General features: G+C 49.6%; 1 protein-coding gene across 2 annotated transcripts; it reads right to left on the minus strand.

Moving 5' to 3' along the window:
- Positions 1-240: 240 nt before the first annotated feature.
- On the minus strand, positions 241-84525 carry UNC5B (unc-5 netrin receptor B). 2 transcript variants are annotated; one of them, XM_053584148.1, is made up of 17 exons: positions 83983-84525; positions 20490-20708; positions 16584-16727; positions 16060-16163; positions 14709-14889; positions 13842-14009; positions 12959-13123; positions 12699-12731; positions 10544-10738; positions 9851-10240; positions 9214-9301; positions 8117-8285; positions 7772-8005; positions 5967-6116; positions 5198-5362; positions 4159-4340; positions 241-3540 (listed from the first exon to the last, which is right to left on the minus strand). In XM_053584148.1, the coding sequence occupies exons 1-17, from the start codon at positions 84059-84061 to the stop codon at positions 3375-3377; spliced, it is 2832 nt and encodes a 943-aa protein (XP_053440123.1). In that variant the 5' UTR covers positions 84062-84525; the 3' UTR covers positions 241-3374. The 2 variants fall into 2 exon arrangements, with proteins under 2 accessions (XP_053440123.1, XP_053440124.1); XM_053584149.1 differs by lacking the exon at positions 12699-12731 and having other exon boundaries at positions 83983-84490.
- Positions 84526-142774: the final 58249 nt, after the last annotated feature.

A 142774-nucleotide genomic window follows, 5' to 3' on the forward strand; every position in this document is an offset into this window, starting at 1 on the left:
CAGCAGGTCTAAGTCAAACATTTCACAAATGGGGAAACTGAGGCTCAGGGAGGGACAGTGACTACAGGGGCGTCCTCACCCCTCTCTATAAAACGAGACAGCTGAGCTTGATCATCTTCAGGGGCTCAGAAAGCTCTGAACCAACAGCAAAAGCCCCATCCTCTGTGGAACTTTGAGAAGAACAACAGTCACACCCCGTTGCTGACACACAGCCAAGAAGACAGCAAAATACAACCTGGAATTTTTTATTAGACTAGGAAATATAATTTATTCATAAAAATTAATTTTGTTACAATAGGAATGCTAAAGGTTATTTACAGGTTGTAGTTTACAGAATAAACAGAGGTGGGATTGGGGACCATCCCTGGGGTCCTGTAGCCCCCTGGGCAAATAACCATGTCCATGGCCCAGGCAGGGGGTCCAGCCCTTTGCCCCCAGGACAGCTACTCTCTACCCCCAAGCTCCTGGTCACCTTCCCTCAGAAGGCCTGCTAAGGGACCCGGCTCAGCTGCCTAGGAGCTAGGGAAGGGGACTAGAGGGCCCTGGACGGTCCAGATGAGGAGGGACCCCCGCACCTTGGAAGGACCCCTGTGCCGAGCTCTGGAGCCAGGGGAACTGTGAGAGAAGGTGGAGGGAGAGGCACGTAGAAGATACACAACTGACCCTGTGGACTCGGGGGTGAGAAACGGGCATGCCAACCTCCAGATGTCCAGAACTGGGATGAAGAGGCAGGCACACCCCCCACACAAGGGGGGGACGTGTGCACATGCACCTGGAGGGGCACCCTGATGTGCCCGTGGAGAAGAGCACAGGCACGCACATCACACACACACACGCACACCCCAGAGACGAGAGAGCCATGAACACCCAACAGCACCTCTGTGTCTGCTCTTGGGTCTGGAGGAGAGGCAGGCAGTGTAGGGATAGTCACAGCAGCCTCGGCAGATTGATGGAGTCAGCAAACCCTTTCTGGGCTTTTCTTATACAACTGGACAGTGTGAACCTTCCCAGGGGACTCTAGTCAATTGGCTCCGTGCTCCAGGGCATGGTACACAATTTCTGGAAGTCAGATCGGAAATACCACCTGGGTGGCTGGCTGGGCCTCCTCTGCCGAGCTCCCATTCCCGGGGCTGAACAAGCAGGCTTCTGAGGCCGGGTGGGACAGAGCAGGGCAGTCCACGCTCAACTGCTCCCCACTGGGGCTCCCTTCAGAAGCCTAGAAGGTCTGGCAGTAACCTGAAGGGCTTTGGAGAGCAGCCTTGTAGGTATAAAAAGGACACCGAAGATATGCCTGAGGTCACGCAGCAGTTTAATGGCTAAGCTGGAATTTGATTCCTGGTCTCTGGACTCCCAGGTCGCACGTGGGCATCTAAGAGCCTCTGATAGGAATGGCACCAGGCAAGCCTGGCACAGCACAAGTGTGGTCCAGCCTCGTCAGACTGCCCTCAAAGCTATGTGACAAAGGCCACACATGTGCTGACCAGCGAGGCTGAACCCCTGGGGATGGGCAGCTATGGCAAGGAGCGGTTGCTGAGTCTGAAGCAGTCCACACCGGCATGAGGGTTGACAGACTCAGGGGCCCAGGCAGGGTCCAGAGACTGGTTCCAGTGGCTGCTCTAGGGCCCACTGGAGTCAGTTCTCAGAGGCGCTGGGGTGGCAAGTAGCCTTGCCTTGAGTATCGAGGATTGGCTTTTGATGAGGCTCTGTGCCAGCTGCCAGGTCCTGGTCTCAGCCACTGCCAGCCAGCTGCTCAGGGCCAGGGACTCATCTCTCCCCACTCGGTGTTCCCAGAATAGGCTGGAACAGGCTGGGTGGGGTGGTGTGGGCCAGTCCCTCCACTCTGGGGATCCCATCTATTCAGAAAGGTCACTTTCAGATCTCCCAGACAGAGAGTGGGTGGGAAGAGGGTTAGAGCAGGTGCCTGTGGAGCTGAGAGATGGGCAGGTCACTTTCCACCTCCCACTTCTGCATGTGCAAAGCACAGCCAGGCCACCTGCCTCGCACCGTCCCAGCTGTACAGTGCCGACACCCTCCTGAAGCCACCTGGAGGCTGGGGAGCTCAGGCTTCTGCAGCAACAGAGGTCCTCGTACCCAAAGGGGAAACTGAGTTTGGGCAAGAGAAGATTCTGGATTCCTGGGAGTCAAGAGAGTGCCAACCTGCTCCAGCCCACCTGTTCTAGAGACTGCCAGGCTGCTGGCTAGCCCCACTCTGAGTGTGAACCTCTCCAGCCCCTCAGGAGAGAGGTGCCCGTGGAGGACTCCCCTCTCCAACTCTATCTCTCTGCTTAAGCTCCATTTCTGGGCCACATGTCCTTTACAGGACCCACCAGACCAAGACCAGACTAAAGCATTCTCCCTGGCTTGCAGCAGGACTGGCTTCCCCTCATTTCCCATACGGACGCCTCTTAATCTGGATCCCAGAGGCTCAAAGCAGCCTGGGCTGTGGGGGGCAGGACCCCACATACCCCAGTGCTCAGGATTCCTTGGCTTCCAAGATTCAGCATCTGCTTAAGATTTTAGAGGGAATTTGGTACCACAACTAAAACCCTATCTGACATACCCCTGCACAACTGGGGAAACTGAGGCCTTGCAGAATTTATTCCCAGATTCATTAGCAGCAAAGTTTTCCCTGTCCAGTCTCTCTCTTTTTCACCACCACCACACACACACACACACACACACACACACACGCCCACTTGCATCCACACTTAAGAAAAGAGTTTTCTAATTTTTTTTGTGTTGTTTTCATTTTCTTTTTCTTTTTTTCTTAAAAAGGACTTATCCAAATATCTGGATAATAAATCACTGGCGTTTCCTAAGAAACTGGGTTTTTCTTTTCCCTTGTGGTTTTGGTGTTTTTCTTCTTCTTTGAGCCTGACTAGCGGTCTGAAGCTTTCTTTCCTTTTCCTTTTTGCTTTTGGATGGGAGAAAGCAGTTTGTCTGAGTTATACTTGACTCTTCAAAGAGGAAAAGGGTGTGACAGCAGAAGGGGCTGAGGAGGAGGGCACGTCAACAACGGAGGAAGAAAATGAAGAACGTGGCTAAAACCAACGGAACCCAGAAGTTGTGGGGCTGCGGTGGGGGTCGGCCACCTCCTTGTTCCCCTAGCTGCCTCCAAGGCCCCAGCCCCAACCCAGTCTGAGGCCAGGAGAGATAGCAGGGGGTGAAGAAGAAACACTGGGCCCTCTAACAACAGAGTACGTGGATTTTCTAAGGCCGGTTGTGGTCTGGGGTTTGGGGAAGGCGAGGAGATGGGGCAATTCCAGCTATGAGCTGAGGGTCAGCAGAGGCTGAATGTCCTCATCAGGAGGCTGCCCCAGCTGTCCGTGCACCCTTCTCCTGCCAGTCCCTGCCAGCCTGCGGTGCCAGGCAGCTCAGCAGTCCCCGTCGGTGGCCACTGCCACCAGCATTTCACTCTTGCCCATCTCCTCCAAGGCACTGGCCAGGCTGTTGAGGTCCCCGTCATCCTGCTGCAGCGCTTCCCAGAGGTCCAGGATCACGCCCGTGGGGCTCACTTTGGTGGCAAAGTAATTCAGGTACCTGGCAGAGGGTGGGATAAAGGCCTTGAGCTCCCTCAGTAGCTCCTAGGAGCTTGGGGGTGAAGGACACAGGGAAATGGGAAGACTGTGGCTCTGGTGCCCCACAGCCCTGGTTCTGAACCCCCATTCCTCTGCTTGCAGGCTGCATGGTCCCGGGCAAGTCTCTACTCTCTACTTATTTCAGTAAGTACAGTCTCCATGACTGTCATTATATTTATCCAGCACTTGAAATTCTCCAAAAGAATTTTGACACCAAGGTGTCCCTCACTCAGCAAGCATTTCTGGAGTGTCTGCTCTATCCTGGGCTCTGGGTGCTGATGGTGATCACATCTGGCTGGTGAGGTCACCCCTGCGAGATGGGCAGGTGGAGCATTTTCCCCTGGAGAGTGTGGTGGTCACTCACAGTCTGCCTAGCCCTTGGACCAGGGCTCTGGGTGTGACCCTCCTTAAAGGAGCAGTATCCTCAGACTTGGCACATCCAAACCTGAGCCCCCGACCTGCCGCAAATGGTGGCAACAGGCACCTGAGCTGGGAGCTGATCCTAAGCTGTCAGGCTGCTTGCCCCTGCTGGGCTTGAGGACTCAAGCAGAGGGAGAGAGCTGTGGTTTAGGACACTAACCTGTCCACGGAGAGCTTCTGTGCCAGCATCCGCCAGTCGTTACCCCGTGAGTTGGGGGCATCAAGGCTGTTGCATATCTTCTGGCGGATGGAGAGTGGGATCTTAAAGGCATAGGGTCCCAGCTGAGTGGTGACCGTGCTGCCAGGGGCAGAGCAGAGGGTGTCCAGGGAGCCAGCAGGTGTCTAGAAGGGTGGGGCATAAGAATGAGGGAGTGTAGTGCTGGGCACCTGCCCTGGGATTGCAAGCGCATCCGGCCCTGAGTCACCTTCATCTCCTCTGGGCAGGTGCCAGCTGCCCAGGCAAGGGCCCTCGCCCAAGGGTCAGCTCTCTGGGCTAGGTCTGCATGGCCACCCCCAGCCCTCCTGGGCTGTCCCAGTGAGGACGGCTAATGCACTGCCCTGGGGAAATGCTGATGCAGCCTCATCCTCGGGAAGCCCAAGGGAGCTTCAGTCGAGTTCACGTGGACTCATTTTTACACACATGGTAAATGAAGTCTAGGAAGGGGAAGTGACTTGATCCTGGTCACTTGCAAAATTAGTGGCACAGCAGGGTCCTGACTAGATACAGAGCTCTACAGTGCCCCTAGAGGAGCATATAGCATTGTCACCCTGGGTGTCTTGGGTTTTTAACCCTCAACTGGATTTACCGTAGTGGAGAGCTACGGGCCTGTCCTTGGGTCTACTGGGTTCGAATCCAGCTTTGCTACTGTGTACTGTGCGCAAATACCTGCTCTCCCTAAAGCCCATGTTCGCACCTCCCACAGTGGCGGTGTGTGTGGGGGGGTGTGTTCCTATGTCATGTCTGTCTCGAGGAGGTAGTGAAGATTTATTGAGATAATGTAAGTGCCAGGTACATGCTGAGCCCATGAACGGTACTTACTAAATGATAGTTGTTAGCAAAAATGGCTGAGTCCTCACCATGACTGGGGAGGTGTGAGAGCAATGCTTCATGGGAGGTGGCATCTCTACCCAGTGGGGAAGCACAGGGTCTCTGTACTGCACCTCCCAGCCCCTACCACAGAGTGCCCTCTGGCCCTCACCTCTGCCAGCATGGTGTGTAGCTGGAATATCTGGCCTTCCCCTTCCACCTGCCGCACGCAGATCTTGCAGGTAAACTCTGTGGAGGCCAGGCTGTGCCTCTCCAGGGTGAAAGTGCAGTGCAGGGCCTTCTGGCTGCCACTCCATATGTGATAGAAGGGGATTTCCTGCAGGAAGAGGAGGTCAGGACCCAGCTAATGAGGCCAGCCTGCCCTGCCCTGGTGGGAACAGGGGTGGAAGTAGGCAATGGGCCAGACTCAGCTAGGGCTGGGAGATGCAGGGAGGTCTGGGACCTTCAGGGGCAGTTCAGGCCTTTCCACTCAGATGGGCAAAGGACAGAGGCCTGGTCAAGAGCCCTTATGCTGGCCGGTTGGGGCCATGTCAGGCCCTTGGTTCCAGATGGAAGCTAAGAAGGGGGCAGGTGGGGAGAGGCAATGGTGTTTGCAGGAGTGTGCATGTATCTGGGGTTAGGAAGCCTTGTAGACTCAGTGGTGTCCCACACTTGGACTGGTGAGCCTCTGTGAGGGTTACAGGCACAGGAACCTATGCATGGGAGTGAGTGATGGGGCAGAAGTGTGAGTGTGGCTGTCAGTGACACTGAATTTGGAGATGTGCCTGAGGGTGGCTGGGAGCATGGAGCCAGCAATGAAGGAGACACCAGGGAGGAGCAAGGCTGCAGGTCAGAGGAAGGAGGCAGGGCCTGGAGTGAGGAATTGGTCTTCCCTGGGCAGCCCCCTAAGGGTCCCCTCTCCCCTTTAACCCAGACCCCACCTGGTACTTGGCCAGCAGCTTGCTCCTCCAGTGGGCATGCGGGATGTCATGGAGGGAGAGGCGAAGGTTGTGGTAACTGTCCTTAAAGAGCAGGGGTTTGGGCTCCTCCACCAGGTAGCCACCCAGAGTCCGCTCCAGCTCCAGCACCTCCTATGGGCCAGGGAAAAGGGGATGGGGGAGCTTGTCATACTTGGTCAAGGGGCCCTTTTTCGCTGCTAGCTGGAGAGTGGGGACTCATCTGAGCACAAGGCTGTGCTTAGTGGCTTGTGGTGTGATGAATAGGTGAAAGGACGGTAGAGGAATGGATGGACGATGGACAGAAAGTGAAACAGAAGAACGGGTGAAAGGACTTATAGATGACTGGATGACTAGATGGATGAAGAAATGGATAAACAGTTGGACAGACAGATGGACATAAGATGGGTATAAAGAACAAATATAAAAGGAAAGATAAATGAGTGGACAGATGGGCTGATGTATGTGTATGGATGGATAAATAGACGGATGGATGGATGGATGGGGATTGAATAAACAAAGAATGCTATCAGGCCAAAATCTGGCCTCTTCCTTCTTGATCTTCCTGTACCATTCTCTGGCCAAAGCTGGACATTAGTTAGTGGCCCAGTGGCCTAGTGCCAAGAGAGTCAGGCTGCAGAAGCATTTCCCCAGGAGCCTCCCACCTAGCACAGAATTTCAGACCAGTGTCACTCCACCAGGAGACACTCTCCCATAGGGCCTTTCATCTACAGTGTCCACAGTTTGGAGTCTGGGACAAGCCTCATGCAACTGGGAAGCAAAGGAGCTGGAAGGGACCACAGAGCAGGGATAGGACAGGCATGGAGCCACAGGAAGGGACCATGAGGCTCTGAGGAAGGTGAGTAGAAGGAGGGAGAAGTGTTTGCACACTTCCAGTGCTATGGCAAGATGAGACTAAGGTCCTGGGGACCAGAGGAGGGTCAGGGAGGGAAGAAGTGCAAAGGGGCTCTGGGGCTGGCGGGGGTGGGCAGTGCTCACACAGGGTTCCATCATCAGGCTGCATGTGCTGAAAGTCCCATCCCTCCCCTTCCTTCCCTCCCTGCTCCAATCACTGCCCACAGCCCCAGCCTTCCCTCACTTAGGACACCACTATATGTATTCCTTTGCATATGGCGGGCCCAGCTGTCAGCCCTGACCCCCCTGCCGCCCCTGGCTCATCCCTTCAGTCCTGGTTCTGTCCATTCTATTGACTAAACATGGGATCCAGCCCTGTCTTTCCTGAGTGCTGCCACTGCCTGTGGCCCAGGGTCCAGCCTCTCTACCTATCATCCTCCCACCACTGTGGTGTGGCCACAGAGCTTTCCGAAGAGCATCTGTGAACAGATGTCTTCCAGGTCTACCCTTCCCAGCAGACAGATGCCAGATTCCTTGGCACGGTCCCTGAGGCTTGGGGTCCATCTCTCCTGCCCTCACATTCACATACTCCCATGCGCCTTGGTCTCGGGGAGCTACGTGGCAGCAGTTCTTGCCTAAGCTCTCTGGCCTGTCTGCACTGCTTTTCACCCCTCTCTGTCTGAACTTTTCCCCCCCTCTGAGGGCCCCTCCTCACTCATGCAAGCCCCTCCAAGCCTCAGGCTCTCTCGTTCCTCTGGCAGACCCCTGGGAGCCTTCAGCCCAGCTCATCTTAAATCTCGAGGGTCTGATGCCTTTCAGTGTGTGAGGGAGGCATGAGTGACTGAATGAGGCTGGTGCGTGGGGGGGGGTTGCTTGGGAGGCCCCAGGAACCCGGGGAGGGGTGCTGGTAGGGGCCCAGAAGCTGGCTGGCCTACCTTCAGTGCCACGAGGGTGTCCTCCAGACAGTAGACCCGGAGGCTGTACTCCAGGGAGGTGCAGAGGGCAGGGGCAAAGACGGCCAGCTGCAGCCGCTTGACTGCCGAACGGGAATAGGACTCGCCCGTGAGTGCATAGGTGCCCAGCTGGTCCAGCAGGATGTGGCAGGACCTCGCCTCCAGCTGGCAGTAGCAGGGCGTGTTCAGGGTCTCCTCATCCAGGGTCACCACCTCCTGCAGGGGAAGAGCAAAGTGGGGAGATGGGGCATAGCTGGGCCTTCTCTCACCGCCCCAGGCCTTCAGCACAGGTTTGGAGAACAGGGTCGGTCCCGCCTTGGCCCTCACCTCCCAGTGACCCTCATGGGCCTGGGTCTTGAGCTGGAAGATCCAGTCGCCTGCGCTGACTTCGGCACAGTGAGGCACAGTGAGGATGACGGGGCGGCAGAGCAGGAGGCCTGTGGGCCCGCAGGTCACCGAGGGGCTCAATACTGTCTGGGTTCCTTCCGAAAGTGGGCTGAGGGCAGGATGGAGGGCAGGAGGGAGGCAGTGAGGGGAGGCCCAAGAAGCTCAGCAAGGATGTGGCCTGCTGGCTCTGAGTCTGCCTCAGCCTGTGTGGCCGAGGGCAGGCTTCTGGTGCTTAGGGCTCTGCATTCCACAGGTCAGGGGGCCCCGGGAACAGAGGCGATGGTGTGAACCTCAAGGATGTCTCAGATTTTTGCTGTTCCTTTGCAACATTCTCATAGCTCAAAATTCTTTGCTTGAATTTTCAAGGTTCTGTATTCTTGGAATGTCTTTGATAGGTGTTGCTAAGGTGTGTTTTGGAAAGTTGGTCCCAGCCTACACTCCTGCCAGCATGCCACGGGAGAGCTGTGTTCCCACCCCCTTGCCAGCATGAGGGTGCTACGTTTGAAAAAAGTTCTTGCAAGTTCCTTAAGCAAATACATTGCCAATATACCTCATGGTTGTTTCTATTAGTTTTCTTTGACAAAAAATAAGATTGAACATTTTCTCATAACATACTGGCCATTGTGTGTGTGTACGCATATGTGTCAGAGTATGTATGTGAGTGTATGTGAAAGAGTATGTGTGTGTGTGAGAGAGAAGGTGTCAATCATTTGTTAGTATCCTTTATTATTTCCATACTGGGATATCCACTTTTTCTTATTGGTCTATAAAATCTCCTTATATAGCAAGGATATTTAGCCCTTTGTTATACCTGCAGCCAGTTTATCAACTGCCTTTCAGTTTTATGATTTATGGTATTGGTTGTGCAAGTTTTAAATGTGGACACAGTAGGATCAATGTTCTCCTTGGAGGACTATCACTGGCCTTAGGCCTAGAGTAGGAGGTAGCCATCCTAGAGCCCAGTGTGGACAGGTAGCAGGAGGAGAGAGAGAGGAAGGAGGGAGGACAGCCCGGGCCACAGCTGGGTCTCTACTCACAGAGTGTTCTCTGCCTTGTTGATGAGCAGGTACATCTCATAGAACTTGCCCTGGGGAATGGCTCCATTGGGCACCAGAAGGCTGACCCCTACGGGGAGAGAAAAACATCTCCTGAGCTCCAGTTAGACACCAGCAGGGGTAAGGAGAGAGTCTAAGGACTGGATATGAGGATAGTTCAGGCCAATGACCAGAGCCTACATATCCAGTAAAACAGGGGCCTCTGACATTGCTATGGGTTTTGGAGGTCCCAGTGACAGCTTCATCCCAAGCTCAGTGTATGCTGCTGGGGTGCTGTCAATTGCTGGCTGTGCAACTGAAGATGGGCATACCTGCCCCCCTGCTGCTAGTCTGTTGAGCTACATAAGGCTCTTCTTGCTCACATAACCAATAGAGAAACTGAGGATTAAAGGGTGACTGGCCCAAGGTTACCCTGTTCTAGTGAGGGCACAGGCAGCCTGAGCCTCATTAGAACTTCTCATCAGACCACTTCATTTTATAGTCACTCCATGACTCTGGATCTTCTATTTCACCTATGCAATGGGTTCAGGGGAGCCCCATCTTCTGCTGGGTGGGTGCTGGGGCATCCAGGGAGGATGTGCTGAGGCCAGGCCTGTGAGCAAGCAGGGCAGGGGCCCACCTGTGCCGGGGATGCTGAGCCTCCCGCCCAGACAGCCAAAGGTGCTGCTGACACTGCTCCCCGGGTCTCGGGGCAGGCCCAGGAGCTGCTGGGAGCCCACACTGGCATTGCGCAGGTGCAGGAAGTGGGCATCCGGGGTAAAATCGCCAGGGTATGGGCCAGATGACAGGACCCCTAGCAGGTCGGCCCCATCTGGCAGGCCTGGTCCAGAGCCCGTGGTGCTAGAGCTGTAGGCCTTGACCTTGAGGCTGGGCAAGGGGTCCAGCAGGGGTGAGTTGGTCATAGGGATCTTGTCGGCAGAGTCCTGCAGGGCGTACTTGGGTCCACGGTAGATGCCAGCACTGGCGGTCAGGTCGGGAGGCATAGACGGGTGCAGGAGCTGTGAGTTGCCTGCAGGGGTGGGGGCTGTAGTCAGGCCCAGCCGTGACTCACAGGCCCAGCCCCACCCATGCTCCTGCTGGAGTGTCCTGTTGTAAAAGGCCACTCAAAGGCTCTATGGCCGCCCCTGTGAGAAGCTCTGGGGTTACCGCCCCTGTGTTTCTCTCATCCATATCCACCCACACAGTCATATCTAGGGCACCCCTGGGAAAGCCTGGGGAGGGGGTTAGGAGCCCCAGGTCTGGTCTGGCTGCCACCATGGTCCTCTGGGTATCCCCCCTCCACTAAACACCCCAGATTTCCTCAGATCCTCACCGGGCCTCACAGTCTTGAAGTTGACCGGGTGGAAACCACTTGTCAGGGCAGCAGATGAGTCAGTGATGTCAGTGTCGAAATCACGGCAGTTGCGACGGTACACCACCACCCCCACCACCATGAGGACCGCCAAAACCACGAAGACGGCCACCACAAGGCCCGCATACAGCGCCACATCCCCTGAGGCTTCCAGCACTGTGGGAACAGGAGGCCGCGTGAGGGGCAGAGCAGAGACTACTTCCCTGGGGATGGGCAGAGTCGGGCCTGTCTGCCTGGTCTGAACCCTACCACACCTTGAACTTCTCTGGGTGTCAGTCTCTACAGATAAAATGGTCCCAAGGCCCCTGTCCTACCACCCTCCCAGGGTGGCAGCAAGAGGCAAGAGGGCAGCACAGTCCACTCCCGCCAGCTAACTCACGGAGGAGGGGACAGGGCTCTGTGGCTCACTCACTGGGGCGATTTACACCTACAGAACCTTACTCCAAACTCCCGGCTCCCGGACATCTCTGCGAATAGCCACTCTGAGCTCTTGCTCTATTCCCTGCTCTGAGAGTGGCAGGTGGTGGCGGGGAGTGGAATGACATGCATAGGGATGGGATGGAGAGGGATGAGCAGGTGGGGGGATGGGCCCAGGGAGGCAGCCCATGGCTACACTCTCCTTCCCCAGGCAGGAAGTGTGGAGGTCAGAGAAGCAGGGCCTGAAAGAGGGCCGTTCTGTACAACTTTTCTACGGTGACAGAATATCCTATGTCTGCACTATCCTGTATGCAGCTGCTAGCCACCTGTGGTTACAGAACAACAGAATTACGGCTGGTATAACTACAGAACTTAATTTTTATTTTTTAGAGACACAGACTTGCTCTGTCACCCTGGCTAGAGTGCAGGGGCATCATTGTAGCTCACTACAACCTCCAACTTCTCGGCTCAACTGATCCTCCTGTCTCAGCCTCCTGAGTAGATGGGACTACAGGTATGTGCTACCACACCCCCAGCTAAATTTTCCATTTTTTGTGGTCTTACTATGTTGCCCAGGCTGGTGAATTTTTAAAGCATGATTTTAATTAATTTAAATACAAGCGTCAATAGCCAATACGGCTAGTGGTTGCCATACTGAACAGTCCAGGCAGAGCTACTCCTCCCCCAGCTTCTTTTGGGAGCTGCAGAAAGCACCTGTCACTCTCCCTCCTGGGGTCCTTAGAGGAGCAGGCCTGCGTTTCCCGCCTGGCACTCTCCAAGCCCCTGCACTGGGGTCAGCACGAGTTCAGCAAGGCAGAGCATGGCTCCTAGCCCTTACAACTGCCCACTTCTGCCCTCTACCTGCCCCCTCTGTCTCTCCTCAGCAGCCCTCACTCTTGGGCTCCCCAGAGGACCCTGGCATACACCAGAGCTGTCAGAGAAGCCCCTCTGGGCTAGGCTCTCACATCTCTGGAGGCGTCCTGACTTGGCTCTGCCTTACTAACACTGGGCCATTTGGTGACTTATGTTCTCTAATCAGTCACCAGCCTGGCCCCCAGTGAGCTGAGCTGAGGTCCTCACTGCTGATCTTATGTGTCCATAATTATTTGGAAATTGTGGTTTAATTACCACAGGGCAATTTGCCGAAGAAGCTTTATTGCTCTGATGTTACTGCAGTGGCTGAGCGGCCCCTTGGGGCTGGAGGGCGAGCCCCTGGGGAGCTGGTGCAGTAGTGGGCGTCACAGACAACTAGGGAGGCCTGGCCCAGCTGCTAGGAGTTCCAGTGAGGGGCACTGGGACAGACTCATGTGATGCTCCCTTGGCCCTATCCCAGAGAGGGAGACTAAGGGCATGGGGTTAAGAGCACTAGCTTTGTCCTCAAAAATACTAGATTTAAATCCTGGTTCTGCTATATCCTGGTTGGGTCTTCAGCATATCCATTCTCTCTGAGACTCAGATTCCTCTCCTAAAATAGGAAAGTCAGCAGGCTGTCCTAAGGCCTTTCTGTCAGCCAGGGCTCTGCTGTCTGTCCATGACAAAGGACACAGACACATCAGCATTAGATGCAAGGGATCCCAAGGGTCACTGGTATACAGGGGCACCTTTTACTGTCCCTGCCATGTACCCCACACCCAGGAAAGCTAGCTAAGGAGAACCAGGGATCCCTGAGGAAAGAAGACAGCTATGAAATGGGACTTACAGTGGCTTTTGGGGTCGCTTAGAGTTTTCTTATCTGTCGAGGAAAATAAAGGGAAAGACAATGACACAGATGACAAGGAAAGGGTGGCAGATAAGGTGATAGGGAAAGGGTGTGACAAGATGATGATGTGGTGGGTGGGCAGGGGCCCTGCGGGCTGCTGTACTGCAGACCGGGCACTGGGACCCAGGGCTTGGTGTGGGTGGGGCCCTTACCTGGCTCAGAGTCCCACCCCCCAGGGCTCTGCCTCCCTGAGGACTCACTCTGCATGCACAGCCCATCGGTGCAGTTCTTGGAGTCCAACAGCATCCCGCTGCAGTCACGGCCTCCGTTCTGGGGCGGCGGCGCCATGCATTCACGGCTGCGCCAGTGGGCACACTCAGTGCTGCAGGCCGACCACTTGCTCCACTCCGTCCACGCGCCATCAACTGTAGGGGCATGGCACACGGAACCCATGCATGCATACAGACGTGTGCACATCCCGTTATGTGTACAGAACACAGAACACAGTGACACACGAACACGCACATACGTGCACATGTGTACACACCGTGGCAGGGAAAGAAGAACCCAGGACACATGGGTGCCACACAGGGAAATCCCCACCGTAGCCACATGGCCCCATGTCAGGGAATAGCCAGAGGCACCAGCAGAGAGAACACGAACAGGAACATGAAGTCAGTGACACAGAGGCAGCCCCATACGCATGGTCACGGGAAGACACAAACCCCGGCAAAACACCCCAGCATCCACACGGACATACGACACAGAGATGAGCAAGGGTAGCCGGACAGACGGACACACACACAGAGAAGGGAGAGGACGGTCAGAGGATGAGGGCCGTGTCCGAGCTGTGGGAGGCTCTCTAGCTCCGAAAGCCTGGCCGGGGGCTGACACTGAGAACCGTGTGCTAGAGTCAGGGAGAAGAGGCCACCCCTCAGACTGCAGTGCAAAGCTTCTGCCTGCCATCTCACCAGTGGCCCAGGGCAAAGTGAGAGGTCGGAGCATCTAACCCAGAATTGGAAGGTCAGCTATGGGCCTGGGACAAGCACCTTCTGCTCCCTGTACTGGGGACAGACAGGCAATCCTGGCTCTGGCACACACCACAGGAGGTAAGGTGGGGCTGGGATGGCCAGTGGCCCTTACCTGGGCACACGGTGGTGCAGGCAGTCTTCTGGAAGGCCTGGCCCTCACAGAAGGCACCTCCATTGAGCGGGGTAGGGTTGGTGCAGGTCCGGGTGCGCTTCTGCCAGCCTCGGCCACAGCGGTTGGAGCAGGGTGACCACTCTGCCCAGCTGGACCAGCCACCATTCACTGCAGGGCGGCAGCTGTCACCTGGGTGGCCTGGCTCTGGTACCCACTGGCCTCCCAAACTCATCCCCCACCCTTGATGAGGACCCTCTGCTGAGGCTTGGCCCTTGGGGCTGGACCCTCCTGACTGCAGGGCTCAGCACTCAGATACAAGCAGGCAGATTTGAGCTGCAACTGTGAGCAACAGAGGGGACCTGGGAGGCCATTGTCTATTTCCTACCCCGTTGTATGATGGCAAACGAAGGTCCAGAGGGGCCTGACTTGCCCAAGGTCACCCTGTGAGTGATAAGGCCTGGGCCTGGAGCTGGAACCCAGCACAGGGCTCTTTCTATAACTGTCAAGTCACCTACCCATGGGCCCACGGGGGGGCACAGAGAATAGCTTACAGGCCTGGATACTGGTCCCTACCTTTGCAGGGACAAAAGGCTTGGATATGGGGTGCTGACTGGGTCCTGTCTCAGCCCCTGACTTGGAGAGAATTGAGCCTTTTCCTTCAGAGACAGGGTGGTGGGGGGGTTGTCTGAAGATGCCTAACTTGGCCACTAATCTTGCAGTGTTGGGACCTTGGTTAATTCCCTTTCCCCCTGGCTGCAGCCTCCCCCTGTCCAGGGGTCTTACTGGCCTACTAGTAGGTAGTATCAGGTGGGGCCTCCCTTCCTCCCTCCCTCAGCTGCGCCTGCCCCCACTGCATGAGGCCCGCACCATAGACGATGACCGTGGCAGTGGTGCTCCGGCGTTTGGCCACAATGTTCTTAGCCACGCAGGTATAGTTAGCTGTGTCCAATAGGCGGGCCTGGCGGATGATGAGGTTGTGGTCGATGGTGATCAGGAAGTTGGTGTCTTGGGTGGGATCAATGACATCCTCGTTCTTGAGCCATTCCACCTGCAGGAGTAAGGTTGGGAGCAGTGAGGGCCTGGGGCCTGCCCACCCGTATCCTGGGGAGAAGGCTGCTGTGAAGGGGATGGGGCACATAAACAGAAGACTGGCAGTTGTATCTGGGTCCCTACCCCTGAGGGGACAGTGAGGAAGAATCCCACAGGACTGGGCGCCGTGCCAGATACTATGTAGCACCTTTGCCAACTGGCCTCAGTTGGGGCCTCAAGCTCATCACTGCTGTGAATGGTACATGTGACGTCCTGAGAACAGGGCCTGGCTCAGGGCGAGTTGAGTTTAGCTAACCAAACAAGCAGTAGCTCATTGTCAGCTAGTAGGCCCTCTCTTCTTCATTAACCCCTCCAATCAGCTCCACTAGCCAGGGTGACAGGGTTGGCGGGTGACCAGCAGCATGCTCACTGGGTCTGGCCAGCTCTGCACATAGACGCTTCCCCCTCCCAAGCTGTTGCCCAGCTGCAGGACAGGGTTACAATGTCTACCCTGCAGGCCTGCTATGGATACCAGTGTTCTTAGTGCCCAGCACACATGGGAGCCCGTGAGTGGCAGCCACCACAGGGGTGTTGTCTGAGCTCCTTGTGCAGATGAGGGCTTGGCTGGGGGTGGCTAAGTGAAGAGTGCAAGTTTTGGGGGTGAGACAGGGCTGATCCCAATCTGGAAGCCTAGGGTTCTCCAGGCTCTTCCACAAGCCTCTGTCCCACTGCGGCCTCCAGGGCAAAGCTGAGATGTCCCCCATGCCAAGGTCTGAATCCTGGCTCCCTGGTGCAGGGAGCATGTCTAGAGAAGAAAGGGTGATAAGAGGGGACAGGACACTCCAGTGGCTGTGTGGTGAGGGAAGAACATCAGTCTGTGGGGTGAGAGCACACTCAGGCACACGTGTTATGAAAACCCTTTGGCATCCATAAAGCTGGGACCCTGGGTTCTGGGCAGGGCAGGGGGAGGCAGAGGCTCTGCCTCATCCCTTGGGGTTATGTCTGGGGAGGGTCCAGCTGTGAGCTGACAAGTGCCAAGTTCTACAGAGGTGGCCGTTCCTTTCTCTGTTTTTAGTCTCACGTTTCCAGTCTGTGAAAGGGGTGGGGGAGCTCCAGGAGACTAACAGTAAATAACATGTTACCCGGTCTCCACTCCACTATGCCCAGTACTGCCTATGTCCCTGCTCACCTCGGCCATAGGCACCCCTTCCGGTGGGCGGCACTGCAGGAGAACCTCATGGTCCAGGGGCACCTCCTTGCCCAGAGGCTCCTGATCGAAATTCTTGCGCAGGTCTGGAGAAGTGAGAGTCCCAAGACAGTCAAGAGGTGAGCGGGGAGTGGAACTTGAAATTCCTGAATATGGCCACTAGGTGGTGGTACAAACCAAGGGAGCTGCTGATGGGGGCACCTGGCCTTTACCAGGCGCACCTCCTCCTCGCCAAAGGAGGCCTCACTAGGAGGACTTGGGGCATCCTAACACACAGTGACCCAGGATGGGTGGGGAAGCTGCCAGCTTCCTTTATATAGAAGTAAGTAGGAAAAGGCCATTAGGAATGGTGGGGCCGGCCTGAGAGCCCTCTTCTGAGTTGGTATCCCCGTGCCTGGATATTCTCAATTGGGGATGCTGGGAGAGGGGCCCTCCCATGCCAAATTCCCTCTCTGGCACCCACAGGGAAGCGGAAGGGCCCCGGGGAGGGTGTCAGGGTGGCGTACAGGCGATGCGGACGTAGGCCCGGTGACTCTTGGTGGTGCCTGCAGAGCTCCAGGCCACACACTGGCACCAGTAGTCCTCCAGCCCAAAGAGCTCCTCCACCTGCTGCCGGGAAACCTCGATCTGCACCTCACGCACTCGCAGGCCTGGGGGAGAGAGAGCCGTCAGGGGCAGCTGGGGGTGCCACGCTCTCTCCCTTCCACCCCGAGGCCTGTTGGCTCTTCTGTCAAAGTGCATCTCGTTTCTGTCAGTTGGTCTTATCTCCAGTCTTCTGCCTCTGCTCTACCAGGGCCACTCTCTTGGACACTGCAATGGCTAACACCAGCCTTCTGTCCCCTCCAGCTCACCTTCCACTAGGCAGCTAGAGTGTCCTCTTCCAAATGCATAAATGGCATATCGTTCCTCCCTGCAGAAGACCCTTTATGCTGGATGTCAGCATAAGGACCCAGAGCCGGTGTGTGATCACCCCACTGAGGACCCTGCAGCTGCACTGTGCACCCACTTTCCCCACCCGCTTTCCCCACAACTCACTGGGCATCTTCCAGTCTCTCACCTTCCCTGGCTCTGCAGCTACAGGGCTGCTGCACACGGGTCCCCTGCATGAAACTCCCTTCTGCCCCCTCTATGGCCCAGTGGACTCCCAGTGACCATCAGCTTTTGGCTTAGCCTTACTTCCCAAGGGAAGCCTCCTCCATTCCGTACCTAGCCCTCTCACAGTGCCACTTGAGAACAATTTGTCTATACAGTTATCATCCCTGTAACCAGCTTCATTTCCTCCCTGCACCAACCACTCTCAGGACCCAGATCATTTATTGACATGTTCAATGTATTTATCTACTGCAGGGGAACAAAGTGGGGCTTTGTCCGGCTTGCCACTGTGGCCCAGGCCCCTGCACAGAAAAAGGGCTCAGCCTGCAGTGGAAGTATGACACTAACCTCTCCCTGGACACCTCAGGAGCCTGTGGCACTGGAGCTGCGGGTATTCCTTCTTCTTGGGAGCCCCCTAATCCCTCAGTGACCTGAGCACTCCCTGCACAACTGAATCCACCAGCTTATGGGGGAGGAATCCTCTGCCACACTCCCTCAACGAAGCCTTCTACACTCAGGAAAAGAGTGAGTGTGCCTGGATTAGGGCGCCCATCTCAATCTCCTCCCCACGGCTTAGGAGAGGATGGTGAGGCCTTTTCCTCTAAGAGGCCTCCCTGACATGATGTGTTCTCTCTCATCCTTTCTTTGCACAGGCATTGTTAAGCCCCTCGAGGGCAGGGGTGCACAGAGTGTGGCACTGTGGCACAGTGGTTAAGGGTAGGGTTGGATGGCCGGACAGGGTTGACTCCTTCGCTCCCCAGCTGTGTGGCCTTTGCTAAGTTACTTAGCCTTTCTAAACCTTAGTTCCCTCATCATAGTAAACACTCAGGGTAACTCTGAGTCATGGCAATTGCTCTGCCACATCACCCAGCCCAGGCTGGATGCAAATTTACTCTGGCAAGTCACTGGACCTCATCCAGGTTCTTCCTTTTACATTTGGAGAAACTGAGGCCCAGAAAGGGTAGGCGGCGGCCTAAAGGCCCCCAGCAAGTGGCCACAGAGCAGAGGTCAGCTGTCTGGTGTCTTGCCCAGGTTAGAGTTCTGTCCCCTAAACATGATGCCTCTTGACCTCTCCCAGTGTAGTGACTGCAGCATCAGGGAGGGTGGGGCCCTGGCTCTGGGGGCCCAGACGGTGAGAACAGCCCCATCCTAATGGCCACAGAACTAAACAAGGCAGCTGGTGGGTTGCCATAGAGGGAAGAGGCCGCTTCAGGGGTGAGTGTCTGCGCCTGCCCTCTGTGCTGCCTGGAGGGCCAGTTCCATCTTCAATTCTGGGGGCCCAGATAGCAGGGACTTCTACCCCTTATTTACTGGGTTGTGGATCTGGAAGAGTGGTCCCTATCTAAGGTTGCAGCAGTACCCAACAGCTGGACAGAGGGAAACTATCACTCAGGGAGGCTAGACACCTTGTCCATGGTCACCAAGAAGCAGAGATTCAGAGAGGACAAAGACCAGGTCTTTGTTCTCCCAGATTTGGGACCCAGCACTGGGTTGTGATCCCAAGTACAGCCGTGCTGGGCACAAGCTGGTGGGTGGGCCTGTCCCAGCTGTGTTGGCCCCCAGCTGTGCTCCTCTGTGTTTTCAGGGCCTCAGAGAGGGTCAGGGTAGGTTGGGGCTGGAAACAGGAGGCTGAAGTGGAACCAGGCCCAAGGCTGCCAAGGGTGCCCTGTCCATTATTTGCAGCTAATGGAGATAACAGTGCCCCAATTTCTAGGGCTGGCAGAGCCTGTGTGCCTGGTAGCAGGGGAGTAAGAGCCATGCTATTACTAATAATCATAGGGTTATTATTACTATTACTAATAATCTGTGTGTGACCCAGCAGGCGTACAGTTTCCTTGCTTTGCCTGGACCCCCATGGCTGGCTTCTGATACAGGCCAGAGGGACTCAGGGGACAGAGAAGTTAGGACTGTTGTGAAAGACAGAGAGAAAGAGGCCAAGAAAACCCAGAAGGAGGACAGAGGAAACAGGCATTTATCGAGGGCACGCTGAGTCCTGGCACTACTCAGCACTGTACATGCTCCACCTCGGTCCATCCTCACCAGGACATTCTGTTAACACCCAGAGGGGCTGGGGCTCAGAGAGGTTAAGTGACTTCGTTAGGGTCACACAGCCAGAGCTGGCAAATACAGTGTTGGGGGTTTCTATTTGTGTCTTTAAAAAATTTCTTGTTTCATGTTTATATTTCAGGTGAGAACAAGACTCCAAATCTATTTTAAAATTGTGGTAAAGCACACATAACATAAAACTCGCCACTTTAACCATTTTTAAATATATGGTCCGTGGCCTTAAGTACATTCTGGGGTGCGGTTTTAAGCCTGAGTGGTTCTGAAATCTGTAAGCTTTTCGTGGCAAAACAGAAATTGTAGGAAGAAAGGAGAGAGAGGGAGACAGAGAGCGAAAAGGAAGAAAAGTGGGAAAGAAAGGAAAATATAAAGAAAAAGGACAGAGAGAAAAACATGTAGAGATAAAAAGGGAAAAGGGGGCGGGGCTCAGGAGCCACCAAGCCTGGGGTCATCTGGGGCTCCCCTCAGCCGGCTGTCTGCCAGGGAACTCGGAATGGAAGGTCCTACAGTCCTGCCCTGACCCCTGGCAAGTGGTTTCCACCCCTGAGGATTTCTGCATTGTAAACAGGGCCTGGTGACAAGTGAGCCCCTCACTTAGACTTGGGGGGGTAGGCCCAGCCTCTGGGAGATGTGAGGAGACCCGGGACTCCCCACCCACCTGAGAAGGAAGGGACCTGCGCTTTCTCTCTGTTTCTCAAGTTTCAACCACTCTTCTTCTTTCTAGATTTGGGCTACAACCCAGCGCTACTTGTATGATTATTTTTAACATTATTAACCTTTATATTTTAACCCCAAACAATTTATTTCTATAGAGGAAATGCCATATCATTATTGTAAGTGGAAAACAGCCTCACGTTCCACAAACAGAAAGGATCTGTAAAAATAACGATGACACGAATTCTGGGTTGGCGCCACGGGGTGCCAGGGCTGTGGGACAGAGGCCTGGCCCTCTATGTTAAACAGGGATATCAGCAGGTGTCTGGGAGGGCTAAAGAATCGTAGTTCCTTAAGCTAACATGCTTCCTGAGGGGAAAATGGAAAAGGAGTGAGCGCTCTGCAGGGGTTTGGTGCGATTTAATGCATGGTAAAGTGTCACCTAAAGCCAGGTTGGGACAAGTAGCCAAATGTAGGAAACTGAGGCCTGGGGGCACCACAGCTTCGTGAAGTCTCACGTGGAGCCCAATCCCAGGACCGATGTTCTTCTGCACCTTTGGACCTGGGTGTTGTGGGAGTGCCCGGGTAAGCAGTGGGCTCACCAGTGGCCTCATCCAGGCCCTCCTGTGTGACATGGTCGTTCTGGCTGACCCAGTCGCCATTGCACTTAAAGTAGATCTGTGTGGCGGGGGAGGCGCGACAGCGCAGCTCCACGGGCTTGTTCTTCACGATGTAGGCGTCCTGCGGCTCCTGCAGGAAGTGCGGCAGGGGCTCTGCGGGTGCCGAAGGGAAGGAGTCAGGGAGCACCTCGGAGTCAGTGCCTGCAGGGGAAGGGGACACTGAGGCTGCAGGCTGGGATGCCCCCCTCACTCCCTTACCACCCCGAGGGCCCAGCACAGAGGAAGACCTGCTGGGATGTGCTCTGCAAGCTGGGCCAGGTCTGGCATTCCTGGGCCCCTGCATGTAAGAGCCAGTCCCAACTCCGTGATGTGGTGTGATTCTAGTTTACAGCTGGCGACATCAGGGAGGCCCAGAGAGGTGAGGTGACCTGTCATGGGGATATCCCTCTGCCCCCACTGTTCCCTGCACTGGCCCTGCTCCAGTTCCCTGTGGTGATGCCACAAGTTATATGCTGGAGCTCGGACCCTGTAGCACACTGGTTATGGCGCCAGCCACATACCCCAGGCTGTTGGGTTCAAACCGGCCTGGGCCAGCTAAACAACAATGACAACTGCAACAAAACAAAACAAAAATAGCTAGGCGTTGTGGTGGACACCTCTAGTCCCAACTCAGGAGGCTGAGGTAAGAGAATACCTTAAGCCCCAGAGTTTGAGGTTGCTGTGAGCTGTGATGCTACGGCACTCTACCAAGGGCAACACAGTGGAACTCTGTCTCAAAAAAAAAAAAAAGGAATGTGCTGGAAGAGGGGCTGAGGCTGGCGCTCAAACGTGGCTGCCCTCTGCAGCCCAGGACGGCCAGGAAGATGAAGCTGGGCCTGGAGATGAGCTGACTACATAGGGCTTGGGCTCTCTAGTGCACCATCCCCTACAGGCCTCCTCAGTGGGGAGGCCTCCTTTCCACCAGCCAGAGCCTCCTCCGGTCTGTGGCTCTGATCCATCCTTAACCTTAACCTCCTCTGCCTTGGCCAAATCCACGCCCTCAGCAGCACCATGGGTGAGGAGACTTCAGAGAACATAGAGGGGCTGTGATAATGGCAGTCTCTTCCCAAAGGGGCCACATGGAAACCCTGGGCTGCCTGTGTCCCTGGAAAGAACAGCACCTCAGGAGGGGAGACAAACAGGAAGGGAGGGGACGGCTTCCACCAGGGCTGGGAGGGAGGGGAACCAGGCCAGGCCAAGCCTTTGGTTTGAATCCACTTAGGAAAATTGACTTTCCAATGCTAAATGCCAACCGATCAGGTGGCTGGGGACAAACTGTGGGGGGCCTGTCCTCCTCTGTTCACTGCTCCAGAAAAAACTGAATTAAGCTGTGGGGGTGCACATGTCTGCCCAGCCCCTCAAGCCAGAGAGCCTGACTGGAGCAGAGGGTGAGGGAGGTGTCGCAACAAGCTTGATGGCCACTAGCATCGTGCACTTGTTCCCAATCTAGGAAGCCACTCTTGGCCCTAGGAAGTCCTCGTACAGGCTGAAGGGCCAAGGGGACCTCCTGTCTTCCAAGAGCAGAATGAGCATGCCTGACCGTGTTTTCTCTTTGTGAACTAGGAGACCCTGCTAAGATGGGGCAGCTCAGAGAGAAAATGCATAAATTATCACCGGCTCTGGGCTTCCGGCTTACGGAGTGTGTGTGGGAGAGCTAGACAGACCTGGGAGGGAAGGGGAAGCCAGCAAGGTGGGGTGACTCCAACCCCCTCTAGCATGTTCTGTGTGCCCTTAATGCTTACTTTATTTCATCTCTGAAGAGGGGAGGGAAGTGAGCACCTTTCCCTCTCTGTGGGCTGCTCCATGGAGGGGGCCTGGCACAGAGTAAGTATGTCTTGTGGCACCAAAATAACTAATGCTTACCTAGCATCAGGTGCTATGTTTTCAGTACTTTAAATGATATTTAATTCTCGCAACAATCCTGTAAGGTATGTCCTATGGGTCATGGATGAGCTCAGAGGGATGAAGCAACTTTATCCAAGGTCACACAGCAAGAGGCAGAGCCAAGGTTCAAACGTGAGAAACAGACTTCAGTTTTTGGGATGTTGCCCCAGACGCCACAGTGCTCTCACAATGTAGCTCTAACATTGTGGGTGTATTCACACCAGAGAGTCTTAACAGCAGCAACACGCTGGCCAGGGCGCGCCCATCAAAGGGCTGGCAAGGCTGGGACTGTCCTTCTCATTTCAAAGGGAGGAAGCTGGAGACCATCCAAATGGGGCCAGTGAGTTGCCCGGGGCCCCCTGTTAGTGGGCAGCTAACCTGGGATGGCAGTGAGGATTCCTGAGGCCAGGCCAGGGCCCACCCAACACCCACCTCCCTCTGCCAGGTAGGGAGACAATGTTCTTCGCGGGCAAACTGACAATCTCCTAAGGTCTGGGGCTTGGGGAGCTACGGAAGATGGCCTGGGGGGAAGATTATAGGCCTGGGGGCTGGACACTGGTTTCTAGTGGCCTGAGAGCTGGTCACTATATCTACCATGAGTTAACCTCTGTGACCTCCCCACGAGGACAGGCAGCTCTGGGAGCACAGGAGGGAGCTGCGAGGGCATCTGGGCAGCAGAGAACTGCCAGGCTCCAGGTCTACCTCCCCCCCACCCCCAGCCTCTTGCCTGTCTCAGCCTCAAGGTGATGAAGCCATTTCAGGCCTCAGACTCAGACCAGGTCTTCACTAGCCCTTTGCTGGCCTCGGGCAGCTTGTCTATGAAGTGGGGGGAACAGGCCTTCCATGAGGGAGGGCAATAGCCACAAGAGAAGGGACATGGGAGCCGGTAGGAGCACATAGTGCGCCCTCTCCTTCTAACCACGCCTCCCGCTCCTTCTAACCACGCCTTCTAACCACGCCTCCGCTAGGCCCCAGGTGGTGGCTGCCCCTGTGCTCTGAGGCGCTGCAGGCTGCATTTATGACTTGTTTTATAACCCTAATGCAGCTAATTTATAAAGCAGGCGCAGACATGACTGAGGAGAGCAAACATTAGACATCCATTAGTGCTGCGGACCTGTGTCCGCAGTCCTGCCGCCCCTCCCTCCCCGCCTTGCCGCTTGTCTCAGGCCTGGCACAGAGATCCGTCTCTGGCCTGGGCGGGGACTTCAGCTGAGCACCCCCTCGGTGCACCCTGCGTGTTCCCACACCCCAGGCACCCTGGAGGCAGACACGGCCAGGAGACAAGGACAAAGAATCAGAGGCTGACCTGAGATTCCTGCCTAGAGGGGCCACGGGTGGGCCGTGTACAAGCCGGCACTGAATAGGTGCACAGAGAACGGAATTAACTGAAGGACTGCGTGCGGGCACTGGGGCCTGTGGACAGCTGAGCCCCTGGCCCCTGCCCTCTCTTCTTGCTCTGGCTGGGGCCCAGTGGGTGAGGGAGTCTTGGCCAGGAGGCCCTGTGGGTGCCAGCTTGGAGGGAGAATACCCAGCTCTTGGGGTTCCTGGATGTGTAATCTGCCAAGCTCTGCTCAGAGGGTATTTCATATGAACTCAGTGAGCCCCATGATAACCCTAGAGAGAGATGCCCAAACCATTCTGTTCTTTAGTGTCCCACTAATTTTGTCATGGTGTCCCAAGGCCAAAAATAAATTCCTAATAGGAACTTACTAAGTAATTAGATCCAAATAGCTTCATAAGTCTTTACATCCTAAAAGCTTAGAGTCAATGGAAAGAAGAAAGAATATTTTTATCCCATTCCTAAACAGCCACCATGACTTACTAATGGGGATGTGTGCACCCACTGGGCGCTGTGCAACTTCTCAAACTTTGGAATCAGAGTGGACACCATCACCCTTACTGTTTGTTGTGTGGCATTCCTGAATGCTATAATCCCAGCTTCACAAAGATATGGTGCCAGATAAAGGAAAGTAGAGTGATATGGTGTTGAAACAGTGAGTACCGTGAGTTAGTAGTTGGTGTGATGTCTGACAGCTGTCCAGTATTGCTGTGTTCCTTTTGAAGATTTAAAATATCCCACAGTGGCCCCTGTGAGTCTGTTGTGGCATCCTGGGGTAACGCTGCACACAGTTTGGAAACCACAGCCCTTGCATTTAGATACTATTTTTATCCCCATACTGCAGACAAGGAAACAGAGACCAAAAGTGTTTACATAACTGGCACAGGGCTATGACACTAGTAAGTAGCAGAGCGAGGGGAGGTTATCTGATGCTAGAATCTGTCTTCTGAACTCTCTGAACTGGAAATTAGCATTTATGTACACCCTGTACCAGGTAGCTTCCAGCATTTCGTATTATTTATTCCTATCTTCCCATTTTATAGATGAAACACGGGGCATCAAGGTACATGAAGGGTCACCTAGCCAAGGGGGAGCAAGCCAGCCTTGAAGCCATATTTCTTGGCCCCCTGCCACCCTGGCTGCCCTAGAGCTGTCCTTTTTTGGCTCCATCTTTATAGATGAGGAACACCTGAGAAGGGCTCCCCAGATGGCCACATCCAGATGGATCTCCTGCTGCAGGAAAATTTCTCACATGTAGTGTTTTTTTTTTGAATAGTAGAACTCATTTGGGCCCAAGTTATACAAAATGTAACCTACCGTTAAAGCCATACAAGAATGATATGAAGGATACAAGATAGCCATACAAGCTTTCTCAGGATGAAGGTAAGAAAGAGGAGTCACCCCTACACAGACATAACTACAACACAAACTGAAGTCAGGAGGCCTGGGTTTGCATTCCAGCGGGGGGCTAAGGCACCCCATGACCTTTCCTCCCTGAGGCCTTGGAGTTCCCACTGCAAAATGAGAGGGTTGGCATGAAGAAGTCAGTTTAACACTTTCAGATTTTAAACCCCCTGATCATGTGTGAAAGTGTCCTTCTGAGTCAAGTTTTTCTTCATAAAGTACGTGTGCTTATAGTAGGGTTACCTTTTTAGCCATTTGGTATTCCTGGCTCAAAAAGTCAGGACATGCTAGGAGCAGTGAAGGCCAAGGTGGGCGGATCATCTCAGGGTAGGAGTTTGAGGTTGCAGTGAACTATGATGATTCCACTGCACTCTAGCCTGGGTGACAGAGCAAAATTCTGTCTCAACCCTCCCTCCACCCTCGCCCCTCTCCTGGCACACAGTAGTCTGAGGCAGAGCATGAGTGGAGCCCAGGGAAGGAGGAGAGGGACCAACACAGTGCTGGGCTCTCCCAACCATGCCCCAGCTCACCCCATCCCAGGGCTTTGACCAAAATGACCACCAGCATCTCTGGATGGAACCTCCCATGGGTGCCATTCAAACTCTTACTTCTAATTTGTCTTTACCTGCCTATATGAGGACTCCATGGACGTTACTTGGAGAGCCATTTCATCTCCTTGGACATTGCCCATCTAACCTCAACTCACATACCTGCAGGGATGGCGAACTCACCACTGCTTTTCTTAACCAGGCTCTCATTTGGACAGACCTAACAGTTAGTAAAGGCTTCCTCACATTCAGCTGCAATTTGCTACTGAGGTTCCAGCCACTGCTAAAACTTTTAACATCTGAGGTCACACCCAACAGTGTGCTTCTTCTTTCCTGTGATGGCTTCCCAGTCTCCAGAGGCTGCAGCTTGCCCTTCTTGGCCTTCTTATCTTTCTTTCAAATATTCTCTAAGACACAATTTTGCATCCCTCACCTCTATCCTGGCTTCCTTATGGACAGGTTCTATCTTGCCACAACCCACTTAAAATGTGGGGAGGTGAGGTGCCCAGAGTGGGGTCTAGCAGGTGCCTTCCTGCTTCTGGTGAGTATATTTTGAGCCAGGCAGCTTAAAGGCTGCTTTGCAGTTTTGGCAGCTACTTCTAGAGGGCAGGGAACATACCACACCCTTCTTGGTGTCCCCCACTGGCATCCAGGACAGGGTACCTGTTTGGGAGGGAAGTGGAGCTTACAGGACAGCAGGCCCTGTGCCCATCTGTAGGCCTTCCAGAAGGGAAGAGGAAGCAGCTTAGACACTACTGAGTGGGATTTTTGCCACCATTCCTGGGGGAGCCAAGAGGGGTTCTGCAACCCTTACTGTGACTCTGAGGCTGGGGCCCATGTCGGACGGGTGTGCGGCAGAGCCGGCTGCCCCAGAGCCAGCAAACATGGCTCAAATCCTCACTCTGCACCAGGAGACCTTGGGAAGCTTGTTCTACCTTATAAAGCCTCAGTTTCCCAACCTATAAAAAAGGAGATAGCAGTTCCTGCTCTGTCAACTTCAAGATATTATTTTGAGGATCCACTGAGCAAACAGGTGTAAATACGCATATACTTGATTAACTGGGCAGCACATGTGCCAGGAAGTGGCGGTAGGCAGGAATGTTCTCCAGCCGAACTGTGTGTGGGAGCTCTGAGTCCCCACACTGGCTGATCCCCTGGCCTAGTGTGGCCTGAGCCCCAGGAGACCAGAAGCATGGCAAGTCGATGCTCAGATGGCCTGGGGCCCCTGGAGCACGCATTTCTACAGCTCAGAGAGGGGAAGTGACTAACACAACACCACACAGCAAACTAACAGCCAAGGCAGATCAGAGGCCAGAGAAACAGCATAGCCATGGCAGGGCTGCAGGCAAAGGCCTGGGCTCACAGGCACTCATTACCATCTTGTCTCAGCTGGGTCCGCCTCTAATCAGCCTTGCTGCCCAGGCCAGAGACCTCATCAGGAGGCTGCAGTGGTCTGGTAGGGGGGCCTTGACACCCCCACCACTGGCTTTTGTCCCTAGACCTGGGACTCCCAGGCTCAACCCTGCTGTGGGCACCTGAAGCTGAACGGGGCTGTCTCCAGGGCTGACTGGAGCAGGACTGGGAGGGGGTAGGGGTGCAGCAGGAGGTGAGGACAGAGAACCACCCCACACTGGGCACATTTATCATCAGCAATCACAATCTTTCTCTAGCCCCTGGACACTGGCTAATTCTCACCAGACTTGATCTCCCACTGCATGGAAAATCTCTTCCATTCACCGCCTGGCTGATGTGCTCAGTGGGGAGTGGGGGGAGCTAGGGGAGAGGAGCCCATTTATTATTATGTTTTAAAAACACACAGCTCCACATGGATGGACCCCTCCCTGGACACAAAGCTCTTCCTCCATCTGGCCCTGGCTCCTCACGGCTGTGGGGTTCAGGCTGGGCCCCCCTCAGAGGTGGTCACAATGGCCGTTACTGATGACAAATGGGGCTGGTGAGCTTGGGGGACGCCGAGTCATTCCTAACAAAGGCGGCCCCTCACATAGCCCTTTTCCCACACCCTCTGCACCCATCTGTGCTTGTGACATCATTTCCTGCACTGGCCATAGGAAGTGGCTTTGCCAAGCTGGCCAGCGGGACAGGAGCTTGCAGCCCAAAGCGGGTGTCTGGCTGCTCCTGTGAAGTGTCTCCTCTTGAAGACTGAGGGGCTCGTGAAGGAGTTGAGGTGGCTGGAGACAAGGCCCAGGGAAGGCACTGAGCTCTGGAACAGAGCCCAGCCCCATCTTATTGCTTACAAAGTGAGGAAGGACACTACAGTCACTGGGTTACAGGTCTCCCTTGACTCACAGTGGCACTTGGAAGGCTGCATGCCACACCCACAGGCCTGGGCCTCTCCTCCAGACCCTTCCTCTGGCCACTGGGCTCCTTTGGACTGGACCTGGGTCCTTCCTGGGCTAATTGTTTGGCTCCCATACCAATTCCCAGGTCTGATGGTGTCATTGTGCCTGGAGGCTGGGGCCCTGAGAAGGGAGCATTCTACTCCCCCTTCGTCTCCCAGACAAGGAGCACAAATCCCTCTCATCCATCTTACTCCACGTAATAACCACACACCCAGCACGCGCTTAAAAACCTGTGTGCTTTAATTTGATAACACACATCATCAACAATGCAACAGCCCTGCAAAGTTGTCCTCCCATTTTATGGATAAAGAAACTGAGGCTCGGAGAAGTGAAAGGACGTGTTCAAGGTCACAGCTACCAAGAATCACAGAGTCACGATGGCTCTGAGGGACTGGCAGGGGCAAGTACTTTCTTGTCTTCTTAGGAATTTACTAGTTCACTGGACGGGAGAGGTCTCAGCTTTCTAATCCTAGCATTTGGCCTCCCTTTTTCTGTGGCCTGGAAGCCCAGTCAGTGACAGATGACTGATCCCTATTCACACTCACACCAGCAAGCCCACACATGCTCCACTGAGCCCGCACATGTACAACTGACTCCCCTGGATACCCTGAGAGCTGGAACAGTAGCTCCTTTCTTAGGACTTTCTCTGTCAATGCTATTGTCCCCTCTAAGGCACTGGCAGTCTCCCACCTGTGACACAGGCCTTTGGGGGATATACTATTTTATTTGGTCACCTCTCCCCCATCCAGACTTGGGATGGGGTGAGTTTCAGTTATAATCTCAGACTCCACCAAACGGCATTTGTTCATGTCCCCTTGGGGGTGGTCACCTGATGCCTCCCCACTCAGCACTCAGCTCCCGAGGCTGGATGGACCCAAATGTGGGTAAACCTTCAAGACATGCCCACCACCCCCACGCGCCAACCCAGGCCTTCAGCTGGGCCCTTCCTCAGTGTGTTCCCTACCTTTCACTTTGCAGCAGGTGACTTTGTAAAATACAAACCACTCCCTCTAGTGCCTGCACCCTCCAGGAGCTTTTCTTTGCATTTAGAAGAAAGAACTCCCACAGAACCCTCAAACTTCAGATGCTCACCCATCTTTCACTGGGCTTCAAGCTGCCCAGGTGTGTTTCCTGTCCTTGAGATGTGCCCTGCTTATTCCCATCCCAGGGCCGGGGTTGGTCTCTCTTTCTGGAATGTTACACACTGCCCCATCACCCCCTCCACCCACCACATTCTCTGGGCTGACTCTGCCATTGAGACCTTAGCTCAAATGCTACCTTCCCACTGAGCCCTCCTCCCCAGCGAGCTCTTCCTTGACCACCCAAAGTAAACCATCATCCTCTCCCCTCCCCATGCTGTTTCCACACTGTCCTGCTTTTCTTCCTGCAGCGCTCATCTCCGTCTGGAATTACCCTCTTCATGTATGTGTTTGATTATTTGCTGTCTTGTCTCTGGATAGGTCTGCTGTCTAGAAGGCAAGGTCCTTGAGGGCCTGGAAAGCTTGTTCGTTTTTGTAGCCAGGCTACAGAAACAGGACTTTCTTCAGCATACAGCCTCTCTATAAACACTTGGGCTGGCAGGTGGGGGTGGGGGGGCAGCCAGAAGGAGTGGACATGGTTTGGGCTGACCTGGACCATTGGAGCATACCCCTTGGGAAATCCCATCCTGCAAGACGCCACCAACTGACGGAACTTCAGAAACCATCTAATCACTACCCTCTAGGGTAGAGATCAGAGAGGGTGTGGCCTAGCTTTGGATCACACAGCAGCTGAGCCACAGAGCCAGAAAGAGAAACTGGGCACTAGACTCCCATGGTGGGGGGAACTTCATTCTACAAAATCCTTCTTTTCCTTCTAATGAAAGCTTTTCTTTTTTTGGCCATTTCTGATTGCAAAGGTAATACCATCACCGTGTAAACAATCTAGAACAAAAAAGATAAAAATAAAAATCACCCCATTCCTATTCCAAGGTGAATTAACACTGGAAGATGATCCTCTCTGACTTGCTTAGATGTGTGAATATTTAGTTACTTCAGTGGGGTCTTAACATATGCAGTTGTATTTCCTATGTTCTCTTTTCAAGGCTATTAAAAGAGGACTTCTAAGCCACCGGCAGACTGCACTGGACTTCTCTCTCCATCCCCCAGTCACATAAGTCAGATAGGCTTGCTCCCGGGGCTGCTGCTCCCTTTGTGTGTTTGAAGTTGCTGGAGAGGCTTCTGGGTGCAGAGTTAGCATGGGGGCCAATCCAGTAATGCCATCGGGCTGGCTCTGCATGTCTGGGTGCTGAGCAGAAAAATGACCAGTGTCCTGCCACTTTCCCTTGGAAATGGCATAATACCCAGAAGTATGCCCTGTGGCCTAGGGGCTGCTGAGACGAGGCCAGAGACCAGGGCCAAGCCTGTTCTTAAAGCACCCGGGCCACACGGATTTCCTCTACCTTCCTCAGCACCATGCTCTAGGCCCGAACACCCTTCCTTGCAAAGGGGAAGCAACTGCCAAACACATTGCCAATTGGAAAATTTGTCGTGATCCTTGCTTGCTGCTATCAGCTCTGTCACTAGGAAGCAGCTCAGTCTTGCGGCTACAGAGGCCTCAGAATCGAGTTCGCTTCCATTCCAGATGGGGACCCCTGGGTCAGGCAATGACGGTCCAAGGGCATACAACCAGTCTGCGGCTGCAGCACCCCTCCTATTTTGGCATTGCACTGGTATAAAGACAGTCACGGAAGGGAGAGGGACAAAGGGGTGCCCAGACTTTGTCCTTTGCCAGTCTGTGAAATGAGACATGGCAAGAAGGGGAGGCAGATGGGAGGGAGGAGCAAGGAGGGGAGGGGAGGACAAGGCGGCCCCTGAGAGCACCCAGCAGTGGGCTGAGGGAACAGACCCTGGACTCTTCTGTACCTGGAAGCCACTTGGGTTCTTGCTCAGTCCCCAGGGTTGAAGGAGGAAGGCAGCTCCATGGGCCTGCTTCCCCAAGGCCAGAACTGGGGCAAAGGCTCTGTGGGCCCTAGAGCAGGCCTCTTAGGCACAGGCTCTCAGGGACACCCAGGGGACCTGAGGCAGGGAGCAACTTGCCTGAGGTCACAGAACAGCTAGGAGGCAAAGCTAGGGCTGGAATGTGGACCTCCTGGCATGCAGCCCAGTGCTTCTGTCTGCCTCTTTGGTCCAGTAGTGGGAAGACCCTGGTCCTAGGTTTGGGTGAGCAGCTGAGCTGTTGGCTGGTGGTGATGTGGGAAGGTGAGTGGCTATTGCAAGGGAGGCGGATAATGGGCAGGGCCTTGTGTCCATTCACCCACTCATCAAACACCTCCTGAGGACCTGCTCTTCACCATGCCTGTGGTGGGGCCCCGAGAGCAGTGACCAAGCTTTAGTCCCACCAATGGGAAGCTCACAGCCAAGGTTTAAGGTTAGAACCCAGACCTCTTGACTCTCAGATGAGTGCTCAGCCGTGTCCTGCAGTAATGTAACGTCCATCTGCCTGCCGACCCACCATCAGTGCAGAAATAAATCTACAGCCTCGTCTGCAGCTCCATCTGCCTCAGGCAGGGAGCCAGCCTACTCCCTCTAGGAAGAAAGCTTTGACTACTTCTACCTGAACCATTCTCCAGGATCCTGTAATCCCATGCACTTCTTGGACTGAAATGTGCTGGTGCTGTCACTAACTCACAGGTGACCTTGGAGAAGCCACTTCCCTCAAGTCCTCAATTTTCCCTTCTGAGAAATGGGTCCATTTTACTTGCTTTGTCCGCCAGGGCTGCTGTTAACACCAAAGTCAGAAGTACAAAAATATTTTGCCAGCTGGCAGCCCTGCATATCAGCTAATTTCTATTACAGTAATCCCCTTTATCTGCTAGAGGTACTTCTCAAGAACCCCAGTGGGTACCTGAAAATTCAAATAGTACCGAACCCCTATGTATTTTTTTGAACTGATAACCAAGACAGCTCCTAAGCGGCTACCAGGAGGTCACTTCATACAGTGTGGACATGCTGAACAAAGGGATGATTCATGTCCTGGGCAGGATGGAGCCAGACTGTGTGAGATTTCATCATGCTATTCAGAATGGTGCACAATTTAAAACTTATGAATTGTTGACTTCGGGAATTTTCCACTCTTATTTTTGGACCCAGGTTGACCACGGGTAACTGAAATGATAGAAAGCAAAACCGCGGATGAGGGGGACTACAGAACCACTTCTCTGTGAGAAGCTGTGGGCAGGTATTCCAGAGCTGGCAGGGACACTGGCTAACACCTTGGCCAACAGCTCTGGGGTTTTCCTCCAGCTTTGAGGTGCAGGCCCCCTCTCCTGACCCCTTCCCTGCCTCGGCCTTCTAACTACTGCTCTGGCCCACTCTGTGATGACATAGCACTACAAAAGGCTGATGCAAGCTGGAAGGAGGGAATGAAACAGACTCGCGTGGGGCGGATGGAGCCCGTCTCCAGCCCCGGGGGACGCCCGGCCCTGCCCCTGCCTGCCTGTTTGCGTCTGCTGATGTAATCACCAGGCCTCCTTGGCTCAGGGAGCGGCCTGCCCCCCTCATCCTCTCAGTGAGGAGCCAGAGGAAGTGTGCAAGGGCCGGAGGGCAGGCGAGCATCCACCAGGGACACCACCAGAGGGCTTTCGTCCAGAGAGGCTCCTGGACCCAGGAAGGGCAGAGGGCAGCAGAGCCTGGAAACCTGCACAGGGTTACCTGCGGAGCAGGCACTCGGAAGTAAGAAGGCCTGCTTCAAACCCAGTTCTGCCACCATTTACTCAGGCAGCTGTCCTGAGCTGGCTCCCCTCGGAGAAGAAGGGATCTCATAAAATGAACCTAGTCCAAAACAGGCGTGCAGTTTGCCAGCTCCCTTCCATGGATTTCTTGAGGGTGGGGGATACAGAAGTCTGAGAGGGGGGAAAAAGATGGAAGTGTGGCTCAATGGAAGGAAATGCGAGAACAATCTTGGGCTGGCCACCAGTTCAGTGGGTGACTCTGGGCCATCTGCCTTACCCCTAGGGGCATCAGTCTATTTATCTGTGTAGTGGGCACAACATCACTATACCCACTCCACAGAGCTGTGAAAGTGTGACGTGACTCTAAAGTGTGCGGAGGGCTGGGGTGACTGGGGGACAGCCAGGAGACAGGTGGCATGGTGCCTCACCAGGAGCCTGGCCAAGCTGCGCAGGCTCTTCCTAAGCAGTGGCTGTGAGGAGAAGGTAGGGCCTGGCAGCTGTGCTCTCTGCCCAGCCCGGCCCCAGGGCCTCTCTGTAGGGAGGAAGGCAGAGGAGAGTAGCAATGGCTCTCCTGAGGCTTCTAAGGAGCCATCAAAAACATGTGGGTGGAGGGGAGAACAGTGAAGACATGCTCCTGGAAGGTGCTAGTCCACCTGCATGCCACAAAGGATGCCACGAGTCCAGGGTCTGAAATCAGCACATCACCAGGCTATAATTCCCAAAGCTAGTTTCCCCAAAGATGCCTTTTTTTTTTTTTTTCTGTGAGAGAGGGGAAGAGAAAAGTCTCTTCTTTCACTGACATCAAGAGCTCCTGGAAGACAGGGAGCTCCTGCTGGAGGGGACAGGCCAGGTGGGGGGGAGATGTCTGTCTCGGCTGTCCCTATCCCCATTGCCTAGGTGGCTGGACTTTGTTAACTGGTCCCCCTGTCCTGCCAGGTTGCCCTGGAGAAGCTTCACTCCAGCTAGGATGAACAGGCTTCCCTGGCCACAAAGATCCACGTTTCTTCCCTTTACCTCTTCAGTGCTAGCAGGTAACACAGATGATCAGTAACAGCTGCCATTTATAGCTCTAACTGGCTCCCAGGCTCCACACCAAGTATTTTGCATACATTGTCTTAGCTGAATCCTCCCAACTACCCTTTCAGGCAAGTACTTGTACCATCATCCCCATTTTGCAGGTGAGGAAAACTCAGGTACAGAAAGGTTGAGTTATTTGCCCAAGGTCACAGAGCAGGGTTGTTAGCATTTGAATCTGGGTTCTCTGACTCTAAGCCCACCCTCCTTAACCTCTGTGCCAGTGGGACTCAAACCGTGGCATGCACCAGGATCACCCGAAGTGCTGGCAGCAACCTGCCCCCAGGATCTGAATCAGCAGGTGTCGGGTGGGCTTTGAGAATGTACCTTTCCAACAAGACTCTCAGTGCCCTGCCAGTCCGTGGCCCTACACTCTCTGGCCTCCTGATGAAAATATCAAACACAGCATGGACGATGGTGCTTAACATAGGTCAGCTCCCTTTTCCTTGGCATGTCTATGATTCCGCTGGAGACTGTTCAAAAGGACCTGAAGGAATGACACGGCAGCCCGGTGCTGGGCTTTAGCTGCCTGAGTCTGAATTGGACCTGGCGTGTGGTAATAACGATACTGACGGCCATCCCCATGTTCCCCATTACTTATCCTCTCTGGGCCTCCATTTCCTTATCTGCAAAATGGGAGAACACTGTTTCTAGTAAGGATTAAACATGCTAATACACAACGTGAGCTTAGAGCAGTGCCTGGCACATCAAAGGGGCTTAATGAATATAAAGCACATTTTAAAATGATTACCATCATTAATATCTATATCACCTACATTATTTCATTTAATCACTGCAACATGTTGATACTAACATGAGGTTGGTAACAATGGCCACCTCTATTGTAACCCAAGTTGCCCAAAGTCAGAGATTACTAAGTGGCAGAGGAAAGATTCTAAGCAGGAATCAGGGGTAGCAAAGCGAAGGCCACCCTGGCCGACTGCTGTGGAAAGGATGAAGAGTTACTTCTTACTTGTATTTCCTGCAGTTCCTTCCAGTTCAACACCCTCTCTATCCCCTTTAGCTCAGAGTACAACCAATGTCACTGGTGAAGGGAGAATGTCTCAATGAAAGGAATCAGACTGTGTCAACCATGAACACTTGGTGACCTTGGGCAGCTAGACTACCTCCCTATCCATCTGTCCTCTGGCACCTCATGGGGCACCCTTGAGGTTCAAGGGCTGCTTAGCCTTGGCTGGCCCTGTGCCTAGGCGAGGAGATGGTCACTTGCTTCTTCTGAGGGCTCCTGCCCCCAAATCCCTTAGGATCCCAAGTTCAAAACAATGGAGGCTTCAGGTTGCCCTTGATGTAAAGGTTTAGTAGGTGGCTAATTTTAGCTGAGAAACACTCAGCATTTTCCCAGCCACCGTCACTACCGCACTCCGTGCTGGACAAATGGCCTTGGTTTTCCTCTCGGATTGTTCTTGGCTGGGGCCTGGGGGCTGACTCTAGCTCCGGACAATTCTCTTTGTGTCTGTTTCCGGGTGGCTCTTAATAACTCAGAGAAGGAGAGAGAATGGTCTGGAGCTCCCTGGTCCCCACCCCCTGCCCTAGCTGCAGGCCCCCCAAGCTTTATACAGCCAGGGGCATCCTGAAAATCTGCATCTGAACAGGACTTGCAGGTCTCCCCCTGTCCTCAGGGTTGAGGCAGAGAGGGAGGGCTTGTGGCCAGAAGGGGCCTCCCTTTGGGAAGATGGAGAAGCTGAGGCCCAGAAAGCGTCTGGTATGACTGGCCTGAGATCACACAGCACTCCAGCAGACTCACAGTCCAATGATTTTGGGTGCCATGGAGGAGAAATCCCTCTGCTTTCCCCACTTCCTGGGCGTGGGACACAGGAACTTGTTGAAGGCTCAGGCTGCAAGCCTTCCGTGGAGACATCTGGAATGCTGTCCCCTCACCCCCTACTTGCTAAACTCTGTCCCTTCTTCAGGTCTCACCTTAAAGGTCACTTGCTCAGAATGCCCAGTCCTGAGCGCACCCCTCCTCAGCCCTGGTTCCTCCTCCGGCATTTCTTTTCCTTATTACACTCATCACCTTCTCACATTATATGCTCATTGTGTATTTCCTTGTTTAATGCCTGGGCCTCCACTAAAACCTGGGGTCCCCGGAGCAGACAGTAATAGTAATACATTTAACCACCTGTGTGGGTACCAAACAGTCTAACAGGGCTCTAGGGAAGGGTCTGGGACCCCTGCTGTGCCAGGTGAGTGACTGGAGCAACCAGTGTGCCCAAGGCTTGGGACAGTGGCCATTGACAACAATGTGGACATCTTCAGATGTTGTCACCAGTGGGATGGCCTTACTGTGTTTTCTGCCTAAACACCATCCTTGGCCGATGGCACTTGTTTGCCTACTGCCCCATCCCCAATGCCACCTGGCGTGCAGTAGATGCTTAGCAAATGCTTCTTCTGTGATGAATGAACCTCCCGGGTGGGCTTCTCTGGGTCCCCTTCTCCCTGAGGAAGTGGCCTCCGTTCAATTCATGCCCCACCCTTCTCATAGATGGCTCTGAAGCAAGAGAACTGAGGAGCCATAGGGAAGGACACCTAAGGCCCAGGGCAGCCATCCCCCCAGAGAACAGTTTGTTGTCCTCAGCACCCCCAGCTCTGCCTCCATTTCCCTGCCAGCTCAGGGTCCCTCCCTGCCTCCACAGGCCTCCTCTGTGGTCTGCCCCCTCCCAGTCACCCCAGCCGGGACCCAGCACGCTATAATTAGAGTCCTCCTTCCAGGCTCCGGTAATGAGGGGGTATTGGGTGCCAGCTATAATTACAGCCTGGTTAAAACGAACAGGAGCCACCTCCAAGCCAAATTACAAAGTCTGCAGCCGGACTCCCTCCTGCCCCACTCCCTTTTTATGGGTTGGTTAAAGGGAGGGACCCGCAGTTTATGGAGAAGCCAGCTCAGGCTGGGGCTGCGGTCTCAAGAGAACTGAGAGCTAACAGTCTGGGCCTGTGCTGCTTTGAAACTATCCTCCCACCTCCCTCTACCCTGCCCCCCTGCCGAAATTCCCATCCAAAGCCAAGGTCAGAACAGACAAAGAAGTCAACAGAGGCTTCTCTTCTAGACCTTCCATCAGAGCCCCCACCTGAGGGCTGCGCCATCTATACCAGGCCTGGGGTCACATGGGCACAGCAACCCCATAGACAGGCACCATCATCCCTATTTTACTAACAACGTTCAGTGCTTAAAATAACTTGCCCTCAGTCACACAGCCAGCAAAAGGCAGGCCAACACAGGGGAAGATTCTAGAGCACAGGTACCCTCCATGTGGTGCACTTGCTGCACTGGGCAGAGGGAGCGGCACAAGGGAGGGCTCAGTTAATCCCGAGGATGACATGGTTTGCAAGTTGAGGCATGAGAGGTGTAGCTGAGTCCTTCTCCCCCTTTAAGAGATGAAGAAATTGAGGTTCAGATTTCCACTGACATCTCAGGATCCACCAAGGCAGAGCCAGCATATGGGAGGCCTTTTCCTTCCCAGCCTGGGCTCTGCCAGCCTCAGAAATCTCAGGAAGTTGCAGTGTTCAGGGCTGTGGAGAAAATCTACTCCATACACAGAGCCTGGCTCATCTTGAAACTGTGGCAGGCACACTTGTCAATCGTGGCGCATCTGGACAGGGCCTCAGATTCCTCAGCACAGGACTGTACTCATCCACAACCAACCAAGTGACAAAGAAGAGACCCACCCTTCTGGATCTGATTAGTTCCTGCCCATCTGCTTTGAACCCAGGGGGAAAACAGGGTCCAGAGAGCTGGGACAACTTGCCCAAATGAGTGGCTCTTACTCCTTAACTACCGGGCTATAAGTACTGCCAACCTACCACCCCACAGTCCAGCCCTGGGCTTGCTGAGTAGGACAGACTCAGGCTTACCCATCGCTATTCAGGCTGCAGTGCTAAACAGCTGGCTGCCCTGACCAGAAGATGGCTTTCACTCGTAAGAGACTGTGAAAACACAGGCTCACTCACCAGCAGGGGTGTCTAGGTGCAAAAGTGGTAACCTCTCTGTACAGCTGCCTGCCCTCCCCTTCCTGGGCCTCTTAGCTGGGCTCTCCTCCCAGCCCAGAAACCTGGCCCCAGCCACCCACTGCCCACTTGCCACGATTGGCTGGTGATGACTCAGTCTCCTTGGTGCCTCCTCCTGTCTTCTGCCCCCGACATCCCCCTGTTCTCAGAAGGCTCTTCAATAGTACCTTTGATCTCAGCTTGAGGCTCTTTTTTTTCTTTTTGAGACAGAGTCTCAAGCTGTCACCCTGGGTAGAGTGCCGTGGCATCACAGCTCACAGCAACCTCAAACTCTTGGGCTTAGGTGATTCTCTTGCCTCAGCCTCCCAAGTAGCTGGGACTACAGGCACCCATTGCAATGCCTGGCTATTTTTTGGTTGCAGTTGTCATTGTTGCTTAGCAGACCTGGTTCCAACCCGCCACCCTAGGTGTATGTGGCCGGTGCCCTTGACTGAGCTATGGGCGCCACCCTTGTCTTTAAGCTCTTTGAAAAGGACAGCCTGCTGTCTTCAGCAAGGGAGTGAGAAGGAGCTGGTTTTAAGAGGACAGCGACCAGAACAAGGTGAGCAAGACCCTGATGCTCCCTAACCTCACCTGGATGACCCAAGCTCTTGAGCCCAGAGGCTCTCAGAGAACTGCTGAGATTTTGGGAGGTGCCTGCCTCACCCAGCAATGCTGGGCCTGGACTGGAGGGCATTTTCAGAAGGACACATTAATTAGGAAACAGGGCAGCCTGACAGTGGGACATGGGCCACACCTGGTGCTGCCCAAGACCTCTGCACTCCCAGGCCAACCTGCCCCTCTCAACTCCACCCACTGCCAGCTCCTCCCTGGGGCTGCAGGGAGGGGTGGCCCCTGGGTACCCCTGTGTGCCTCCCCTGTCCTGAGGCTCATGGTGAGGAAGGCAGGATTTCTCAGGTGTGGCTTCTCAAGATGAGTTCTGGATCCAGGCATGGAAACGGGTGCTGGAGACGGTTGGCAAAAATGGCTCTCTGGGCAGGAGGTAGGAGCATTGGCTACAGAAGGGAATGGGCGCCAGGATCTCCGTCCCTGACCCTTTGTGCCCCCTACCCCTTTCCACCAGAAGGGACAATGATAAAGGTGCTGCCTGGCAGTCAGGGTGTGTCTGACAACGTCTGGGCAATGTCCCCAATAGACAGTGTTCTTCCACACCCAAGATGAGCTGGCCTTAGCTGTCAGGAGACGGCTGAAGGGCCCCTGAGGCCCTCAGTAAGTTGGGTAGGAACCAAGGCCATTACCCTTGCTAAGCCTGCCTGTGGTTGAGGCACTGTGCTCCACCCTTCTCCCTGTGTGGCCCTGGCCAAGTCACAGATCTCTGTGCCCTAATTTCCTCCTCTATACAATGGGGTGATCCACATACATCTCCCAGGCCTGTTGTTAAGGTAAACAAAGTCACCTATGTGAGCGTAACCGGCACAGGGTCTGACTGGGCCTCAACAAACTCATGCTGAACTTGGTTTAGGGTCAAGTGCTCCCCAAACACTATAAATTGTACAATTCTACACCAGCCTATATCACCTCCCTGAGCCTCAGTTTCTTAATTTTTAATGGGTAAACAGTACATTCTGGCTATGGATGCAAAAACACTTTATAAAGGGCTTTCCAAGTCTGTTTTATTGTTTTGGTTTTTGAGACAGGGTCTCATTCTGTTATCCAGGCTAGAGTGCTGTGGCACCGTCATACCTCTTTGCAACCTCAAACTTCTGGGTTCAAGTAATCCTCCTGCCTCAGCCTCCCATTTAGCTGGGACTATAGCCATGGACCCCCATGCCTGGCTAATTTTTTTATTTTTTTGTAGAGATAGTGGTCTTGATGTTGCTCAGGCTAGTCTTGGACTCCTGGCCTCAAGCAATCCTCCCACCTTAGCCTCGCAGGGTGCTAAGATTACAAGTGTCTAAGCCACCACACCCGGCCTCATTATTACGCTTCTGATTAACTGCTAAACTCCACCTCCCTCTGCTCTGCCTGTGAGGCACTCTGAGAGACCCTAGTGACATCTGGATCACATGGCCCCAGATCGGTTGCCCACCCTGAGGCTCAGGTCTTCCCTTGTTATCTACCTGCTGCTTTCTATATAGGAAGATGACTGGATGGTCCTTGGGCAGGGAGGAGTGACAGGGGTTGGGAGGCTTACTTCTATGGGGAGAGGATCTTTATCTATCAGGGGCTCTTCTGCTGGACTGGGAATCAACAGCAAGGGAAAAGGCAATTTGGGGTGGGCTAGGGACCTTGGTGACCCTGGGGGCATGTGGACATGGGTAGCAGCAAGGAACCTCCTCCTTGGTTCCTCCTGCCCCTGGCTCTGAAGAACCCCTGAAGGCTTGCTTGGGATGCCCCAAGCTGTGCAAACTTGGGCAAGTCTCTTCCGCTCTGTGGACCTCCTTCCTCTAAAAGGAGACTATCCAAGTACATGGCTTATCCTGCTGCTCTCAGATGCTCTGGAGTGGAGGTTCCAGGACAGGTACAAGGGAGCCGGGCCCTCCACACAGTTTAGAAAGAGGTCAGGCTTCCTGGAGGAGCAACAGGGCTGGGTTTGGATGGGCACAGGGTGGTCCCTGGACTCTCAAGAAACAAGAATAGTTGGGACCACTGGGTCTTTACCCCAAGATCCCTGACCAGCAGGCCCTCTCCTCCTGTCTTAGGCTTGGTTGCAATGCAGAGATTCCTCCAGCCTAGGATGAAAAGTGGGGGCCCTGCCTCTACCTTGCCCTGGCCTGGGCTCAGGGCACCCCAGCAGACTCTAGGGAGTGAAAAAACCTAGCTTTCAGGGGAAAGGGCCCAACACACACAGGACAGAATCTCAGCATCAACAACTGTAGGGCTTCAGGCAGGTGATTTTGCCTCCCTGGCCTTGGTTTCTTTACTTGTAGAATGGGCTAACAGTCCCTCCCCTAGAGGATAAGGGGGAGAAATAAGTGTGATTGCCTAAGCTGGGCACTTGACATGACTTAAACTCTCAATAATGGTTCCCAGTTAAAGTATTTTTCTTAGGCAAGGTGCTACAAGTCTCTGGCCTCTGTTTTCTCACCTGTCAAGTGGGTTTCAGAACATTGCCTGCCTCCAAGAGCTGACATATATGAAAGGGCTTCAGCATAGGCCTGGCACCTATGCGTAGCAGACCTTTGAGGTGTTTGTGGAAGCTGCTGAGGTCAGGTGACCTGGCAGAGCTCTCGGCACACCTGGCCACAGCCTGCCCTGGTTCTAGGGAGGGGACAAAGCCTCTTTGCTGTGCAACAGGTGTGGGTTGTTTCCTCACTCCTTCTTGTTGTCAGGCCCCAGATGGCTGCTGGGCCCCCAGCCAGGGGCAACACCTTCCAAACCCACATGGCACCTCCGAAGGCACCTGGTGTGAGGAGGAGGGAGCTCACCACCCAGCCAGGGATGCCTTCCTGCCCGGGCCTAGGAGGGGAGCCAGGAGCCTGGGAAGGCACCCATTTCACAGCTGGGATATATGCCTGAGGCACTAGTGACCTATGTCACTGGTCTCACTTGGAAGAGTAAGGAGCCAAGAGAGGTGCCAGAGGTCCTTGGACCTCTGAACTGAAGGCAATGTCTCTTTTCAGCCTCTCAAGCCCAAACTTCCCAAATCACTCTCTCTTTGGTACCTTCCAACTAGCCTTTTAAGAGGGCATCACATCCCATCTAATAGGTGAGGATGCTGCGGCCCAGAGAGATGAGTGGTGGGTGGTGCTGGCTGAGGTGTCAATGTTACAGAGCAAAGTGAGGTCAGGGTGCAGCTGATTCCTCTTTGGATCGCCCCTCAGTGCCTAGCAGCCTTACGAAGCACCTGCTGCTTAACAGAGGGAACCCACTGGGGTTGGGGGTTCTCCTTAACCTGTCCTGCTGGATGGTCTCTGGGTTCCACTGCTGTGGCTGTCTCAATCTCCTCCTTTGCAAGCTTCTTTAACCCCTGGACCCTGACTGCCCTTCCAAACCCACATTCCCTGCTTTGCCTCTCATTCCTTCTCTGCCCTTTGCGAGGTCTTGCTCTGCACTCTACACCACACTGGCTGGGGTGTTCTTGGGACATCCCAGGAAGCCAGGGAGCTTGTGATCTTGTCTCAGCTCAGTCACCGACATGCTATGTGACCTTGGACGAGTCCCTGACCATCTCTGGGCCCCTGCTTTCCCATCTGTCATGGGGTGGGAAGTGGTTAGGTAAGAAGCTTGGATGTTCTATGAATATCGAACCCCCACCCCAAATTCACAGGCTGGTGTGCTGCTTGGCATCTGGGGCCTTGGGCTCCTGGCACCCCTCTCTGCTCCCTGCTGGTACCCTGGAGAAGCTGTTCTGAGGACTGGGCTGCCAGGCGGTGCCACTCTCTGTATCCCCGAGTCCCCACCTGGGCTCCATCTGCTCTCTCAGTGCCGTCTGTGCCTCTGTCTCTGGCCTCTGCCCAAGTTCCCTCTGTTCCCTATCCTATCCTTGCCTTGAGGCGATGGTGGCTGCCCCTGCCACTGGAGCCGGTGTCTGGCAGAATTATTCCCCTCCATGCAAGCGTCCATTAGTCAGTAAGTACTCTAGGCCCAGGCAGGGCAGCATAAATCACCGTGGCTCTCTCCCAGCCTGGCCACCACGTGCTGAGAGCTCTGCTGGCTAAGCTGAGGCTCCCTTCCTGGAGGAACTGGGGCCATGGCTGGAGTGGTTGTGTGAATGGCAGCGGTGTGGGGGGTACAGCAGGCACACAGCCACTCATTTGGTCACATCTAGGGTATGACATTGTGACAGCAGCACCCCAGCTCCCTGCACAGTGTCACGTGGAGATTCCTCAACGAAGAGGTCCTGATAGGAACCTTACCTGAGACTTACCTGAGTCTCCTTAACTGTAAAACAGGAGATCATACCAAGCTCATAGAGTTCACGGGAGGATCTTTCAACAAAAAATGCCAGCACAGAGACTGCCAGAGGGTATACAATCACACACGGCCCCACTGTGGGGCTCAGAGCAGGGAGTGTGGCCTGCTTGCCCATGTTGAAAGCCACATCTTTTACACCATATTCTTCCCTTTTGCAGTTGGATAGGGATGGCTCTTTTGCTTTGGATGCAAGCTGCCACAGGCAAAATAAATCCCAGCTGAGCTTCCAGAAGGGTGAGAATTCAGCCCGGGCTGGCGGAGTGCAGGAGCTTTTGGCTTCCTCAGTGAACAAAGTTTGGTTGAGAAAATTAAATGAGATCACAGGGGTGATATTAAAAGAGCAAATTGCTTTAAAGGGCTTCCACTCATTCCAGATCTGACTGCAGATGGATGGTGCTAATTACAAATGAGGAGTGGCCTCTGCCGTGAAGCCAGTCCCTAAGGGTCCCCAGGGTTTCTAAGTTAGGGACTCTGGAAGTGAGAACCCTGAGCTCCTGCTGTGTCCAGTCCCCCCAGAATTAGTGGGATCTGGTGACATCTGAAAGTCTGGGCTGTCGGGGAAATACTTTCTACCACCCCATGGGCCCATGAACATCTGCCGGGACTTCTGAGAATAACTTTTGCTTCAAATCCACAAAGCAATCTGTCATCTTGAATAAATGAGGGTTTGTCTTTTTACCTAGAATTCCACTTTTGGGAATTCCACTGTGGGAAGCTCTCCCACAGAACTCAACCAAGCCACAAGCATGGAGATGTTCACTGTAGTGTTATCTACCAGAGTAAAAGATCCCACAAAGGGCAAAATGGTTGAGTAATTTAAAGTATATCCCCAATGTGGATTGTTCTCAGGTATTAATGGTGCTAATTATGAAGCCTATGTAATTATGCAAGAAAGGTCCATGGAACACTGCTAAGTAAGGAGGCCACAGCATGGAATGAAACATCTTAAGTATACAATTATACCATAAAACCAACCTGGGCATGAGCCTGAAAGAGAACATACTAATACATGCATGTAAGTACTAGTTAGGTCTGGGTGGGATTATGGGTGACTATTTTTTAGACTGGACTATTTTCTGGACTGTATAAATCAGGGGTGTCCAACCTGCTTGTGGGCTACATGCTAATTTTGTGAGGACATTTTTGCATATCTGTTGGTGTTGGATATCACAAAAAAGTACACATGGACCGTTTTTTTGCCAACTAGCTTTCGTTAGTGTTTATGTATTTAATGTGTGGCTCAGGACAACTCTTAGTTTTCCAATGTGCTGTGAAGAAAAATAAGGTTGGACACCTCTAGTCCCTGGAGCCAGATTTATTGGGAAGAAGAATGTTGTTTCTAAGGGCCCCAGGCTGCTGTTCTGGAAGCAGAGCAAATTGTCTAGGCTCATGGTGTGCATAAAAACCTCAGGTCTGGAGCTTGTGGGGGCCAGGGTGGCCATCCACCCTGCTCTGGTGCACCTGTTACCACAGGAAGGCCTCTCTGGGGATGCCCCATTGTTCTCTGGCCAGGAGGAAGGTGGGGGGCAGGGAAAAAGGCTGGTTCCAAAGCCAGGAAATAAATCTCCACCCCCCATAACCCAGCCTCTCCATTCAGGCCAGCTTATTGATGCGGACCCAGGGGGCCTGGAGACAGGGAGCCGCCTTCCCAGGACTCGTGAGAAAATCTCCCCACGCCAGGCCCACACTGTCCTGTAGGCTCTGGGGGCCCATCCAGAGGCTTCCTCTGGCTGTTTCCTGGCATTGTCAGCCCCATGCCCCCCACGGCGGCAGGACGCCAGGCGCCCATGGTCCCAGAGCCATCTTGCCGTCCTCCTGATCACCAGGGAACATCCGGGTCCAGACTTTGGGATGGGTGGTGGGTAAAAGATCCATGGGCCTTTTTGGATCTGACATTCTGTGAAGGGAGGAGACCCCTGTCAGCACTAGGATATCACTGCCCCCCATGCTAGGTGTAGGAAGCGTGGGCATTTTCATATAACTTACATTAATGTGCAAAACCGCCTGCTATGGAAGAAAGAGTACCGAAGCCACAGCCAGACCGTAGAATCCAGCACCAGCAATACTAACTCGATGTGACCTTGAACAGATTTCTGTCCTCTCTAGGCATCAGTTTCTCCATCTGCTGAATGGGGAACTGGACTGCTGGTCTGTAAGTCTGGACCTGGCTAGGGGATTGATGCAGCCGACATGATATGGTGGGCAGGACACATCTGGAGCCGGGAGGGGGCCCCTGGGACCAGTCCCCCAAGTGATCCTCACCTTGGGTAGATATTCCCTGGACGCCTCCTAACACGCATCCTTTTCCAGCTATTCTAGCCTCCCGGGCATGTGACCTCCACTGATCACGGGTGCAGTGCCCAGCTCTCAACCCTAGACTGTGGAGCTCCCTGCAGAAGCCAGCATCTTCTGATACCCTAGAAATGCTTTCAGCCAGGTGCTAAAGAGCTTGGCAGGCCCCCAGGGAGCCCTGGGCTGTCCTGGGACTGAGTGGAGTCAGCACACGTATCCACATGCACACCCACTGCCACTGCAGCCCGCACGACAATGGTGGGGAGCAGTGACATGAGACTGCCACGCTGCACGCCTTCCCTGCACGCCTGCCCACCTGCTATGGGTATTTCCGGGGCAAAAGAAGAGGAGCAGGAGGCAGAAAGAAATCCTCATTTCTGGGGAGCTCTGCCGTTGCTGTTCCTTGCATCAGGATCTCTTGGGCATGGTGTCGGGGGAAGGGGAGGATACAAAACTCCGGATCCATCCACTCTAGTGTCTGAGCCTTGCTGGGTGTCCAGCATGGCAAAGATCAGGATGTAGGGGAAGGAGGGAGCCTCCTTTAACGGCAGGGGCGTGACACTTCAAATTCTCAGTGCTGGGGAGGGCTGGGCCTTTGGGGGTCCCTGAGGCTGGAGTCTGCAGTGAGAAGGGTGAAGAGCAGAGGGTACAGGCCCAGGGTCGGGTCCAGCTGCTGGGGGAGGGGGTTGGGGGAGGGGTTACAGGTCTGAGCTGCGAAGAAGCAAAGAGCTAAAAGGGACAGGGTGGGAAATGCCCTTACAGCCTGGGGTCCTGGGACTCGTGCTCTGCCTTCTTTTTCCCCTCCTGTGCCTTGAGTTCTCCAAATAAAACCCTTTCCCCTCCGCCCTAACCCCCAATCTCCTCCCTTCCCCTAGCCACCTACTCCCCTGGGAAGAACAGATGGCCAGGATGGGTCGGGTCCTGGGTGTCTCCAGAGCACCCTCAGTCATTTCCTCTCCGCTCTCTGGAATGTACTTTACTGCACCCAAAGCCTTCCCACTACCCACGGGGTTGGGGGGTTGCTGTTTAATGAGGCAAGTCCCCAGGAAGGGCTTTGGTCTGGGCAAGTCACTGTCCCTCTCTGAGCCTGTTTCCTTCACTCCAAGATCAGATGAAGCAATGGACATGACAGTGTGGCACAGTACCTGGCACATAATAAAAGCTGAAAAACTGCTTGGCAGCAACCTCCTGAGCCTAGGTTTCCTCTTTCGCCCAGTGCAATGCCAGCCCTGCCTTCACAGGCGACTGTGAGATGAGAGAGATCCGAGGGCTGAAAGCACTCTGTAACTGGCGAGGGCAGTGAAGCTGAGGGCACGGCTCTGCGGCACTCAGGCTGGGACACTTGGCAGGTTGGGCACTTGGCTCTGTCCTAAGCCACAAAAGGGAGCCACCTTCTCCAGCCCAGTGTTCTATCACAGTTTCTGCTGCCCCAGGCCTAAAGTCAGCCCATTTAACAGATGAAAAAACTGAGGCCCAGAGGCCAACAGATCAGCCAAGAGTCACACAGTGAATGTGCAACTCTAAAGAGATTAGACCTAGAATGATAAAACTCTGAAGAGATTTCTAACACTTCCCTCTTCCTCCTTTTTAAAACACAAACATTTGGAAAAATACTGTAAATATATACACATATGATGCTAATTTTAACCCAGACCTTAAGTCAGTTTTGTGCGGAGGGGATAGCGAAGCAGTGCATAGTAGTACTTCACTTACTCACAAAACTGTCCCACCTAGTACACTTAAAGACACAGAGAAAAGAAAGGTCAATATGAGAGGAAATAAAATGAATGGCTTGAAATACACATCCCTAGCCTGCAGACTTTTTCCCATGGGGGGGAAAACAACTTAAAGAAAAACAACTGTCATCTTCAATTCTTTCTTGCCTCTGCTTCAGCATGTGGCTACAAGACTCTCCCAGGACAGGTGTTACCTCTCGGTTCATTCATTCCTTTACTTGCCCAGGCTGACTGTGCAGTAGGGGTTTCAGATAGGGATGGAGCCCATAAGGCACACTCTGCAACTGTAACCAGTCTGTCTGCAGGCGAGAGACAACCAGCACTCAAAAGCAAATTTATTAAGGTAGAGGCCACCTTCTGACACAACAGCACATGAGGTATTCTCACTTCCCATCGTGGGGCAAATGGGAAGTCCTTTTCTTTTTTTTTTTTTTTTGGCCCGGGCTGGGTTTGAACCTGCTACCTCCAGCATATGGGGCCAGTGCCCTACCCCTTTGAGCCACAGGCACTGCCAGGAAAGTTGCTTTCTTAGATGGGGAGGCCCCTGTGCTCTAGGGCCTGAGAGTCTGAAGTTCAGGGCAGCTGCCAGAAGAAAATCCAATTTGCTTTTAAATGCTGTTTCTTTTGCCCCTACCACCCACACCATTAAAAGGGAAAAAGGGAAAAGTTTAAAAGTTTAAACACTGCATGAAGGCAGACAAAGACTACAGCTGAAGACCCATCTCAGACAGACACATCATTAGTTTGTCTTTTCAGGCTTCCTTGAGCTGTCCCTGAGTCCCATAGACCAGCTGAGAAAGGATGAGGCTTGTCAGGGGAGAAGGCAAAGTCATGTGTGTGTCAGAGTGTGAGCATATAAACACAGGTGAGAATTTATGAGAATGTGCTGGAAAAGCTCCTGCCTTCCTGACCCCTCACAGGGGAACTCCTTTGGTAGCAGCTAGGATTCTTTAATCAACTGAGCAAGTAGTGGGGTGACCTCTGATAGATTACCCACTCTGGGTCCTAGTTTCCCTATCAATATATATGGAAGATAGAAATAAAACACAGATAGCAATACCAAGATACAATTGCTGCCATGGCTGAGCCTATGACAGACATCACTAATTGACTGCAGCACTCTTTCCAATCTAATTGAGCCTGAGCTGAGTCTTCAGAACCATCAGCACAGCTCCCTGAAATCAGGACAGTTCAGAACTGGTAGACAAGAGGAAACCTATTTGCTGGCCCTAAGCTTCTTCCACCTCTAGCATGCTGTTAAGTGTTCCCTTCTCAAGTTCTTACTGTGTACCTAGAGCTATATTAGATTCTGTGGGAAACAGAGAAACGTATTCCTGTTCTTAAGAAATGTTATACTCTATCTTGGGATGCTGGAAGTTAGGAAGGGGATAACCCTTTGGGACACTGGAGAGCAATCACTGGACTTTGTCATTTAGCTCTGGATCTATAATAACACATGCCTGGCATGGAAACCATTACCTGTGCATCCCACACCACAGTAGACATCACTGATTGATGTTGACCTTTGCAAATGAGTCCAGATGTGGCCCTGGAATTCTCAACATGACACACCAGTCACTCTCTGGCTTTCAAAATAGCCACCTGAGATAAACCGTTTGTTGTTGCTGCCCTAGATTTTGAGGTACAGGTCTAGAGAGGCTAGGGTTATCAGGGAAGACTTCCTGGGTAAGTCAGGAATTGAGCAGGAAGTTGAGGAAGCACCTAAACACCTAAGCCAGATCAGACAGATAAGGAAGAGGAGAGGCCAAGGCTGGCAGAAGGGCAACGGTAGAGATCCCCAGGAGGGGCCCTAGTGCACACAGCCAAGCAGGGAGCATCCAGTTTGGACTCAGAGGAACCCCTGGGGGCCTGAGGAAGGGACTCGGATGTCCACCCCTCTGGCAGTGCCCCTCATTAATGACATCCTGGGAGCAGAAACTGGGCCCCGCATGGCAAGAGGCCTTCAGCAGGTATGGTTACCATGGGCTCCCAGCTCCCATGCCCTGCTTGGGAGTGTTGAGATGCCTGTGCCATGGCAGTCCCCTGAAGGGGCACCTGAAGCCGCATACCTTCTACTGCTCCCCTGGATACATGTTTGAGAGGCACCATGTCCCAGCCAGTAGTAAACAGTCTGAGCACCAGAGTGAGAAGAAGGCGATCTGGGCTTCAAAAGGACAGGCACAGGGATGCACGGCCAGCAGCCTACAAGGGACCTTTTAGAAGATTCTCTAAGTATTCTGTCCTGTGGCCTGGCAGCCCTGATTTTTCCCTCCATATATGCATTACCCCACCAACCAAATGTCTGCACTGTTCACTGGGCCACCTGCCTCCTAGCTTCCCTGTGTTTTGTGGGCTGTGAAGGAGAGATGAGGGGTGAAGGAGATCACTCTTCCAGAGTAAGAAATGACAGCTGGAAAGCCGCATTCTCAGGGATGGCTCTGGATCTAAAGGGCCTTGCCTGGATAGCATGGTCTCAGCACCAAGTCACAGAGTGTGTTCCCACGGGGTTGGGGCCCATCCCAGCTGAATGAGCTTGGATACACACACTCACTATAGGGACATCGCTTTGCTACTTATTGTCCCCACTCCTCAGAAAGCTCCCAGGCCTTGCAAGCTGGTGTTGGGGCTGCAGGGCCAAGATTTGAGATTTGGGAAGAGCTGGCAATCCCAAATGGGTTCCCCTTGGCAGCCTGGCTATGTCAGGGCAAAAGCGTGAGTGTGCCAGGCTGTTGGTGGCCAGGCTGCAGGCTCTGGTGGGCAGCATGCCTGAGAAGCCCAAGAGGAGTCTATAGCTGGTACTAGCCTATGGCATGTGAACATGCTGGAGTGTGGCCACCGTCGCGTTCTCATATGTGTGTTCAACCCTGGGGTCAGGGACCCATGTGGGGCTACACAGAAAGGGACCACGAACTCAGATCATTTGAATCTTGCTGGGGCCCACTGGCCTCTGCCAGAGAGTTATGTTTGGGATCACCTGGCCAAATGATACAAATACAAGCATATGTGAATGCTACTGCCCATAGGAAGAAAGGTGGGGCCACAAAGGGGGGTAGAGACAGAAGGTCTGATGGGGTGTGTGTTTTATGCCTTGTGTGTGTGTGTGCACATGTGTCAGGGAGGCGCCTGTGCCCACTTGAGCAGCTGTGTGTCAATGTCCACTAGTACAGACATCTCCTGCGTGCACCCTCAAGCATACGCACAGGTCTGTGTAAACGTGCATGAGCAGGAACCACTTTTAAAACGAAGACCTTGGGCTGCAAAGAAAAATGATGAGATTCTTAAGAACATCAAGTGCAGCAGATATCAGCTGGTCCACTGGGGGTTGTTACACTAACCGCGTGTCCATTCTGCCTAATACATAAATTACTAATGTAAATTAAAGGATAATTGAAGCCCTTTAGGCCCAAATATTTAAATTATTTAACAGGCAGTCAGGAATAGAAGAAAAAGGAAGAGCTGAGTTTAACACCCAGAGAAAAAAGTGCTAGCTAAGGGGAAGAAGGGAAAGGTAGCCTCCTCTTTTCCCCTGCTTCCTGCCAGCTCATTCCCTCCTGGATGGGAAGGGACCCCCTTCTCCCACCTCCTCTGGGACTTTTCTCTATGGGCCCCATATACATTGCCTCCCCGTCAGCTGTAGAGCCTCCCAGGGCAGTCCTGCTTGGGTGAGCACTGCTCACCAGAGGCAGGGGTGGGCTTCTCTTCTGCCCCCCAGAGACAGGACCCAGGGAGGCCCCACGATTCTACTCCCAGAGATGAAAGCTGGTGCTGATTACCCTGGAGCTTCCGTGAGTCCCAGGGTGAAAATCAGCAGCTCCTTCTCTGAGATATCACATACATGGCAAGATGGTGGTAGGGAAGAGGGGCTGGAGATGGTCTTAAGCCCACCCACATTACACAGCATGGGAAATTAAAGGCTACTTGGGAGGAGGTGATCTGCAGTTAGTCAAAGGCAGGTGGGTGCTCCCCAGCCTTTCTCCCTCCCCTGAGGCCTCAGGATGGGTCTCCCAGGTGTTAGAGGGCACCAGAACACAAGTAAAACCTCCAAATCACTAGAGAGCTTCCTTCAAACATCAAAGGGAAGCATGTCTTTCCTGAGGCCCTCTGATTTCTAACCTGCTGCTTGGTTTCTCATTGTTCCATGGCATAGAATTCCCAGCCATGCAAAGGTTCCAGTGTAGAAGGTGTGCCTTGCTCATGTTCACACTGGGGCCTGGGGTATAGAGGTGAGAAGGGCTGAGACTCGGGGCCCTGAAATAGCCAGCTCAGCTGGGGAGTGGGTGCCAGGTTAGGAAGGGTGCAGAGGGTCAGGCCTGGGAGCTTAAAGGCGAGGCCTCCAGCTGACTGTTTGCAACACCTTGGAGCTTGTGCAACAGCAAGTCCTCAGTGGGCGAGAAGGAAATGAACCAGGCCTGTTGATTCACCTCTCCTCTCCAGCGAGGTAGCCGGGTGGGCGTAGCAGAGCTACTGGAAGGGCTGGTCACATGGGACAGTGTCTTCCCTAGGGCTGACCCTCTCTGCACACCCACCACCAATGGCACCTGCTCCAGGAAGTCTTCTCTAATGTTCTGGGGATATTCACTCTGTAGCCCAAGTGGCTGCCACCTCTGTGCAACATTTATTCTCAGACTCCATAGGCACCTTCAGGGTAGAATGGACCTTTACTCTCGTTACTATCTCAAAGAACCTCTGCCAAACAGCTGGTGCTCAATTACTGTTCTGTGGTGAGCTTCCTGGACAAGGCTACTGGGCCCCTGGTGGACAATCAGAGACATCGACTTTCTCATTTGGGTTATGCTGGAACTGGGCAGAGGCTGGAGGCTGGGCTGCCGCTGGCGCCAATCCTCTCTGAGCTGCTGGGACGTGATCAGACGGGCTCTGGACACCTGCAGGGTGGGGCCCTGGTAACTCGGGGAATGGGCAAGGGACTGTGAGTGACTCAATACCAGGCCCTCCCTGCTGCCCTCCATGAACCTGGAGTGTTGGCCAAGCACTTACCCCAGAGGGAGGCCACTGGCTGGTCAGCTTGTGAACAGATGTTGAATGTAGACCTACTTGGACATATGACTTGGGCACCTCTGTCAAGGGCACTGAGAGTGTCGTCAAGGCACCCTCTTGCCTCAGCTCCCCTTCCTCCAAGACAGCTCCCCTGCTATCCTGAACCCCGTCCCAACTGTGGTTTCACCTGCTCCAGGCTTTGAGAGTCACGAAGACATCACTGTGGAAGGAACCTCTCAGATCCTCTCCCCCAGAGGTCCTCTGCCTTGCTGGGACCTCTCCATGTGCCCTCAGGATCACATCTCTCCTAGCCCTGCCCTCTCTCCCCGACCCTGTGCCAGTCTTGTCGGGGAATAAACTTCTGCCAAGTCCACCTTGCTGAGAGGCAGCCTTCACCAACTGGTGTTCTCCTGAACTGAGGTCTGGTTTTTACTTAGCCTTCTGCAGCTGTTTCCCTGCTACGCCACCAGCTGCCTGAGGTCAAGCCCGGGTCTCGTTTCTCTCTGGGCATCTATGCCTCTACCTGGAGGCAGGCGTGCCAGGCCTTCCGCATACCCTTGCTAAGTGGCAGAGAGAAGGGAGACATAAACCCCAGGCACACGCAGGGCATTTGGCAGTTTATGGAGCGGTCCCCCATGAGGTGAGCAGAGCTGACACTTTGCTCTATTTTAATAGCAGGCAGGACCACAGCCAGGGTCACACAGGGACAGGAGGATACCAACTGAGCACTCAGAATGCCTGCAGCCAGACAGGGCTAAGCCAGTCTCCCAAGGGCAGTGGGGACTCACAGGAGCCCCTTACCGTGTGGCATGACCAAGCTGGCATGGCCCCAGACTGCAGCCCTACTAGTGGCTAGGGATGAGATGGCATATTTTCTGGATGAATCTACCTCTTTACCTCCCCCATCAGGGGCCAGCTAGGATTCCCATAAGCCCACCCAGTTGGATTGTTCAAACTCTGACCTCTGAGGGCTCAGGGCCTTTCAGTCTGTACCTCCAGGCCCTATATAGGTTCTGCTAAGGAAGACCTAAAGACAGGGTCCTTCTCCCTACCCCTAGACTCAGCCCCATTACCCATCAATGAGGCAGAGCTGGGCTCGGACCAGCACATCCTAAACTTGAATGTAGGTACCAGTCACCCAGGATCTTGTCAAAACGCAGACGCTCATTCCAGTCTGGGGCAATGCTGAGACTTCACATTGCCTACAAGCTTCCCAGGTGATGCCAGTAGCAACGCTCTAAGGCAGATGTCCTCAAACTTTTTAAACAGGGGGCCAGTTCACTGTCCCTCAGACCGTTGGAGGGCCGGACTATAGTTTAAAAAAAAAAAACTATGAACAAATTCCTATGCACCCTGCACATATCTTATTTTGAAGTAAAAAACAAAACGGGAACAAATTCAATTCACATCGCTTCATGTGGCCCACGGGCCGCAGTTTGAGGACGCCTGCTCTAAGGGACTTCAGCTCTGAGCCCCAGCTTCCCAGACAGCCAGGCTTAGGGAGAGAGCACACATCATGTAGGATGAAAAGAAATCTTTGCAAAAGTGGTCCCGAGGGTGGGGGGGTGGGGTGGAGGTCAGAGAGAAGGGAGCCCAGGGACAATAGTGAATAGAGTTGGGATTATTTCCTGAACTCTGACTCCTCGTGGGAACAAGGTTATGAAAAGCTTTTCTTAAAATGGTTATTATTTAGTGGGCTGTCCAAAATAAACACTCACATGCACTGCACGGAGCCAGGCAGGAAGTGAGAAACATCTGGGAGACATCTGGCTGCTGGGAGAACTGAGAAGTGGGTTGGGGAGGGCCAGCGGGAGCTGCTGGCGGTCTGCGTGCCGCGGTCACCCAGTCACACATGCACGCCAGCACACCCACACCACCAGCTAGCTCAGAGCACGCATGCACACACACAGACGGAGCAGTCTCCGGGACCGTAGGACCCAGGCGCATAGCAGCTGAGACACAGGTTCTCGGAAACGGACATCCTTACTCTCAGCATCCGCCTTCCCTCCCCCTCCTCTTAGATGCTATTATATTTATGACTTGGCTCTCTGAGTGCGCAAGCTGAGCGTTTTCCTTCCACCTGCTCCCTGGTCATCCTAGAAAAGCACCAGAGGGAAGTGGAGAAAGCCCTGAATATCAGGAAAGCTGGGGCTGTCTTGCTCTGCCCTGAGTAGGGACAGATCTAGGGCAAGTCTCCAGGCTCCTGAAGGTCTCAGTTCCCTGCTCTGTAAAATGGGATGTGATCTCTTGCCTGACTCACTAGAACACCACAGCACTCATTAGGACACTGGGGAATATTCACCCAACTTATATTAACGCAAGCCTTCTGCAGTGCCAATGTGCTAGGTGTTAGCTGGCATTTTAGGAAATTATGATCAAACCTTAGTACCCAGGTTTAGGGTTCCACCTGGCCCAGGCTGCAGGGACAGACTTGCTCCTGCCTGTGAAGGCCAGGGCTCAGAGACTCATGCTGATTGTGTACAGGGGCACCCTTCACGGTTTGTGTTTGGGAGAGTAGTGTGCAGGGAGCTCCTCTAAGAGGAATTGGAAGGCAGGGACCTTTTGTTGGACAGCTGTATGTCCCCAAAGATGCCTGGCCCAGTACTTGATACAATAGAATAGGTGGTAGCTAAATAAATGAAGAAACATGGGCTTGTAGAAAGGGCACAGACTCTGGAGACACACAGACTCAGGTGTGAGTCCCGAGACTGCTGCTTTGTGACCTTGGGGAAGTTGCTTCACTTCTCTGGGCTTCGGTGTACTCAATTATAAAATAAAGAGAACAATACTGAGCTCCGAGGATTAAGTAGCCTCATAGGTAAGGCTAGCACTCAACAAATGTTATTTTTTATGAGGCACAGAAGAGATTTTTTAAAAAGTAGAGCCCACCCATGACCTTAGGTGATCACTGTTGCTATAGCTGTGATCTTCCTCCATGGTGCAGAAAGCCTTCTTGAGATAAGCAGAGAGGCCCCCCAGCCCACCTTGGACTATCTGGTGTCTCCAACCTTGGCCATTCAGGTAGTGTGGTCTGTGAGGAGGGGGCGGTGGCTAACGGCTTCCCAAGCTCCCTGGTGAACAGGGAAGGGAACTAACTCTGGCTGAGAACCTATTTTGTGCTGGGCGCCTGATGGATGGATGGCATCTTCCTAGAAGCTTTCAGAACTGTGCCATCCAATGTAGTGGCCATGAGCCATAGGTGGCTGTTTAAACTTTAGTTAAAATTAAATAGTCATTTTCATCATTGCACCTGCCATATCTGCAGTGCTCTTTAGCCACATGTGGTTAGTGGCTACCACACTAAGCCATGCAGACAGAGGACACTCCTGTTGTTGCAGAAAATTCCAGTGGACAGTGCTACTCATGGGGAAGGTGTGATGGCCACCACTGCACAGATGGGGAAACTGAACCTGAAGCCCAGGAGCTTTCTGTTCAACCCCAAAGTAGCCTTCAGACTCCTTTGCAGGTGGACTAGAGTCCTCATCAGGTGTTCCACGGTCCCACGGAGAGAAGGCAAGGCACGCCTGGTTCTCTACTGCTCGTGGGGCCAAGCACAGGACAGAGAGGAGGCACCTGTGGCTTGCCCTCCCCTCACTGAGATTCAGGGGCCACTGACCAAGACCCCAGACCTAAGGGTCTATGGGGACAGACATGGCCCCAACCCTCTGCTGGCAGCTGGGACCAATGCTGCACAAGGGCTTGGGTACCTCCTAGTACCTCTCATGGTGAATCCCACCACTTTCTGGCCATGTTGTTCTGGAACTCTGAGCCTTCGCTTCCTCACCCACATGGAGGGGACCATTTCACTTACAGATGAGAGGGGGTGAGCCCATGTGTGTGAAGTTAGGAGCATAAGCCCTGGCCCATGGCCAGAGGATGCCACGTAGAGTCAGACAAACTGCCAAGTGAGCCCTCCCCACTTCACCTAAGGTGCTGAGTTGGCCCAGGGAGAAAGGCCTCAGGCCTCAGCAAAGCAGATGAGCAAGTTGAACCTCTCTGTAGCCTCTGTGGGCACCAGGTCCGTGTGAGCATTTCACTAACGGTGAAGACTCCCTGGCAATTCGCACTTTCTTGCTCAGTGATTCTGGGCCAGCCCCACATTCCGTCCAGGCTGCAATTGCATCAGTGATGATGTTCAAGGCAATAGGGCGGTAGCCTGGACTCTTATTATCCCTGTTGTCAGAAGTTTATCATTAATATTAGCCTGCCTGGCCTCAACCCACTCTAATGGCCCAGGAGCGCCATTATGATTTTGTGACCTTGGGCAGTACTTAGAGGCTCTGGGCCTCCACTTGGGCAGTGGTAATGCGAGGCTCTTTCCAGCTCCGACAGGCTGTGATTTACACATAGAGATCTTCTGGGGAGGTGCCAGGCCAAGAAGACCAGCCTTCTGTCTTGGTGCCAGTTACTATTGTTATTGTTCAAGTCAGCCCATCCTCCCAGGGACAAAGCTAGATGTGCCCAATAAGCACATTTCCCCTCCTTCTGCACTCTGCTCCTACTCAGATAATACATGTGTTCACTATGGCCTCTGGCTTATTCCCTTAGCAGACCAGGCTGGAGGCAGCACTAATAAGGGACACGGCCAGCCACCAGCTTCCAAGATGCAAGCTGGACCACTGACTGGGGAGGACTGAGCTACGGTGGGGATAAGGGGCATTTGAGGAGGAGTTCGTGTGCCTTTGCAATAAGCCAGACTTGCAGAGGACATCCCTGGGGATCCTGCTCCAGCCACCAGTTATAATCTCTCTCAGGGGACCATTTGGCATCAGTGACCCCACTAAGCTTCTCAGAACTGCTTAGGTAAGCTCTCCTGTTGCTGAAATGAATCTAAGCTAACCCAATTTCCAGATACAGGAGGTTTAGAGGCAGCATGCAAAGCCCAGTTGGCTACCTAACTTTGCTAAGCCTTGTTTTTCTCATCTGTAAAATGGGGATGTGGTTCCTGCCAAAGGAGGCTTTGTAGATTAATGGAGTCATTACAAATAGAAAGCTTAGGAAGTTCTGGGCACACATGCAGGCTACCACGATGATGGACTTGCAGACACACTAAATCTAAAAACAAAACAAAACAAAACAATAAAATCCCAGACTCTTGGTCTCCTACACTGTTAAATTAAAAGAAGCTTAGCAGGCTGTCCCAAACCTACCCTTCAGGCAGATATTCCCACCAAAGTCTTCTTGGCCCTTGGGGACTGGTACCAAGGAGCCTGTCTCATCTTCTAAGGGCCATCAAAAGATCTTCTTCTGGCTTCCCAGCCACAGGCATTCTCAGACTAGACAGATGGATGGCCAGAAATATCAAACATGCTTCTGCTCTTCCCCTGTCCCCATCCTCCCCTCGGTCTCTTGGAAATGAGACCAAGCAGTGGAGAGACAGTAGGAGGTGGGGGTGGGTGGAAGGCAGGCGTCTGCCGGGCAGGGAGGAAATCATCGCTGCTGGCCTGTGCTTAGCTGTGACCCTAACAGGAAGTGATTGTGTGGGTCCCTTGGGAAGCCAGAGTCTGAGGGAGCAGAAGGCAGGACAAGGGACGAAGTTTGGACCTTCTAGGCCTTACCACTTGTGCCCACCCTACTGGCCCCGTGCCCACAGCCTGAGCCCACCAGAGGCCATGAACATCACTGGGACCACTGGTTCTCTGGACATGGCCCACCCCTGAGTACCTTCCTTCCTGGGATATGGGGGTCCCTTCTACTGGGGGAGGGAAAAATTAGGCTCAGGAGGTTACATCAGAAGAAGAATCGATGTGTCCTTGGTGGTTAGTGGCTGGCCTGGGGCCAGCGGGTAGAAGCCAGAGGATGCAGCATTGGGCTGGACACCATCAGCTACTCAGTCATCAGAAATGGAGAAGGTCTCATGGCAGGAGAGTGAGAATGCCCCATAGGGTGGGGAACAAAGGTCAGCATGTGAGAAGAGCAGCTCACAATCTCCAGGGCTGCTCCTTGGGGCAGAGCCTCTGGGGGAAAAGGAGAGAGACCACGGGGAGGCGTGGGTAGGAAGAGAGGAGAAGGCAGGCTGAGGAGGGCAGCCTTTGACAAACCAGCCTCTTATCCCTGCCTGAGCCATGAGCTCAGCCCTCCCTGCCTTCAGGGAGCTGCCCATTTCATGGAAGTCTAGCCTTGGGCGCCTGGTTATTTCTTCATGGGCCCAAGGCTAGAATTCCACGGAATGGGCAGCTCCCTGAAGGCAGGTCCAGTGCTAAGTACAGGGCCCCACTGTGTTCACATGGAGATGACAGACTGGAACTTTATGAGGCTGACCTAAAGCATCTGAGCTTTAGGATTGCCCAGGAACTCTGTGGCACTGGCCCATCCTCTTAGCAGGGCCTTGTATGCCTCCAGGGGACACCTTACTTTTACACTGCTGAGCCCTGGCTTGCTAAGCATTAAATGCTGACGTCAGCACTCGGAGGAGCACGGTGTCCATTCTCTGAGCACTTCTCAGGGACCCTCCAACTGACTCTGTGGCCTCCTGTGAAGTAGGAACTACTAGTGCTGGGAAACAAGGCACACTAGGTAGGTGACCTGCCAGTGACGTACCTGAGGATCCCCTAACTGCTCAGCCTGCCACCCTGGGTCCCTCATTGCAGCCACCCCAAAAACTCGGTGGCCCATCAGCTTCACTCACTCCCTATGCCCTGGGCCTCTTGCTGCTTCAGGAACTTGGCCTTATAACTAGGTTCTGGGGGGTATCTCCTCTGTTGTTGTTCCTTTATGAAAGATGTTTCCTCTTTCCAGGGTTGCTGCTATAAACCTGCCCCACTACCCACAAAGCCATCCTGCTGCTGGTAAGCCCCAGACCATGGGTGAGGTGTCTTCTAGGTGACAACTTCCTGGCACACACTTTGAGGGAAGCAGTAAGCCAGCCTTTCCTAGGTTGCAGGCACCCCGGGGCTGCAAGTGGGATCTGGGTGTCTGGAGGACAGGCCAAATTTGAAGCCACTCTCTCCTCCACCATCCCAAGGTCGCTCACAGCAGGACATGAGGAAGACAGTACTCCCAAGTCTGAGTGGGAGGCCAAATCGCCCTCTGAAGCCTCTGAGGATGTAAGCAAGACTGAAAATGAAAGGCCAGGGGAACAAACAGCACAGAGTAGGAGCCTCACGCCTCCAGCAGAGATTACAGCACATTCTGAGTTAGAGGGCTGAGGACAGGAGTGAGTGGGGGCAGCATAGCCTGGGGTCATCGGAAGCTCCAGCAAGAAAACAGCAACTCGGGGGAAGTGATCCATGTGCCCAGGCTTGCCCTGGGTGGGTGTCCTGATGGACTCTGCCCTACTTCCATGGCCCTTTGATATCAACCAACACTCCCCTGAACGGTCTTCCCCCGAGTGTTTGAGCAGCCCTTCCTTTCCTGCAATTTGGGGTTCCAAATTGCAGGGAAACTTTGGTTTACAATAGGAAGCTGCTTTCCACCTGGGGTGGGGGCCCACTAGCACCTTGCTTTTAATGATTACACTGCTATTTATTTAGTTTCCAAAAGGCTCCAGATTTCTGCCAGAGAGGGTATAACCAGGCAGTTGGGCTATTTGTGGGGAAGTTAATGAGGCGACTCAGTGCAACGTGACTTTTCTCCCACCCCTCTGTGGGAAGGTGGAAGAGGCCCCTGGTCCCAATTACCTACCGACAGGGCCTCTTCCCTCCTTCCTCTACATCCTAGCTCCGGTTACCCCAGACTCCCCCAGCTGGCCACAAACCAGCGAAATGGACTGGCCAGGCCTTTTATTGCTTTTACTTGCCTTAAGGTAAGCATTACATGTTTCTTGAGACAGGAAAAAGGACTTAAGAAATCCTAGTAAAGACATTCCTACTACCAATAAAGCCACCTCCTTCTCAACCCTACAAAGGCGGCAGGATGGGGGGAAGGGGACAGGAGGCTCCAGTGCAAACTTCTCTGTGCACTTTAGGCACTTTACATAATAATAGCTAACATTCACAATAACTGGCCTGGTGGGGGTGGGCTTCTGTGTATTTACTCACAGAAGTCTCACTACTCTTCCCCCATTTTATAGATGAGACAAATGGAGTCTCTAGAGGGAAAATAATCACCCAAGGGCATGTGGTCAATAAGGCAAGTTTCAGAGCCAGGTTATCCAATCTCAAAGACCTCTAAGCACTAAGTGAGATTGCCCTCTCCATAGCATGTCATTCAAACTTCACATGATGTTGTCAGGCAGATGGATATTAATTCCATTTGTAGTTGAAGATGAGGCTCAGATGGGCTAAGCAACTTGTTCAACCAAGGACATGTGGCTCAAAAGTTGGAAGGGTAAGCCAGGTGCTGTGGCTCACACCTGTAATCCTAGCACTCTGGGAGGCCGAGGCGGGTAGATTGCCTGAGCTCACAGGTTCAAGACCAGCCTGAGCCAGGGTGAGACCTCATCACTAAAAAAAAAAAAAATAGCTGGCATTGTGATGGGTGCCTGTAGTCCCAGCTACTGGAGGCTGAGGTAAGAGAATCACTTGAGCCCAAGAGTTTGAGTTTGCTGTGATCTATGAGGCCATAGCACTCTACCAGGGGCGACAAAGTGAGACTCTGTCTCAAAATAAAAAAAAAAAAACAAGAAATAGGGAGGTAGTGTTTGAACCCAGTCTGTTGCCAGAGCCTATCCATATGAGCACGTGTTTTGGTGACCAAGAAAAAGAGGGGTCCTGGTCCCCATAGTAGATCTCTGCTCACAAGGGTCTTTTGGCTTTCTTGGCCAAAGAGATCCAGTCCTGTCTCCTTGGCCTGTACTGTCCCATACCCAGCCTGGGCTCCCAGCCCTGTTCTATGTGGGCAGCCCATCTGTCCCCCGCTGCCTGCCTCCCCTCAAATCCCTGAATCCCCCAAAGCCCTGCCTACATCCCTGCCTCCTCCAGGGTACCTTCTGCATCCCAGTCAAGGAAATCACTCCACTGAGCTGGAGAAAATACCAGTTCTCTCTTCATGAGCACACATCTTCTCTCATTCCTAAGCAGAATTCTGTAAGTTTCTCCGGGATAGGTTTAGGCCCCCTTGCGGTTAGGCACAGAGAAGGGAATTACAAATAATGGGGTTCACTGGCCTCAGGACCAGGACCCCTGTGGCTTCTTCTGGCCTCCAAAGAGCTTCACGGTCCCCCTGAGCCCGGGCTTCCCCATCAGTCCCCCCAGAAGCAGAGCAGACTTCCTTTGCACAGCGGGGAAACCAAGATATACCTAATGGCAGGAGCCAGGGAGGACACATGAGTGATGGGCTGGTGGTTCCTATGGGGACTGGGACAGGAAAGCCCAGCACTCACAAGTGAGGAGGCTGATGGGGGTCAAGGTAGGGTGGAGAGCCCTGGGCCCAGCTCCTGAGGAGCTCCGAGAAAGGCTTTATGACTTTCTAAGTGGGCCTCTGCTGACAGCTTAACAGCCAGCTCCTCCCAGCCCCAGGCTTCATATTTACGAGCTGGCTCCTAGGGGGGGAGGCTTGGGAATCCGGCCCACACCACCCAGCCCAGGCCCACACCACCCGATCCTCAGCCCTCTGGCTCCGGGGCCAGGAAGCCATAAAAAATGATCTTACATTGCTTCCCTTCCCCCAAATGGGTTTTTAGGGGAGGGCGGGGAGTAGGTGGCAGTGGAGGTTGGGGGTGGGGAGACATAGGGTATTTTTCAAAGCACAAGTACATACTAACAGGGGTAAAGTGAAATCTGCCCAGGCTCCTATCAGCAGGCTTTGCCCAGACCTCGCCTGAGCTGCTAACAGCTAGACACGGTTATATTTACAGGGCCCCTACTCCAAACCGGGTTATTACCTTTAAGGTCTCATTTAATTGCCCCAACAATCCTAGAAGTTTGAAAAGCTTTGGAAAGGTGTTGTCAGTGGGATCAGGTCTCCACTCTTCCCTCCAGTCCCTACCAGAAGGCCTCCTCAGTTTAAAATTCACAGTGAGGCCCAGAGATGGAAAGGAACTAGCCAAAGTCACACAGCATGTTAGAGGTAGAGTGTGGACCTGACCTAGGACTCCCAACAACTCCCAGTTCAGGACTCCTGGAAGATGGCAGACTCCTGATAAGCAGAGAGATGGAGATGATCCCTTTGTGCTCTGAACTGTCCCTATCTGTACACTGCCTAAACATGACCAGATGTTCTCTGGGGCTCTGGGCAGCTTGGGTGCTCTAAGGCTAGAACTCCACAATGGTGTCTGGTCCTAGGCCCAGCTGGTAAGGTGCTGCCCCTCCTTTCAGGATGATGCCAAAAGGCCATACCACCTCTGAGACCAGTCCCCAGAGCTGGAGGATGGGCTTTGAGAGCCCCCTAAAAGCCCCCTCCTCATCCCTGTGTCCTCAGTTGCACCCCCCACTCCCGCCCTCCTGGTCTGGCAGGGACCAGTGTCTCCCACAGGATGTGGCCGTCTGGCTGGCTGCAGTGTCCACCACATTCCCTCTGGGTGAACTCCAGGCCCAGAGCTGAGGAACGCTGACCACGGAAGTGACCCCACCCTTTGTCCCCATGTCGGCCGACTCTGGCACAGCCCCCAGTCCACATACCCCCTTCTTCCTGCTAAAGTGGGTCAGTCCCACCCAGGGATACCAGTCCTCAGCTCTCTGCTGAGCTGGGGCTCCAGCTACTGTGGAGGCTGAGCAAATGGCCAGCAAGGCCCCTGGAGGGTGGGGGACTAGAGAAAGGTCTTGGAGGCTGCAGGCCTATGGGTCCTACCCCTCCTGTCTTTCTCTGTGTGCTGGGCCCCCTCCCTGGCAGGACCCCTAGCCAGGGGCTGTCTGCAGATAATCAGGGAACAGATTCGGAAAGGAGGAAGAAAAGCACTCCGGCGCCAGACAGGCTCCTTATCTTCTGGGGTGGAATGTCAGAGGCAGGCAGCAGGGCAGGGAGGCCTGCCCCAGAGCCCGGCATCTGCAGACAGGGAGAGGGAGGAGGGGACTCGCCCTGGGCACTGGGGAGGGGGCAATGGGATGGCCTGTTCTGGGCCAGGAGACCAGTGGGAAGACCTGCTGGGGAGGGGATATGGATGCCAAATCCTTTCTGATTCCTCTCAGCTCTCAGGGTGGGTCTTCCCAAGTGTTCAGACTGGCCCTGGGAACTCCACATGTAGAAAAGGGAGGAGGGTCCCTCAGCTTCCAACAAGACAGCAGAGCACCCAGACCCTGCAGCCCTGAACTTGCTGAGCCACAGTCTTAGCCACAAGACTCTGGCCAAGTTCTCTGACTGGTTGTCCTCGGGCATACTCACCTGTAGAATGGGGGTAAACCCCAAACTGCCTCTTGCCCTGAGCTATTAGGATCCTCCCCAGAGATACTATCTTGACAGTGCCAAGAAAAGGGAGGATATGTTCTGCCTGGGGCTTTGAGGCTCCCACCCCAGGGGCCTCCTTGTTGGTTCTCGCACAGCTGAGGAAAGGCTCTTGTGAAGGGCTCCCTTGGTGCTGGGCTGCCCAACACTTTTAGTGAAACCCCAAAGCATGGCTGAGGTCCCCACTGAAGAGTAGAAAGCAGACTTTCTGATGGGGCACTGTTTCTTTTTTTTCTTTCTTCTTCTTCTTTTTTTTTTTTTGAGATAGAGTCTCACTATGTCACCCTTGGTAGTGTGCCGTGGTGTCGTGTCACAGTTCACAGCAACCTCAAACTCATGGTCTTAAGCAATTCTCTTGCCTCAGTCTCCCAAGTAGCTGGGACTACAGATGCCTGCTACAATGCCTGTCTATTTTTTTGTTGTTGTTGCAGTTGTCATTGTTGGTTAGCTAGCCCGGGCCGGGTTTGAACCTGCCACCTTCGGTGTATGTGGCTGGTGCCGTAACCACTGTGCTACGGGCGCTGAGTTAAGATGGGGCACTGTTTCTCTAGGGTGGTCCATAAATCTTAGGACCTAAAAGCATTGATTCCCTGGCCTGGACTTCTTTGGGCTAGGGCTGAATCCCAAGGATGCCATGTCATCTCTGTGGGCCCAGCAATTGCCCTTGGAGGAAGAAAGTGCTAAACGGGGCCCAGGGCACAGGCCCTAAATCTAGGATCAAGTCCAGCTCTGTGACTACCTGGCTGTGTGAGCAAGTGTCCTCATCCCCCACCACCCTCGTGCCTCAGTTTTCTCATCTGTAAATTGAGAGAGATGTCTTTTCATCACTAACATTTATGTGACTTTACACTTGACAGTTGGGGCCCTGCCCCTGAAAAACTTGAACCAGGAACCACCTGTAACTGTAGTAACACACATCAGTCAGAGAAATAGCAAACTATGTGTACCCTCATGTCCTGGAGCATCTTGGGGCCACCTGTGTGGACCCCGGTTCTAATTTCCTGGTGGCCTTAGAGAGGAGCAGTCAGGCCGGGCTGGCCTTGTCCTGCTAGTTCATCCCCTGGTGGGGGGTGGGAAGGGCTGGAGGAGAAAACGCCAGCAAGGGGCCTGATAGAGAAGGAAAGACTTCTGTCTGGTGCTGGGGATTAAAGGCATGTTCCCCTTTGCCCCACCCCAGCCCCCTGAGGCCCTGGCTGGCCTGTCCCAGCTGTCATCTGCAAGGGTGGTTATCATTAACTGCTGTGGCAGCTGAGGGGATGGGGATGTATGCAGGCTGAGAGCCGGGAACCAAAGCCAGGCTGGGACAGTGGTCACCTTTGGGGCTGGAGTGGAACTAAAGCCAGGCTGGTGTGGGAGGGGAGGTGACAGGCTTGGCCAACGGGAGGGGCATAAGTAAGAGCTGCCCTGAGCCTCCAGCATTTTCTGGGCTGTTATTCTGGGCTTTTTATTTATTCAGAGGTTGGGGATATGGCTCGGCATCTGTTGGTTCCATATTTATTATAAGTGCCCTGGCCTTTTACTGTGAATCCCATGACAGGGCTGACTTGGGACCTTTTCTCCCAACTCCTCAGTGTGCAGGACATACCTGTGCACCTGCTAGAAAGATCTAGAGGGCCCTACCTCCCTGAAAGATTACAAATCCAACTCTTGGTCTACCTCTGAGAAACTGAGACCCAAAGCAGAAACAGCCTTGGTCAAGGTCACAGGGTACACTGGTCCTTGATCCCTGCTCTCTTGGCTTTCAGGCAATTAGCACAGACAAATGCCCTGGGAGTAAAAATAGTCCAGACCACATTCAGAGCTGTGATAGTGACCTGCCTGCCAGGACCCTGACACGTATAGGAAGATGTGACAGAAATCCTGATATAAGGGCACAACTTTGTGTACAGGCACTCAATCTCCCTGAGCCTCAGTTTCTCCCTTTGCACAGCAAAGTCGGGAGAGCTGCACGAAGCACTCCTGGAAACCATAAAGTCCTGGACAGCTGGAACTTGTTTATTCACTTACATGCTGCATGGAAAGCTGGGCTGGGAAGAAGTGAGGTAGGATGGCCTGGGGGACTGATATCCATCCATGGCCACCAAATGGCTTCCTTATCACAGCATTCCAAGGCTAGGCAGGAGCAGCTAATAAATCAGCACAAAACTCCTTCTTAACCAACTGAAGACATGTAAATGACCCAGAGCAATGCCAGGGGTGCCAACTGGCAGAGCTTGTGGTGACATCACTTGCCCACCCGACTCTAAGCCTTCCAGCAGCTGAGGTCAGCTCTCAGAACCGTGGCCCTTCCCCATCCCCCAGCCCCTAGCTGAGCCAAGAGGAGCATGGCACTGCCAGGGCGGGGGCCGGGCTGCCAGCTCGAGTTCCGCAAGTTCCTCCCCTCCCCGTGCACGCCCTCTGCAATCATTTCTCCTCCAGTCCCCCAACTGCATTTCCCCCATGAACACAAGATTGCTGCTTCTCATATAACACATAAGCTGTGGTGTGAACTTCTGGTAAATGAAGATCTTATTTAAAACTGTGTGCTATCAGAAGAGATGAGACAGGTTCCAACATAGCTCAGCTGTCTTGGCAAGAAAAGGAGGTGCTGGGGGCTGTGCACAGAACCACAGGCCGTCCTGGGAAGTCACGGGAGACAGGCCACAGGACCCCCGCAATGCTCTCAACTCAACTATGAGGGTCAAACGGGGTATCGCTTTCTTTCTCTTTTGCAGGAGGGTTAGGCAAGGAGATTAACCCCATTTGAGAATTTGGTTTGCCAAAGAGTAGCTTAATTTTAGGGTTCTCCAAGCATGGCAGGATTTTGGATCAGAGAAGGTCTTGGAGATCATCTGATTCTGGGGTCCTCTACCTCAGCTGCATAATAGGGCCACACGGGGAGCTTTTAAAGATCCCCATGCCTAGGTGAGACTGTGAGGCCAATTAAGTCAGAATCTCTGAGTGGGACCTAGGCACCAGGCGATCCATTATTCAGCCAAGACTGAGAACCACTGAGCTAGTCTCATTTTGGTATGAGATGTGCATTAGAATCACCTGGGGTGTTCTTGTCAAAAATCATATGCCCAAGCCTGGCCCAGACTTCCTAAACCAGACCCTTTCTGAAAATACTCCAGGAGATTTACATCCAATTGTGGTTACTCATTCACTGAGCACCTGTTCATCCAGGGCCCACTCTGGGTTGGGCAATGTTCTGGGCATTGGGGCCACACTACAGAGAGAGGGACACAGACCTACTCTCAGGGTTAGGCGCAAACACGTAAGTAACCAAATAGTAATTCCAGATGACCATAGGTACTAGAAGAAAAGAGAGGCAGGGGTCAGGGAAGAACTCTCAGGGGAGGGAGCATTTCAGACGAGACCCGGAGGCCAAGAAAGAGCAAGAGCTGCCAAGGTCAGTGGGAGAGCACTCCACACAGAGGCAAGCTTGCTTACGTGGGAAATGACAGCTCCCACCAGTGACAGGGCCTTCACACACACTAAGCCCCACTGCTTCCCCTACCCCTGTTTATGAGGTGCCTGGCTAGACATGAAATGCCTGCAAGAGGCCAGTGGATGTCACAATTATACCCTCTGGACATGCTACAGGTGGCTGGGCTAAGGTGACTTTAGAAAAGGTACAGCTGAAAGTTGCAAGGAATCCCAGGGTTTACTAATCCAACCCCCTCATTTAACAAATGGGAAAACTGAGGCTTAGAGAGAGGAAATGATTTGCCTTTGACATGGCATCTCAGCTCTGAAAGGGTTAAATGGGACGATGACCTCACCGTGCAGCTTCCCTGCCGCTGTTGTGGGGCATTATCACACCCATCCCACCAAAATCCCTGGTGCTTATTGCTCCCCTACAAATAATCCACATCCCAGCCAAAGTGCAAGCCTATGACACACCCAAGGAGCAAGGGTGGGAGATCCTTCCTCCCACACCAGGAAGCCCATCAAAGGCCAGACAGACAAGGCCATGGAATTTGGAATCTGGTATGATGTGAATTTTCTCTGATAGAGAAGGCTGTCCCCAGCCGTCCAACATGATGAGCACCCAAAGGGAGGGTATGCCACACTCTGGGGAGGAGGCAGGTGGCCCACCTGCCCAGCCAGAGTCAGAAGCCTGATATGGTGGGGAGGGCAGACTGGACATAAAAGGCTGGCTAACTTTGGAACATCCCTCCCAGGAGAGGCAGGCTGGGTCACTGGGCCGTTTGGTGGACAGACCATTATTGATTTTGAACTTGGCCACTGGTCTGCTCTTGCTCCGTCTTGATTTCCACCTTTGTGGTGCAGCCAGGAGGGCTAGAGGCCAGGGGCTGTCCAGTCTTCAGCCTGCTTGGCCTTGTTGGGGTCAGCAGCTGTCCTCTGCTGAGGTGGTAAATGGTTGCCTCAGGACCAGGTCTACGTCCCTACTCTCTCTGCCCAATCAGTGCTAAAGCCTTCAAGTCTTCCAAGTCCTCCACTGAGTTCCTTGTAGGCAAAAGGTGGAGGTAAGACAGGGTGTCCTTGAAGGACAATCTAGAATGGTCTAAAGTGCTTCTTAACCTTTCTCAGCAGGAGTAGAGAGGAGGTGGCGAGGGTGAAAGGCCATGAAGCAGCAGCATGAACTGGGAGGAAACTTGGGGCAGCTATCCTCCCTCTTTGCCTCGGTTTCCCCATCTGTAAAAGGAGAGTGAAAATACTCACTCTGAAGACTGTTGGGTTTTCAAGAAGCTCAGAGTCACTGTGAAGGTGTTTTTGTATGAGGTGCTCCCTGCCTGTGAGTAAGGGAAGTATGTGGCCTATGATGGGGGGAAAGCCAGAGAGGGCGTTGGGAAGACTCTCACAACCAGCTATTACCCAAATCAAGGGATGCTGGGCCTTTAGGCACCCCTTTATCTGGCCTGCCAGACTGTGATTCCTAAGAAGCTCTGAAGACTGCACCACCCACCCCGTAAGGACTACAAAGGCCTGGAAGGAAGGAACCTTGGGGATGAAGTCCAGGGAAGTGAGAAAGAGACACCCCAAGCACACAGGGAGTTTCTGCATAGGCCACCCTTTCTAGGAGAGATCAAGGCCTCTGAGGAATCAATGGAGCACTCTGGTCCAGAGGGAAGGAGGAGTATGGCTAACTCCAGGCTTCCGGCAGCCCTTTTCCCTCGAGAGGCCAGGTCCTCAGCTGGTTCCACAGGACCCAGGGGCAGAGGAGGACACTGTCACGGGTGTAATAAACAACTTATTGATTGGGAAGCAGAGTTCTCAGATTTGAAGCATGATCTTCAGGCACCCTAGTCCCCCTACCAGCCTGCTCAAGACCCCACTCCTTCTGTGGCAATGCTGAGTTCTGGCACAGCCCCTCCCCTACAGACAAGCTGATCTGCCCCTGGGGCTGCTAACTAGCATTGCCTCCCCCCCCCTTACCCACAAGAATGCTCACTCACTCTGGCTTGTCCTTAAAATGGCAAAGGGACAGACTGAAGCTGGCTGGGATTGGCCTGTGGGAAAGGCTAGTTCTGCCCATCAATCGACAGCTCTTTATAGAGACCACAATCAGATTGGTGGAGGAGTCTGCATTTTACAAAGCAATTCCAAAGTCTTCTATTTACTCACCACTAATTACTCTACAAGTAAGCATCCAACATGCAGGGAGGTGCACAGAGATATGTGGGTATAGAGTGGGCTCACAAAGGAGCACTGAATGTGGAGTCCAAGTCTAGGGCTAAACTAGACTTGGACACCAAAAGCTAGGAGGTTAGGGTACATATTTATTTTTGTATTAAAGAAAGTATAGTTTAAGGAAAGATTTCTAGAAGTGGGATTGTTGAGTTGAAAGGTAAATAGTTTGGTTAGGTATTGCCAAGTTACCTATCCGAAGGGCTATAACGATTTACATTCCCACAGCAATGTCTGAAAGTGCCTGTTTTCCTTTACTAAAGTTGTAAATGTTTTCTAGTCTGATAAGAAATAGTATCTCAAGATAGTTTTAATTTGCCTTTTTCTAATCATGAGTCTATTGAGGGTCATTGTTATATCTTATTTTGTGAATTGTCTACTTGTGTTTTCTTCTATACTTTTCTATCAGCTTTTGATCTTCTGTTCCTCAATATTTGAGAACACTTTTTTTTTTTTTAAAGAGACATAGGCTTGCTCTGTTGGCCAGGCAGGAGGGCAGCAGTGTCATCACAGCTCACTACCACCTCAAACTCCTGGGCTCAAGCAATCCTCCTGTCTCAGCCTCTAGGGTAGCTGGGACTACAGGCACGTGCCACTACACCTGGCAAATTTTTTAATTTTTTTGGCGAGACAAAATCATTATTTGCCCAGGCTTGTCTTCAACTCCTGACCTCCAGCGATCCTGCCACATCGACCTCCCAAAGTACTGGGATTACAGTCATGAGTCACTGCGGGCACTTTACATATTTATTCGTCCTTTGTTTGTGGTATATGTTACAAATATTCTCTCTCAATTTGTCAAATACTTTGTCTTTTGACTTTAAGACATTTTGTGGGTTGTTTGGTGGATATCTGTAAAAATTTCATGCAATAAAAAGGATCAGTCTTTCATTTTATTATTTCTGCATTTTAAGTTAATAGTTAGCCTTTCTCTACCCAAGGTTAAAGAAGAAGTCACCTGTGTTTTCATTTAGAGTTGTGCCACTGTTTGCACTCAGATCCCTAGTCCACTCGGAGTTCCTTTCTCTGCAAGGTGTGAGATATGTATGACTCGATCTCTTGTTTGAATACCTCTAGCACAGTGCTGGTTAGCAGAGATCATGGGCATCTATTACTAGTCTTAATGGATGCTTTTTCCAAATAGCTACCCAGTTAGTTGTCCCAGCCCCACTCATTAAAGAGTCTGTCTTTACCCTGGGATCTGAGATACCATGTTTGTCAGATTCTACATTTCTATATACATGTGTGTCTAATTCTAGACTTTCTATTATCTTTGGTTTATTTACCAGTTCATGTACCAGCACTACACTGTTTTTTTTTGAGAGAGTCTCACTATGTCGTCCTGGGTAGAGTACCATGGTGTCACAGCTCACAGCAACCTCAAACTCTTGGGCTTAAGTAATTCTCTTGCCTCAGCCTCCCAAGTAGCTGGGACTATGGCACCTCCAACGCCCGGCTATTTTTCTTTTTGTTGTTATTGTTATAGTTGTTATTGCTGTTTGGCAGGCCCAGGCCGGGTTCAAACCCACCAGCCCCTGTGTATGTGGCTGGTGCCCTAGCCGCTACAGACACCAAGCCACTACACTGTTTTAATTACAGAGGCTTTATAGTATGTTTTACTACCCGGTAGGGATAGTTTTATTTCTTCTGTAACCCTTTCTTATGTTTCTAATTGATATCTCTTGTTTGATCACCTTGGCAAATACCTCTAGCACAGTGCTGGTTAGCAGAGATCATGGGCATCTATTACTAATCTTAATGGATGCTTTTAGTGTACCTGTGCTAAATGAGATACCAGTTTAAGGACTAGTGTATATATATATTTTAGCATGTTAAAAAGTATCCCTTAATTCCTATTTTCTTGAGGGTTTATATCATAAATTGATAGAGAATTTTATCCAAGTCTTTTTCAGTATTACGGAGATAATGATACAATTTTGTTTCCTTAGATTCATTAACATGGTATATGATATTAATTTGGCATATACAAAATTATTGACATTAATAGACTAATTTTGAACCAACCTTGCATTCCTGGAATAAATCAGACTTGGTCATGTTTAAAAAAAGGAGAATGGAACTGCACATCAATGATCACAGCTACCATTATTGAACCCTTTCTCTGTCCTCTACACGTTACCTGATCAGTTCTCAAAACAGCTACGTGAAGCTGGCTTCATTATTCCCATTTCTCAAAGAAATCTGAAGTAACAGTGAAGTAGCCTGGCCAACATCACACAGCTCACAAAGGAGGGAGTCAGAACCGGATCTTAAGTCTCAGTGATTCCAGAGACCTTAGTGATATGTGGGTGGCACTATCTGGCTATTATTTAGTTATTAAAAATGCTATTTATCTGATAAAGTGTTGGCAGGGGAATATCTCTGTAGGAACGAGGAGGTGGGGAAGAGACTCTGCACCTACTTCTAGAACCTTTAGTAATCCTCCTCTACCCCCCTTCTCAGCTCAGCAGAGGAATGGTGTGGGGGCTGGTGGGGTGCAGTCAGTCAGGTGTGCTGTCAGCAAGCAGTGACTGCAGGGTGTCCTGGCATCTGCACAGCATGGGAGCAAGCAGTCTTCAGAGACCCACCATGTCTCCTTCCAACCTCAGCCTGGTGTTTACATCCAGGCTCTGAACAGTGTAGAGTCCAGGGATGTGGTGGGCTGGGAGGGAACAAAATGCAGAGAAGAAAACTCTAACTCTCGACTCCCTGCTGGTCCTCCCTGCCCTGTTTTCTAAGAATGGGCAGCCGGCCGAGGGATTATGTAACTTCTGGTGGGCACAGCAGATGGTGTGCTGGCTCAGACAGCATCAAGCCTGGCACTGACACTAACCTTCCCTGACGTGGCACCCGGGCCTCCTCTGCTCTAGGATGTGGGGTCAGAGTACTGGGGCACAAAGAGGGGTGAGAAGTGCTCCAAACTCTTGTCATTCAGCTCAACGGCCATGGCCAGCCAGGCCATAGAGAGAAAAAAGAAATGGGAACATGGTCCCCATGCTCTGCCCCACGGCCAGCAGTTCTCAGCCCTGGGGTTCCAGACTGTTCTGCAGGCCTCCTTCTGCCTCAGATCAGTGAACCCTGGGGGCTTGGAGAACAGTTTTCAGTCCCCAACTCTGATGGGCAGGGGAATCTCAGAACTCCCTGGCACAACCTTGCCCCATCTTATATCTAACATTCTCCATGTCTAGAGGGCAGCGTTAGAAAGAAAGAAGGGGGGTAACCAGCGATTTGTAGGTTGATTTCCTTCCAGGTACAAAGAAAAGGAATTTGACATTCACTGATCATGCCCATCTTGTTTATTCTCCTGAACAAGCAATCAGGAGAAACTGCCCCCCTACTTTATTGCAAGGAGATGCAGGCTCAGAGAAGTGCCATTAGTGATGAAACTAGGACTTAAACATAGGTTTTCTGATTCCAGAGTGAGCCCCTTCATGTGGACAGATGAAACCCAGAGAAAGAAAGGGACTAGTCCATACCACACAGTGGATTAGCTATGTGCTAGGATTAGTATCTGATCTTCTGTCTGGCATGGTGGCTGATGCCTGTAATCCCAGCACCCTGCGAGGCTCAGGCAGGTGGATCCCTTGACCTTGTGAGTTTGAAACCAGAGTGAACAAGACTGAGACCCTGTCTCTAAAAACCTAGTCAGGAGTCTAATAGTCCCAGCTACTTGGGAGGCTGAGGCAAGAAGAGCACTTGAGCCCAAGAGTTTGAGGTTGGTGTGAGCGGGTCGCTGTGAGCTATGATGCCAATGGCACTCTACTGGGGACAACAAAGTGAGATTCTGCCTCAAAAAAAAAAAAAAAAAAAATCTGATCTGCCCTCAGATTCTTAACTCAGGGCTTTTTTTTTTTTTTTTTTTTGTAGAGACAGAGTCTCACTTTATGGCCCTTGGTAGAGTGCCATGGCATCACACAGCTCACAGCAACCTCCAACTCCTGGGCTTAGGCGATTCTCCTGCCTCAGCCTCCCGAGTAGCTGGGACTATAGGCGCCCACCATAACGCCCGGCTATTTTTTTGTTGTTGTTGTTGCAGTTTGGCCAGGGCTGGGTTTGAACCCACCACCCTCGGCATATGGGGCCGGCGCCCTGCTCACTGAGCCACAGGCGCCGCCCAACTCAGGGCTTTTTTTGCTACTGTTTCCTTTGCATGTGTACAATGTATATATGTACGTACAGAAGTGGATGGACCAGCAGGAAAATGTGGGGCCAGATCAAATGTGCAGCCGGGGTCACCATGCCCAGGCAGGAATTCCAGATCAGTCTGTGGCAGAGGGTCCTGGAAAGGGCCAGTGGGCCCCCAGCTGTGAGGGTAGTAGCTAGGCCAAGTCTGCTGCTACCTTGACTAAGGGCCCTGGGATGTTTAATCTCCCAGAGATGCTCCCTGAATGTTAGAACTGGACATGGTGCCATGGAGAGCCTGGATTAGCCTGTGGCTAGAACTGCTCTTCTACACCAAGCCTAGCTCCTGCCAAGAAGCTGGCAGCAGCTGCTGTGAAAAGCTGAGGTCTGGAGTCAGACCCTGGCCATGGCCTTCAGATATATCTGCTCAGCCCACACCTGCTCTCAGGCCTCAGAGCCAATGCCCATGCAATTAGGCAAGGTAGAAAGGGGTGATCAGCGGGCTTTAAGCAGGAAACAAATGTTTTAAAGGGACCTGGACCAGCTGTGCCTTTTGAGGGCCACCTTGCATGTACGTACAAAGTTTACCAGCCCAGCAAGTATCTGCTAGGCTGCTTTCTCCACACAAAGGGGCTGAGGGCACCTGACTGCAAAACTCAGTTAATTCTTTGTGACTTCACTGGATTTAGTGAATGAATTCTTTCTAACCCCAGGGGCTCTGACCACTAAAGACATGGCTCTGGATTCCAGTGTGCCTGGTATATAGTATGTGCTCAAAGAAAGCAGAAAAAAATGAAGGGAGGAGAGCAGGCAGGGAGGAGGGGGAAGCTATAAGCAGAGGAACAAGGGTCTTCTAATTCCTTGATTACCTGCCCACAGCAGCAAGACCAAGTTCCAGCTGCCTCCTGGGCAAGCTGACCTCAAGTTCCTCATTTACCCATTCTGCAGAGATTTACTGAGCACCTTCAGTGTGCCAGGCACAGTGCTCAGTACTAGGGACACAGAGGAGCGAGCAAAACTACCCAGACTCCCAAGTCCCCAATGTCATGCTGCTCTCCCCTCATCTAGTTGTTCCTACCCATTTTGCCTGACCCCGCTGACCCCAGGGCCTTGGCTTGGTGACAAGGGGAGGGAAAGGGTGTGAGGCTGCCTCGTATGACAGACCCACCCTACCATACCAGGGCACTGCTCACCTGTCTCTGTCCAGCTGTGTCACAAAATGACCAAAAGTGAGATGGGGGAGGGGGTCAACGACAACATTCCTGGAATTTCTAACTTGACTTCTTGTAAGCTTTGCATCCTGTATAGGTGGTCAGGCCCCGGCTGGGCTGGCGGATGCCTCTGATTGCATTACAGAGCTGCTTTCCTTCAGCTTTGTCTCCTGGTGCCAGCAATGCCTCCAGACGCCACTCCAGGCCTTTGGAGACAGCAGACTCCTGGGTGATCTCAGCAGAAGACAGTTCATCCCAGACCTTGGGGATGCCTCCTGGGTCAGGGCAGGCCCAGGTAGGCACTGAGAACCAGAAAAGGCAGCTTCTCTTCTTTCCTAGCCCCTCTCACAAACCTGGAAGCTGCCAATTAGGGACTCCGTATTCCCCTCCTCTCCTGCCCAGAGATGTACAGGGAGAGAATTAGGGGCCCAGCCCCGGCCAGGGCTCAGCCAGATAGGGACTTGGGGAAGGGGCAAGAAGAGGAGAGAAGATGAGGGACATCTATGGCGCACTCGCTGTGTGTCAAGAACACATTATGTGGGTGGCGCCTGTGGCTCAAGGAGTAGGGCGCCGGTCCAATATGCCAGAGGTGGCGGGTTCAAACCTAGCCCCGGCCAAAAAAAAAGAACGCATTATGTGTTAGTTCATGTCAAACCACTTGTGGTGAAGGTGGTGGTATTGGTGTCCATCCCATGAGTAAGAAAACTAAGGGGAGAGTGGTTGAGTCACCTGACCCAGGTACTGGGGAAGATTCAAATCCTTTTAATGTCATGGCCTGGGGCTCCTCCCACTGGACTAAGAAGAGACCCCTGGCCTGATAAGTTTTGTTTTACTAGATGATCAGATGCAAGTCAGTAGGTGAATTTGGAATTTGTTTCCTGGGTGGATATGCCAGATGTTTCCACCTCACCCTCTCCACTTAGCCAAACTCCACTCATTCTTCAAGAGCCAGTTAAGCACCATCCTTCTTTCAACCAGGAAGTTTTCTCAACACAATGGCCACCTCTCAACATCATAGGCATTTTCCATCATACCACCCAAAACATGGTGCCATAGTGATGATCATGACGGTGAATTTTTTTTTGAGACAGAGTCTCACTATGTTGCCATGGATAGAGACTCATGGCATCAAAAGCTCACAGCAACCTCAAACTCTTGGGCTTAAGCGATTCTCTTGTCTTAGCCTCCCAAGCAGCTGGGACTATAGTGCCTGCCAGGACGCCCAGCTATTTTTTGGTTGTAGTTATCATTGTTGTTTGGCAGGCCCAGGCTGGATTTGAACCCACCAGCTCTGGTGTATGTGGTCATCGCCCTAGCCGCTGAGCTACAGGTGCCGAGCCCTGATAGTGAATGTTACTAAACACTTTAGGATGTGCAAAGTGCTTTTATGTATTATCTCATTTATCCCCCAAACTATCTGATGAGATTGGTGCTATTACTACTCCCATTTTACAAATGAAGAAACTAAAGCTCAGTGAGGATAGGCCAACTTGTTCTAAGATACACAACCATTTGGTGGCACAGCTGTGATTTGAACTTGAGTAGTCTCATTGCACAGCCTGACCTCTAAACACTACATCCCTCCCAGTACACACATGGTGGTGCTTGAATGGGCTCCTCTCTGTGCATCACAAGGCCTGCACATAGCTCATGCTTCAAGAAGCAACACGAGGCCTACCAATTCTTCAAGGGTCAGGCCCATAACCTCTGACCCTAGAGCCCAGCACATGCTCGAATGAATGAATGTGTGCATGCACCAGTTTTAGAGCCAAGCTGGTTTTCCAATACCCAATGTAGGGACAGGATTCCTCATACTCCACCCCAAAGAACAGCCTCCACTTACCCCTGAGAAATGAAGCAGTGAATGGCATGGGGCCAGGTCTGGTAAGTTGGTTCTTATCACACATTCTGCAGGGCCCCCTGGAGCCTTGGAGGGATTGATGCGGGTGGGACCAAGTACTGCTTCTCTCAAGTGCCCAGGAGGCCTCCTGTGGTCCTTTTTTACCTCCCAGGGCTCTGCAGAATGTGTGATAAGAACCAACTTATCTGGGGCTCTCGGTCTCTGAGGCAGAGATGCTTATGGAGCAGAAAAAGGGGACTGAGGTCCCAGAGGGTGATTTATGGCTTCAGATAGATAGACAGAGAGAAAGAGAAGAGAGAGAGGGAGAGAGACACCCAGGGCCGCATAATGCACACAAGGGCTTTCCAGTCAATATATTGACTTTCCGGAAGGACCTCTGTAAACACAAGTGGTTCTGGGCCTCTGTCTCTTGATAGCTGCTGGGGCCTCATTAGATAGAACCATAGGAAAAACCCCATGTCCATTAAGGATCCTCCTTCCACCTCTCTCCTACTCTAAACTCAGAAATAGGGAGCGAGACAAACCAACCAGGACCCAGAGAGAGAAAGGCACTTGTCCAAGGTCACACAGTAGATGAAGTGGAAGAACCAGAGTTTCCTAACTCCTAGACCAGGACCACTGAGACCCCAGGCTCTATGCCTCTGTGCTCTCCCTCTTGAAGGAAGATGACTCTCCATCACAGGCTCTGTCCTGAGCAGGCTGTGCGGCAGCGGTCCTGGAGTACTCACTGTGTGCTGACCACCCTGCTAAGGGCTTTAGCATATATCAGCTCATGTGATCCTCAAAGCAACTCTATCAAGACGATATTGTTATTATCCCCATTTTACAGATGAGGAAATAGGCACAGTGCAGTTTGGTGAGCTGCCTGAGGCCACCAAGTTAGTAAGTGACAATGCTGGGAAGCTATGTTAACCTCAGAATTCCACATGGCCATGCTATGCATTCTTCGCATCACAGCAAAGATCCTGGGGCCAGGGGGAGCTGTGTGAGGAGGGTTATGTGGGGACTGAGCAACTGGGGGTTCCCAGAGGTGGTGATGACAAATGAGCTTTCCCCTCTGTGTGGCTCACAGAAGTGGCTAGGCTAAGGATGCCAGCTTTTCCTTCTCATCTACTTGGTGCTCTCTGGCAGAGGTGTGGCAGAGGCAGAGGAAGATCTCCCTATGCCCCACCCCGCACATGATCCCTACAGGTGCTTAAAAAGCATTTTCTGGGCTCAGTCCATTTTCAGGAGCCACACAGAAAGCAAAGAGATCAAAGAGTAAGAAAGATTTTTGGTCTCCAGCCCCTGCCCCAGGTCCTGGCTCAGAGTCAGAAGGAGCTGAGAGGGATGGTTCCCAAGGCACACAGTTGAACTGTGCTGCTGGGAGGGAAATGGGGCCAGGGCCTTAGTTCCCCAAGGTTCAGAGCCTACCCTGAGGGGGCCCCTGCCAGAGGAGACGCCAATAGCCCAAACTTCCTGAGAGGGGGCAAGGTCAGGATGGCATCTCTGCCGGGTGCCCCACTAGCCTTTACCTCATTCTCTCCCAGAAAGACTTGAAACAGAGAGAGTCAAGGACTGGCCCTTGTCACCCCCTCCCAGGAGTCCCCAAGAACCTCTATTCTTTGAATGCCACTTAACATTTCTGGAGTGAACACCAGCACCACCCACCCTAAGACAGTGACATCTCAAGGATAAGGGCCAGGGCTGCTTAGAGGTTCAGACCGGGTCCCAGTCCTGCCTCTTTGGTTTCCTAAGTAGGCATCCAGTTCCTTGGCAGAGTACTCACAAGGACAAAGTGAGGTTTCATATAAGCAAGGGTTCTGTAAACTGTAAAGTAACATGCACATTGGCAAGGTCATGATTTTTCCCATAGGTCTGCTCCTCCAGAATGGCACTAGAGTTAAAGTGATGGCAGTCCCTGGGATGGGCACACCTGGGAGAGTAGAAGAGCCCTTCTGTGAGCAGGGAAGTGGTAGGGACAATGGGTCCAGCATGCATGTTTGTACGTGCTTCCTCTTTCCTATGCTTCCACTGATAGGCCACGCTCCAGCCACACCTGCCTGAGCTGTGGCTCTCCTTTAGGGATCCCACTCACTCAAGCTTTGCTGTCTTCTCCAGCAAATTCCAGAGGAGACCTCAGTCCTCCCAGAGGGAGACAAGCTCAAGCTTGAGCCGACTTGGGTCAGAGAGCCTATCATCAGCCACAGTCCCTCCCATTGCCCGGGGGAATCTGGGAGTTGAATGCAGGAGTCCCCAGGCCTGGGACTCCAGAGGCTGGCCTGCTCCATCTGCCCTCAGCAGGGGATGCTGCCCCGGGTCTTCCTGACAGCTGAACCTGGCACTCAGGCCAGCCCCTGCTCACAGTCCCAGGTGCAGGGCAAAAAACAAGGGCTCCTTACGCTGAAGGGCAGATGGCCCAGGTCCTATCCTGAAGAGGAATCCCCAACACAATACAATGGAAGGAGCTTCCCATGCCTGCTGGTGACTCACTGTCCCCACATACACATACCTATTTATACACAAACACACCACAACCGCACCCCCCCCCCACACACAGAGCTGTATACATCACACATCCCCACACACAGAAGGCACAAGCTGTCTCACCGCACACATCCACCGCCTGCACACACCCCACACACAACTCACACCCCAAGGCCACACCACACCTACCTTTCCCTCCCACTGCACACTCCCACCTCCACCCACCTCCCTAATACAGACGCCCACCCCTACACACTCTTTAATACATACTCTCAGCGCGGGGAAGTTGCGAGGCGCTGGGTGAGGTGGTGGCGTTAGAGCTCCCCGGGCTCCATCAGACCGATTTAGCTCGGCTTGGGAAGGAGGTGGCAAGGGGGCTGAGGGGGCTGAAGAGATGGGAGACGCTGCTAACGGGCACGGAATCCAGCCCCCCAGCTGCGGAGAGGCTAATCAGGCTGCTTTTTTGGAAAGGGTAAATTGCGCAGCCCAGTGCTTTTGGAGGGAAGGAAGAGGAAACAAAAGCGGGGAGGGGGAGGCGGCTGATTTATGCCTGCACTTCAGCAAATATTTTCACTTCTATTAGCATCTCCGAAGAGCAGGAGCTGGGAGAAAGGGGCGCCATGGGGACCTGTGGCTGAGCGCACTGCGCCTAGGCTTGTCTGTCCGCGGGGGCACCACGGCTGGGCCAGGGTTCCAAGCCAGCGCCACCCAGCTCCCAGCCAGGGCCCCTCCGGCTGCCAGCCGTCTCCCAGAAGGCGCGCGAAGGGCTCACTTGCCCCCGGACCCACCGAAAAGCTTCGGGCTGGGAGGAACTCCCGCGGCACCCTGCAGAGCGCGGGCCGGGCCAGATGGGGGCAGGAGGTGGCGCCCCAGCCCCAACTCTGGGAGCTGTGCCGGCGGGTGAGGGTCGCCTGTCCCTCCGCCTCCCGGAAACTGCCCTCTCCCGGTATTATTCTAATTACGGTACTTTACATTTGCTTAAAAAAAAAAAGAAAAGGACAGAACGCACTTGTTTGGTTTCATTTCGCCTTCACAGCTTTAATGACTCTATTTGTGGAAGCTGTTTAGGAAACTGGTGAGGAGCAGGAGGAGGACGCCAAGAGAAGCAGCAGCTCTGGCCTGACCCACCGCTTTTTCCTCCCTGCCCTCTGGGGGCATCTGTTTTCCTGGGCCCAGGGCCGCCAACCCCAAGTCCCAGCCCCTCCACCCTTTTTTGGAGGCCTCAGTGGCTCCAAGTTGTGCTTTTTTTTTTTTTTTGCAGTTTTTGGCCCGGGCTGGGTTTGAACCCACCACCTTGGGCATATGGGTCCCGTGCCCTACTCCTTTGAGCCACAGGCGCCACTCACCAAGTTGTGCCTTTTTGAACCAACCCCAGCACTAAGGTTCAAAAGACTGTATACGCATCCAGCAGGCCTGGGGGAAGTCTCCTAAGACTGTCCAGTCAGAATTACTAACCTTGTTCTCTAAGCACTTGGAAGAGAAGGGATCCATCTCCACCCATCCCACCCCCAAAGTCCTAGGCAACCCCCAACTTTCCTTAGAAAACCTCCCAAGCTCAGGGAAGGGGAGGTGGGCCACAGACCTCACCTTAGGCCTTTGCAGCCCCTGACAGGTTGCAGGGCCTTCAATCCAGAAGAAACACAACACCAAAGAGGGATGAGAAGGACACTGGCTCCCAAAACTTCAAAATGAGGGCGGTGCCTGTGGCTCAGTGAATAGGGTGCGCCCAATAGTCTAAGGGTGGTGGGTTTGAACCCTGCCCCAGCCAAACTGCAACAAAAAAATAGCTGGGTGTTGTGGCAGGCACTTGTAGTCCCAGGTACTCGTGAGGCTGAGGCAAGAGAATCACCTAAGCCCAAGAGATGGAGGTTGCCGTGAGTTGTGATGCTACAGCAGTCTACCAAGGGCAACAGAATGAGACTCTTGTCTCTAAAAAAAAAAAAAAAACAACTTCTAAATAAAAAGTAAAAACTTACTCTGTCCCCAAATATACAAAAGTGTGCAAAGCTGTAAAATGCTAATGTTTAGCCCTGCAATCCAAGCAAGGGAGCTTGGCTTGGGATCATCTGTCTTACCTTGTTCAGGCCAAGGCAGTTGCTCAGATCAGTGCTTTGGGGGAGTAGAGGGGAAACTTGCCTGGTCTCAGACCTTCACTGCTGAACTTTGGCCCTGCTCTGTTCTATCTCTGCTATATCCATGCTCCCACCTTTATCCATGTCCCCAACTCAACCCTCCTTCCCCATCCTGCTACAAGTTTCAGCCTAACCCAGCTAGCAAAGCAATTGTATCTGCCTGCCTTAGTTGGTGCTTCAGTTTCACAATCTCAACCCCAGACCCATGATTGTGGGTCTCTACCCAGGTGAAATGAAGAGCTAGAAGCATGAGGTTTGTGAGGCTTGAGCTCTACCCGAGTCCCAGTGTGACCCTGTGCAAGTTGGGCCTATCCCAAAGCTTTAACAGTTAAATAAGTTGATTGGAAAAGAAGGGAATTTTTTTTTTTGAGACAGAGTCCCACTATGCTGTCCTCTGTAGGTGCTGTGACGTCACAGCTCACAGAGACCTCAAACTCTTGGGCTTAAGCGATTCTCTTGCCTCAGCCTCCCATGTAGCTGGGACTACAGGTGCCCACCACAATGCCTGGCTATTTTTTTTGTTGTAGTTGTCATTGTTATTTAGCAGGCCAGGACCAGGTTTGAACCGGCCAACTTTAGGGTATGTGACTGGCACCCTAACCGCTGAGCTACAGGCGCCAAGCCGGGAATTTTTATTTTCAATTTTATAATACAAAATTTCCTGTTTGGGGGGGAGGGGAAGAGGCAGAGGAGAGAGATTATGAGAAAAATTCCTCCCCTGCAGTGGTACTTTCACTTTAATGAGAAAACACATTAACACACTTGATTTTCCATTTGTTTAAGTCAGATGGGTGTTTGCTCTAGTGAGTGTAGAGTGAGATTAGGACAGGCCATCACCCCTCCCCTCACCTCCCCCCCACACACAGCAGCTACACTAGAAAAACTCTGCTTTTAATTACACTTTAAAGAGAAGCGTTATCATGACACCTTTGCTCCTTCTCAACCATCCCAGCCAGAAGCCAAGGAAAGGCTCATTAAAAGCTCCAGGAAGGGCTGAAGTGTGGGATGGGAGGAGATTTCCAGGACCAACTAAAGCTTTTGAAGTGGCCTCTCCTGGACAGTCACTTGCTGACATGTCCTTCTAGGATCAGGGTTTTATGGTTCCAGTTTTGATTTCTCCACAACAGACTTCATGGCTTAAAAAAAATTCTCAGTGCTGTAAAGGGAGCTCACTCCTATATGGGGACAGAGTTGGGGGAAAGGAGAGAGATGCCTGCCACTTGAGGGGACCTTGGACATCCCAGGAAAGAACCTTCCCTGCCTTAGCTCACAGCAGAGGGCTGGATGAGGATTGGAGGAAGGATCCCACATGGCCTGAATCAGCCTGGCTATTGGACAGGAGCCGTGCATACAAGGCTTCGATTTGCAGTCAAGTGAAGGCAAGTGTTGGGAAAAACCAACACTCTGGCCTTGGTTTTCCCCATTAATGAGATGGGACTCAAGAGGGATCCACTGGAAAAGCCCAAAGAACATGGGAAAGAAAGATGCTGTGTGCCTGTGGCATTAGAGAGAAAAGCTTGTGTGGGAGGAAGAGATATGTTCTGCCATCTAAAGGCAGGTTTCCAAGGGCCACACATTCTGGGCAATGAGAAGGCTGCAGACCGACCCCACCAGTTGGCCCCTCTCCAGGCTGGTGGGCAGGCAGCTCCTGCCGAGCTAAGTAATGAGCACAATTCCAACACCACTGCTGCTCTCTAGTGAGAAATCAAAGCCCAGTATAGGAGGCCATTTCTCACTGGGCACCGTTGGTGCCCAAATCCATCAAAGCCCTGGGCCTGGGGTTTCTTCTGGAGAAGGTGGGGGCTGGATGCTTTGTTAAGCAGAAAAGGCAGGCCACCTCCAGCCTTCCCAGCTGAGCCCACCCACCCAGAGAACTATAGGCCAATTGGTCTTGTCTTTCTCCTGTCTATCAGAGTCTCTCCCACCCAACTCGGGTAACCTCAGGATTTATTCCTTATCCCATTAGCCTGCTGGTACAAAAACAGTTTCCCAAGACTCAACCCTGCCCATGTGGCATGTATAGACACTTCTGCTCTTCAGTCACCTCCTCAAACACTTTAAAACCAGAAACCAACACCAGGACCCAGGACCTCCCTCCCACTTCTAACTGCACCCTTTAAAACAAGGTTGGCCATTCAGCATCTGCCTTCCCCCTCCCCATCATTACCTTCAAACTTCAAAACACTGCTGTAAATACCAGAGTCTGCCCAAATCGTAATTAACTTGGATCAAATGATTGAGTGTTGTAACTTTACTGCACAGGGCTTGAAAAAAAAGTGAGGTGCTAAAATCAAGCCCTCACTCCCACCCGGCCGTGGGAATCACTAATTCCTAAATGAAAAATCTTTGGTTATGAGGTTGGGGGGAAGGGCAGGTGTCAACCTCGAAGGGAAAGGTGGTGATGGGGTAGGGCTGCGTCATGGCGTCTACTTTATGCTCCAGTTTTCCTACCCGGTTCTCAGCCTCATCTCAGAGAGGACTCCATGCAGGATGACCCTCTCCCCTGCTCAGGAGCCGAGGCGCCAAGCGGCTGCAGCCAGCCCACCTGCTTGGCTTTGGGTACCAACGAGAGGCTGGCTCCAGTGAGTCCACTGGCTGCCCAGGAAGACGCAGCCGCCAGTGATGCCTGGTCCAGCTACAGGACGAGCGAGACACGTACACATCCACGGCAGGAGAAGCGGGTCGGTGACTTTAAGAGCCCATCTACTCTTTGAAGGCATCGTGCTGAGTCCAGAGCAGGTGTCCTATAGAGGAGGGCGCACCTTGTCTGTTCCCCGGACAGCGAGAATGTCAGTGACCCATTTAAAGAGAAACTCGGCAGGATCGCTACGTACCTCCGCCCACTTCCAACATACACACCAACACCTAGAAAAACATCCTTTGAGACCTTCGCACCCCACGATCTCGGGGAAAGCTATGTGTGCAGGATTTCTCCCTTCAGTAGCCAAAGCTTCTCCCGTTGGCTCCAGTTCAATGTCCAAAGCCCTTCAACTCAGCCTCCTCCAGCTGTCAGAACGGATCCCACGCTTCCGTGGCTCAGCAGGTCTCTCCCCCCTCCCCCTGGTCTGAGGATTCCAGTCGGTGCAGCGCGCCAGAGCCTGGGCGAGCTGGGACCGGGACTAGGAAGTTACTAGCGAACCGCAGGGAGTGCACACCTTGCTCGAACAGCCAGTTTATTTTACGCTGCCAACGCCAGGCCAGTGGGGAGCCAGGAGTCCCCTAGAGGCGTGTACTCCCGGATACTCAGACCCCGACTCTGACTCGTTCTCTCCCGTTCCAGGGAAAATAAGTGATCTCTTCCAGACAGAAGTAGGAAGCTTCCGGCTTACTGCGAACCCTTGGACTTGCACCCCCCATGAGGTAGTTGAGCCATCGCCCACTTTAATGGGCAAAGAAATCTGCTCCTACCTTGGACGCTCCTGCTGCTTTTCCCGGGCGCACTGACGCGGTAAAGGACCACCCTAAGTTCAGGGTAGAGTGAAGTGCAAAGGTCTCCTCGCCCCTACCCCAAGCCCTATCGCTTCCTACCTGCGTGGCTCAGGCTCGGGTCCCAGCAGAGCAGCAGCGCCAGCAGTAGCGCACCCCGCGCTCCGCTCCGGGTCCTCATGCTCCCGCGGCCCGGCTCCGGCGCCTCTCCCCCAGTGCTCTCTCCCTGGCCCCAGTCTCGCCGCCGCCGTCTCCGCCGCCGCCGCCTCCTCCTCGCCGTCCTCCCCGGAGCCCGGCCGCGCCAGCCCGTGCCTTCCGTGGGGGCAGCGGCAGCCACGCTGCGCGGAGGACCGCCCGGCGCTCAGAGCGCAATGGGCGTCCGGTGCCCGCTCTCGAGCCAGGCTCCGGCGCGCCCCTCTGGCTCCGGGGCTCCAAGCGCTCCCTGGGCTATTGTGCCCTGGCTCTGAAGTTGCGGGACCAAAGGTGAGTGAGCTCAGCGGTGCTCGCAGCAGCCGGCGCCGCGCTGTCCGAGCCCCCGTCAGTGTCTCTGCCAGCCCCGCCGCAACCCGCGGCGCCGGCGCCCTCGCCGGCCCCCGCCGCCTGCCACAATGCCGAGCGCTGCCGCTCGATAGCCCAAGTGAGTTCGCCAGCCGAGAGGACCTAGCGCGGCCGGGGCGGGGCCTGGGCGGGCGAGGGCGGAGTCGGCAGGGGGGCCTGAAGGGGGGACCCGATGGCCATCTGGGTGCGGCAGCTGCATAGTCAGGGGACCTTTAGGGGGGGCCCAAGAAAGTTGAAAAATTCGGTTGGTGGAGAAATGACTGGAAGCAGAGTCTGTCCAATTTGCCCAAATTGGCTTGACTGTGTCAGCCTTCTCCTCTGATTAAACTTAGGACTCTCACTTTTGGCTCCTTGGTCTGAACTATGCTCTATGCCTTCCACATGTGGGAGTCTTTCCAAAAAAGGCTCCCTAAATGAGAACACTCAAGTCCTGGTGCCTCTGGGGCTTACAGCTATGTGATTTTGGACATAGATTAGGTGGGCCCTGCTTGTATGACCTCCAGCAGAACTGTCTGCCAGACCCTTGGATGTCTTCCACGCTCTGATCCTGGGCAGGTGTAAACCAGCCCCCTAAGGGCAGAGGGGAATAGTCAATCATCTGGGGTCTCAGCATAAACTTTAACTCTGCTCCTTAACTAATGTGTGACCTTGAGCAAGTTACCTAACCATTCTGATGCTCCCTTCATCCTCATCTGTAAAATGGAAAATAATGACAACTATTTCGAAAAGGGGTATAGAATTGCATGGGGGGAAATGGGTATGGCAGCTGCAGCACAGGTGTCAATAATCTCTTTTCTAGATTCTCCTCTCCTACCAGTTTGACTCCTGGGGGAAGTTGTGACCACTCAAGGATGGGCCAGGGAGCATGTAGGGCCAGGTGAAGTTTCAAGGATGGGCAGTGTCTTGGGATTGAGACCAGAGCCATCAGCATGAATGATCAGCTAACAGCAGAGATCCTTCATGTACAGGTACAGGACTAAGCGCTTTCTGTGTATCTCAGCCAATTCTTTTTTTTTTTTTTGCAGTTTTTGGCTGGGGCTGGGTTTGAACCCGCCGCCCCCAGCATATGGGGCCGGTGCCCTACTCCTTTGAGCCACAGGCACCGCCCTATCTCAGCCAATTCTTACAGCAACTCTCTGAGGCAAGTACCATTTATAGCCCCATTTTATAAATGAAGGAACTGAGGCACAGCTGAGATCACACAGCTTTGAGTGAATGAGAGACTGAGTGAAGAGGACAGGAAAAGTGGGTTTGGAAAGAAACCCTCTGAGCTGGGGACCTTCCTCTAGGCTGGACTGGGCTGGGACAAGGGCCAGGCTGCTGGCTAGAATGTTCATTCTGCCTAGCCCTGATCTATTCACTGTTTGGGTTTTTCTCTCTTTCCAAAGCTGGTGTCTGGAATCATTCCTCAAACATAGGTGTAGCAGGCTGCTTTCGGAAGGGGTGAGTGAAGTCAGTAAGAGGTCAGTGGGCTGGAATAGGGCCAAGTGTCCCCAGAGGTACTCCCTAAATTGAAGGAGAATGGGCTTAGGGGATAGATCTGCTCTCTGAAAGGGGGCCTGCTTGATAGGGTGAGGGCAGAGAAGCAGTAGGGTGGGCCTCAACTGCTTCCCTGGAGAAAAGATAAAGGCAGGACTGCCCAGTACCCCCCCCCACACACACACACACTCCCCTAACAGGCTGGGGTCTAGAGCTTCTGGGTGGTGGTGAATGCTGTCAGTTGACCTCCCCAACCCTCTCTGGGGCACCCAGGATTAGGAGGGTGGATATGGGTGGATCGGGGCTCCCTGGGGAAGGACTTTGGCCATTTGAGAAAAGTCCCTGTGGGCAAAGGTAAGTAGTTTATTTTTAGCTTGGCCAGGGACAGCCAGGCAAGGGCATTAGATGGGAGAGTCAGTGGCTCATCACACCCAGACAGCTCCACCCTTCCACAAACTGCAAACACACATAGGCCCACATACACACACCCACACCCACCTAAAAAGGTACACACCAGAGAACATACACCAAAGACACACAGGTGCAAAGTGACCCACCCAGAAACATCACACAACAAATACACATCCCTCCAGAGACACCCACATACCAAAGATACATGACTAAAAAAAGCAAACACAGCACAGGCACACACAACTAAAGGGACAAATAGGCAGGTGACTCCAAAGGCAAATACATATTTAGATACTTCACTACTGCTAGGAAGCACATATAGGCACATGTGTGCCAAGACCCACATCTGACTGTCATTCCCTGGACACACAGGCTCATGGTCAAGGACATTATGCTGGAGAGCTCCGCAGGAACTTCAGCAGAGACAGGGCAGCAAACAGCCATTACAGAATGCACTTGTGTGTGCTCTGTCTCTCTCTCCCTGTCAGAAAGCCAGTGGGATATTGGAGATTTTTCTAAAAAGTTCTAGTCCTTGGAACTTTGGTGTTTTAGGTAGTAAAGTGTATTTGGCAGGCCCTTGTAGCCCAAGTGTCAGGTTTCGTGGTTTTGTTTAATTCCTGGAGAGAAGGGGGTCTGGGGGTGGGAGGGCGCACAAAAGGAGGGCGTCGTTTCCCTCCTGCCAGCCCCTGCTCACTTCCCTCCGCAGCCTAAACACTCAGTTCTTCAATTATGCCCATGGGGGTTCCTGGGCCCTGCTTTCCCTCCAGGACTCCATACAAAGGGTAGGTGGAGGGCTTAGCACATTGGGAAGCTCTCTGTAACTCCCCTACATCTCTCCTCCTGTATGGTATCAGGGAGGATGTCCCTTCTCAGCCACCTGCTGCTGAGCAATCCTCTGCATCTCAGAGTGCCAGCCCTGAGCTGGGGTCAGAGAAAGGGCTTCAGAGGGAGTCAGACTACCCTGAGCCACAACTTTCCCTGGGATGGGTGAAGAATGGGCAAGGCTCCTCCCCCAGGGGACACTGGAGTAGCTGGATTAAGATTTACCAGGGTGGTCCCAAGCCCAGCACCACGCATGGGATTCATAGCAAAGGGGTCCTGCTGTGAGCTAAGCAAGAGGATGAGGCAGTGAGCAGCTTGAAGCAGGGGTCCTGTCTCTCCTGTCCCCATGATGTCCCTGGCACCTAGGACAGTCTCCCCCCCCCACACACACAGTAGAAATGCAAGCAACATTGATTGGGTGGGTACAGTAATGATGCTGGGGTTAGAGGAGTTAATTGTCAGAGGGCCTCCAGCCTGGCCAAGTGAGCCCTGAGAAGATGCCCCCTACCTCCCCTCCATTTCCTGCCCCCACCACCCCCCGCAGCGATTCCCAGGCTAGAGGTGTCATTGAACTGCGTAGAACTCAGTTCAGGCGCAGGTTCTGACCCCTAGTGGGAGTTGCAGATGCTTCCACCCGCTACCCTCATTTCTCTCAAACCAGAGGAGTGTGTAGGAGAGAGTTCTGGAATCTGGAGCTAAACTGATGAGCGTGGCCCTAGACCTGGGGGAGTGTTCTTAGCTGCTGGGAGATCTTGGGCCAACTGCTAAACATTTCCAAGCATCAGTTGCCTCAATTGTAAAATGGGAATAATAACTACCTCACAGGATTAAAAAAGAATATGCATAAAGTCCATAATCTGGCTGAATAAAAGCGGCCTATTTCATAACAATTATGATTTAAAAGCAGCTGTAGGGGCTCCCTGCGGAAGTGGGTTGGGCTTGGCGCCTCCCTCTGCGGCCCGACCATGTGCTCATAGGTGCCACTAGGCGGCGCGCTGCGGCTCACGCCTCCCGCTTTCTTCCGTATCCCTGCGAAGGCGGTGGGTCTCCCAGGGAGAGAGGGTCTCAGAAGACTCGGTTTGCAGGATCTTGAGTGGGAAGGCTTGGGGATGAGTTCCCGATTACTCCTGAGGCTTCCAGCTCGGAACGGACCCCAAACTCCTGGCCCCTGGAGGGGGAGGAGCCTAAGGCCCAGGTCCTTCACGCTTTCCCATCTCTTTATTATAATACTATAGCAAATGTAGAGCATTTGCTGTGCGCCACCCTAAATGCTTTATTTGCTGACAAAATCTTATGAGAAGTACTGCTATTACCCCCATTTACCAAATGAGGAAACTGAGGCACAGAGAGGTAACTTCCACACGGTCACACGCAGCTGGTAAATGGTGCGGTAGAGAGTCACATCCAGACCGAAGGGGGTCTCAAATTGTACTTTTTCTTTAAATTGAGATAAAATTTAAATAACAAAACTCACCATTTAAAACATGTTATTTATTTATTTATTTATTTATTTATTTTTGAGACTGAGTCTCATTCGGATGCCCAAAATGTACAATTCAATATACAATTCTAGTATATTCAATGTTGTGCAACTATCACCACTAATTCGAGAACATTTTCATCACCCTCCAAAGAAACCCCATACAATTAAGCAGTCACTCTCCAGACTCCCATCCCCCAGCCCCTGGCAGACACTAATCTACTTTCTGTCTTTATGGATTTGCCTATTCTGGAAATTTCATATAAATGGAATCATATATATGTGGGCTGGGTCATTAAACTCTGACTCTACTAAATATTGTGATAATCTTCCTCCTTCTATCCCCCTCCCCCATCCTTTCTCTTCCCCTCAGGGGCATCTTCTCACTGGTATTCATAAGCAGTTACTTACAACAGCCTTGGGGTCAGGCAGATCCGGATTCAATTCCTGGGTCTAGATTGGACAATGTACTTATTGTCCCTGTGGTCATTTTCTCAAAATTCCTTTTGTTGTTATTAATTTTAAAAAATAAACATTTTAAAAGTAAACTTTTAATTTTAGATCAGTTTTAGTTTCACTGAAAGATCACAAATATTGTACAGAAAGTTCCCATAGACCCCTCACCCAGTTTCCTTTATTAATATCTTACATTAGTAGGGTGCATTTCCTACAATTAATGAACCAATATTGATACATTCTTATGCAGTAAAATTAATTCAGATTTCCTTAGTTTTTACCTAATGTCTTTCTGTTCTCTGGATGTGTGCCTCCTGGAGTGTAGGATTGGGGGTTAGGGGCAGGGGAGCTGGGAGGCTGGGCAGGGGAGGGCCAGGGTTGTAATGGGATGGTGGTGAAATTAGGAAGGGTGAGCTTGGGAGAAGGTGATGGATTTGGGTTTGGACCTAGTGAGTTAGTGGTCCCAGAGGACTTCCTAGCACACAGTTGTGAATACTGACTGACTGCTGCCTACAGGAGTGGTCACTGGTTTACAAAGTAATAGCTCCAGCTAATGTATCCGGAGCAATTATAGCACCAAGAGCCCCTCCTGAGTTATCTCCTTCAAGCTCCGTGAAAACCCAGGAGCAGATGTTATAATCATCCCCATTTTAAAAATGGGAAAACTGAGACTTAGATTTTCCTGCTTAGCCAGAGACAGGGATTGGGTTCAAACATAGATAGTTGATTTCAGAGACTGCATGTGTAATAAATGCAAAACATTGTAGTTCTTTTATCCTGATGATGTGATTTCCTATTGATCATCTCAACTGTTGTTAGAGGCAAGTGTAAATCATGGGCCCATTACAATGGAAACCAAGGCTTCAAAAGGGAAAAGAACTCACCCAAGTCTGCTGGTAAGAGCTCCTTGGGCTTTAAAGCCATGTTCTTACTACTGTCCACACTGGTAACCTTTTCCAGGTCCTGCCTGGAGTTATGGATAAGGAGTTACCTGTGTAGGGGAAGAGGAAGAGGAAAGGGTACATATAGTTTAAGGGTTTAAAATAACAAGATAGATCTTTAAATCTTTCTGATACCCTATTGTTTTTGTTTTTGAGACAGAGACTTACTCTGTTGCCCCAGGCTGGAGTAGGTAATGGTGTCAGCCTAGCGCAACCTTAAACTTCTAGGTTCAAGTGATCCTCCTGCCTCAGCCTCCTTAGGTAGCTGGGACTGCAGGCTCCCACCACAATACCTGGCTACTTTTTTTTTTCTTTTTTTTTTTGAGACAGAGTCTCACACTATTGCCCTAGGTAGAGTGTTGTGGTATCACAGCTCACAGCAACCTCAAATTCTTGGGCTCAAGAGATCCTCTTGCCTCAGCCTCTGAAGTAGCTGGGACTACAGGCACCCGCCATGATGCCCGTGTAGTTTTGCTATTTTTAGTAGAGATGTAGTTTCACTCTTGCTCAGGCTGGTCTCGAATTCTTGAGCTCAAAGGATCCTCCAGCCTCAGCCTCCTAGAGTGCTAGGATTATAGCATAAGCCACCACTCTGGCCTACTCTATTATTTTAAACATTCCAATTTAAAGTATTCAGGTAAACATCAAGTTGCTTTGTCTAATAAAAACATCAAGACGCTTCACATTTGTCTTAATACTACAATAATACAGCTTTTGGGATACAAAAATGTCTTTGCCATTTGAAATGTCTGATTTCAGCATTGTTCATGTGATACTTCCAAAATTGCCATGTGATAATGCCCTGCTAATCAAATTAAACACAATATTTATACTATCCAGAGAGGACATGATAATGTAAATAATTCCCTCCCTGGGAGTAATATATACAAAACACCATCTTGAGAATTATAATACTGTAAAGCTTTCATTTAGGCAAAAGTATAATTACTTAAGTTATAGGAGTTTCTGAAGCTAAAAATGAGAGATAATTTAAAATGAACTTGGAAGAGAAACAAAATTCCCCTGTTTCTTGTTGTGGTTCTCTGGATTTTTAGTAGGTTTTTTTTGAAGGCTGAGTCAGCACTGAAGATAACTCACTATCATTTTCAGGATAAGAGCCAAAGAAATCCACCAGTGGGAAGTATTCTTGAGGTGATTCATACATGCTTTCTGACAGTCCTGGAGGAAAAAGAGGTCCTCGTGCTGTGAATTGTCCTTTCAGATGCAGCTGCTACAAAAGGTCTTAACTGGTGCAAGGGGCAAAGGAAAGAAACTCTGTAGCAAAGTGGAGAGAGAGAGAAAGAGAGAAATAGAGATGATATGGGGAGAATTAAGTGAAAAACTTCCCTCTGTTGAATTCTGTCAGATACCCTGTGGTTTATCCTTCTTGCAATTTCAGCAGCCAGCTCTTCTGGTCCTAAATATTTAGATTTCTCTTCACTACATTCTTTTGCTATGAAATCTGTTTTACCCTGAACTAAAAGATGGACTAGTTTTTACTTGGTTCCTTCTAGACCTGCTGTTCTTAATCATTGCTGGTATCTTTATTTTTACAAAATATTTATTTGTTTATAGAGACAGGGTCTCACTCTGAATTCTTGGGCTTAAAAAGAGCCTCCTGTCTCAGCCCTCCTGAGTGGCTAGGATTACAGACACCACCACGCCCAGCTAATTTTTTCTTTTTTTACTTTTTGTAGTGAGGGGTCTGGCTATGCTGCCCAGGCTCAAACTCCTAACATTGATCTTCCTGCCTTAGCCTCCCAAAGTTCTGGGATTACAGATACGAGCTACTGCTGAGTCTGCTGACATCTTTTAAGTGGGACTGAAGGCTGTCACTGGGTATAATAGCCCCCCCTTATCTGCAGTTTCACTTTCCATAGTTTCAGTTACCCATGGTCAATCACAGTCCAAAAATATTAAATGCAAAATTCTACAAACAAGCAATTCATAAGTTTTAAATTGTGAGACTTTCTGAGCAGTCTGATGAAATCTTCTGCTGTCCTGCCTGGGATGTAAATCATCTCTTTGTCAAGCATGTCCACACTGTATATACTACATACCTGTTAGTCACTTATTAGTTGTCCCAGTTATTGGACCGACTGTATCTTAGGGCTTATGTTCCAGTAACTCTTATGTTACTTAATAAAGGCTTCAAAGTATATCGTGCTTCCTTGGAATGTGCTTATAATTGTTCTGTTTTATTATTGTTGTTAATCTCTTATTATGCCTAACTTATAAATTAAACTTTATTGTCGGCATATGTATATATAGGAAAAAATAGTACACAGAGGGCTCAGTATTATCCAAGATTCTTGTATTCACTGGGGGTCTTGGAACATGTATCTTATGGAGAAGCAGGGACTACTGTATGTGTATATAGAAATATTGTTCTCTCTTAACATGGCTAAGAATTTTCAAGAATTTTACCTTTCCTTTCAATTGGTTTTGTAAACTGTATGGTGAGTTATTTTTAACCAAGTGCAAACTTCTGCTCCAAATTAAGAGAGCTATAAAAAATTCCAAGGACTGCTGCCTAAAACATCACCCAAGGACACGCAGGAAATGGGACCTGGATGGATGCTGGCTGGCTGGTGGAACAAGGTGACCAGACTGGTGGAGAAGGTCAAGGTCAAGCAAAGGGAGGCCAAAGAACTACCCAAGTTTCTGCCCTGTGCTTCTTCTTCTCTCTCTTTTTAAAGCTTTGATTGAGGTATAATTTACATACAGTAAAATGCACAGATCTTAATTGTAAAGTTCTTAGAAATTTGACAAGTGAAGACATGCAATAATCACCATTCTATAAACATTTCCATCATTTCTCAAAATTCCCTTGAGATCCTTCCCTGGTAATCCTCACCCTGCAGAAGCAACCATTGTTCTGAGTTCTAACACTATAGGTTAGTTTGCTTGTTCCTGAATGTCATGTAAATGGACTCAGATAATGTATACAGTAGTTCCCAAGATGCACAGTGGAAACCTGAAACCTTAGACGGTACTGAACCTTCTGTGTTCAGTGGAGCTTCTGTATCTGCACGTTCTGCATCTATAGAGTCAACCAACTGCAGATGGAAAATAATTTTTAAACCCAATAAAAATAATACAAAGAAATAAAAAATATGGTAGAACCACTATTTACATAGCGCTTACGTTGTCTTAGGTATCATAAGCGATCTAGAGATGGTTTAAAGTATACAGTAAGATGTGGGTAGGTTATGTGCAAACACCAAGCCACACTGCAATATGGTGATCATCAATCTGATATCTGAGATGGCTACTAAGTTACTAATGAGTGAGTAGCATTTACAGCATGGATGGGCTGAACAAAGGGATGATGGAGATTTCATCATGCTATCCAGAAAGGTGTATAATCTAATATTATGAATTCTTTATTTATGGAATTTTTCATTTAATATTTTTGGATCTTTGTAGACTGTGAGTAACTGAAACCATGGAAAGCTAAACCATAAATAAGGGAAGACTACTGGATAGTTTTCATCTCTCCAAGTTTAATTTAGGCCTCTTTTATATCTTCCATGTCTCTAACTTTTGAATATGCAGAATACATTTAAGAAATGTTAAATATTTTGATTTATCGATTACTCCATGAGTCATATTTTCGCACTTCTTTGCATGCATTTTGATTGTATGCAAGTCGTTGTGAATTGTCCTTTTAAGGGTGCTAGATATTTTTGTATTCTATAAATATTCTTGGACTTCGTTTTGGAAAGTTACAAATTAACTTGGAAAGTTACTTAGGCCTTGCTTTTCAGAATTTTTAGATGGAAACAGAGCAGTATTTAATCTAGAGCTAATTATTTCTTGCCACTGAGGTAAGACCCTTCCAAGTGGCCTACTCAATGTCCCATAATTGTGAGGTTTTCCAGTCCGGTTGGTGTGAACAAGTACCATTCCAAGCCCTGTGCAAGAATTGAGATGCCGTTGCCCTGGATCATTTTGGTTGGTTCCTACCCCAGCCTCATAAGTTTTCCTCAAATGAATTTACAAATCAGGACTCTGCAGATCTCTAGAGTTCGTTCTCTCTATCATCTTCTCTTCTCTAGTCCTCTGTCTTGCAAATTCTAGATGCTTCAGTATCCCTGACTTATCTCTGTCTCCTCAACTCAAGGTATCTACCAGGCTCTACCTGCCATCTCCCTCTTTGTGGCCTAGAAACATTAAGACAGTAAGCTGGGGCAAACACAGGGCTCGCTCCATTTGTGTCCCATATCCCTGGAATCACCATCCTTCACTTCCTGAGGTCCAGTATCTTGAAAACCATGCTTCATATATCTTGTCATTTTTGGTCATTATTTTACACCGGAGGGTATATACAGTCCTTGTTATTTCATCTTGTCCAAAAGCAATATTTACAATTTTCCCTTGTTAGAAAATTGACAGATTTACAGAGTTTGTAAGTTTCTCTTAATTCCTTCAACTAAGAAGAAAAACAGTATACAGGGTAGCCATAAAGTTAGTGTGCAATTTATTTAACTTGCTCATGAACTTTGTGGCCACCCTGTATTTACTCACAATTCTCTTCATTCCTTTCTATAGGTGTGAATTTCCTTCTGCCATAATTTCCTGGTAGTCTGAAGAGTGTCCTCTAATATATCTTTAGTGTGCATATAATGTCAATAGTTCTTCAAGATTTATTTATCTGAGAAATGCTCTATTCTGACATCATTTTGAAATCCATCTTTGCTGGCTATAGAATTGAAGGTTGACAGTTTTGTTGTTAAACCCTATGGCAAAAATCTTGTTCTATTATCTTCTAGTTTGCATTGTTTCTTTTTGAAAGTCAATGTTATTTCTTATTATTTTTCCTCTGAGTATGTCTCATTTTTCTCTACTTCCTTCAGGGTTTTCTCTTTTCATTAGTTATCTATCACTATTTAACAAATTATCCCCAAACTTAAGTGATTTAAACATTAAACATCAATTATTTCACAGTTTTTGTGGGTTAGGAATTTGGGAACAAATTAGTATCTTTCATGAGATTCTAATCAAGATGTTGACTGGAGTTACAATCATGTAAAGTTTCACTGAGGGCCAGGTGCGGTGGCTCACACCTGTAATCCCAGAACTCTGGGAGGCAGAGGCAGGTGCATCTCTTGAGCTCAGGAATTTGAGACCAACCTGAACAAGACAGAGACCCTGTCTCTAAAAATCTCCCAGCATTATGGTGGGCACCTGTAGTCCCAGCTACTTGGGAGGTTCAGGCAAGAGGAACTCTTGAGCCCAAGAGTTTGAGGTTGCTGTGAGCAATAACACCACGGCATTCAACCTCAGGGCAACTGGGTGAGACTCTGTCTAAATAAATTTAAATAAATAAATAAATAAAATAAAGTTTCACCGAGATTGGAGGGGCCACTTACAAGATGGCTCACTTATATGGCCATTTGTCACAGGCATTAATTAGTTCTTTTCTGCTTGTTAGCAGAAGTCCCAAGATTTCATTTGTGGACCTCTCCATGGGTCTGCTTGAATCAGCTGATGATATAACATCTGACCTCTTCCCACGTGATGCAAGAGTGAACACAGAGGCAGCCCTACCATCTTTTATGACTTCATCTTAACTCACTCACTGTCCCTTTGCCATATTTTTTATCATAAAGGAGTCACTAAATCCAGCCTATATTGAAAGGGAGAGAAATTGCATATCACCTCTTTAAGGAATGGGTATTAAAGAATTTGTAGACATATTTAAAACCACCATGATTTTCACTTTTGTTTTCATACAGTTGATTAAGCTGTGCCTAGGATTTTCTATTTTTGTTTTTTACTTATTATCCTTAGGGTTCATTAAGCATCTTAAATCTGTGAGTTAATATTTCTGATCATTTAGTCATTGTTTTTTCAAAATTTTTTCTGCCCCATTATCTGTCTTTTGCTTCTGGGACTCCAAATACCATACACATTAAACAGCTTAGCATTATTCCATAGTTTACTAATGCTCTATTCATTATTTTTCAATGATTTTTCTTTCTTGGCTTTTGTTTGAATAATTGGTCTAGATCTAGCTTCAAATTTCACTTACCCTTTTTTTGTTTTGCAGTATCTAAGACCATACATGAATTCTTTATTTCAAATAATGATTTTTGAATTTCTGTTCTTTCCACTTAATTCATTTTAGAGTTACTATTTCTCTTCTGAAATACTCTGTCTCTTCACCCTTTCTTAAAAATATATTTTAAAAAATTCTTAAAAACACATATTTATAGATTGAGCAAGATGGCAGCTAAGTAATAGCTTCTTTGCAACTGGATACAGTGAGATTGGAGAGAGAAGACTCCAGGCATCTCTGGCTTGTGGGCTCTGCCCAGAAACATCCATTTGGGGATCCAGGGAGACAGTTATAGACTTCTGTACCCCAAGAGGAGGACAAATGCAGTGGAGAAGTGGCAAGTGGTTGCGTTTGATCTGAGGCTGCTGCAGCTGTAACTACAATAGCAGCGAGATTGCAAACAGGGAAGACCTTCCCTATGGGTTGTTTTGTTTTTCTGGACTTGGACACTTGGTTGAATTACCTTCAGAGAACGTGGGTGAGAGTGTGGGTGACTTTAAGTGTTGTCCAGGGTCTGGGACTGAGCTGCTGGACCAGAACAGAGCTAACATTGTTTGGCTGTGGGTCATGAGCACAGCCACTGTGGGAGAACTTCCCTGTAGGCTCTTACCCTTGGGGTCACAGAGTGAGGCTCCGGGTGGGAGCCCGTGGGCGAGTGATCTAGTGACTGTGAACAGCACCAAAGGCCAGGACTGAGAGGCTGGGGAAGAGAGGAGCTTTCAGCACCCCCAGAGGTTGGAGGTTTTTAAGGTATGGGTCAAAGTATCCTGCTGTACACTTTTAATACTCCTGTCTTCTTCTTTCTGTGCCTGTCTTCTTTTTGTCAATATTCCCTTTTATTCACTGGCTCTCTTCCACTTAGAACTAGAACCAGACAAGGTTGTCCTCTTTTGCCACTACTATTCAACATAGTGCTGGAAGTTCTAGGCAATACAATTAGGAAAGAGAAGGAAATAAAGGGCATCCAAATGGGAGCAGAGGAGGCCAAACGCTCCCTCTTTGCTGACGATATGATCTTATACTTAGAGAACCCAAAGACTCAACCACAAGACTCCTGGAAGTCATCAAAAAATACATCAAAAAATTTTATACTCAGGGTATAAAATCAATGTCCACAAGTTAGTAGCCTTTGTATAAGCCAATAACAGCCAAGATGAGAGGCTAATTAAGGACACAACTTCACAGCTTCAAAGAAAATGAAATACCTGGGAATATACCTAACAAAAGAGGTGAAGGACCTCTATAAAGAAAATTATGAAACCCTAAGAGAAGAAATAGCAGAGGATATTAACAAATGAAAGAACGTACCATGCTCGTGGCTGGAAAGAATCAACATTGTTAAAATGTCTATACTTCCCAAAGCAATCTACTGATTCAATGCTATCCTTACTAAAATACCAACATCATATTTTCAAGGCTTGGAAAAAATAGTTCTTTGTTTGGTATGGAACCAGAAAAAACCTTGTATAGCTAAGGCAGTTCTTAGTAATAAAAACAAAGCCGGGGACATCAGCATACCAGACTTTAGGCTGTACTACAAGGCCATAGTGGTCAAGACAGCATGGTACTGGCACAAAAATAGAGACATAGACATTTGGAATCAAATAGAAAACCAGGAAATGAAACTAACATCTTACAACCACCTAATCTTCAATAAACCAAACAAGAATATGCACTGGGGGAATGACTCCCTATTCAATAAATGGTGCTGGGAGAACTGGATATCCACATGTAAAAGGCTAAAACTGGACCCGCACCTTTCTCCACTCACAAAAATGGATTCGAGATGGATAAAAGAAAAACACTTGATGATATCAGCCTGGGGAAAGACTTTATGAAGAAGACTTCTGTGGCAATTGCAACAACAGCAAAAATAAACAAATGGGACTTAATTAAACTGAATAGCTTCTGTACAGCTAAGACCACAACCAAGGCAAATAGACAACCTAAACAATAGGAAAGGATATTTGCATAGTTTGAATCAGACAAAAGCTTGGTAACTAGGATCTATAGAGAACTCAATTCACATGAAAAAGCCAACAATCTCATATATCAATGGCCAAGAGACATGAATAGAACCTTCTCTAAAGAAGACAGATGAATGGCTAGCAAACATCTGAAAAAATGCTCATTGTCTCTAATTATTAGAGAAATGCAAATCAAAACAACCCTGAGATGTCATCTAACCCCAGCGAGAATGGCCAACATCATAAAATCTCAAAACTGCAGATGCTGGCATTGATGTGGAGAGAAGGGAATACTTTTACACTGCTGGTGGGACTACAAACCGATTCAACCTTTTTGAAAGGAAGTATGGAGAACCCTCAAAGAACTCAAGCTAGACCTCCCATTTGACCCTGCAATCCCATTACTGGGCATCTACCCAAAAGGAAAAAAATCATTTTACCATAAAGACAATTGCACTAGACTGTTCATTGCAGCTCAATTTACAATCGCCAAAAATGTGGAAACAGCTTAAATGCCCACCAACCCAGGAATGGATTAACAAGCTGTGGTATATGTATACCATGGAATACTATTCAGCCATTAAAAAAGATGGAGACTCCGGCCGATGCCTGTGGCTCAGTGAGTAGGGTGCCAGCTCCATATACCAAGGGTGGCAGGTTCAAACCCACTCCTGGCCAAACTGCAACAACAGCAACAGCAACAACAAAATAGCTGGGCATTGTGGCAGGCACCTGTAGTCCCAGCTGCCCAGGAAGCTGAGGCAAGAGAATCGCCTAAGCCCAAGAACTGGAAGTTGCTGTGAGCTGTGATGCCATAGCACTCTACTGAGGGTGACAAAGTGAGACTCTGTCTTAAAAAAAAAAAAAAAAGATGGAGACTCTATATCCTTTGTATTAACCTGGATGAAGTGGAACACATTATTCTTAGTAAAGCATCATAAGAATGGATAAGCATGAATCCTATGTACTCGATATGAGGACAATTAATGACCTAGTATACGGTGGGGGGTGAGGGAAAGAGAGTGCAGAAAGAGAGAGAAGGAGGGAGGGGGTGGGGAAAGGAAGATCAGAGACAGGGAAGGGGGGTCTTGGTGTGTGACACACCTTTTGGAGGAAAGGCACAATTGTAAGAGGGACTTTACCTAACAAAGGCAATCAGTGTAACCTGGCTTCTTGTACCTTCAATGAATCCCCAACAATAAAAAAAAAAAAAAAAGTGGAAAAATGTATATGTATTTATAATAATGTTTTTAAAGTCCTCTTCTGCTTATTCTAATAACCAGGTAATCTATGGATTTGATTTTAGTGACTATTTTTTCTCTTGATTATGGGTCATATTTTCAGTGATACATTATAAATATTTAAAACTCAGCTTTTGGCTGGGTGCAGTGGCTCACACCTGTAATCTTAGCACTCTGGGAGGCTGAGATGGGTGGGGATAGCTTGAGCTCACGAGTTTGAGACCAGCCTGAGCAAAAGTGAAACCCTGTCTTTATTAAAAACAGAAAAAAAACAAAACAAAACTGAGGCAAGAGGATCACTTGAGCCCAAGAGTTGGAGGTTGCTGTGAGCTATGACAGCACAGCATTCTACTGAGGGCAACAGCTTGAGACTCTGTCTCAAAAATAAATAAATAAATAAATAAATACATAAATAAATATATAAATCCTCAGCACTCTGAAGGAAGCAGCAGTAGCAGCAGCAACAGCAGTTTTGATTTGGCACTTGCCAATTTCCATTGTGTAAATACCTACCAAAGCTGAGTTCAGCTGCCAACAAAATATAACAGAACAGGGTTAGAAAAAGATGTTCCTAGTTGGCTCTTGCGAACAGAGCTGGCTCCAGCCCACTACTTCATCTTTTCCTACTTCATCTATATAAAATGTAAAATATTTTTTCTGAATGCAGTCTATTACAAAAGTAGGGATTGAAATATAATTCTGCTTTTACTCGCTTGTTTATTTCACAGAGAGTATAAGAACTTTTCTGTGTCTGGTGGTTAGAGCAAGGGGCAGATCAACCAGATACTTCTGAGGTTGAGTTGATTGGTGCTGGGCTTCAGCTTTAATTAGGTGAGTTCACCTATGACTTATGAGCAGCTCTTTCATCTTTTTATTTGAGCTGGAAAAGGGTTTGGCTGCAGTTTGAGATGGTCTTTTGGTCCATCTTTGGATTGGGTTCTGGCAGGGCCTTTGAAGTCAAGTGCTGGAAGAATGCCTAGCATCCTGTGATTTATTCTCTCCCTCTCTCAGGCAATGCAGCTTAGTGGTTAAACCCAGAGGTTGTGGAGTCAGGCTGCTTGGATTGGGATCTAAGCTCCTCTCCTTAGCAGTTGTGTGACTTTGAACAAGACTCAGCCTGTCTCAGTCTCAGTTTCCTATGTGAGAAATGGGGATGATGCTTTTCTGGTGGGGTTGCTGTGAGGAGGAAACAAGATGAGCTATGTGACATGACTAGTCTAGTGCCTGACACAGTAACGTCCCCTTATGTGGTCGTTACCCCAATGTGCCAAAATCAGAGCACTCTCTGTTGGAGGACCTGCCTTAGGCCAATCTCTTACCAGTGAACACCAAAATGGGGGCTTGTAGGGACTTTAGTTTACCCACCATTTCTGCCTACTCTTCACCAAAGCTGTGACCTAAAATAATACTGCTTGCTATGGACAATTGGCATTTTTCCCTCAAGATTATATAAGAGTGTGACTGACAGGACTGTTATGGGTTGAATTGTTCACCACCCCCCACCAAATATGTTGAAGTCCAAGCCCCTCATACCTCAGAGTGTGACTTTATTTGGAAATAAGTTGTTAAGATGGGTCATTAGGTAAGCCCTCATCCAGTGTGACTGGTCTCCTTATTCAAGTGGGGATTTGGACACAGACCCCTTCAGGGAAGGTGATGTGCAGACACAGGGAGGCGGCCAGGTGAAGATGGGGGTTTGGAGGCATTCAGCTAGGCTCTCGACCTCCTGCCAGGGGTGGGGAGAGGCAAGGAAGGTTACTTCTGGGAGTCTTAGAGGCAGTGTGGCCCTGATGGTGCCTTGATCTCAGACTTTCAGCCTCCAGAGCTATCAGACAATAAAGTCACCCAGTTCCGGGTACTTTGTCACAACAGCCCTAAAACGCTAATACAAGCCCTTGGAAGACATGTTAATTTTATTGACCCTAATATACAACTGTGTACAAGTGCCCGGGGCTGCTCTATTGTCTGCGCCCCTCAATCTGAGTTTGTTCCTCTGGGCCCTCCTCAGTGAACGAGCTGGAGCTGTCCTACTCCTGCCTCTGCAGAGGAGCAGCTACCCCATCCCACCTTGCTCTCACCTTCCAGGGACTACCTCCCTCCCCTGCCCCCACAGGGGGACCCTGCACCCCAGGGAAGCAAACTTCTCTTGAGTCCCTCCTGTGTGCCTGTCTTAGACAGTCACTGCTCCATGGAATTCACAGTCCCAAGACCACCTGTGAAGACCCTGAGGCGCACAGAGAGTGGGTAACCTGCCCAAAGCCAGACAGCTCATGAGGGGAATATCAGCAGTCAGGTTCAGGTGTGACCCAAGCCTTCCTCCCCATGTCCCCAGGCTGGTGCAGAGCTGCTGGCCGCCACCCGGCCTCCCTCTGTTCTCACTGAGCTTGTCCCAGCATGTCTGCCTGAGCCAGGGGCAGGACTCTCCTGCAGCCTTTGTGCATTCTTGCTGGAGTAGCATGCTCTCTTCCTGGTGGCTCTAGTTGGGTGCCCCCCGCTATGATGGTCTTTTCCTGCATCTCCCACTGAGCTCACTGCAGGGATAAACACGTTGGGAAACAGAGTTGCAGCTTGTGAAGACAGTGTGTCCTCCATAAAAAAAAAAATCACTTATCCTGATGTTGGTTGATTGCATAACATCCTATTAATTTTTCTTCTTTTCTACCATATGACCTGGAAACTCTGCCGAAAGCTGCCTGGATCTGGGCAGGGGTGGACAGGGCCCCGGGAGGCCTGAGGCCCAGCTCTGGCTTGTTCCCTTTCTTCTTGTGTGACTTGGGCAACATGTCCTTTATGCTGATGGTAGTAATGAAGGCTCCATTTACTGACTACCTGCTATACTCTGCACTCTTTGCACAAGTCACCTCATTTATCTTCAAAGGCCCCTGCGAGCTGGGATGGGGGACACTACCAGATGAGGTCAGAAAGGCTGGGTGACTCCACCCAGGCCAGCCCAGGAATACTGTCAGGGATGAGATTTAAGTCAAGGCAGGTGCCCAGGTTGGTTCCACTACACCATGCTGCTGCCCCTTTAGGATTGGACCAGATGGCTTTCCAGCTTCCTGGTGAATAGCTATCTAATAAACAGAGAATACACATACTTGGTTCTATTCCGGTTTTCTTGAACATCTTTTTTCCATCCAACTCCCAGCAACCCTTCCTTTACTGGGTACATCAGACCATAGCACTTGTCACAATCTGCCAGGGCCTTATTGTTTGCTTGTGTACCATCTTCTTCTCATGGCTGAATTCCCAACTCAGAGAACAGAGCCCAGCACATAATAGGTGCTTGAGCAGTAGTTACTGAGGGAGTTGGATCAGTACGGCCTGGGGGCTGGGCTGAGAGGTAAGGAGTGGGCAGGGTAGGTGAGTTTGTAGGAAGAGCTTTGGTTGGTCCTGCCTGAATGTCAGTTGCAGAAATGTAGAAAGTATGTAAAGTTGGTCTTGGGTTCCTAGGCTGACTCCCTTCACTGTCATCCCAAGCCCATCTCTGTGGGATGTTGGCTCATTCTCACCAAAGCTCTATCTGATAAGCTGTTTTTGCCTCTCTCAAATGCATACTATATTTTTAACAAGATCAGACCCAAATATAAAGTACTGGGAATCCCAAGGGATGTGGTACTGATGGTGAAATTTTAGAAATTGTGAAACACTATAGGAAACATATTTCCTATAGGGCGATTAGTGTCTAAGCAGGACCTCAAAGCCCTCCAGGTGTGCAGTGACTCACTCCAGAGTGGGACAGCCACCTGATGTTCCAACTCACCCATCCTAACTCATTTGATCACAATGGACCAGAAACCCAGAGAGTGGAGTAACTTACCTGAGGTCAGGTAAGTGGAGTAACTTACCTGAGGTCAGCAAGACCAGCGCCTATGCTTCATGCCTCGTCCTTCTCACCCCCAGTTTGCTGCTCCCTGGTTGTTTACTGAACTGTGCTGCTGCAGAGGGGGCTGGAGGCTGGGGATTGAGTAGGAAGATTCCAGGCACCCCACTCACCTCCTCCAGACAAGCTGGTTTACATGTTGGAGTCTATTTAGAGAAAGCGATCCAGCCTCCATTTCCCTCAAACAATTGTTTTTTCTAACGTTGAAGTGACCTGGGGTACTCTGGCAGCACCTAGGAGGGACCCTACTCACTCCTGGGCAGCTGGAAGACTTCCCAGGGCCACTTACATTTGAGCCGCTTCATGAATGATGCATATTCCAATGCGGTTTTTCGGCCAGCCTTCAAGACCTTCATCACTGAAGGTCCAGTAGAAATATAATGCAAGTCATGGATGTATTATTTTATTTAAAAGTATTAACAAGTAGTAATGAAGTAATAGTTTCAATATTTGACAAATCTTCTAAACCATAGAAAAAAATAATGAGCCCTCTGCAACACATTTTATCAGGCCAGGAGAAAAATAATAACAAAATCTATCAAGGACAATATGAGGAAAACAACTTCCAGAGGCCAGTCACAGCTACTTGGGAGGCTGAGGTGGGAGGATCACTTGAGCCCAGAAGTTCAAAGCCTGGGCAACATAGCAAGACCCTCATCTCCTAAAAAATAAGAAAAAATTATAGACTTATCTCAATTATACACATACATGTGAAATCATAGAAAAAGATGAGGAAAGTAAACCTACATTTCACAAAGATGGAAAATAATAAAGAAAAGAGCAGAACCCAATAAAATCAAACCAGACAAATGAGAAAATTCACAAAGTCAAAAGGAAAATATCAGTTAAATAAACTTATAGGTACACTGATTAACAAAAAAGAGAACACACATCACCAGCGTTAGAAATGAAAGGTGTTATCATTGCAGGTTCTACAGATATTAATATGAGCCACATTTATAAGGTTAAATTTTCTAGTGGCTACATTAAAAAAGTAAAAAGAATTAAGGTGGAATTAATTTTGGCATATTTTATTTAACTCAGTATGCCCCCGATATTAATATTTCAGCATGTAATCAATATAAAAGTTATTCATATTTATTACATTCTTTTTTGTACTAAGTCTTCAAAATCTCATGTGTATTTTTACACTTAGAGCACATATCAATTTGGATGCTTAATTTTCATTAGAAATACTTGATCACAGTGTTTGGACTTCATAAAATTTATAGTTAAAGAGTACTAGCATTGTTGGAAACATATTAAAAAGTTTCCTAATAAGTGAATCAGGTATTGGTTTTTAAACTTAAGGGAGTTAAAATTAAATACAATTAAAAGTTTAGTTCCTCAGTGACTAGCCACATGGCCAGGGCTTGGCAGCCACAGCACACACAGAGACAAGGGTCTTAAATTTGTCTCTAGCCCTGTGCTCTCTTTTCCAGGCCCTCCAGCTCTCCCAGCTCCCTGATGCCACTTTCCTTGCAGACCACTCTTTCTGGCCACACCTCCTGGGCTCACCCCTTCCCAAACCCCACCTCTTTTAGGAATCCTCCCCTGGAAGGGTCCCAGAAGCCTCTCAGGGCCATTCCTGTCTCTGAGCCTCAGGTTTTTTTTTTTTTGTAGAGACAGAGTCTCACTTTATGGCCCTCGGTAGAGTGCCGTGGCCTCACACAGCTCACAGCAACCTCCAACTCCTGGGCTTAAGCGATTCTCCTGCCTCAGCCTCCCGAGTAGCTGGGACTACAGGCGCCCGCCACAACGCCCGGCTATTTTTTGGTTGCAGTTTGGCCGGGGCTGGGTCTGAACCTGCCACCCTCGGTATATGGGGCCGGCGCCTTACTGACTGAGCCACAGTTTTTTATCCCTACAGGAGGGGGTTGGACTACACAGGCATTGTGACCCTGACAGTCTCTGCCTCTCCTTGTGGCCTTTGTCACTCCCCAACCCTACAGCCTGTGAGGTCTGGTTTGTTGCCACATGGAAAATTGGCAGTAGAGTGGGGCCCAGATGCACCCTTCCCTTTTCCCAGATCTCTTCCCACGCTGGCTTGTCCCTCATCCTCCTGGGACTGGGCCGAGGCATGCAGGGAGGCAGACAGAGTAGCAATGCCCTGAGAACTAATGTATTGGCTGCACCCACCCCCTTCCCTGGGGCTTTCCAGGCCTTGCCATTGGAGGGGGGTGGGGCCACACAGCCTTATTCACTCTTCAGAACTTAGGAGCAGGGAGAGATGCAGCCAGGGTGTCATGGGAGAGCAGCCCAAGTGCACCCAAGCCTGCCCAGAGCGGTAACTACTCCAGGAGAGCCACTGTCTCCACTAGAACTCTGGACCTCCCAAGCTCTTTGAGCCTAAGTTTTAGTGAAATCTCCTAATTCTTTGGAGATTTGAGAGGAGAGCAGAATGAGCTTGCCAAGGTCAGCACACACCTGGGGCTGCCTCTGTTAACACCTGGAGCACACAGTGGGCCTTGGAACCATTGCCACAGATCCCATGTTCAATCCAACAGGGATCTGATGTCCTCTAGTCTCATCAGGGCTCCCATATTACTACCAGCTTCTCCCCTGCCAATTCACCATCAGAGGAAGGGTCTGCAGCCTGGGCTTTGTCTCGGAAAAAAATAAGAAAATTAGCCAGGTGTGGCAGCACTTGCCTGAAGTCCCAGCTACTTGGGAGGCTGAGGCAGGAGGATCACTCCAGCCCAGTAGTTTGCTGTGAGCTATGATGTCACAACTGTACTCCAACCCCAAGGACAGAGCCAGACCCTCAGTCTCTTTCCCCTGGGAGACTTTTTGCCCCATTCTGTCCTATGAGCTCAATCATTGAATGGATTGGCACTTCCAACCCTTTCAAGAAAACACACTTACATGCTCCCCCATCTTCTGTGGCTCCTGCCAGTCAATATCTCCACAAACCTATCTTTTTGCAGTTTGCATTGCAAAAACAATACGTACATTACATGTGTATTTCTGAATTGAACAGATCTCTCCCATCCCAGATATACATTCCTATATCTGTCTCATCCCTTCCTCCCAGAGAATAGTCCCTCACCCATGTCAAGATGGGGAAATGGAGGCACCCAGCACAGTGCCCGGTACATGCTATGTGCATCAGGGGCTTGGATGTTGAAAGCAGGTGCAGACCGAGTCTCTTATGAGAAGCCTAGATCCTTCAGGGCACTGAGTGGAAGTGTGATAGAAGGATCCAGGGAGGGAGGCAGCACTTAGGAGATCTGTGACATGTAATTGTTGAAGGGATGACTGACTCTTCCTAGGTCTGAGGCCAGTTCTGCAAAGCAGCCCTGGGCCACCTTTCCACAGTGACCACTAGCCAGCAGTTGCCAAGGGTGTGCCTGACACTGCTTGGAGAAGGACACTGCTCCAGGGCAGGACCACTTGGGTGCTCATGACCATTGGAGCCACAAAATTGCTCCATTTCTGATGTATGGTTGCTGTTGCTGCTGGAGTCTGGAGGCACGAATGTGCCCACCATTTTTAGTTCTTTTTTTTTTTTTAATTTAACTTTTTTTATTTTGGCAAAAGATGTGAGCAGAAATGTTTATTTATTTATTTATTTTTTTCAGTGTTTGGCCAGGGCGGCATTGAACCCACCACCTCTAGAATATGGGGCTGGCGCCCCACTCCTTTGAGCCACAGGCGCTGCCCAAATGTTTAGTTCTTTTTAAAGGTTTATTTATTATGGTTAAAAAACAACAACAACAACACTGTAATCTCATCGCTTTTTTTTTTATTATGCAAAACAAGATGTGTCAATTTCCTCTTGGTCAGCCCTCAACCAGCCACTGCAGACAACCAACTTCTAAGCCTCTGTTAACAGTTCAGAGGTGGGTTTCTCAGTCAGGACCTGAGATTATATAGACAGGCCAATTTATTTCAACATGGCTATAATAGCTATTTTGTTTTTGTTTTTGTGACAGAGTCTCACTATGTCACCCTGGGTAGAGTGCCTTAGTGTCACAGCTCACAGCAACCTCCAGCTCCTGGGCTTAAATGATTCTCTTGCCAAGTAGCTGAGACTACAGGCACCCATCACAATGCCCGGCTATTTTTTGTTGCAGTTGTCATTATTGTTTAGCTGGCCCAGCCTGGGTTCGAACCCGCCAGCCTTGGTGTATGTGGCTGGCGCTGTAACCACTGTCCTACAGGTGCTGAGCCAATGTAATAGCTATTTTTTAAAACAAAAAATGGATATATGTTTGCAACTTGCTTTTCCACTTATTCCTATGACTTTGATGTTATTCCATGTTAACTGGAATTCCATGTTATCTATTTTATTGACCTTTTCAAAAGACCAACTTTTTGATTTATTGATCTGTTGTATAATTCTTTTGTTTTCAATTTCCTTTAATTCTGCTCTAATTTTGGTTATTTCTTTTCTTCTACTGGGTTTGGGGTTGGAATGTTCTTCCTTTTCCAGTTGCTTCATTCTTTTCAGCATCTGCATGGTATTCCATAGAGTGGATGTGTCATAATTTACTTAGCCAGTTGTTCATAAATGGGCATTTGAGTTGTTTTTAGGTGTGGAGTATGTGTGTGTGCGTGCTTCAAGCCCACCAAGGCCAGTTGGCTTCACAAGATGGGAAATGCCACCATCTCTTGGCTGCCCTTGGTGTCTCTGCCACCAGTTTGTGAATGGGTGTTATAAAGCCCAGAGGGTGTGGGGACCCGGGTGGGACTGTGGCGGATGCAGCGCCTTCTGCCTGCGGCTGGGAAAGTGGCAGGCAGAATGTGCGGAGTGGAGGCAGACCCCAGACTTCTGCCTGAGGCTCCATCTCTTAAATCAGGTACTGGGTCTCTTCTGCCCTCCTCACCCCTTTATAGGAAAGAGCTGGGGGGTGGGGGAGGCATAGGAAAATCTCTCACCTGGAGCTATGAGAACGAAATTAAATAGCATCCTTGCAGTCCCAGCCTGGGAATACCAGTTAATCCAGGGGAACCTGGGACCAAGAGATGGAGTGGCATCCTGGGAGGTACAGAGAGTGTGAGAGTGCTGAGGATGGCTTACGAGGGTCACTTCCAGGGGACTGGCTTGACCTTGGCCCAGCCACCAGCCCAGCTGCGCTGGGCAGATAGAACTAAAGTTGGGAGGCTTGGAACTGACCTCTAGTCCCCAAAGAGACAAAAGAGAAGCTGCCAAGTCTGGCAGAGAGGCCAAGGGGGACATCTAATCCCTGCTCCCACCACTTCAGAGAGGGAAAGCAGCACCACGATGACCGCCAGCCCCCTGCAGGAAGGGAGAGAATATGGAGTCGGCTGCTATCTCTCCCTTCCTCCCTCTTGCTCAGAGATGGCCTTCACGTTGCCATGGTGTTGGGGAAAGGGCAGGTTAGAGACATCTAGGGACTTGGAGGAAGGGGAGATGCTATTAAAAATATAATTTGGTATGTGTGTTTTTTCTGGTTACAAAAGCATTGCATATTCATTGTAGAAAATTTGGAAAGTAGAGATAAGCCCCCAAAGCAAATAAACACTCTCCTAATCTCCCCATTCAGGGACAGCCACTCAGACATCCAATGTGATGGTTAGGAACACAAGCTCGGGCCTGACTACCTGGGCTTGAATCCCAGTTCTGTCACCAACTCGCTGTGTGACCTTGGATGAGTGCCTTAACCCCTCTGTACGGCAGAGAAGAATAATAGTGTCTCTCTCCTGGCATCATTGTGAGGACTCTGAAATACCTAACGTTCTTGGCACACAGAAAGCGTCCAATGAGCGTCAGCCATAGTCATGATGGCGAACCCCCTCTCCACATCCACCTGGATGTCTGGCGGTTTCTCAAGCTTCACCTGGCTAAAACAGGACTTGGTTGCACTTGCTGCCCACCCCAAAATATGTGTCCCCCACCTTTTCCCTGTCTTGTCTGGGCACTTGACACTTGTCCTTGAGGCCTGTCAACCAACCCTCCAGAAGTTCTCTTCCAGGTCGGAGAGGAAGTGGAGGAGGAGGAAGGAGGAGGGACCAGAGAAGAGAAGGTGAGGGAGAGAAGGGGCGGAGAGAGACATGTCGGTGCCTGGGAAAGGGAAAGTCAGGGAAAGAATGAGGGGCAACAGTCATCTGTCTCTCCTTCCCAGAGGTGATGGCATGTGCATGTCCCTGAGACTCTGGCCACCTGCCCAGGCACCTGACCCCACCCCCTCAGAGGCATCCTGGTACCTGGGCCCCAGTCACCCCCACCCTGAGCCTGGCCGCAGCCCCAGCTCACTGTTCTCTTGGTCCTGTCAATAATTTATGGCCTGCAGGGCATACTAACTATCAATAATGCACAGGCAATAATGTTCTACAGCTCTCTGCACAATTGTGTTACTCCTAATGTATGCAGGCCTGGTGCTCCACACAACAGGACCCCCAGTGGCTCAGGAGAAGAGCTGGACTGGCCAAGGTGGGAGAGGGCCACGCTGGGCGTGAGCTCTGCCCCATCTTACAGAGATGCTTCTGCTAATCCCTGCCAGCAGGGCCCCCCCAGGACAGGACCCATCCATTTTCTGCCTCTCAGTTCTGATATCAAACTAGCGGGCAGGAAGTTTGATACTCAAACTGCAGCCCACCTAGGAGACAGCTACCAGTTTATTTAGTCCTAATCCCCACTTGTGAAGTGGTTGCCTCACCTGTAACATGCTACTAACACTCAATCCCCACCACCCTATGTGAGAAGCCATTAGGCCACTGCTTTAGAAAGCTAGGGAAGCACTTTACAAGCCCAGTGTCTTGTAAAGGACCAATGTCTGAGGGTGATCCTTATCGCCATTTGGCCAGCCCCTGGGCCAGGCACTTTACGGGCTGGCTGGAGAGGGTGGGGACACAGAAACACACAGACTCTGCCCTCAAAGGCCTTCCTGTAGGGGACAGACAGGTAACATACAGTGAATGAAACTGGCTGGGTGTGAGGCTGTAGGGAGGGGTGGGGATTGTGGAGAATTGGAGATGTGTGCCCTGTCTTAAATAGGTGGTGACTAGTGGACAACAACAGACAATCATACCACATGGGTGCACAGGGCCAGTGTGACCACTTTCACTTACCTGTCAAGGGGAACTTGGGAAAGTAGATTTTTATGCAAAATCTCTTGATTTTGAAATGTGAGTTGAAAAATTAAAATACTGAAAGGGGAGGTACTGGAAAAGTGAATCCATGGGCCAAACCTGGCCCCAGCCACCAGTTTAGCTTTCAAACTGGTTGTGTTCTTGGTGTTATTGCTTGAACAGAACAATTCTAGCCAGAGGGTGACTAAAGGAACTTTGCACTGGGTGTCAGAGGCCTCAGTTCTGGTGCTGGCCCTCGTGGGTTTCAGCAATGTGACTTCTATTCTGTGAGTTTCATGTCCTTTGGAAGACGAGACTGGGTTTGATGGCTGACAGGGCTCCTGCCAGCTCTGGGGCTCGGGTGGGAACTTTCCAAGTTCAGACAGGGCTAAGATCAGCAGGTGTCACAGGCCAGGCAGTTTGGGGTAGAGGAGAGATGGCTTAGAAATCCCTCCCAGACCTGAACCCACATAAACCCAGGCTTCACCAGTGTCTCTAGGCCACAGCCCTTGGGATTACTCTTTAGAAGCATCTCATAGGTGAGACCACGTGGACACAGGGCCTGTTTGACCTTTGTAATGAGGCCCTGTGAGTTGAGATTAAGTCAAGCTCCCACAGCTAAATTCTGTCTATGGTGAACTGATGCTGCCCACATTAACATCACTGGTGGGATTTCCACCTGTTACGCTTGTTATCTCAGTATCATGTTGAAGCCTTCCAACAGCCCTGTGAAGTAGCATTATCCCTATTTAAGAGAAAAACAAGTAAGCAAAACTCCCACTGCCCAAGATCACACAAACAGTGAATGGGGGGATCCATTTTGCAAATCTCAGTGTGTGGAACTTCAGGTCTCAATTCTTCACTATACTTTTCTGCCCCCAAGTGGGTTTTTGGATGTTTTCTGGCATATGGCTTCTATGCAGTCTGGAGCAGGTTGTGCCCATGGCCACAGGGGAGGGGGAGCTGTGGAGAGAAGCCTGCCTGCCATCTACGGAATTGGATGAATCCTCAAGGCACCTGATGGGGTTCTGGGTCATCCCTCCCAAGTTCCTCATGACTTCCCTAGTGGAGGGGAAGCACAGCAAACCACATGCACTGCCCAGGGCACTCTTAGGCTAGAGAGGAGCTTAGCCTTGATGGTGCCAAAGCCGTGGAACTGCTGGGGAGGGCACAGCCTCGGGTGGGGTCCTGCTTGGCCAGCTTCATAATTCCAGAGAAGCCACTCTTAGAGCCCCAACGTGCTCCTCCTTTGCAGGGCTGCTGGGTGAATTGAGGCAGGTAGCACTGTGGACGTACCTGGCTCTCTTGTTACCCATTTAAGTGCTCAAGCATTTGTATGAAAAAGAAAATAGGGGAAAACGAACTTTTAAGTTACCAGTGTATTTCCCTGGTATTCTGGTTAGGGGATAGGAGCACCGTCACTTAAAATACAGTGACCTCGCCAGGTGCTTTGGGAGGCTAGGGGAGAGGATTACTTGGTCACAGAAGTTCAAGGCTGCAGTGAGCTATGATCATACCACTGCACCACCCCAGCCTGGCTGACAGAGCCAGAGCAAGGCCCTGTCTCTAAGAAAAAAAACTGGATGACCTGCACCATATGTATCATGTGCTGTCCTGTGGATTGTTGGCATGACATTCTGGCTTAGAAACCAAATCTAAAACAGAAAAGGAAGCCAGCCAGTTTGAAGCTGCGGTTCTAGGCTCCCAGCAGAGTTACCGGCAGAGGTGTGGAGGCTGGGAGGCTGGAGCCTGAGGCCTTACAGTTGTGTCCTCTGTTGGGGCTGCCGGCTCACTCCTTGCCTCTGTAAGTCACCCATCTAGGGGACAAGAATTTCACCCGGGGACAGCCAGCCTTCAGAACTAGGGCTCAAAGGGAGACTAGTCCCAAGTCTGGAACTAGAATGGGCAGGACAGACAGGCCTAGCGGCTGGGCTACCCTGGGGCTGAGCACCTGGTTGGGCTGCAGGGACTGAGGACAGCAGGCCAAGGTGGGCCTGGGGGCTAGAGGAGCCTCTTTGAAGGATTCTTTTTATTTAAGCTTCTCTTTTATTTCTCATCATGCACGTTAGGCTCATCTTACCACTTTACACCACCAATTTGATCACAGCAAAGTACTGGTTACCCGAGCAAGGGTCTGGTTCTAGCTGAATTACGGAGAGCAAGTGAATTAGCACTAATGAGGCCCAGAGGGGCAACACTACGTGTCCAAGTCACACAGCAAAACCGGGGCCTGAATCTGAAAGAGGAAACTCCTCACTGTAATCCACTGCCCAGCCTCCAGCCTCTTAGCTCTCAGGCTATTCTTAAAGCCACGTGCAATTGCGTCTTTCCAGATTAGCCATGTCTGGGAGGGGCACCGAGAGGCCTGCCTCCCACCTCCACACCTGTGGCCTGCTCACTCCTGCAATATTAATCTGGCTCTTATCAATGTTTCATCTGTTTTCTATTCCGCATCACCCTTGCTACTGTCTTCTCACATTTGATCTTGGGATCATGAAAAATAGATATGCTTACTCTACCTGCCCTTACGCTTTTGCCTAGGTTTGGGACTTAAAGTGTTCTGGTTCAAATGTTCTTCCAATCACCCGATTTGCTGGTCCTTCAGCCCTGCCTACCCAGCTGGGCTCAGCAGAGAATGCTAAATGCAGCTTGCACCTCTTCAGAGTAGGCTGTTGCATGGTCTGTGCTCCTCTGTAGGCAGGGGAGCTGCATTTGACCCTTGGGGTTAGAGATGCTAGCCTACCTGCCCAAGACCACACGGGGGATTGCCAATGGTTGCAAAGGGGCAAGAGTCTGGGCTCCCCCTTCCTTTTTTGTCTCTTCTATATTCCTCCAAACTGCATTCTCTAAAAGAATGGGCTCCGAGGCCCAAGCCTTTTCCTTTTTGTCACATGGTAGAAATAATAAAATCTAAGTGAGAAGAAGAGGGAGCAGAGGCTGCTGTGGCTGGAACCAACTTCTGATTGCAGCATGCCCTTCCTCAGAGACCTTCACTGGCTCCCCATTAACCATGAAAAAAGCCTAATCCCTTAGTGTTGTAAGGAAGGACCTTTTGTTAAACTGGCTCCAGCCATCTTCCCATCCTTCCTCTCCAGTAAGCACACAGGAACAAGTGGAGAGTCCCCTTCTCACGAGGCTGCTGGAGCTGCCACCCCCCTCACTGGGCTTTTGGAAAACCCTTTCCCTCCTAATCCACACCAGTGATTCTCCAGCTGACCAGCGCTCTGCACAGAGAAGCTGCTGAGGTCTGGGTCCTGCCCTGGAGATTCTGCTTCAGGTGGTCTGGGTGGAGCCTGCACCCAGCACCTTAACCTGTGACACGTGGCAAACTAGAAGTGGCATGACCAATAAAAACAGATGGGGCTCCTTTAGGCTTGCAGTCCCCTTAGATCGAGCCCCACTCAGGTAGTGAAGAGAAGTTTTAGAAGCTTGACTTTGCATCTGCTTTAAATATCACCCCACCCCTCTGAAAGCTGGAGACCACTGGCCCCTAAATGGCTGGGTCAGCTGCCTTCCCTTCTCTTCAGGTCTGGGCTGGAACCGTAGAGTGACAGGAGAGCCTCCCCTTGGCCCCCAGCAATGTGTTCCCCCTCAACACTGGATCTTGATGTTGCTGTCTTTCTGCCACTCCTCAGTGGGCTGCACCCTTCATGTTCACCTCCCAGCATGGACAGCACCAGGCGCACACCCCACACCCTCTTCCCCTGCCTTTTCCTACCCAGCATGGCCCTGATCCAAGAAATAGGAATAACATCAAGCACCCAGCACTACCTTCCCATTCCCGGACCTTCTGGGGTTTGCTGAAGTTCTAGGGACGGCAAAGCCCTTCAATATCAAGGTAGACCACTGTCCTTATTCAATGCTGAGGACTCAGTCAAAGTACTAAGTAAAGCCACCGCCATAAACCCAACTCCCCCTGCGCCTTCGTTCAAGGGGGAGGCACTGGTCCTTTACGTTTCTGGAGACTCCAGGACTGTGTTTCTCAACACGTGGGTCACAGACTAGTAATATTGGAACCACCTGGGAATAAATTTGAAATGCAAATTCTCTGGTTCTAGCCCAAACTTACTGAATCAGAAACTCTGGGGATAGAACCCAGTCATCCTCGCTTAAGAAGCCATTCAGGTGATTCTAAACAAGCTGAAGGTTTCAGAACAGCTGATCTTGAAGAAGGTGAGGGATCAGAGCCCTATAAAAACCTTCACTGTGGCCTTGGCCAAATGCAGGGGTGCAGGAGCGATTTACTCCCACGGGAAGAGCTGACGTGGTCTCTGACGGATGTCTGGAGCCTCTCAGCCGAGGACCATGGACGAGAACTGACTGGTTTGGCATCTGGCCATGCCCACCTGGGTCTGCAGGGGACTCCTGGTTCCTGGGGAGCTGTGAGGTTCCACCACTGCACATGCTACTGACTGATGGGGCTGCAAGTCTGACCTGAGGCTCTATCCACCAGCCTGGTACTCTGATAGCTGGGGCTGGACTTAGGAGCTGCCTTGCCAGGTGACATGTTTGCCTCAAGCAGTAAAAGACAACCGGCTCAGTGACTGGTGAAGGCTTGGAATGAAGATCAGCCTGCCCTCAGTGTGGGGTTATCTAGTGGCCAGGGCTCAGGGGATGGGGAGGTTGCTGGCTGGGACACAAGTCTTGGGGGGTGTAGGTCTGGGGGAGAAGGCTCTAAGGCAGCCCTATGTAGAGAAGATGGGGGACAAGGCAGACAGCTGTTGGAGGGGGAAAGGGCTGGGAATGCAATTTCTCTAGGGAGGGTAGAATGAGGGTTGGGTCGAGTGGGAGGCAACAGGAAGCTGATATTTGGGTAGTCTCTAGTCCAGGCTGGAAAGGAACCTGGTGTTGGTGGCAGTGTGTGTGGTTAAAACAGTGTCAAAGGTGAGCACAGCCTCTGTTCAGCCCTGGCTTTGCATGCCTGGGGTGGCCTGACTCTTAAGGTGGCCTAAGGCTGTCTCGAATCCTGAGCTGGGTACGTGTCTTGGCTGATTGGGATTCTTGCTGGGGAGGAGGCAACATCTTTGCCTTGGTCACTGAGATGAGGCTCTTAAACTTTGCCTTCCAACTCCTGGCAGGGCTGCCGTCTGGTTGCCGCCCAGGTGTCTAGGCAATGTAACAGCTGGATCTCAGGAGAGGACACAATTAGACCTGAGCTTGTGGGCTTTGGACCTGGCTGTTGGAACTAAGGTCTGTCCTTGAGCAGGTGTGGGCTCTGGAAAAGAGACCAAGGTCTTTAAACAGCAGTTTGGATGGCTGGGACACCAGTGGCCAGGTGCTATGGAGTCCTCAGCAGCCTCTGCATCACCTGAGCCTCTGGAATCCGTCATGCTGAACCAACTCTGGCATTAGTGTCTGGCTTGGGATGAGTTAACAGAAAAAAGCTTGGAGTAACCACATGGGCATTATGAGCTTGGCATGCTCCTAACACTTCATTTTGGCTTGAGTTCCTTTTCCCTGGGCATACTGGCTACTGTTACCCAGTGCCCATGTGGGGATGCCAGAGCCAAGTCTTTGAACTTCCTGACTGCAGGGCATGGGTGGAGGATGGGCCCAAGGGTAGAGTATCCAGAGGTGGGGACCAGTAGATCCTCACTCTTCACCCCACGCAGTGACTTCCTGGGGCGGAGCTTCCTATGACTAGGGTGAGTAGAATGGGGTCCTCCCACCCCTATCTCAAGGCCTTAAGAGGCGGGGCCCCTGCAGAGTGGAGAGGGACCAGGCGTTGCTGAGTGGTACGGAGCAGGAAAGTGTAAGTGGCCTCATATCACAGAGCAGTGAGGAGGGCAGAAACAAGGCTGCATGTGGGAAGCATATGTCCCCATTGCAGAAATGAGTGTTAATGTCTTCCTCTCGCATTAGAAAGAGGGCAGGCCTCCGTGGAGACTAGACCTAGTGCTGAGGACTCTGAGGGACTCTGATCCCTGTCTGGAATGGTGCTGGGGAACACAGAGGGGTGGGCAGGCCACGTGTAGAGAAAGCCTGTACCATGATGGGCTGGTTGGCTCCTGAAACCAATTAAAAGGTAGTAGCTAGTTAAGTGGCTATGGAGTCCACTCAAAGTGGCCTGCCCTGGCCCTTCCAGGCCTATCCTGCAGCTAGGCTCCTGGGGGGCCAGACTGCAGCTGCAGCTATCACAGGGGGTTGGGTGCTTCTGTCACTACTACAGACCCCATTTCTGTCCCCTGGGATCCTGGTCTTGTCTCCATCCAGGCAGGGACACCTGTATATATCTTGAGAGCCACCTCTGATGGGGCTTCCTCCAAAGTCTCATCTCCCCTTTCTACTCAAAAGTCCTCCTCCTTTTGCCTGTTATCTGCCTTTCTCTAACTTTTCTTCATAGAAAAAGCACAAGAATATCCTGCTGGCTCCCCTCCAGTGAGGTTTCCTTCTCTCCCCTCTGGGGTATGGCTACTCATCCAGTTTCATCCCCCTAAGCCCAGGGCTGCTTCTCTTTGGGCATATCTTTCTTTTTTTTTTTTTTTTTTTTTTTTTTTAATTTTTTTGGGCATATCTTTCTGATTGCTCCCCCTGGGTGTTATTAGCAAGTCTGCCTTCTGCATATTAGCTGTCTTCCTCCAATGATCTACTCTGCCCTTTCCTGTTGGCAGATCTTTGATCTCAACTTTAAGTACGTTAAGGAGTTCCTTGGCCAGGTCAGCCTGCTTTCACAGCAGTCATATCCTCTAACTACCCTCATGCCTATCCTAATTAGCATTGCTAACGCCTTTAAAACCTCAGCCTCTCTTAATATTTCTACCTCTAGAGTCTGGTTAGCTATCAGAAACTTCTAACAGTTCACTTGTACTTCTAACAGCTCACTTGTCCAGCTTGTGGAAAGGGCTGGGTCTCAGTCCTTGAAGGGGGCATAAGGGAGTGTGAGCCCCAAGGTATAGCACCTGGGTATTGGGAAAGATGGCTAATTGTGGTTCTCAACCCACCAAAGTAGCTTTAGGGTAGGGCTGCCTCTTTGCCTGCCAGGCAGGAGGAACTACAAGTCAGCTTCAGCTATGACTCTCAAGCCCTGGGGAGCGGGTGGCAGAGACGGCAAGTTACTTACGGGATTGCTAAGAGACTCCCCACCTGTTTTCCTTAGCTTGGGGCTTTTTGCCTGGTCCTGACTATTCCAAAAGTGTGAGAGGCATGAGCTCCTGACTATTCCAAAGAAGTCCTGACTTCCAAAAGCCCAGAGGTGTGAGCTCCTACAGGGGTAAGGCAGACCCTATTTTAACATAATAGGGGAGAAATGGGAGCAAATTTGAGCTCTCTTCCCTAACTCAACCTCCGCAGCCAGCCAGGTGGCCTGCTGCCTCGGAAGGAGCTACCCCTCACACCAGGCCAAAGCAGCCCCACCCTGGAGGCTTCTCTAGTCATCTTGATCTCTGCAAACGATCCTGGTGGGGGGACCTAGCCACTGTGATCCTCATTAGAGGCAGGATCAGCTTTAGTCTCCTTGTTTAAGACTCTACTAGACACATGAGCAGACCTCAACTTCATGATTTTGGTGGTCATAGTGGATAGAAGCTAATCACACTTAAAGTGAACTAGGATGTCACTATGAAACACCTAAGTACTGTGCTGCTCTTGTGTTGTCCTCTGTGTGTGTTTGAGAAGTTCTTGCTCTCCTGATCTCAATGGCACGGTGTCTGCATTGGTCCTCCAGTCTCTTCCTTGCTCTGTTCACTTCCTCTTATCTTCCCGAGCCACTGTGGTGTCTGTGGAGGAGTGTGAGGATATATACCCACCAGTGCTATCATTTCTGCCAGATATAAGGCATACTTGATGGGCACTGGGATGATGGGCGGACCTAGAGAGGGTATATGCAGGGACTCCCTTGTGCAACCAGGGTCACTGTCTCAGACAATCCTGAAGTCACTTGCTAGATGCAAAGTACTTTCCTGTTAGAAGCCTCCTACAGTGTGTCAGACCTGTGATTTGTCACACAGTATCTTCCGTCCCTGGGGAGGAAAGTGATCCTGGTTACCGAACATGCAGCCTGTCAGCCTTGACCAGGGACTGCTGTGTGTAAGCGAGGCTCTCGTTTAGCCTTGGTTATGTGAACAGGACCCTTCTTCAAAATCTCACTGCTCTAATTTACCTTTGATTGTTCTTTATTCCTTCCAGCTGACACAGGTCTACCTGGAATGGTCTGCCTTCTCACTAAAGTGCTTCCTTCAGTATTAAGCATGAATCTGCTGGTGACACTTACAGCTTTTGTCTGCCTTGATCTTCATTTTTAAAGGACCCTTTTCAGATGTAGAACTTTGGGTTGATTCCTCCCTCTGTGCTACATTGATGGTTATTCTGTTTTCTGGCCTCCTGTGAGGTTTTTGAAATCAGCCATAAAGCTTAATCTTCCTGAGTGTTTCTGGGACTCTGATTTCATTGGCTGTCCAATCGATGTGCCTATACTACTTAACCTACTTTGCTTGAGGTTTGTGTGACTCCTTGGGTCCCTTGGTTATCTCTTCAAAGGTTTCTCCTGTTTTCTCCTTTTTGAGTCTTTGACTACACCAGGTTATCTGATGTGATCCCACATGTCCTTGCTCTGTTAAATGGAAGTCACTTAAGGCCCGAAGAAGGCAGTTTCTGACACTGGTCAGACAGGGCTAAACCTGTCACCTGATGAATGATTAGCTTAGCCTCTTAGCTGGATTTATTGACAGTAATACTAAGGACCGCTCAGGACAGCTGTGCAGCTTAGCTCTAAGCTCCAGGTACTGTGGTACTTGGATGGAACTTGTCAACAGATAAGAGGCCATACTCCGGAAAATTTAAAGAGGTTTATTTTGAGCTAACTTTGAACACCATAACCCAGAGTGATGCCCAAGAAACCTTGGGTAAGTAGACTTGCAATGATGGGGTTATAGTTTAGTTTTATGCATTTTAGGACATCCTACAAAATAGGAATTACAGGTAAATTCATAAATTCGTGGAAGACTTACATTGATTTGGCTCCAAAAGGTGGACATCTCAAACTGGGGGCTTACAGGATATAGGTGTGTCTAAATATATATATTTTTTTCAATTTTCGGCCAGGGCTGGGTTTGAACTATCCCCAGTATATGGGCACCCTACTCTTTGAGCCATAGACACCACCCATGTCTAAATATTCTTTAGCTGATAATTAGCTGAAAGTTAGGATTCGTTCAATAGTCCAAGAGTCAGCAAAAAGGAATACTTGAGTTAGGAATCTTTCAGGGAGGTGCCTGTGGCTCAAAGGAGTAGGGCACTGGCCCCATATACCAGAGGCGGTGGGTTCAAGCCTAGGCCAAAAAAAAACTGCCAAAGTCTTTTAATCAGAGACAAAGTACCTGGACACATGCCCATTCCCAGGTGGTTTTTTATGTATATTGAGGACCTGCAGGTAGGCCTTGCATAGCCTTAAGCCTGTAGAGTCACAAAGGACATCTCTTAGACAGCCAAGGGGACTTAAGTGATGAGGTGTTTCAGATTTCCTTTCTCATGGCTAGCAACTCAGTTTTGGGGATCCCCTTGGCCAAAAGGGGTCTAGTCAGCTGCTGGGGAGGGGAGGCCTAAGATTTTAATTCAGTTCAGAATGTTAGCCCAGTAGCAGCTGGCCACTGGGTGGGCGTGGAAAGGAAGTGCTGCAGGGTCTAGGCTGGACCCAGTGCCTTTGGAAATCATGGGAGGTAGGTCACTTACCTGTTCTCCTGCACTGACTCCTAGAGAACTAGAGCCTTGTATGCCTGGGTCTTGTCCTTGTTAGCCTCCCCTACACCAGCTCAACTAGGTCTTGTGGCCTTTTCCTAGGTGCTTCTCGAGGAAAGGGTCAGATTGGTGTCTGTGACTGTGGTTAGAAGTCACTAGATCAATGCATACTGAAAAATCAAAGTATTATATGAATGTCCCTAGTCCTTACCCAGCGTATCTGTACCAGGCAGAGATAGTCCTCCCACGTCTAGACCTGGGTTACACTGGAGCCCAGCCTTCACACCACTGACATGCAGTCTTTTGCTCTCCTACTTGGAGAGAGGATAGAATCTTCCTAGCTAAAAAGGTTAGGCTTATTTAACCTCCAATGGTGCTGGAAACTTCTAATTCTCTCCTTTTTATTCTTGAATCTTTTGTCGTAAGAATTTCTAGCTTTTATTTTTTAGAATTTCTAGCTTTTCAAGTTACAGCTTAGATGAGTCTGAGATGCAGACTTACCAGGACTGATTCCTGTTACAAGGTATAGGTGCTTCCTAGAGAAAGGGGCCCAGGTTAAAGTCTACCATCAGGACGCTTGGCAGCATTCTGGGTGAAGCCTCGCTTTGACGAGGGGCCATAGAAGACAGTATGTGTCTCTGGGGCCATCTTCGGGCTTGAGGCCATCTTGGCAGAAGAGCACCAGGTTTACTTGGGGTATGACTTGATCAGCCTTGTGGAAGGCAGCTGAGCCTTCCCTGCTTCCCTTCCAGAGGAGGCAGCGTGAGCAGGCTGATGGGCTGAGGCATAAAGTCAGCCCAGCCATGTCTTTACAGAGCAGGTCACAAGGCTGCTGGTTTCTTACGGCTCCTTGCCTTCCTGAACTTAAGGTATCAGAGCGTACTAGGAATCTGGCAGTAGCACTAGGACTCGGGGATCATCAAGAACATGCTGTAACTATGGGGAAAGTGACACGAATTCCCCCCTGTTCCTCCTCTCAGGAAGGCAGGCTGGCAGAAGAGCCAGTGATGGCCTAAGCTGGAGGCCAGGGCTTGGCAGGGAAACCAGGAAGGGTGTCAGGTAGAGCAGGGTAGGTGGTGACATGTAGAAAGTGGGGGAGGCTCTGGAGTCCTGCCCCCTGGTGAGCAGGACTTGGACACCTGTAGCCTGGAGAACCTGATACCCATGTGGCTCAGGAGCCTTTTCTCTGGGAACTTTTTGCTTCTAAACCTATGTGAGGAGGAAAGACTGACTGTTGGAAGCTGGGAAGTGGAGCCTGCTAGGAAGAAGTTTGGGTCAGGCTTTTCTCTCCACATTTTAGGTTATAAACTTCCTATTGCCATAGCTTCGAGCCCCCTAATTCTTTGGCTGTGTCTATTCTACTTACCAAAAGCATTTATTATGTTTCTCAGTCACTTCCTAGAGCTTCTGGCTCTGCTTATGCTGCCCCTCTGTTCTCGCATGTTGCCTCTTTGTATTTTTTTTTTTTTTTTTTGCCTCTTTCTATTAACTTCTATTAATCAGGTAATTCCAAGACATGTCACATGAGTCTTATGCTTGCTTTCTCTTCAGACTTGTCATGCTTTTCTGCCTACCTTATCAAAGCTATACATGACGATAGACTGGATAATAAACTAAGGCTTCAATAGAAGGCTAATCTAGGAGCTGGGTTACACAGGGTGGCTGTAACTGCAAGGGCGCAAGAGGCTCTGCTTTCCCCTCTTCTCTCCACCAGCTGTCTCTGGGTTTTCCAGTGAACTGTCAACAGTCTAGCTTGGACCTCATTTGCAAACTGTTACACTGGAGCCCTATTATGGAGCATGAAGGAGGGAAGACATTGTGCAGCCCTACAACTAAACATCAGGTTTCCAGTAGGTCTGACATACCACTTCTTTCCCTCCTGTGAGACAGGAAGACTCTGGGGCAGAGGTTGGCTAATTGCCCTTCTCCTGGGGCGGAAGGCTCTGGAATGTCTTCTTCCTTAGACATTCCTTCTTCCTGGATCCTGGAAGATGGTCCGTATTTCAAAATGACTACTTTTTCCTCCCCTGGCCTGAAACAGGGGCTCTTTCTCCAATCCTTACCATGAAAACCTGGTAAGGCTCTTTGGTAAAACCCACCCTTGGGGTGCCTCACTCAAGCTGGTCCTGCAACCTGCCAAAACTACCTTGTATGTGTCATTTCCAAGTTACTGGCTCCAGCTTGCAGTGCAAGTAAGCCTGTCTTCACTGCAGTTTCTTCAGAGCTCCTGGTGCTCCTTGCTGATCCTGTATCTTAGCTGTGGGTGACGCACCAAGCAAAACAAATCGGTAGCTCCAGATACTCAACAGCTAGAGTTAGGCTTGACAGAAGAATTTGTAAGTGAGAGCTGGCTCTATACCTATGTTGTATGTGGATTCTGTTTGGGATTGATTCTAGGATCTGAGTGGTATGCTCTAGCCAAGTTCTAATGAAATAGCTGAACTAAAGACTTAAGTCTCGGGCAGCTCCTGTGGCTCAAGGGGATAGGGCGCTGGTCCCATATGCCAGAGGTGGTGGGTTCAAACCCAGCCCTGGCCAAAACCCACCAAAACAAAAAAAGAACAAAAAAAAAACTTAAGTTTCTCTAGACTCCTATCGAAGCTTTGGGAATGCGTGGCCCTCATGAGATTCAGACATCAGACAGCAAACTTCAGACATGTGGCCCTGGATAATTGGGTGTGGGTGTGCAGAACTTATGCTCTGAGCCTGGAGGAAAACCAGCACTCTGAAAGGGGCTGGTTTATGTTTTGGTCACAGGCTACCCCAGCAGCAGGAATGAAGCTTGCTGTGTTCACCCCACCTTAAAGCAGCTGGGGATTCCCATCCTCTGCTGTTCCAGGAGGGCATCAGAAACTCATGCCCTGGGGTTGCGGATGTGGGAATCCTTGTGCTAGGGAGTTCTCTGGGCAAATGGCTCAGCTTTCTCCATGCTGGGGCAGAACTAGCATGGCTGGGTTCCCTGGCAAGCAGGCTCAGATGAGATCAACAGGCAGGAGGCTTACTAGGGCATATTCTTTTTATTTTTTATTTTTTAAATATGTATTATGATAAATTCTAATCACTAACAACCAGCAGACTTTGGTCTTAGTGTTGTTCCCACCATAAACATATCTTTCCTCTCTTGCTTTAACATTTACTGAGAATTCCTGCCCATATGTATTAAGTGTATGAAACGAGTTACAAATTTTCCAACTCTACCGCTTGTGTTTTTTAAATCTTCATAGGAGGGGAGAAAATTCCCTGTCAAAGTGCCTATTATTTTTAATCCTTGAGTCAAACCACAGAAGTCTCAGGATATTAAATTTTGAATACGAATGGCTTTTTTTCTTACCAATTTGTGACATGTTTTTCCTTTCAAACGTGTCTCTGTATTCTAATCCATGGAGCAGCAGGTCCCACTAGGGGTCTGAGGGTAACATCTGCAGCGTACCAGTCTGCACAGCCTGTGTGCACGTGTGAAGAGCACCAGTGTTCAGCTGTCAGTAGCACCATGGAATCAACTGTTGAGCATTTCTGCCATCAGTTACAATCATAGATGTATGTACCCTTTCTTTGGTACTTCATTCCCGCTGGAGACTTTTTATTAAGGCTTTGTTCCTGTGGACACATTTGGGGCACAACATGTTTTCAAGATGTGGGGGTGGAAAATTGCAGGCAGGAAGCGTGCGCTCACTTTCCCTACCTGCTTTTTCGGGAACCCAGGCTTGTTCTGCAAAAAATTGCAGGTGAAGCCAACTATCTGTGTCTGCAGGGAGACTCTTCCCATGGGCCCCACACCATCTGACATCAGTCCTTCTGCGGAGATTCCACTGCCTCTGTGGGTGACCCGGCCCTTGCTCCAATTCTGGCCAACAAGACTTCTTGTCACAACTGTATTAACTCCCTCAAGAAGAGAGGCAGACTCTAAGACAGGCAAGCCCTCTTCTTCAGGGGGAGAACCTAATCCAGGAGTGCGAACTACTGTAGGAGGATCAGTCCCCTGGGAACACATCCTTTGCTCAGAACCTTCTGGGGACATTTCTTTCTTGTCCACATTTGACTTTTTTTTAAAATGATTTCCAGATTTGGGCCTCTTTTCCTGTGCTAAGGAATATCTTTTTGATTTGGAAAAGCATGTGTGCACAGTTACTTATGTATATCCAGTTTCTGGCCTTTGGTGCTCAGGTGTAGTTGCTGGCACCAGGCCCCTACAGTGTCCTGGTGAAGCAGGTTAACTGGTGGCAGTTCATTGGGTAATGGAGGAATAGGTGGCACCTTAGGTTTTGGGATGTCATGTTCTGCTTGGTGGTGGTGGTGGGGGGGGTGCAGAACTGTTACCCTTGACAGATTTTTTTCACTTGGTTCCCTTTGCTGAGGTTCCTGGTATGGCAGGTGCACTTGGATGACTCACAGCCTGTTGATCCTCTACCAAATGAGATTCTGCTGATGCTTGGTCAAGTCTGTAATTCCCACATTCTTCTCTGGCCTTCTCTGTGGAGTTCTACTCCTTGCCTTTTGCGTTCTCCATACTTGAGAAGAGGAGGTCAATACAAGAAAAGATTCTCCCCCAAATCTACGAGGGCATATTGTGACTAATGCCTGTAGGAGAAAGACCGGATGCAGGTATTGGGCAGAGTGGAGCTGGGATGCAGTCTCCTTGAAGCCTCAGCTACCTCTGCATCTATGGGATGCTCTGGAACTGGACAGCTTTGCAACCTCAGCTGTTGCAGCTTCAGGCGAGAGGATCGGGCCTTCCTAATTTCATGTTGGTCAATCTGGACGGATGGTAAACTCTGGGTGAGGTGGCTGTCCTCCACTGAGGCATTTCCAAAAGGGACTGATAACAGACCTTTGTGCTGTGGCTGGCAGAGGCTCCACCCCTGAGGAGGGGTCTGGGAGCCTAGCAGTGCCCAGTACACTCCTGGTCTGGATCTTGTGGTAGGGCTCAAACCTCAGGAAGTCTGGGGCACAGGAAAATGACTTGTAATAGGGTCCGTCCTTCTTGGCTGCTGTCTGATTTCCCCCTCCTCTCCATCCCCATTAACCCTGTTCCCTCGAGCACTGTGCTCTGCTATATTTATCCTGGAGAATGGTTAGAGTGCTCACTGTGACATATTCCCATCTCTTCTGGTTAAACGCTTCTGAGGCTTAGCTATACTACATCTAGGCAACTACTGCTAATGGCATAGCATATCATCCAGGGCAGATGTGTTGTGCTTGTCTGACTTGGCTGTGAAGAGCTGAGAGCCTCTGTGTATGTTATGTACTTATGAGACCTGAGGCATCTACCTCCTTGTAGGATTTCTGGGGCATAGCATATTCAAGGTCACTAAGTACTACCACTCAAAGCTGAAGGTGTGGTTAATTCTTTCACCTCTCCACCAGAACAGGCTTCCTAACTTGATAGGGAAAAGATGATCACATGTAGTTTGTTTTTTTTTTTTTTTTTCTTGTTCAATCTCACATTTTATTTTCATTTCATTGGGTTTGGGAAGAGAAGGGTTTATAAATATGTAGAATGCAACATTTGAGTCTCTCGTGCAGTCAGGATCCAGGTTCAAAATTTCTTTAAGTTTGGGATCTACGTTACCACTGCTGCTGGAGTCCGAGGACTGCCGTGGAAAAGGTAAGAAACAGGCATGGAGCTGACCATGGAAGGTTCATGGCCGAGGGGCTCCATTCAGGTACCTGAGGATTCTGCAGGAAGATCACAGGTGGGGGAACGCACAGCAGCTCCTGAGAGCGTACAAGGACACCATTTGCGTGGACCTTGTACTGAGGAGGTGGAAGGTTGGCTGTTTCTTCATAGGGAGGACCTGAGAAGTGATTGTGCTCCCAACTATATCCCAAGATCCTGTGTAAGGCCTCTCCATAAGGACACAGCAAGAGTTCACGCCTTGGTTTCTGGTTGGCCTCGTGAATACTCCAGTACTAAATCTTGCAAACTTATCATCATCTGGACACATTGTTACCAGCTTTTCTTTATGCCCCTCTTCTTGAGAGGCCAGGCAATTGCTTTTGCCAGCTTCTGATTCTTCCTCCTCCTCCTAAAGAACATTTCATATTCAAGGAATTCCCATTCTTCCAGGAACGTCTGGATGTCGTGATCACTCCAAGATGGAACTAAATGGCCTGAGAGCCTTTTTGGTCCCTGAGTTTCTTTATTCTCCTTTACATTCTGAGGACTCTGGATACTTTCACTTTGAAGTGTCACCATCTGTTTGCATTGCTGGTTTTTCTCCCATGGTGTTCTTCTCTGCAGCAATGGAACCTAAGTTGGGCTTGGCTTTCACTCCGAGTTTCTGGAATCTGAGTAAGAAGGTCCCAGAGTGAAACGTGTTTCCCTCTGCTTCTGCGTCTCTTGATCACGTGTAGTTTTAATTAGAGCAGCGTATCTCCTATTTAAACTTGTCTCTGTTCTTCCCTTTTCTGAACTACCTGATGTTCTTAATAGTACTGGCGTTCTTGTCTACCTTTCTAGGTATTACCTGTATCTCCTGTCTCCTGTGTTGCTGAAAAATTTTCTAATCAGTCTAATTCTGACATGGCCAATAGGAAACACGTCTAAATTCCACCCTCTCATTCCCCAGTCCAGACTTTTCTTTTTGATGTTAAGGATTTCTTTTAACCTCAAGGCAAAATGTTATCCCTTTTCTTCTAATAGCCTTAACTTTTTCACTATAGACTTCAAACACATACAAAGATAGAATTTCAGCAGCTAGAATAGTCTAGGTCTCAGAAGGAAAATTAACTTGCAAGCTTGTAGATGGGCATCATGTGGTTTCCTATGGGAGAAAATGACATTCTGTTCAAAGGGCTCTGGTTTATGTAACGTGTTTTTTTTCCTCACCAAGAAAAACTAGAATATAACCTATAAATCTGGGTATAGGAGACACATTCAAAGGAAAACCATGTGTAAAGATAAAAATATCTAAGATCTGGGGTGATCTAGAACCTGTGGCAGGACTTCACAGCTGGCAATCTGACAGGAGGGTTACTGGTAAAGGCAACTCAAGTTGTTGGAGCTCTTGTTCAAAATACCTATTGGCTTCTATAACTATGTCCTAAGGATCTAAGGACAAAGAAACTTTGGCTACCAGCGTCTCTAGCTCTGTCTTCCATCTGAGTCCAGTCTCTGTTGACATAGGCTCCTAAGGGGCCAGATAGAAGTATGCTATGGGTACCCCAAAGCCTTGGGAGAACAGGGGCTCTGGCACAGTGTCTAGGTACTATGGCTTCCTACTAATTGTGTAGTTCTGGGCTTGAAGCCCTCCTTTTTTACTCACCTCTATTTTACTTGGTTCTTAATCCTGTACTACCTTGAATTAGATTCTTGATGCCAGTAACTCCTTGGTGAAATAAAGTCTTAGTCAAACTAAGCAGGGCTTCAAGCTCTGCTTCCTGATTGGTGGTAAAGGAGGTACCTTCTCAGTTTGGCTGCAGGTAGGGCCGCCAGCTCTGGCTGACTGGTCGGGAGTCTCTAGGCATGCCGTGCGCCTCAAAGCTGTAGTTCTAGGTCACCCAGATTTGGAAGCATTTTTTTCTATCCCTGTTACCATCCTTATCCTTAGTGTGCACTGCCGTAGTCAACGCTAGGCTTCTAATCCTGTTTACCATCAGATTGGTATCCATCAACTTTGTAGGTATCTCATTATGACCTGTTTCAAATAGGCTAAATCCATGTTTTCATGACCTATTTGAAGTGTCTTTGAGGTGTTCTTCTGAGCTTTGAGAATGTTAGGTATCTTAAGGCTATGAGAGTTAGCTTCTCATAAGAAGTATTACTAGGTCAGTGAACAGGACTTAAAAACTTCATCTGTAGTAAGGAATACGTAAATCTGATTCCTCAAAGCTTGCTCTTAGAGATTAATGTATCCAAAGACCTAAAAATGAGGTGTCTTGTCAAGTTTTATCCTAAATCTCTTAATATGACCATAGTCTATCAGCATCTTTCCCCTCTATAGTGATAAGAATTTAGTCAAGACGATGGCAGCTTAAGTATTAAAACAGTCTCATGAAAGTTTAACCTCCTCTAGATGTACTTAGAGCCTAGAAGTGGTACACTAAGTTATCCTATACCACTCTGACTCCTTGAACTTGACCTGCACTGGAAGTTCATGTGAGTTAATCTTGAAAGTAACTAGCAATGGTGAACCTTTGGAATGAATGCCTAGGTTTAATATAGGTTTAGTAATCCAGGCTGCAGGGGTAGTACCTTCTTTGCCTGTCTGCCTGTTCACATGCAGTAACCTCACAACTGGGTTCAGTGAATCTATTCACTCTGGAAATGCTTGAGGAACAGTTTGAAGAAACTACAAGAGATGAAGAGATACTTGAATAGCAAAAGGTCACTGTATTAGGTAGACATGATAGTTGGGCATACAATTCCTTCTAGTCTGAGTTAGCTATTCAGTTTTTGTTCCTTATCAGTTATTCAGTCAGACCATTTGGACTCTTGATGTTGTGATTATATACAACATCCTTCCTGAGGTTGGACGAGATCTTACTACCTCTAAGTGATAGTATAAGAAACCCCATGAAACATTGCTAACCCAGAACAGGCTGAATTTTATGGTTTCCCCCTAAAGTAGAGGTCAGCAGGACTTTCTTACATCTTCAGTTTTATGAGCAAATAACAATTGACAACTTCAAGAGTCTTGAGGTGTTCTTATACGTATTTCTATATTGACCAATCAAAAACTTACCTAGACCTAATAAAAATAGTTGAACATTAACTTTGAAAACAAGTAGATATCAACTGACCAAGTACAAATGTTCACTTGCAATGCTTACTATGATGAGGCTTCATGTATTTCATCTTTGAGAGTACCCTTCCAGGCTGCTAAATGCTGATGTCTTATTAGACCTGTATTATAAGATCACATGCTATTATCTTCAATGTTGTCAAAATCATTCAACTGAACTTGTATCTTAGGAATAGTTTGGGGCATGGCTGAAAGGATAGTAAAAACAGGGATAGGATCAGAAATAAGGGGTACACATACTGGTGAAAGACCCACATGACTTGACATGAGCAATCTGTCATCCTAGGGGTTGTATAGCAGTATTCAAAGATGGAAACAAGTGTTAGGAAGGGTATAAGGTAACTGCCACACTTGTAGTAGAACATAAAATAGTCATTAAACAGTCTGGAAGCTTTTTAAAAATGTTAAACAGAATTTCTATATGGTCAGAGAGCATCGGGGTATGGTTCTGATCATCTAATAATGGTCTAATGACAGGAAAAAGCCATAACTACCCTGAGTCACAGAACAATGACTTGAGCTGTTAGGAACTAGAAGGCCAGTCTAGAATAGTAGGTCAAAGATTAGAATGTCCTATCTCGTGCAAGTAAGTGTCCCAAAGGGACACTTTGGGATTAGATCACCCCTCTACTTCCAATATTCTGGATTAGCCCTGTAACTGAGATTTCAAAAGTAAATCTTAGTCCACTTATCCTGAGGCATATAGGTGTAGGGGTGGTGGTGGTAGAAGCCATGTAACTAATCTTATGAGAAGCATAGTAAGGCTAAAATGTAGATAGGGATAATGTCAGTCTCGGAAATATAGTAGATCCCTTTCCTCCTTGACTATGGCATCTTCTTTCTATATTGCAGAAGATGGGAAACTTCACACACTTAGCTATAAAAATGTAGAAAGGCGGGCAGCACCTGTGGCTCAAGGAGTAGGGCGCCGGCCCCATATACTGGAGGTGGTGGGTTCAAGTCCAGTCCCCACCAAAAAACTGCCAAAAAAAAAAAATGTAGAAAGGCAAGACTCCAGACATGATCTGACTCTACCAGCTCCATGTACTCACAGCCATCTATTGGCAAGCCAGCACGGAGGGGTAGCCTTATTTGGAGAGGCGGTCTGCTATCCAGCACTACTAGCCTTGGTGTTATGGCAGTTGCGACAGTGTAAGTTTCCCTGTAAGGTCATGGCCAGGTAACAGTTCCTCTTGGCAAGTGTTGTGGTGCTACTCTGGCGGCCATTCTTGGAAGACAGGCTGAAGTCTATTCAAGGATCTCATAAGTTTATAATTCCATGTTCTATTTCTACTTAAGATACTTAAAATGGTTTGCTGCTTAGATGAAGACTGCGAGGCTGTGTTAGGAATACATAGCTTTTGAAACAGACAAGTGTCAGACTGACAATCACTCTGGCAGAACAGACAGCATTGTAGGAGGTTGCATGGGGGTAAATAAGTTAATAAAGCTAGTTAATCAGAAATAATTAATAATGGAAATGGGATGGTGGATAGGTTTAAGATGTTGGTTTGGGGTGGGGAACCTATAGCCTTCTGACTTCAAGATTTTTTTTTTCTTTCACTTTTCTCTATACATATACATGTGTTTTATTTCGTTTTCACTTTTTGCCTTCACAAAACTAAAGGCTTAAAAGTTAATAACAATGTTTAAGGTAAGGACTAGACACAAAAACCTCATAAAGAACGAACAAAGATAAATACATTCAGAAAAATCAGATTGCTGCAATGAAATATTGAACAATAATATGCAAAATAATCCACATTGTCAAGAGTATGTCTATCGTAGAATGCTTTGACTCTGAGGTTCAGTATGGAGTCATCAGTTGTCTATTTCTTGAGACTTTGGGGAAAAATAATATTTATAAATAAAAATAAAAGATAATTTCAAAAAACAGATCATACCAAATCTTATAGACAATAGAAAAAGAAGAAATACAAAATCATTCTACTTCATTCTACTTCATCAGGATACACCTGATATTAAAATTGGAAAAAATATAGAGGGAAATTACAAAAATTTCACTTACAAATGAAGATGCAATATCCTAATACAACATATTAACAAGTTGAATTAAAAATTAATGTTCAAGTCAGAATTCCAATTTATGTGAGAATTAGTCACTCTTTTCTTTTTTTCTTTTTTTCTTTTCCTTTCTCACCCCTTCCCTCCTGTCTGCCCTCCCCTTCCCCCATGCCACACCGTGTCATTAATTGTCCTTATATCAAAGTTGAATACATAGGCTTCATGCTTCTCCATTCCTGGGGTGCTTCACTAAGAATGTTTTCCACCTCCATCCAGGTTAATACAAATGCTGCAAAATCTTTTTTTTTTTTTTTTTTTTTTTTTTTTTTAATGGATGAATAGTATTCCATGGTATACATATACCACAGCTTGCTAATACACTTCTGGGTTGAGGAGCATTTAGACTGTTCCACATTTTAGCGATTATAAACTGAGCTGCGATAAACAGTCTAGTACAAGTGTCCTTATGGTAAAAAGATTTTTTTTTTCCTTCTGGGTAGATGCCCAGTAATGGGATTGCAGGATCAAATGGGAGGTTTAGATTAAGTTCTTTGAGGTTTCTCTGTACTTCCTTCCAAAAAGGTTGTATTAGTTTGCAGTCCCCTCAGTGGTGTAAAAGTGTTCCTTTCTGTCCACATCCGTGTGTGCAGTTCTGAGATTTTGTGATATGGGCCATTCTCACTGGGGTTAGATGATATCTCAGGGTGGTTTTAATTTGCATTTCTCTAAGTACAGATGATGAGCATTTTTTTCATGTGTTTGCTAGGCATTCATCTACTTTAGAGAAGGCTCTGTTCATATCTCTTCCTCATTAATCTATGGGATTGTTGATTTTTTTTTTCTTGGATTAATTTATGCATATATCCTAGTTATTAAGCTTTTGTCTGATTCAAAACAAGATTGTTAAGTACAGAAGGAGGCAAGAAAAGCATCTTTCTGCTTCACCCCTTCTAATAAAAGGACATGTGACTTTTTGATTGACTCTTAAGTTTTACAGAATAGTTAAGGACCTAGAAGGCCATGTGTGGCCTTAAGGCTGCATGTTCTCCACCCCTGGAGGCCCAAGTATTCAGTTATGTGAGCCAGGAAACAGGAATGTCAGTTGGAATTCATGAGTGAGACTATTAACTTAGTCTCAAGCAAGCTTGATCTACGTTGACCATGGGGCATCTGAGTATAAGCATCAATAGGGAACCAGGCAAATGAACTTGGAGTTTCTAAAGGCAAGACCAATGCTAGGAAGACAGACTTGGAATTTCCTGGCTTCTAGGAGAAGGATATAGCTAGCAAATAACTTCAGAAACTGCCTATGTGCTAATATGGGGTATCCTGAGGGAGCCCCAACACTCAAAGTTTAGATCACAGGCTAAGGGGGACTAAGGAAGAGACTATGGTAAGGCAGCCAAGGAAGAGCCCAAGTTGAATGACAGGTTTAATGAGATAAACAGAATAGAAGCGTATCTCTTAAAAATAGGATGCCCCGGCTGTTAAAGTAATAAACAGAAGCTTGACAAGAGAAAAGAATGCACAATATAAACAACGTTTGTGCTCTAGCAATAGAGTAGGGAGAAATAAGAGGCTGTTTCCTAGAGCTCATGTTGATAAGATCTCATTGTAAGGTGATGCAGCAGAACTATCTTTAAAACTATAAAGCTGTTAACACAGGCAGACAATGCACCTTTCTATAGAATAAGTGCTTGAGCCTACAAACAAACCTGTAATCTTCCTTATAATAGGAAGCTCCTACTCATCTTTAGAAGACTGAAGTGTTGCTCATGAGTGAAGGAAAACAGATGTTCATCTTTCTTTTCCACATGCCTTCCCCTCTTGTCTGCCAGCCAAAAAATGCCAAGATTGACCAAGATATACTAGATCCTAATACTGCTTAATCTAGGAGGTTCTTTGCTCCATACTTCTAGAGGCTGGGGATGTTCCATTCTAGCCTCTCAAATATTTCTCTGTGTAGCTCTCTTAGGAGGGGAGAAAGCAGGATCTCAGTGTTGGAGGTAGAACAACCCAGAATGCTTAGTTGAGATAGCCAGAGCTGGGCCCAGTTCTTTGTGTAGACTTAGGGGTACAGGTGCAATGTTGCTTCCTTAATATATTGTATAATGGGCTGTTAACATATTCATCGCCCGAATAATATACACCCATTAGGTGATTCCTCATCTATCCCTAGGCCCAACTATTTTGACCTTACCTTGACCTAAGGGTGGTATGAATCTTCTGCATATTAGGGATAGGCTATGATCTTCTACATGCTGTTCTAAAAAGATTTCTCCTCTATCACATAGGATGTCTAATTGGCTGTTATGTCATGGATACATAGACTGACTGTTCCTAATCTTAGAAATGGCCTCCAAACTTTAAACATCTTGATATCTTAGACAAGGCTGATACTACTCACACCTAAACAAAACTAAGTAATTGGAGTTCATATCTTACCAGTTGTACTAGGACTCCTCTCAGCTTTTGTGAAATAGGATCCACATGAGGTCCACACAGTTCAGTGGTGTCCTATGTTTGAATCTATAGGCACTTCCATTTTTTTTTACTTACAATACTCAAAGCAGTAGTATCTGTCCCATAGATTCCTCCACACACAGGCTTTTGTTAACTGCATCTCTCTGGTGTAGTGTGACTTGATGTATTCCTTTCCTCTCTAGGTTTCTTGTAAATCTCTAGTTCTAGAGGATCAGATGGAAACTTACTACTTGATAAGACAACTCTGTAGGTAGCTATATAGCATCGGGGCATGTACTACTTGGCTGTTGCTGGAAGTGGACAGCCACTATTATCTGGTTCTAACTTCTAAAACTGTTACTTCATTAATCTCTAACGATTCTCTGAGGAACTTATCCCATTAGTTCTTAAGATCCAGGATAAATATGACTCTTTAATTTTCACATCTTGACCAAACATGGCTTGTCTTTGTCCAATAACTATAGTTTCTGAGGATAGCAGTCTGAAATACCCTCATAGTGGTCAGATGAGCATCGTAGCATGTCTCAGCAACAACTATTATGTGGTAATGATGCTGCATGGCATCATAGGTGCTCAAAAGAGAATCCAAAGAATGTTGAGCGCTTAGCTTTGCAAAACAGATAAAGTAATACAATTTGTATAAGTTAAAGCTTCCTGGGAACACAACTGTTGGCCTTTTTCAGAACAGATGGGAGACTGAAACCAGCTCAAGACTGCTGTCAGGTTTTAAAAAGCAATTTTTACTGGCACCTTCTGAAGTACCAGTGCTAAGAAAGAAAAGATTTTTCCAAAACATCTACTTATTCCTAAGTAGCCATAGTTCTCCCTGAGATCTGTTTCCCTCTGCTGGGGGCCATGTGACAAGGGCCACTGAACAGGTCAGAGTGCTGACTACCTAGCTGGGCTCAAGCCCAAGCTCTCCTGATCCTGATGTTTATCACCATGCATGGTGGTCTCTGCACTGCAGCGGCTCCCACGGCCTAAAGTATTCCCTTGCCTCAAGGTCATTTGTCTACTCTTTCCTCACAAGTTTTAGTCTTTTGGCCTTCCTGCTGGCTATGACCTCACTATGTAGGTGTGGGCCTTGGGTATCAGGCCACCTGACTCACCCTTTTGGGCATCAGGTGCCTGCAAGCAGGTTCTTCTATCCTGTATTCTAGTGTTCTCAATTCATCCTAGTGCTGCTCTTACCCTCCCCTGTCACTCACCTTGGATCACTTTCATTGGTGATCCATTTTACTTCCCCAGCCTGAGTCTAACTTCTGGGCCTGTCAGCTTGGTTTGAGATTCTTCTATCTTGAACTCAACCACTGTCATCCTTCTCTCCAGATTCTTCAGTTGCCTTCAGAATATCATCCTGTTCTACTTCAAGTGCTGCCTGCCTTGGTTAGCACTCAGTGCCTGAACTGTCTTCAGAAAGACTTAGAAGAACACAACACAACAGCTACTCACGTGTTCCTGTATAACTTTTAGATTTAGTTCTAGGTGTATCTAAGTGTCGGTGTCGCAGGGCCGCTGACCAGCAGGGACGAGGACACCAACGGAAGGATCAAGGGCACTTTATTGTAGAAATGATACAGCTCGGAAAAAAGCAAGCTCTCCTCTTCCTTCCTCTTCTTTCTCCTGAAATGGAATCTGTACTGCCAGGGTTTGAGGCAGGAAGGTTCACACGGGATTCGGACAGACCCGTGGGGCGCCCTGCAGGCAGCTTGCGGAGGACAGGTGAGCAAGCGCCGAAGTGTCCCCCCGGGTGGAAAGCCTTAAGTAGTGGCCAGAACAACAGTGGCTCTGAATCACGCCTAATGATCATTACTTAAGAAAGCACGGACACCTGCCTGACTAATCATCCTTACTCAAAATAATCTGGCTCCTCGTGGCCCTCAGGCGAGAAAGCCTAATTATCTCATCTTCCCTACAGAGTCTAAAACCCTCCTGGAGGGACGCCTCTGTACTGAGTCTCAGCGGCTGAGGAGGGGGCCCCCCGGGCTTAGGGAAGGGGCTCCGTTATAGGTTGCCTAATGTAGTACAAGCAGTTAGCGTGTCATCTGTTTCTGGGGAGCAGCTATCTCTACAGGTTAGGTTTTTCCCATCCCTCTGCCATTTTAGGCCAGCGGCCGTCGTCGTCTTACAGGTCTCTCCACACTAAGTGCATCATCTTGAACTGGATCCAGTTGTCAGATGGCATACCTGTTGGCCCAGAAAACTTCTCAGTTCCCGTTGATACATTAGTTACATTAGGGTCACATGGTTGTAGAATTGGTAGTACTACCTATGGGGTCATCTCTTACTAGTCATGACTAGAAGGGTGACCTAGGAAGCTAGTTAGCTGTGGGCCTTCAACATGCTCAGTGATACTGGGATTTGGCTCTGAGAAAGTCTGGTTGAGGCTGGCCATCTGGGAGGCCTAAATGTAGTAAGCTTCAAGATAAACAGGTAGCTTGGTAACTTGGAGGTATGTTCCATCTTTGCCTACTTTAAGAGAACTTATCATGATGGTGTCAAGGTGCCTTTGTGGATGCCACTTATCAGGGCCCATGCCTAGTTGGTCTTCGGCCCTGGCTTATCTAGGTGTGTTCTGGACACTAACCACTATACTACCTTGCTCAGGAACAATTGCTCTTAGGTGCCTGAGGGCTACTTACTTTAGCAGAAGGGAGAGAGAAATAGTCTTTGAGGGTGAAGTAGTCTTAGAAGAATAGATCTTAGCAGTCTTTAGCAGAGCTTAGTGATCTTCAGCAGAAAGACGCTGTGCTGGCATTCTGCAGGCAGGAGAAGCAACAGAGTCAGAGTGAGCCGTCCATGATAGAATGAGCTCACTCCTGACTGCCTTCTCCTCTAGCCTAATATAAGGCTGATCTTGTGCCTCTCAATACCACAGGTGTAGAGACTGCCAATTCACCAATGCTCTCACTGAGCACTCTCATGCTTATTAGGAGAGCTAAATCCCTCCCCATGCCCTTTTCACCAAGGTGTTCCATTATTGAGCTATACAGGTATTACCTGAAATTCTCACTCGTAGCCGTAGGCTATATGGGCTGCTACAACAGGGTACTGCTGAATTCTGTGCATCTATTGAGATGATGTGGTCTTTGTTTTTGCTTCTGTTCACATGGTGAATCACACTTACAGATATGTGTATGTTGAACCATCATTGCATCCCTGGGATGGAGCCCTCTTGGTTATTGTGGATGTACTTCTGAATTTGGCTTGCTAGAATTGAGAATTCTTGAATCCATATTCACAAGGAATACTGGTCTGTAGGTTTTTTGTTGTTGTTGCATCCTTTCCTGGCATTGGTATCAAGGTGACACTGGAACGAGTTGGGGGAAGATTCCTTCCTTCTTGATGTTATGAAATAGTTTTTGCAGTATAGGTATCAGGTCCTCTTTGCAGGTCTGGTAAAATTCAGCTGTGAAACCATCTGGTCTGGGACCTTTTCCATTGGACTTTTTTTAGCTTTGATTTCATTACTTGGTATTGGTCAGTTAGGATTTCTATTACTTCCTGATTAAGCCTGGGAAGGTTGTGTGTTTACAAGAATTCATCCACTTCTTCAACTTCAAGTTTTTGTGCATACAGGTTTTTACAGTATTCAGAGATAACATTTTGTATTTCGTGGTATTAGTTGTAATTATCTCTTTTTTTCATTTCTGCTAGAGCTCATTAGGGTCCTTTTCTATTTTTTTGTTAATCTAGCAAGAGAGCTGTCATTTTTCTTAACCAGTTTTTAATTTCATTAATCTTCCACATAACATATAATTTTTAATCTATTTAATTCTGGTTTTGGTTCATCTGGGTTTGGGATTGGTTTGTTCTTTTCTAACTCCTTATAACAATCCATTAGATTTTTGGTCTTTATTTTTTTTTTAATTTGGGCATTTTAGGCTATGAATTTTTCTCTTAGGTCTGCTTTTGCTGAATCTCAGATTTTGATAACTTGTGTCCCCTATGTAATTTAGTTAGAATCATGAGATTTCCATCTTAATTTCCACCCATCCCATCCCTAACTCATTTAATTTCCATGACTTTGTGTAAAATAGGGTATTTCTGTTGATCTCTAATTTTATCCCACTCTTGTCCTAGAAGTTAGTATATTTGAGATACATTTATGGCCTATGATGTAATCAGTCTTGGAGAATGTTCTGGGTCTGGTAGGGAATTATATTCAGTAGTTTTTAGGTAGATATTCTATGAATGTCTATTAGGCTGATTCGCTCTAGAGCAGGGGTCCTCAAACTTTTTAAACAGGGGGCCTGTTCACTGTCCCTCAGAATGTTGGAGGGATGGACTATAGTTTAAAAAAGAAACTATGAACAAATTCCTATGCACATTGCACATATCTTATTTTGAAGTAAAAAAAAAGGAACAAATACAATATTTAAAATGAAGGAACAAGTAAAGTTAAATCAACAAACTTACCAGTATTTCAATGGGAACTATGGACTTGCTTTTGGCTAATGAGATGGCCAGTGTCCGGTTGCATATTTATCACTGCTAGTCGTAACAAGTGAGCAAATGTGCATCAGTCTAGATCTGGTTGGAGATTTCAGATGTTTCATTCTGGAAAAAGTCTGTTCACAGACATAAGTGCTGTCAAAGATGGTTGCCATTTTGAGTGCATGGTTCCTGAGATTAGGATATGTCTCAGAGGGGAGGGATGCATAGAAATTAGAAGGCTGCTTGACTTGAATCCATCTTTCAGAGTCACAATTCTGCAGTTCAGCCAGTTCCATTTGGTAAATCGTATCCATATTTTCAATGTCAATAGAAAATGGGTTACGGAAAAGCTGTATGTCCTGTTCATGGGGATGAAGCTCTTTAAATCTAAATTGGAACTCCTTTTGCAACTTTCCCAGTGAATCCACACATGTTTTATTTGGGAATGCAACCAATGGATTTTCCACTAACAGATTTTGAGTTGTGGGGAGATGGCAGAAATTTTCTTCCTTCATTTGAGGTGGCCTAATTTTACTTCAAATGCTTTCACATGTATTGCATATCACAGATGAGCTTCCCCTTTCCTTGAAGTTGCACATTGAAACTGTTGAGTAGCTCTGTTACATTTGTCAGAAAGGCAAGGTGCCATTTCCATTCTGCATCATTGAACTCTGGTACTTCTTTGTTTTTTGAAATCAGAAAAGCTGTAATCTGTGGAAGTAAGTCATAGAAATATTTCAAAACTCTCCCTCAGCCAACAGACTTCTGTGTGGTACAGAACATCTTCACAGGCAACATTTAGCTCAGACAAATTCCTGAAATTATCTGTGGTTTAGTGCATTACCTACAATGAAGATACCAGTTTTCATAGGAGTCCCACTTCAGTGATTTACTACACAGTGCTTGTTGGTGGATGAGGCAGTGTATGGCTATTGCATGAGTATAGTTATGTTTGTCCATCTCTTGGTTAATACGAGCAATTATTCCTTTCTTAGACCTCACCTTGCTAGGAGCACCATCAGTTGTCATACTGGCCAGTTTAGCCCAGTCCAGCTCCAAACCATTCAGTTTGGCAAACCTTTTCATAGATATCCTCTCCTGTAGTTGTTCCTTTGATGCTTTGCAGTGCAGCAAGCTCTTCTGTGACTTTGAAATAGTCATTTGCCCCATGAATAAAAATTAGAAGTTGTGCAGAATCCCAAACATTACTTCCGTTGAGTGCCAAACAAAAATAGGAAAGTTTTTTTGTGGAGTTTTGCAAATGCTGATGCAAATTGTCTACCATTTCTTTTTTTTTTTTTTTTTTTTTATTGGGGATTCATTGAGGGTACAATAAGCCAGGTTACACTGATTGCAATTGTTAGGTAAAGTCCCTCTTGCAATCATGTCTTGCCCCCATAAAGTGTGACACACACCAAGGCCCCACCTCCCTCCCTCCGTCCCTCTTTCTGCATTTCCTCCCCTCCCCATAACCTTAATTGTCATTAATTGTCCTCCTATCAAAATTGAGTACATAGGATTCATGCTTCTCCATTCTTGTGATGCTTTACTAAGAATGTCTTCCACTTCCATCCAGGTTAATACGAAGGATGTAAAGTCTCCATTTTCTTTAATGGCTGAATAGTATTCCATGGTATACATATACCACAGCTTGTTAATCCATTCCTGGGTTGGTGGGCATTTAGGCTGTTTCCACATTTTGGCGATTGTAAATTGAGCTGCAATAAACAGTCTAGTACAAGTGTCCTTATGATAAAAGGATTTTTTCTTTCTGGGTAGATGCCCAGTAATGGGATTGCAGGATCAAAATGGGGGTCTAGCTTGAGTGCTTTGAGGTTTCTCCATACTTCCTTCCAGAAAGGTTGTACTAGTTTGCAGTCCCACCAGCAGTGTAAAAGTGTTCCCTTCTCTCCACATCCACACCAGCATCTGCAGTTTTGAGATTTTGTGATGTGGGCCATTCTCACTGGGGTTAGATGATATCTCAGGGTAATGATTTGCATTTCTCTAATATATAGAGATGATGAACATTTTTTCATGTGTTTGTTAGCCATTTGTCTGTCATCTTTAGAGAAGGTTCTATTCATGTCTCTTGCCCATTGATACATGGGATTGTTGGCTTTTTTCATGTGGATTAATTTGAGTTCTCTATAGATCCTGGTTATCAAGCTTTTGTCTGATTGAAAATACGCAAATATCCTTTCCCATTGTGTAGGTTGTCTCTTTGCTTTGGTTATTGTCTCCTTAGCTGTACAGAAGCTTTTCAGTTTAATGAAGTCCCATTTGTTTATTTTTATTGTTGCAATTGCCATGGCAGTCTTCTTCATGAAGTCTTTTCCCAGGCCAATATCTTCCAGTGTTTTTCCTATGCTTTCTTGGAGGATTTTTATTGTTTCATGCCTTAAATTTAAGTCCTTTATCCATCTTGAATCAATTTTTGTGAGTGGGGAAAGGTGTGGGTCCAGTTTCAGTCTTTTACATGTAGACATCCAGTTCTCCCAACACCATTTATTGAATAGGGAGTCTTTCCCCCAAGGTATGTTCTTGTTTGGTTTATCGAAGATTAGGTGGTTGTAAGATGTTAGTTTCATTTCTTGGTTTTCAATTTGATTCCAAGTGTCTATGTCTCTGTTTTTGTGCCAGTACCATGCTGTCTTGAGCACTATGGCTTTGTAGTACAGACTAAAATCTGGTATGCTGATGCCCCCAGCTTTATTTTTGTTACAGAGAACTGCCTTAGCTATACGGGGTTTTTTCCAGTTCCATACAAAACGCAGAATCATTTTTTCCAAATCTTGAAAGTATGATGTAGGTACTTTGATAGGAATGGCATTGAATAGGTAGATAGCTTTGGGAAGTATAGACATTTTAACAATGTTGATTCTTCCCATCCATGAGCATGGTATGTTCTTCCATTTGTTAATATCCTCTGCTATTTCCTTTCTGAGGATTTCATAGTTTTCTTTATAGAGGTCCTTCACCTCCTTCGTTAGGTATATTCCTAGGTATTTCATTTTCTTTGAAACTATGGTGAAGGGATTTGTGTCCTTAATTGGCTTCTCATCTTGACGGTTATTGATGTACACAAAGGCTACTGACTTGTGGACATTGATTTTATATCCTGAAACATTACTGTATTTTTTGATGACTTCCAGGAGTCTTGTGGTTGAGTCTTTGGGGTTCTCTAAGTATAAGATCATGTCGTCAGCAAAGAGGAAGAGTTTGACCTCCTCTGCTCCCATTTGGATTCCCTTTATTTCCTTGTCTTGCCTAATTGTATTGGCTAGAACTTCCAGCACTATGTTGAATAGTAAAGGTGACAGAGGACAACCTTGTCTAGTTCCAGTTCTAAGAGGAAAAGCTTTCAGTTTCACTCCATTCAGTAAAATACTGGCTGTTGGTTTGTCATAGATAGCTTCAATCAGTTTTAGAAATGTGCCACCTATGCCTATACTCTTCAGTGTTCTAATTAGAAAAGGATGCTGGATTTTATCAAATGCTTTTTCTGCATCTATTGAGAGGATCATGTGATCTTTATTTTTGCCTCTGTTAACATGGTGGCTAATGTTTATGAACTTGCATATGTTTAACCAGCCTTGTATCCCTGGGATGAAGCCTACTTGATCATGATGAATGACTTTTTTGATGATAAGCTGTAATCTATTGGCTAGGATTTTGTTCAGAATTTTTGCATCTATATTCATGAGTGAGATTCATCTGAAATTCTCCTTTTTGGTTAGGTCTTTTCCTGGTTTTGGTATCAGGTTGATGTTTGCTTCATAGAATGTGTTGGGGAAGATTCCTTCTTCCTCAATTTTTTGGAATGATTTCTGCAGTACAGGAATAAGCTCTTCCTTGAAGGTTTGATAAAATTCTGGAGTGAAGCCATCTGGACCAGGCATTTTTTGGTTGGAAGATTTTTTATTGGTTCTTTGATCTTACTGCTTGAAATTGGTCTGTTCAGGAGCTCTATTTCTTCCTGGCTGAGTCTAGGGAGAGGGTGTGATTCCAAATATTGATCCATTTCCTTCACATTGTCAAATTTCTGGGCATAGAGTTTCTGGTAGTATTCAGAGATGATCTCTTGTATCTCTGTGGGATCAGTTGTTATTTCCCCTTTATCATTTCTGATTGAGGTTACTAGAGAGTTTACTTTTCTATTCCTCGTTAGTCTGGCCAATGGTTTATCTATTTTATTTATTTTTTCAAAAAACCAACTCCTTGTTTCATTAATTTTCTGAATGATTCTTTTGTTTTCAATTTCATTGATCTCTGATTTGATTTCGGATATTTCTTGTACTGATTTTAGGCTTAGATTGTTCTTTTTCCAATTCCATAAGATCAGTTGTGAGATTGTTGATGCACACTCTTTCTGTTTTTGGAATGTAGGCATCTAAAGCCATGAATTTTCCTCTCAAAACTGCTTTTGCAGTATCCCACAGGTTTTGGTAGCTTGTGTCTTCATTGTTGTTATGTTCAAGGAAGTTAATGATTTCCTGTTTCATTTCTTCCTGCACCCATCTGTTATTCAACAGAAGATTGTTTAATTTCCAAGCCTTTGGGTGGGGTCAAGCGTTTTTGTTAGAGTTAAGTTCCACCTTTAGTGCCTTATGGTCTGAGAAGATACAAGGTAAAATTTCAATTCTTTTGATTCTGTTGATATTTGTTTTGTGTCCCAGGATATGATCAATTTTGGAGAATGTTCCATGGGGTGATGAGAAGAATGTATATTCTTTATCTTTGGGATGGAGTGTTCTATATGCATCTATCAAGCACAGTTGTTCTAGGGGCTCATTTAAATCTCTTATATCTTTGTTTAATTTCTGTTTAGAGGATCTGTCCAGCTCTGTAAGAGGAGTGTTAAGGTCCCCTGTTATTATGGTCTTATCAGGTATCATATTGCTCAGACTGAGTAAGGTCTGTTTCAAGAATCTGGGAGCATTTAAATTGGGTGCATAAATATTTAGAATTGAAACGTCTTCTTGTTGTATTTTTCCCTTGACCAATATAAAGTGACCATCTTTGTCTTTTTTGACTTTAGTTGCTTTAAATCCACATGTATCTGAAAATAAGATTGCAACTCCTCTTTTCTTAATTCCATTTGCCTGAAAAATTGTCTTCCAACCCTTGACTCGGAGCTTTAATTTGTCTTTTGAAGCCAGGTGTGTTTCTTGCAGACAGCAAATGGATGGCTT

Source organism: Nycticebus coucang, chromosome 3 (genome assembly GCF_027406575.1).
Source record: "Nycticebus coucang isolate mNycCou1 chromosome 3, mNycCou1.pri, whole genome shotgun sequence".
Classification (NCBI taxonomy): domain Eukaryota; kingdom Metazoa; phylum Chordata; class Mammalia; order Primates; family Lorisidae; genus Nycticebus; species Nycticebus coucang.

Excerpts from the sequence above, each read along its gene's own strand:
- UNC5B (XM_053584148.1), bottom strand. The coding sequence starts at position 84,061 with ATGAGGACCCGGAGCGGAGCGCGGGGTGCGCTACTGCTGGCGCTGCTG. Across the intron at positions 16,728-20,489 it reads GGGCCTGGATGAGGCCACTG|GCCTGCGAGTGCGTGAGGTG; the intron begins GTGAGCCCACTG and ends TCTCTCCCCCAG. Across the intron at positions 8,006-8,116 it reads CCCATGAGGGTCACTGGGAG|GAGGTGGTGACCCTGGATGA; the intron begins GTGAGGGCCAAG and ends CTTCCCCTGCAG.